Source organism: Phaenicophaeus curvirostris, chromosome 3 (assembly GCF_032191515.1).
Source record: "Phaenicophaeus curvirostris isolate KB17595 chromosome 3, BPBGC_Pcur_1.0, whole genome shotgun sequence".
Lineage (NCBI taxonomy): Eukaryota > Metazoa > Chordata > Aves > Cuculiformes > Cuculidae > Phaenicophaeus > Phaenicophaeus curvirostris.
Window position 1 is genome coordinate 93,786,049 of NC_091394.1, and position 144,179 is coordinate 93,930,227.

Genomic DNA, 144,179 nt, shown 5'->3' on the forward strand with positions numbered 1-144,179 from the left:
TATGGATAGTACCAGATCATTCTCAGTGACTCACTATTTACGTGCAAAATGTCATGAACATCTGAGAGTGCTTTACACCTGGAATGCTATATTTGGCAGCACCAGGTGATTCAGTTTTGCGAGCAATGCTAGCAACAGTGAGAAAAATAAATGACATTTTTAATTACATTTTGTAGTTACTTTACAGCAAGGATTTTTATTTTGGCAAATAAAGACATCTGGAGTCTAAATATTTTACTTTCTTGGCACCCACTGCTTTAGGATGGCAGGGAAAGGACGTTATACATTGCTGTTCCCATATTTATTTGCTATGTTATTTGCAGAGGCACTAGGAGTGCAATTCAAGACAGACACGATGGAGCAAGACAACAGACAGCACTTAATGGAGGTCACAGGACTAGAGATCTGCTGAAGGCAGGATCACTGCTCTTCCTGCAAACACCAGCCTTGCCCACACAGCACACAGTCAGGAAGGTTGCCAGTAGATAACACCAATGGTCAGGGTCCTTCGCAATGTGAACCTTTGTGTTTTTCCTGCTTTGACAGGTAAGATGGACCCAGACCTGTCTGATGACAAGGCACAAGAATAACAAGAAAAATATTTTCTCGGTTTTTTAAACCTTGATCTTTCTAACAGAAGAGCTCATAATTTTTGTCTCCTTCATAGCTAAATATACCAAGTACTATAAAAAAAATCATCACATCTGCTGGAGTCTGTCCATAAGGGACATTAAATGTTTTCTCTATTGTTGAAGCAAAGAAGTCATTAGATTCCATTGCAGAGCAGTGAGGGATACCACCTCCTCTCCTGAATTTATGATCTGTAAGCTAATACTCTTTCTAATTGAAATAGCTAGTGACTAATGAAAAATAAAGGATGCACCCAAGCTTGGCTATACATTACAAAGTCCATCAGTATGCAGCTTCCTATGACACTCAAGAATATTTCCTACAAGGCAGGAATCAGGCTATAAGGATATGAAACACATAGCTCCTTTGGAGCCACCTGTGAAATGGGAGACAGCCAATTTTAACAATATTCAGCAAAGACTGTGCTAAAGGACAAAATAAATAAATAAAATAATTTTTAAAAAAACATTTTCCATGTAATTAAATAACTAAAACTGAGGGAAGAGATGGATATGAATGGCAAGGCAACAAAATTACTCCCATTTTGCTGAGTCAAAGCCCCAGCAGTATTCTATGTGTCATTTACCTGGCACAACGTTGTGAGGAAGCCTTCTGCTAATCCCTGCTGTTAGTGGAAAGATTTCTAGAGCACATCAGGTACTGTCATAGACAGAACTGGGGTTGAACTGTGTTAAGTAAAGTACTTAACTTGTTTAACTTGTCCCTGATGTAACTTTCCCTACGACAAAAGCAGCTCTACCAAACCAGAAATATATGAACTAGGAGTCACCCACCTGAAAAATAAGTAGCGTAGAGCTGAGGTTACTTGCCTGTACACTCAAACTGTCCATGTCCAGCTTCAAGGTGGTTGCACAGATAGTTGCCCTGGCTTAGTGTTTAATCATTGTCACATAGCTGAATCAAAATGTGTTTGATATCTTCCATCTGGAGGTTCTGCATTTTCCCCCTAAATCCTACAATAAGCTAAGGCAAAGACTCCTTCTCCAGGCAAAGTGTAGGGTAAAAGTCTGTATCTATTTTTTTTTTTTTAATGTTCAAGGATCATGAACAACCTCCTTTGCAAATACAAGTCCTCTTTGTTTGAATGTCATATATAAGATACTAAAGACAATGGAATATTTGCAATGCTAAACTGAACATGACTTTAGCACAGACTTGGATACTACCCATCACATTTTACCTGTTTCCATATTGGTTGTCACGATTTTGGCAGCACTTTTCCAGTCAAAGCCTAAACTGACTTTGGAACTAGCATAATCAAGGGATTTTTCACAAGTGATTTGGACATGGCCACCCTATTCACCTGCATAAATAATGCTCAGCTACTCACCAGAAAGCCAAAACCTAGCCTTTGGCCATTTTATTTGCTGACAGAGACAGAGCTAAGGAGGATGACTGGTCAGACCAGCCGATTATGACTAGCCTTTTCATTCATCAGTCTGGTAAATAGAAAATTAACTTGTGTGCCAGGAAGCTGTTGGCTTTCCTTCTTCCAAGCTATTTGACAGAATCACAAAATCATTTAGGTTGAAAAAGACCCTTAAGAACATTGAATACAACCATAAACCTAACACTGCAAATTTTACCACTAAACCATGTCCCTAAGTGCCACATCTACACATCTTTTGAATACCTTCAGGAGATTTCCTGATTCAACTGGTAAATTACCTCTTGTCATCCTCCAATATTACCTCTGTTTCTAACCATGCTATCAGGACATGCATTAGTTTTCCAGTGCCATGTGGAATCATAGAATAGTTAGGGTTGGAAGGGACCTTAAATATCATCCAGTTCCACCACACACACACACTCCACCCCACCCCTGCCATGGGCAGGGACATCCCACTAGATCAGGTTACCCAAGAACCCATCTGACCTGGCTTTGAACACCTCCAGAGATGGGGCATCCACAACCTCCCTTGGCAACCTGTTCTAGCACCTCACCATTCTCATGGTGAAGAAGTTCTTCCTACTGTCTAATCTAAATATGCCCTTCTCCAGTTTATACCTGTTCCCTCTTGTCCTATCACCACAAGCCTTTATGAATCGTCCCTGTCCAGCTTTCTTGTAGGCTTTTTTCAGGTAATGGAAGGCTGCTATAAGATCTCCTCGGAGCCTTCTCTTCTCCAGGATGACCAACCCCAACTCTCTCAGCCTGTCCTCACAGGGAAGGTGCTCCAGCCTTGTTTCCCTCCTCTGGACCCGTTCCAACAGCTCCATATCCTTCTTACTTTGGGGATTCCAGAACTGGACACATGACTCCAGATGAACTCACAAGAGAGGAATAGAGGGGCAGAATCACCTCCCTTGATCTGCTGGCCACACTTCTTTTGATGCAGCCCAGGATACGATTGGCCTTACATCCCGTGAGCGCACATTGCCGGCTCATGTTGAGCTTCTTATCAACCAGCACCCCCAAGACCTTCTCTGCAGGGCAGCTCTCAATCATGTCACCCCCCATCATGTACTGGAATCAGGGATTGACCTGACCAGGTGCAGGACCTTGCACTTGGTCCTCTTGAACCTCATGAGGTTCTCAGAGGCTCACTTCTCTTTTGATATGTAGTATCAAAAATAAGAGTCCAGGGAGCAGACAGAGAGAGGAAATTCTCCTGATGTGGCTGAATTGGACAGGAAATTCTGGTAAAGAAAAACCTAATCAAGTCTTCTGAAAGGTATAGCTGGGAGGTAGAGTGTAAACTCAGTGCCAGAGTAGTGCTGAGCTGTGCAGCTTCTCATGCCATTACAAAATACTCTCCAGAACTGCTCATAGACTTCTTCCATGGACTCTGGCTTGAGCCACTCTGGTGCTATGCAGAGTCCAAAACATGCAACATTTGACTCTCTCCCCAAAGCCCTGGACACATCCTGCATCCAAGTACCATAACTCCAGTCACACGAACTACAGTCTGAAAATGTTCAGAGCACTGAAACCTGCCACTAGTGCAGAAGTATTCCTGGTTTTCCATGAACTGCTTTTCTGCATGCTGACTCTAAACTGTCTTCTGGAATCCCTTCCACTTTACATGGAAAAGTACAGGTAAATGGGAGATGAACCTTGTCAGTCTCTGAAAATCCCACACTCCAGACCTTCTAGCTGCTTCAAGGATCTGCTGCTGCTCTTTAATCTGTTCAATAACCAAAGTATCCAAGGGATTTTATAAAAAAAAAGAGGATTTAAATAAATATATATATATGCACATAAACATATTCAGATGAACTCTTTGCTGCATGTGCCATTAACCCAATGTGTCCCAGATGCATCAAAATTCAACACTGGAGAAGCAACTTCTAGGTCTCACAGAGCCCCTCAGAAGGATTGATCTGCATGGCAGGAGCTCATCCTTGGGACAGAGACTCTGTCTAAACAATAAACCAGCCAAAAATCAGGGAAATGCAATCAGCTTTGCTAAGGTCCTCACTGTTCTTCCACCACATTTATAGTGGGCACAGTATTGATTCAAGTCTATTATTTTCAAGCATCATTAATAGTACGATGGAGAGTGATAAATTATTATTTAATGTGAATGTAATGGTATAAAGAGACTTTTAAAGTAATTAGATCCTCAGCTTTGAGAGAGTGGAGTGTCTTTTTCCCATAAAGTACAAGTGATGCTGACAGTAGCGAGTTCAAGACTTGCCAAGGGGAACTGACTGCCGACCAAAGAAATACTTGCAGAGGAAAGGGTTGTCTCTCAAACATGGGGTAGCTGTCTTAAAGATTTCTACTTGCTCACTGCATGAAAGGAGTGGGAGATTGCCCAGAAATGGCAGCAGCAGGTGAAGTCTTGGTCATAGAGTTGGTTGAAGTGTAACTGCACACAACTAACCAACCCAAAAAGCATCCCTTCTTATTTCCATAGTTCCCTTCCCCTCTCCTGGTACAAGTAACATGAGAATAAGTTTCTGCAGTGGGGTGACCAAAGTTTTAGCACTGTTCTCTCCTTAGCACAGATATGATTATTACAGCCTACTGAGCATAGGTTTGCTATGGGAAACCGTGCTTTTCTGTGCCTCAGTTTACCAAAAGAAACTCTTGGAGCTATGATGCTCTACAATCCTGACATACAGTGCTCCTCAATCACATTGAGTCTAGTGTATTCTGGTACACAAACTGCTCTACACACTTCATTGTGCCCAGAAACAACCTGACTCTGTGTTCTACCAAATGTCAGAGGGAGGTGAAAGCACAAGGGAGGCCTTCCTAACAAAAGCCAGGCAGCTATCCACTCCAGTGAATTTTCAAGTCCTGGATGCTGTACTGGGAGAGAGATAGTGCCTATATAGACAGAAACCAGGCTACTTTGGTTTCTGTCTCATTGTTGTGATGCTCTTAGTTCAGGCTGCTGGTGTCACTGAGTGCTCTTACTCAGAGCTTCTGCTTTTCCTTACTCCTAGATAGGAAGAGAGCATCAGTCAAGTCAAGAATGCAAAAAAAATAAACTCATTGCTGTGTATTATTCCAAAGGAGAATGCCTTGTGTAAAGCTAGGAGATGTTCAGGCAGAATTCACAGTTACAGAAGTGCAAGGCATTATTAAAAAGATCTAATAGTTCAGGTGTGGGGAGTCAGGGCACCAAGCTGAGTTCTTGCTGCTTCTACCCAAATCATTGCATGTAGCCCTCTGGATTTTACCGAGAATGGCTCCTGAGTTTTAAATCTTCTAAAAAAATGAACTGCTTCTCTTGTTGCAGCGTGATTAATACAAGGGTTAGCTTCTCTCATTGGTCTCTCATGATGATTAAAGACTCAAGTAATGACCAATAAATCTGGGATTAAGGCTTAAATATCACTGCCTGGGAACCAAAGACAGCAAAAAGGTGGCTGAATGGATCTATAACTATATTTGACTATCATTCTAATAAAGATGAGGCAGTAGCAGCTAGGCAGTGATTAAGACATGATGCAGGGAGTGATCAGGGCGGAAACCAGAGGGGACCATATGCCAGTTAGCTTAAAATTAAGTTGAAGAAAGATTAAGGTGCAATCTCTGTTTCTTTAAGTATGACAACTGCCTGGCTAAGGACAAACAGCTAAGGTTGCGTTGGAGCTAGAAATTTTGTTTTCTAGAGTCACTCAAGACTAGCTATGCAATTCACCTTTGGTGAGACATTTAATCAGCAGAAAAAAACATTTGAGAAGCTATGCAGAGAGTTTTCCCCACAGTTTACGTGAAGCATGTCTATCTTGCAGTCTTGCAGCTTTACGGATTACAAGAGCTATTACTAAGCAGCTGATTAGGAGGAGTAGGACAAGTCCTGAGGTTGATGATTCCCAAGATATGACTGCACTGCCCTTGCTTGTGGCTGGCCCCTGGAGGGAGACTTCTGTGTTTGCGTGAGTCCAGAGCATCCCTAAACCTAACTGCAGCAAATCCTACATCTACAAGTTATTCATATAATTCACAAGGAACAGTTTCTCAAGTGGTAGGTTCAATCTGTTTTACAATGCTGGGAGGGTATTTACCCAGGTGTCCCTCTGTCATCCACAGAAAGGGAAGAGATTCAGAGCCTAGGATGAGACAAATTACCCTCTGGATGTCACTGTACCTTCCTACTGGCTTTTCACTTTGAACTTCATTTAGACAAGGTCTTAAATGGCCTTTGAGCTTAATGAGAAAATGTGCTGTTTGCTGCTTTCATGCATCTAAGGAGGCTAAAGGGAAAGACACCTTTTAAGATTTCAAGAATACAACAGGATGGAGTTGGTTAAGTTATTGTGATTTGTAGAAAAATGACAGAAGAAAGTTGTTTGCCATGTATCACAGGCTAATTCAAGAGAGTGAACCTGCTGCCATCACATGTCCACATTGCCTGCCCAAGGCCCTGCCAAATCCTTTGGGGTTCAGCTTTTGTGTGCTGGTGTCTCCCTGAACCACCTATCTCAGCGTTACAGCAGCACCTACAGATTGCAACGCCATTTCCCATAAACCCTTTGGGACATGGGCTGCACAATTTTTTCAAAGCTTGCATAGAGGGGTCCTGGTCTCTGACTGTGGTTTTCTCTTACCATAGCGGTCCCAGTGATGGTTTAAACACCATAATGTGGCAGGGAGTGGTTAGTTTTAGTATATAGGTTGACCTGAACTGCACAGGTAGGTGCAAGGTCCATAGTATATAAGTCTCCCTCTTAAAAAACATTTTCACCAATGGATAACACAATTTTTACAAAGGAGATCACTTTCACTTTCCCACACAGAGAGGACTTCTTCAGCCTTCTTGTCCTGTGCTGGAGATGCTGCTTCTTGTTAAGAAGGCAGCTACTACAGGATTAGGATACAGTTTTTCACTGGCAAAAGTATATTTTCCTGGGCAACTCACCTTTGGAACATTATTTGTTTGACATAAACAATAACAACACAGTCCTGTCATATGGTACTTTCAAAAATCAAAGGATTGCTTCCTCAGAGAGATCTTTATTAGCCAGAGATAAAATGCAGTCTTTAGCAATGAGGGATGACAAATTAATTGCATTAATATTTGCAAAGTGCCTGGAAGATTTAAACAGCTCCATACTTTTAAGTAAATTAACATCCATTATGACTAGAGGAAGACACAAATGTCACCACAGGCCAGGACGTTATATTAATACACTGCCACTCCTTCTCCAGTGACAAATTTTATCTTTAAGTGGTGAATACACAACTGGATGTGCACAAACTGTTCAGTTTGCTGGTGGCATTAATTACTGTTGATTTTCCTCTCATGATGTACAGGATGGTTCAAATGCCAAGGACAGGGAGATGTTAAGGAGAAACAGGGTTTGGGAATTTGGGTTTTTGTTTGTTTTAAATGTATTTAATGCAGGAAGCTAATGTGAGCCTTTGAAGGGGATGGAACAGGCAAGTGCAGGGCAGCTGAATTTCGTACAGAAGATAGTGTGGTGACTGGTACAGGTACTTTGGAGGTAAACAAAGAAATAAAACTGCCTGAACTGACAAAGCAATGGAGGAAGCAAAGACAGCTCTGTAAATGTTGGTCAAAGAGCTGCAGAGGAATGAGTAGGTTTTGAGATGCATAGGCAAGGCAGAGAGGAATCTGAATGTAGTGACAAACGTGTTTGGTATGGGACAGCAGCTAAAGTGAGTGCAGATCCTTAGAGAGGAGCAAAAGCTGGAGTAAACAGAGAATGAGGGAAGCAAGTCCTGCTCTTTGTTCAGATGCCAGGTCACTGAAAAGCCTTGGCAGGAGGAAGACGTGACCACCCTCTGTTTCACCTCTGAAGACATCATTTTTCCCATCTGCAATGTGATAGAAATTAGTATTTGCCTATGGCTGGGGAACTGAATTTTTAATTGCTGAATGATGCTACAGGAATGTAAAGTGGATTGCTATGAACAAAGTGCATGCTTTTATTTTGTTGCTTACATAGCTTCCCTGGGGAAGACAGAGGAGAGGGGGGTGGGTTAAATGTAGGATGTAAAGCACAGCAGATCAAATTTCAAATCAGATCAAGACTGCTGCCATGTTGTGCTGACTGCTGACCCCCAGGACAGTGTGCCAGATGTCCATGGACGTGAGGACCTTTCTTGCCCTTCCCCAGGAAAGCCCTGCTGCAGTAACCCTGAACTCCCCAGGGACCCTCCATCTGCCCTGGCTGCTGTGGAAGATACACAGGACTTAGAGACACAATGGAGAGTTCATAAATTGGGATGAGGAGTCAGAAGATTCTTCTTCCATACTACGAAATCTTTTCACTGGCTCCATAAAACATAATTTGAAGAGCCTAGGCAATGACTTTCTGCCAGGGCTCTGCATTCAAAGTGGAATCAAAGAGTCTGATGCATCAGATACTTCTTTTGAACCATAAAGGACCCCTGTGGTATTCAATGGGAATAATAATTAAGGAAATCATAATATTGTGGTTTACACTGTGGGAGCACCGAAGAGACTGAGATGGATAAACTGTGCCTATGGGAAGGGCTCCTCAATGGACCACAATCCCAGAATCCCAGAATCTGTAAGTTGGAAAAGACCTCCAGGATCATCAAGTCCAATCATTCCTGTCAATCACTAAACCATGTCCTTCAGCACCTCATCTACCCATCTTTTAAATACCTCCAGGGATGGTGACTCAACCACCTCCCTGGGCAGCCCGTTCCAGTGCCCAATGACCCTTTCTGTGAATTTTTTTTTTTTAATGTCCAGCCTGAACCTCCCCTGGCGGAGCTTGAGGCCATTCCCTCTTGTCCTGTCCCCTGTCACTTGGGAGAAGAGGCCAGCACCCTCCTCTCTACAACCTCCTTTCAGGTAGTTGTGGAGAGCAATGAGGTCTCCCCTCAGCCTCCTTTTCTCAAGGCTAAACAACACCAGTTCCCTCAGCCGCTCCTTGTAAGACTTGTCCTCCAGCCCCTTCACCAGCTTCGTTGCTCTTCTCTGGATTCTCTCCAGAGCCTCAACATCCTTCTTGTGGTGAGGGGCCCAGAACTGAACACAGGATTCGAGGAGCGGTCTCACCAGTGCTGAGTACAGAGGGAGAATAACCTCCCTGGACCTGCTGGTCACACCATTTCTGATACCAGCCAAGATGCCATTGGCCTTCTTGGCCACCTGGGCACACTGCTGGCTCATGTTCAGTCGGCTGTCAACCAACACACCCAGGTCCCTCTCCTCCAGGCAGCTTTCTAGACAGACTTCTCCCAGTCTGTAGCACTGCATAGGGTTGTTGTGCCCCAAGTGCAGGACCCGGCATTTGACCTTGTTGAACCTCATGCCATTGGTCTCAGCCCAGTGGTCCAGCCTGTTCAGATCCCTTTGCAGAGCCTCCCTACCCTCCAGCAGATCAACCCTTCCACCCAGCTTAGTGTCGTCTGCAAGCTTACTTAGGGTGCATTTGATCCCTTCATCCCGGTCATTGAAAAAGACATTGAACAGGGCTGGACCCAGGACTGAGCCCTAGGGAACCCCACTTGTAACTGGCCTCCAGCTGGAGTTAACTCCATTTACCACCACTCTCTGGGCCCGGCATCCAACCAGTTTTCCACCCAGGAGAGTGTGCACCTGTCCAGCCTAGAGGCTGAGCCCAGTATTTCTGACTAGGGAAATCCCAGATCTTCTTGAGTGTTCTTCCCCATCTTCCTCCCATCTGTGCAACAGGGTGCCCCACCACCAGACAAGGTCATCCTGGTGAGTGAGAAGAAACTTCTGACCAGTGCTGAGGCTCTTTGGCTGCCCAAGTGCTTCCTGGCAGAGCAGAGAAACTGTACTTACTTAGATTTATATGGCATTAACGAGAGTTCTGTGTGCCTTTTGCCATCTATTAAAAATGCATATGAGACAGAGCAGAGCAGCCTCTGTAGTGGGGAAGTGGCTTGATCAGTAGCGTGGGGCCCTGGGGACATGGGGGGGGAGGAGGAGGAACCAGTCAAAAACTCATCTTACCAAAAGGTAAAAATTTGAATCAATAACCTTCCCTTAGGGCTCCCAATCAATACTTCCCTCCCTGAAGACATCACCTGACATTATTCAGCTTCTTTTCCAAGCTCTTCAGTGAATTGCCGGCTTCTGCTTGACTCATAACAGGAATCTTTTTGGTTTTGAGACTCAAGGGGCATCACTTCATGGCAGAGAGTTGGCTCTGAAAGATGTGCTAATTCCCAATAGCACCTGCCAAAAGAGCACGTGAGCAGGCTTTATGCTGTTCTTCAGTGAGCCATGTTTTTGATCCTGCCAAAAGGCTGTACTCTCTTCTAGGCGGAGATTTATTGCAGGGCTCAAATAAATGGAGATGAGTGCTTTTATTATCTATCTGAAATCATGCAAATGAAGAGTATGGGTTATAAGGTGAGGAAGAAAGGCCTCATTCAGCAAGAGAGAAGAGCTGGTTTGGGAAGTAAATAAAATGTTGGCACTTTCCCTTGTAGATGTGGCTAGGGAGGAGGGACTATTTCCACCTGTGAATGTAGTTTCCAGAACTAATGGTAAAAGACCCCAGGGAAATGTAACAACAGAAGTGTATTTACTAAACAGAAATCTCATCAGGAAAAAGAAAATCTTTAAACAAAAAGCCATAGAAAATGACAGGAAGCAGTTTAACCCTTGGAGTCCATGTCATTGCAGCTAAAATTTTCTTTCGAAGTTAAGTAGTGAGGGTCATAGCAAAAGAAAAAGAGAAAACAAAAGTGTCAGACTTTGAGGAAATGAGAATCCATGTATTAATAGATATTTCTGCAAATTCCATGCATTACAAATCAAGAGATGGTGGTATGTCCTACATTTTCTAAAAGACAAGGTGCAATTTGCCCCTGCAGTAAGGCCTGGGAACTGAAAAGACTCATGATCTCAGAGTGTTGGTCCAACACAAAAGAAGTTGCCCATGGAGCCATTGGAGGAAGAATGATGTCAAGATGACCAGTGCTTCCTTTCAAGTCCAAGAGCATGTTCTTATACAGCTGTAGGCTGAAAACCAAGGAATAGAACTTCTTTTTGAAGCAAGACTATGGAGGGGAGAAATATATAAAGTTTATATCTAGAAGCAAGTCTTTTACAAGTTAGTCAGTGGTTTCAGTAGGACCAGTCATGTGAATACTCAATACCCACATGCATGAATGTAAGCCCATGGCTGGATAAAAAGCAAGTTAAATATAGCATGCATTAGGGTGAAGAAATTGAGGTTACTTTAATCTAAATTAAGTTTGTATCCAGTTAAAGGGCAAGAATATATCTCTTCTGGCAATTTCCCAGAAGTGTCATCAGCAGGGTAGTAGTTTAAGAGATTCATATGATAATATCTGAAGACATAAATAAAATGCTTAAGGATTTTAATGGAAATTAAGCCACAGTCAGGGACATGAATGAAAACTCTTGACTGTTGTTGACTTCAGTGAGTCACTAATGCTCAGCACCCAGACCTTGGTATATGACGGGATCACACCCTCCAAAGGCAAAAGCCAATAAGTACATTGCCAGCTGAGTAGGCACACTGATGATTAACTTATATTAATGCAGTTGATAGTGATGCTATTAGCAAAAAATGCTCAGAATCTCTTAGTCTGGCATTTTTAAAAGGAATCCTTGGAGCCAGTCACAATATTGCTTTGCAAATCAGAAGGATTTTGTTCCTAGGAAATAAAGCTACACCCGTATATAATCCATTCCTCCCTCTTAACGCAGGATTAGGTACACTTAAGTCATTGCCACCCAGTATTTGTCTACCCTGTTCTTAAAAATTTGGTGATGAACATCGCCCCAAACTTCCCTAGTTCTTACTTTTGCTTACTGTTACAAAAATTTTTCTGATCTTAATCTCCTGTGTTACGATTTAAGCCATGTACCTCTTGCCCTTTGCACACTGGGGGAGGAGACTAGTATATTCTGCTACTGTCCACAGCAAGAGTCATTTCTAAATTCAGACTCCTTTCCTCCAAGTTTAGAAATCCAAATTCCTTGTATCAGTTTCTTTTTTTAGCCACACTCCCAAAAGGAAAAAACATCTCTTAAAGGAGTCCAGTCATTTCTATTAAAAAAAATTTTTCAAGGTCACTAGTAAATGAAGAGCATTGGGAAAGGATTGGTCTACATCTTTTCGACTTGATTCCAGTTTCTATTCTAAAGTGACTCTATTAGCTTCCATAGGCTTTGACAACAGAGTATCCCCTGTTGCAATACTCTGTGCTCAAATCCTATGGAAACCAATTTGCTTTTTTGCTGTCCTGCTCTTCTTCCACCCCACACATCACAGCAAGCATGCCTGTGCACTATGGACTCAGATCTGGGGAACTTCTAGCACTGAAGATCATCTTCTCCCCGTGTTCACTTCCATTACATCTGTCCTAGCTCAACCCTTAAAGCAAACTTCAACAATAAGGTTGGGTAGGTTTGGGCTTGGCTAAGCACTTGTCGGTTGGGTACTATCGGATCCCCAGTGTTTGACCTCTAAGCAACACAAAGAAAACAGATATAACTGGTGAACCATCCAGTCTGGTTTAACCATTTGCAACAAGTTGCTAACAAAAGCGATCTTTTAACAGAATAAGATTCTGCTCACCACTAATTGCATTTCTTACAAGCATTGTTGAATATTCAGCTATAAAGAAAATAGCATTCTTTCAGTTTTTTCTTTATTCTGCTATATTTGACTTACTTTCTCATTCTTTTTTCCCTCCTTTTGCATATTTGTACCAAGATATTTTAGTCTATGAAGGTATGTCAGAGTTTTAACCCCAGCTAGCAACTAGGGTGACCATACAGCCATTCTTTCACTAAGCTTGTAGGTTGAGCTAAAGACAGTTTAATAAGATAGCAAATTAAGAGAGAATAAGTAGTGTGATGATGATGATGATGATAAAGATGGTATTAAAATATGCAAAACAAGTGAAGCTCAATGGTCTGCTGACCACACAGCAACTGATACCCAGCCCATCTCCAAGCAGCAATCCCCAAGCACTGAACCCTAGCCTCTGGTCAACTTCCTATTCATCTGTTGACCATGACTTTATTGTATCAACTACCTCTTTGGTCAGCTTGGGTCAGATGCCTTGCTATGCTCCTTCCAAGCTTCTTGTACGCCTGCTCACAAGGAGAGTGTGGGAAACTGAAAAAGACCTTGATTTCTTAGCAACAACTAAAACCATCCATGTATTATCAACATTCTTCTCACACTAACTCTGAAACACAGCAGCTGCTGGGAAGAAAAATAACTCTATCCCAGTCAAGCATAAGCATGGACATAACTAGATCAATATGTGTTACCAACATCAATTTCATACCAAATCCAAAACATAGCAGCTTCTGGCAAGAAAATTTACTCTGTCCTGGCTAGAACTGGGTCAAAACAAGACTGAAAATCTTCAGCTGCAGAAAAGATTTAAATAAAAACAAAATTCCTTTAAATTACTGAAAAGTTAACAGCCTTGTGAAATACTGCAAAGCTTCGGAGCTAGTAGTCTGCATTTTACAATTTAACCATGTTTCTGTAGGCAAATTTCTAGCTATATGTGTCTGTCTGATTTGCCGCTAAGATAAGTTTAATAAAAAAATCACCCAAAGTAGAGTGGAAATTCTAGCAAGAAAAGTTATAAACACATTATATTTTCCTTTGTGGGCCTACCAAAACACTGATCTTTTTCATTACCTTCACCTAAGCTGACCTGATTCATTATCACTAGCTCAGAAAAAACACGTCGCCAGTGACTCTTCAGGAGCAAAAGAATAAACAATCTTTGCTAACACGTATAATTTTTAGAGACTCTGAGGACTCAGTACCAACAGTATGCTTCAGCACTGACACTTCTAGGCCAGCCATAACCTACCTTGTGCTTCACAATGCACAGATTAATAGATTGCCCCATGCCACTCTGGTGTGCCAGAACGTGCTTGCTTTCATAGCCTTGACATTGGACAGAGGAGGTCGACTGGACCTCCTGAGCTCTTGTTGAAAAGATTATTCCCAGTGCCTGGGGACATGCATTTGTAAAAATCATTGGATTTCTTCCTTGAACAGCAATTCTTAAAGATCCCAATTGGGAACAAAGGTCCATTGGGCCAGATACTTTATGGGCACACAGGAAAAGATGCTGTCTATCCTTAGTAGGCAAAAGGAACACATAATATCTGTTTCATTATAGGAAACTGATGTATAGTCCCAAGCAGCAAAGGGATTCTGTAACTACTGCTACTATAAACCTGCCCTTTCAACTGTGTTCCCCTTCACTCTCTGATCTACTAAGTGACTAAGTACATTTCTTACATTTCTGCTATCTCTCTAATCTTCAGCCCAGCTGCTGAGGAAGTTGCTTCTACAGAGGGGAGAGAAGAATCTTGGTTCTCCACCATGTCATGGAATTTTCTTTGATGAGACTCAGACTATTACAAGGGATAGAGTCTGAGTACCATCAGACCACTGATGACTACACTTTAGTTGTTGGATCTATGCTCACCAACCTGGCAGTGCGGAACAGAGACTTCTGATTAACTCCAGGAACATCACCCTGCACAATTTATCACCAAGGGGTAAGCACTGGTGCAGCCAGCCTCCACAGCAGCACTAATTGGTATGCAAAGGAGGTAGGACACCAAGGAATTAATTTTCTTATATGAATTATTGGTATAAAGAGAATCCTACACTGCCGAGGACCTGAGATGAGAACCAGAAGCATAATGACAGCTCTTCTCTTGTTCCCCATGGGCACCGCGCCTGCATGCCCAGCACTTGCACTGCTGTTTCTGCAATGAAAGCACAACTCTGGACTGTCATTTGCCAGCAGCTGTCTTATATGGATATGCTTGGCTTGATCACTTGTACAGTCAGTCTAAGAATAGCTTCCTCTCTAACATCTGATTTCTCTTAAAGGATAAAAATAAAACAATCAAAGCCTGGATATAAAAGAGCAAACTGCTGAACACTGCACTGCATGCATCTATGTTTAATGAAGGAAAATTTCCTTTTACGAGGGGCACGAGTTATTTGTGTCAACTGCATTCGGCCTTGAGACCGGTATCTAAGCTGTCACTTCTTGGTCTGACAGCTAAATTACTTTTCATATTACAGAGTGCTTCAGTGCTCTGATCATCCTAGGCAGTTCAAGTTGTATTGTGATCCCAGTGGGTTTGCAGTCTATGACCAGTTTTCCTTTCTCAGCCAATGCTCAGTAAGGGTGCAGGCACCATCACAGCCAGGATCACACAGAGCTGGCTTTTTGGAGGCAGGCATGCTGCTCTGTATGTGTTGTGCCATGTACTTGACCTCAGTGGCAAACAACAGAACTTGGCTCATGTTAGGTGTAGCTTGAAAGTCCTTAGTAGCCATATCAGCTGGCTTTAGAAGGGTGCTTTGCTTAGACATGTAAAGGTCATGATGTTTCTGTTCAATAGCTGTGTGGACAGCCCAGTTTAGGCTTCCCACTCTGAGTCGCTGCATTGCCAGTGGAGACAAGTAGTCACAATACTTAGCTCAGATGACTTGAATATAGGCTATAAATAGCACTTGATCCCTTTCCTTCTCCCCTCCCTACGTGTACTCTGCATTCAATAAGCATTTATCTCATATTGAATCCTCATAGGACATCTGTGGTACATGGTACCACTTATAAAACAGTTTTTTTTTCCTTTTCAGAAACAAACATACAAAAAATCCTACAAACCACAGACCAATGGGAAATCAATTGTGATCAGCATTTTACCCAGGCTAATCATACTGAAGGGTTCACTAACCAAGAAGGAAATGCTGAAATCAAGATACCTTTTTAATGGGTGTTTTTTTTGCCACACACAACAGACCTGTCTCTGCTATGTCAGGCCACCTGCCACATTAATAAGATATTTTCCTGACTGAAAAATAACATAGAGTGTGCTGAAGCCAGACACTACTTAGAATCTATGTTGAATAACATGAGTATAGCCAAACATTCAACCAATTACTGGAGGTTGCAGCATAAAAATCTGAGCATTCAAGGCAAGGGATTTCAATGCTGGGCTCCTGACAAAACCTGGTCCTACAATGTACTCTGTGGTAGAAATTATGTCAGATGGGGTGAAAGCCTCAGAAGACAACCAGCAATGCAATTCAGTGACCATAGAATCATAGAATGGCTTGGGTTAGAAGGGACATTAAACATCATCCAATTCCAAGCCCCCTGCCGTGGGTAGGGACACCTGCCACTGGATCAAGTTGCTCAAAGCCTCATCCAATCTGCTCTTGAATCTTGTCATGGGCATCCACGACATTTCTGGACAACCTGTTCCAGTGCCTCAACACCCTCACAGTAAAAGAATTTCTTCTTAATATCTAATTGCTTCTTAATATCTAATCTAAATACTCCCTCTTTCAGCTTAAAACCAGTCCCCCTTGTCCTATCCCTGCACTTAAACACAAAGAGCCCCTCCCCAGAGACGTCCTTTTAAATACTGGAGGCTGGTAGAACCTCTCCCCAGAGTTTTCCCTTCTCCAGCCCCCTGATCATCTTCGTGGTCCTCCTCTGGACTCACTCTAATCCTGTGCTGAGGATTTCAGAACTGAATACAGTACTCCAGGTGATGCAAGGAATCCCAACATCAGTTCAAGACAGATTTGTCAATGTATTTGTTCTCAGGTTGCAGGAGTGTGGAACATGATACTTTGGGATCTGTTGCTCAAAAGTTGTCAGCAGGAAGAGATCCTGATGCTTCTTATTCCTTGTAATGAAGCCACTTTTTGCCCCATCAAACCACAGAAAGGCACTTATAATCTTACAATTTCCTCTACACTTTTGCCACAAATCCCTGTTCAAAACCACCTAGACTGTCCAGCAGTGAGAGAAGGGAAATGTCATCATCTCCACTTGATGCCCAAAACACTAAGACACCAATGAGCGATTTGACAGATGTCACACTTGAAGGGTTTGTGTCAACATTAGAACCTGTGTGTACTCTTCCAAGTTCCAGTCTGAGGCCCTCAACAAGGGCCTGGTTGTCCCTCTTGAAATGTTATTTGACAGTTGAGCTGGTAATTCCTCCCTTATTCTTTCTCTCTTCTTAATTGCATTTGATTTTTCTTCAGAAGAGAATTCTTTTCTACAGTCACATTTTTATGGGAATTTTAATGAGTCACTTGGCATGACATTAATCACTGGAGATTTAAAGTGTCTTCAAATTGTATTTTCTTTCCTCTTGAATGCCAGCCACACATTTTTGTTTACAGTGAAATGCGAGGAAAAAAAATCCTTCAGCCTATTTTCCTCAGTGCTAATTGGGGGTTTATTACTGCTTCATTTGCTTACAATTGAATCAAACAAAAACCTCCATCCCTTTTTCATGGTGCTCCTAATTGAATTGAGTGGGTTATAATGATATTACTGTATATACATAAATGAACATTTTTAAAATAAATAAATGAGAATTAAAAATATTTTTCTAAGGATGGAGACTGAGTAGTTGACTAGGTACTTTTCTGAAACATTTTATAGTCATTCCCAAGTAAATGTGCACAGGTCATCTCTTTATAAAGACTAACACAGAAACTAGAATCATAGAATCATAGAATCATAGAATGGTTTGTGTTGGAAGGGATCTTAAAAATCATCTGCAATTACTTGCAGAGTATGATTTATGTGTTTCTTACATGTAGGTATGTGCAAAAATGCATCTTCTTCATCTACCTCAAGATCAGCCATTGACGCTGATGTTCCAGGTTCTTCTCTAGAATGTTGGGGGTTGTGTTGTATTTGTTTTGATCTGTAGTGGTTTTTTTTTTTACAGCTAATGTGTTTTTAAAGAAAACAATCTTTCCAAACTCATGGCAACAATTTTTTGTCTAATTTAATCCCACCTCAGCTCTAGAGTTGATCAGAATATGTGACATAAATACTTTAGAGCAGGTATCTGATAAAGATATCAACCTTTATGAGTGATAAACTGTGCCTATGTTCAGCTTTTCATTTGTATTGCACAAAAGTAAAATCATTTTGTTAACCATAAGTGCACTGCAGCTATTTCATGGACAGTCAGTGCAAATAATGCTTCATATCATCTCATTTTAACCCTCAACAACTCCAGGAATGACAAGAGGAATATTTAGTTTACACAAGCATACACATTTAACAGAAGTGAAATGTGTCACTTGAATTACAGTCAAGGGGAAAAAAATCATGAATGTGTTGGAGAAAATTAATTGGAAATATTTGTTTTCTACTTGTGGTCTTGTAAGTATTAAAAACACCAACTGAAATGCTCAGGCAGTAGATCTAGGGCAAAAAAGTGAAGCTACGTTTTCAGAAAGCTCACAATAAAACTGCCAACTTATTGTCACAGAAGGTAACTCTACTTAAAAATTGAAAACTTTCCAGATGGGGTTTACATACATTTACAGAAGATATGTGAATCTGCTCAGCACAATGGTCATGATGAAGTCTTCAACTTTGTCAGGTTATTGACGACCAGTATTGACTCCCCCAGCAGTTGCTATGTTTGAAATATGCTTTCTCTGAACTTCTCTGGGGACAGGAACTAGGCAGCTGTTTGCTGTGGTGGTTCTTATGTGCACTTTCATGTAGTCTTTATCCTGAATCACAATAGATGAAGGCCACTCTTCTGAAATTTATTTAAATGCAGAAGTTCCAGGTCAGTAGCTGTTTAATCCTGGCCTCCTGAGACATTAAGTGTTGGGTTGACTTTTTGGGGATGTATTCCTTTTTTTCTTTGAATGAGGTAGCATATTTGTCAAAATGCACCTTGAATATAAATGGAAAAAACATGTTAAGTAAATTACAAGAGGATTAGCTTCATTGAATCTGTTTGTAATTTACTATGGAGTTGCTAGTAGAGCTAATCTGTTGGTGACACATTATATTTCACTGGAATAGCAATCTAAATAAGATGCAATACCGTACATCGAATTTTTATGTACTTACCTGTGGTTGCATAATAAAGCATGAGTTATGACATGAGTGTGCTTATGTACAGTAGTTAATAGTCACTCTTGTCAATTTTAAAAACACGCTGCATAGAAAGACGTTGCCTGAGTGTTTTGAAAAATAAAGTATGTTTAACACAATGTTCATATATTAATCCACCTAGAAGCATGACACTAACTTATTAATAGCCCCTTTTGCCTTGGATACATACACAAATTGTTGTTTAGTTATTGTAAGGCTGATCGTCGTAAGCGCAGTGCTGAAGACATTAAGATTTTTTTATACCTGTGCTGAAACTTTTATTTAAAAGCAATTATGCATATCTATATTTCAGAGTGGTTCTGAGAAGAAATGCAGATATGCCAAAAGATTAAGCCTGGCACATCCCTTGGTCCTAGTTTCATCCCATTTGCTTAAGGAGGAACTGTGCTGGGATCCTTCTGCTGTCATTGATAAGGCCTAGATGAAGAAATAGGTTCAGACCTCAAGCAGCCTGAACTGCCTGGAGCAAGTGCCTTATTGTCCCTATTGACTGAGGAGTGAAGACAGGGAAAATAGAGAGGAGTAGATATGGGTCCACTGTATCATCAAGGCTTTGTTTGTATTTTCCCAAACCTACCCCTGCAAGAGACTGCTGGAAGACCATACCTTATCTGGAGCAACAGGCTTCTCTAGCCTTGAACCTCCTCCCAGGCTTTGCTTGTGGCAGTCAGTAGCATTACTGCAAAAGCTCCTGTTTTGGAGCACCACTAACTGGTCTAGCAAATTCTATTGAGCTAAACTAATAAGAAATAAGCTCTGCACGGGTTGCCACTGGACCATGTAGATATACCTTCAGTTAAGGCTCAGATAATGAGGAAAGGCCAGGATAGCATTCCCCCTTTTTCCAATGCCTAGGTCATTTCTGCAAGGCAAAGTAGTAGGAACATCCACATGAGCAGACATGACTGAAAAACTATGGGTAGAAACTTTTCTAAGCACAAGCATGACTTTTTCAAGGGGCTACCTTTCAAAGTAAAGTCATGCTATTGAAATCTTCCATGTTACTGAAAAAAAAAAGCAGCACATCTTGCATAAATGAAAAAGATCTCCTGAGAAATTTGTAAGAGTATTCCTTGCGGTGAAGGGCATGGTGAAGTGTATTGACTAGGTGAAATTCAATGAAGTTCAAACTGGAACTATAATGCAAGGTCCAATGGTTCCATTAAGTATTTCAAGTAGTTAACTAGCATGCTGTCCAGTAGTAAATTAGTGCTATGTCTTTTTGACATTATGCGTTGGGTTCAGCCATGTGTAATGAGGATGAGATGTGGGAACCGCTGAGTAAGGCCTTATGAGATCGTAACAGCTCCTCTTCTGGCCTTATGTACATTTCACTCAGTTTAATGGCAAACCTCCTTGTGACTTCAGCAGTGCTAAGATTTCATGCTGCAAATTTATTTTGCTAAGCAGTCACAAGCCTTGACCAAAGCATAATCTCGTCTCCAGAGCCAATCAAGACTGAAGATAGCTATAAGTTAGTGCTCAAGGGCAAAAGTGTAATGTGTGATTGAACAAGCAATAATAATAGTGAGGATGGATCCATCCCATGTGCTGAGATCTCATACATAGATACATAGCAAAGACATGGCTCCTGCCTACTCCCATGCTAGTAGTTTCATTTGGCAGGGAAAAACATGCACTGAAAGATTTTTTTGCACATTTTTTCAAATGATGTGAAATTGGAGCTGCATAAAGGCAAAGCACAGAGCTGATGGCACAGGTGCTGCTGGCAGGAGGTCTCTGGCACCTGCTGAGCAACACTGGTGGTATCATTTTGAAGAAAAGATGTGCTCTCATTTATTTTCACCTCCCTGGCTTGATTTTCAAAGACATTGAGCCTCCCCAGCTCCCACTGACTTCAGCTGGAACGACAACTGCACATCACTTCTCAGGCTAGGGGCCACTTCATCAAGCTACAAAACTACCTTCAGTCCCCTGACTGCGCAAACTCTTTCCTTAGTCTCTCTCTCTCTCTCTTTGACTGAAAATATGAGGCCATACTCCTTAGTGAGCTCCTTTCTTTCCTATAACTAATGCAAAATTATCCTATGCATTAACCCCCCAGCCTCACTCCTAAAAAGATCATCATAGTCCCCTACTGAATACTTGTGCCTGCTCCAAGGCAGCAAGTTGCTTTTTGCCGAAACCTCTGGCCTGGCCAGGGGATCCAGGCACTGCTCGTGGACCTGTTCTAGACATTTGCTGTGACCCATAGTAAATCACAGCGAACAGATGTCTTGTCAGCTAACTTGATTCTTACTTGAAAATGACTGCATAAAAATGCAGTTTACTCACACATCAGGATCTGCTCAGAGCTGTTGCAGGTGGCTGGCGCTATGGGCTGCCAGCACTACTGGGCACATCATTTTTTTGGGGTTGTAACTCATAGCAGACATCCAGAGCCTTGTAAGTTCCCAGGTAGCAGACACCTGCACAAAGACAGAGCTGCCTTAATTTCTATAATGATACAGTAGCCGGAGGACAGTTCCTCCCATGGTGCTTTGTAAACAGTAGATGAGGTCCAATGCGATCTCATCAAGCCCCTCCACTAAATATTCCTTCCAGAAAAACAACATCCCCTGAAGACAAAACTGAAGATGCTATTAGTATAATCAAAACTGTAAGCACCAGCTCACTGCAGCTTAGGGCCTTGTCACATTAAGCAACACAAAGCAGATAGATTAGGTGCTATGTTTAAATACAAGAAGCTATATATGAATCCAAGAAAATCATTAGTAGCCAAGGCAACTGGTTGTGATGGAACTTATTTTTTCATAACAGATACCAAAATAAGCTAAAGAAGGAAAGATTCAAAATAAAAAAAACCAGCAAACTCCCCCCACTATTTGGTACATATCCTTTAATAGTGCCCGGAGCATCACATTTGAAACTACACACAGAAACACAAGCAACTGATATTAAATGTTAGGACATATGGACAACACACTGTTCATAACAAGGGCCTGATGAGCAGTCACAGGACAGACACACAGACCACAAGGACTGTATGTCCAGTTAATTTCCTGCAAGCCAGCAGCCTGGTGCCCATCAGTTCCCAAATATGGGAAACCCATCTACATCAAAAATTATATCCATTGGTAGACATCTAAAGAATAGTAAGAGCAAAGCAGGAATATAATTCCCCCTTGATTTCAATCTGTTTCCCATAATCCTCACCTGATGGGTTCTGGTTTCGCATAGGAGGAGATGATGATGGGTCAATCCCTCTGTTACATACTCTTTCTAACAAATTCTCTACACTTACATAAACACTTCATTGAGAATATGTGGGTGTGAATAGGATTAAGATATAGCTGTTTTAAAGGACATGATAGTGCATATTGCACAGAGACACAAAACCGTCAGCAGTTGCTCACTGCCCTTACCAAGGTATAGGCATGACCTATCTGCTCTGAATCAGAGCAAGGTGACAAATGGCTGTGTGACGGGAAGAACGGTTTGCACCTCTGAAAGGGTCTGGATTCTGCACAATTAACATCAAAATGAGACAACACATGCTCATGAGTGGGGTGAAGGGTTTTTGGTAGCAGTGAGGTGATGTATTCAGAAACCCAGAGACCTGCTGCCAAACTCGTGGCTAATTGCTGTAACTCTGTGGAGTACAACTGTGTTTCTAAGTCTCCTGTGTTTGAGAGGAAATACCTTACAGATGTCCTACACTGAGGAGTCAGGAACCCAGTTACATGTGGTATAAGGCAACTGCCTATGTCTGTACTTTTAGTGGCAGCCCCGTATGTGCACAAGGTCAGCATTGCAGCAATATTAATCAGAAAAAGAGCCTCCACAAATTCTGTTTTCAGTTCCCTCAGAGTTTACCTGCTTTGGCCTTTTGTTTTGCCTCCCAAGAGACTGAAAGATCTGCTACTGCTCAAGGTGGGAATCTGATACCACCTGAAAGGAGGTTGTAGCAAAGTGGGTCTTGATATCTTCTCCCAATTAACAAGTGATAGGTCTAGAGGAAATAGACTCAAGTTGCAGCAGGGGAAGTTTAGATTGGATATTAGGAAAAATTTCTTTACCAAAAGAGTGATGAATCATTGGAACAGGCTACCCAGGGAAATAGTGGGGTCTCCTTCCCTGGAGGTGTTCAAAAAATGTGTAGGCGTGGCACTTCAAGACGTGGTCTAGTAGTCATGGCAGTGTTGGGCTGACAGTTGGATATGATGATCACAGAATCATAGAAAGGACTTAGAGGTCTTTTCCAACCTTAATGAATCTACAATTCTATAATTCTATGACATGAAACACTCGTGAAAAGCATGAAAGCTGAAGTAATCTTGTATTTTTCACTAGTCTTAAAATGTCTCCTCCCAGACACAAGACACAGACACAAGCATAGCTGAGAGTATAAGGCTTCCTCAAAAGCAAAAATAATGTAGGGAAATGTCACACTTGTTTGCAAGCATTTGCAGGGTTCCATTTTCCTCTGTGAAACAGGATAAGAAATCTCAGCTTTGTGAACTCATGTTACCTACCCTTTACAGCTTAAAAGCAGCAGAATTTTTTTTTCTATCAGTGATTATTGTCTTGAGACTGATTTAATTCTTTCTGACCCCAAATCCAGCTTTCACCAATCTACTCTTGCCTTCCTGTATAAAATTTCCTTTAATCCGTCCACTTCTGGTCTGAAGATATCTTCCTTCAAATTTGGTGTACACAATATTTACAGACACCATTTTACCCTATTTTAAGTGATAGGACTAATATTTTGCAACAGCAAATTAAAAAACTCCTCTGACCTGTTTTAACAGGTGACGGCTGCAGAAGACTGCAGTCCAGTAGCCCAGCCTCGCTCACCTGAGCCTTAATCCCCTCAACAGGCACTCTTGCTGTCCAATTCTTTCCTTTCTAGCTTTTTCCTCTAACTTTTTCTCCTTAAAATCTATACTATATCTATAAATAGAGCAGCTCCAAAGGTGAACCTGTAGCAAAAAATCCACACTTGAAGCAAGTGCAGTTCTATATTTAGCAGCAAATGCTTCTGTTGTGCTGCCGCAGAGTCTTTTTAAAGAGCTGCACCTTCAAAAAGGTCTTCACAGAGTCACTGAGCTAGAAAGTATTGAAGGGAAGTTTTCTACAATTCAGCGTTGTTAAGCTTATAATTCTTAAGCTTATAGCTGGAGGCAGAGCAGAGGGACATTTGCATGGTTAGCTCTCTTTCTTTTCTTCCTAGAAATTGAAGAGAAGGAACTCAGGGTGAAAAATTAATGTCAGAGCTAAAAAAACTCAACGTGTGCTTGTGATGCATTCTTTTTCTCTTTCCCATATAACCAGTTCAAACAAGCAGTGAGACACATTGCATGTCACTTGCAATGGCTGATAGCTTAAGACCCCTGTCTGAGTCTTTTTGTTCCCAGAATAGACACGAATATCCGTATCTACCCTGCTTGTAGCAATATAACCGTGTTCAATTGCATACTGCTAACATAAAACTGTCCCTGTCATGTCTACTGGCAAGACCACACCTCATATCCTCTCCTGACTGATCTTGCTGATAGTGCTAAATGAGCCTAGCCCAGTCTTCTCAGGAGAGTCATATTTGTTCATAGAGTCATAGAACAATTAGGGCTGGTAGTGATTTAAAAGATCACCTACTTTCAGTCCCCCAGCCATGGGGATCGGGATGCTGAAAGCCTCATTCAACCTGGTCTTGAACACCTCCAGGGATGGGGTCTCCACATTGTCTCTGGGCAACCTGTTCCAGTACCACAACACCCCCACAGTGAAAAATTGCTTCCCAATATCCAATCTAAATCTCCTCTCTTTTAGCTTAAAACCATCACCCCTTATCCCATCCCCAAGCTTGCAGATAAAGAGCCCGTACCCAGCTTTCATCCTTTCAGTACTGGAAGGCTGCTAAGAAGGTCTCCCCAGAACCTTCTTTTCTCCAGGCTGAAAAACCCCATCTCTCTCAGTCAGTCCTCCCATGGGAGGTGCTCCAGCCCTCTGATCATCTTTGTGGGCTTCCTCAGGACTCACTTCCAATATTGGAAAAAGTCTTCTTAATCCATGCACCAGACAGTTTGATTTTGTACAATCAGGTTCTAAATCCTGTCCTTTACAGTTTGTTAATTTCAATGTTTTTTTTTTAATTTTATGTCCATCTATGGGCCAGGCTTTGTGAAGATGTCTCGTTTGATAATATTCCATGAAATTCTGGCTTTAGTCTTCCACAGAGTGTTTACTAGATCCTTCTAAACTGTTGTGAAGAATAAGTGACCACCTCAACACTCTCTGCATTGCATAAGATGGAGGAAGAGAGTGAGAATTGCAAATATTGTTAGTTCTACGAAAAAATGTATTGTGCAAAAGTTTTCAATCCTCTAGTGATTTTAATATAGATAAACATCTGTATACTGCCTATTATTTGCATAACAGTTATAGATGTAGGGCACAAAGAGCAGAAACTGACAATTTACACCCTCTGGAACTTATATAATTATATGCTCACTAATTAACAGTTAATTAAAGAGGACAAAAAAGTTAGGTATTTTCAAGCAATCATTATCATGTGAGAGTTCTCAAAAGACAGAAGATTGTTCTTCAAGTATCAGTAAAATTTTCTTTTTTCTAATTATATTCTTCCACTTGATATCTGTATGATTTTTATTCTTCTGTCCCTTGTCAGCGCAAAGGTAGCTGGATTTGAGCAGAATGAAGATATTTCTACATCTTTTATATCCCAGAGAAGCATCATATTTGACTAAGTGGCCACTGATGTCAATGAGACCTTTGCATGGGTAGGGATTTCATGGGTATTCTAGGATTTCGTTCACAGCTGGCAAGGCACTCCAGGGGCTTTACAGAAAGCAGTTCTACTGCAAAGCCAGAGTTACTGGCTCAAAAACTCCTCTCTCAAGGAAAAGCATTTCCCTGTGTGTAAGGGCTTTGGGGAGATTTCATGATTCTGTCTCATTAGTTTTTGCCATACTCAAGGTAAGGAACTTACTACTAATGATTGTAGAGAGGCCAGCAATGCTGTGGCAACAACATGGGGCTGTTATACAGTAATAATGAGAATTAAGCTGCCAGGAGCACCCGTCTCCCTGCAGAATTGCGTATTTGGGGGAACAGCTGCCAGCAAACCAGCTCAGTCATGCCAGTAGTCCAGACGATTTCCAGTTGCTTGTCAGAGGTGATGGAGCATTCCCGCAGCAATGGAGAATGGGGGCGTGACAGCTAGTTAAAGTTGCAAGGTTCTGGCTTTACAGAGGTTGTGGGACTTTTGTCCCTGGGTGTGGGACAAGACACAGGTATCTTTCATTTCCCTCTCCTGTTTTGAGAGGTGAGTCAATGGGCAAAGAAGGCAGCAAGGATTTTTCATGTTGTCATATAGATGATATGCGTCTCTTTCCTCTTAAAAGCTAGATTTTACCCATAATCCAGAGCAAATATTAAGCTGGATGTGCAAATGCTCTAAGCTGTCATGTCACATTGTTCAAAGATAGCACTTTGCTAGTAATTTGCTACTACTTTCAAGCACAGAAACATCTGCAGAAGTGGGTGGAAGGGAAGTGCTTTGGGTGCACAGATAATTATTGGGAGTGTTACATGACAGATGAGATTATTTTCTCAGTTCTGTGTATGCTGTTCACAATGACTCTTTCCCCATGAAGCAATGTGAGATGCAGTCGCTGCAAGTGAAAGCCTATTGCCGCCTGATTGCCAGCCAGAAGATTCTGTGGCCTTTTCACCTTAGAGAGGAAAACAAGGCATTGTTTATTCAATATTAATTCCTTTTTCCATGGCATGTAAGATAATGATCAAGACCTGTTGTTCCTGGTTATAAGACAGAGTAAGTGCAGGATAGGATTTAGGAGCCTATACACCTTTGTGAGACCACTGTGTTGCTCTTCACATCAGTCCATATCCATTTTAATTACATGGAGGGATTTTTTTTTTTTTCAAGACTGTTTTGATTTGAAATCCAAATCTCATATATTTTAAAAAGTGATTTGACAAGAATATAAAATGGTTTAATTGATTTGATGCTAAATGGAAGGACACATATATACAATGTTGCCCAGATCCATGACAAGCGAGGAAAAAACTTTTGAGTTCATTGCCCTTGCCTTTGTTAAAACACTTTTTATCTTCTCTTACCTTATTTTTATGCTTGGAATGAGGCCATATTTCTGAAATTCATGTAGATAACGCTACTGAGTATACTCAGTGTGAGTGGAGAGCATAATAGCAATCTATAAAAGTAGAAGGTCTGTTTCTATGAGTTATGTCACTGTACTCATTCTGAAGGATAGCACCAGCTCTAGAGTATATTACACTGCTGAATGTACTTGGGTCAACTCAAGGTTATAGAGTGCTTTTTCTCCTCCATCTTGTGTTACTGCTGTGTTGAGCTGGGTATTGGCTGTTCTGAGAGAAAGGGAATATAGCTTTTCAGAAAATGGGCTTTAATGCACAAATACACCAGTATACCAAGATTTAAAACATGCACATACTTGAGTAGAAATTCATTTGCTTACCACACAGATTTATCAAAGATAAATCACACCAGACTAACCTTATCACCCTCTACAATAAAAAGTATTTTCTGTTGACATGGGCATCTGGTCTTCAATGGTGTTCAACACTGTTTCCCACAGCCTCCAACTAGACAGTATAGCAAGATACAGACTGGACAGGTGATCTGAGCAATCGTTAGAAAATGGGCTAACAAGTTGCACTGAAAGGGTGATGATCAACAGCTTTTACTCAGGCTGCACTTAAGTCACAAGTAGGGCCTGCCACGGATTCATGCTGAGCCCCATGCTGTTCAACAGAGAATCATAGAATAGAATCATAGAATGGTTTGGGTTGGAAGGGACTTTAAAGATCATCCAGTTCCAACCTTGCTGCAGGTCCCCAGGACCTGGTGGTCAACCAGCTGAACAGGAGTGAGCAGTGAGACTCTGCAGTGATAAAGCCAAAACGGACGTTGGGCTGTATTGACAGAGATGTTACTAGCAGAAACAGAAATGGGATCATCTCACTCTAGTCATTTCATGTTAGGTCATACATGGCGTACTGTGTCCAGTTCTGGTTCCCATAACTCAAAAAAGACATAAACAGACTGGAAAGAGTCTTAAGGAGGGCCACAAAGATGGTAATCTGGCTGGAGAACCTGCCTTATGAGAAAAGATTGAAGGAGTTAGGTCTCCTAACTCCTAGGAGAAAAGCAGGATCTGGTAGGGACTTCATCACAGCATTTCAGTACATAGAGGGCAGCTATGAAGAGGACAGAGGCTCTCTCTTCACAAAAAGCCACATGGAGAAGACAAGTGATAACCATTACAAGTTGCACTGGGAGAGGTTTCACCTCAATTTAAGAAAGAAATGGTGAGGACAATAAATCACTGCAACAACTCCCCAGGGATAGACAAGGTGCTAAATAATCTCATCTAGGCTCACTTTTCCTTGAAAGATTGGGCCAGCTGATCTTTTGAGGTCCCTTAAAAACTGGGCTGTTCTACATGTCTGTGTTCTATGATTCTTTGAAATTTAACAAGAGGGTATAGTCTAGCATTTCAATAACAGCATTCATCAGTTTCACAGAAAATTCAACTAAATAAATACTTATTGCACCAAGTTTCATAATCAGCAGAAGTTTTTTATCTCCAGGCAATCACTGCTGTTAGAACCTGCTAAAGAACACCAAACAATCCTTGTCTGGAGTAAAGTTTTCATGTGTTTTTGACTTAGAATCCACGACCTTTGCAACTTTGCACGTTTAAGTTACAATTATTTTGACTAAGAGCTGGTTACCTATAGATATAACGTTGCCAAGAAATCAAGCTGTTGGCAGTGGAATGAAAATAACAACAAATCTCTTGTGGGACTTCAAGACAACCACTTCTCCTGTATTTCTCCACTAAGCCTAGTATATTTTGCCTGGCATTCTGTTGCTGTAACATCCACTTCTAACTTCATCTAGCTTTTCTAGATCCTTTTGCAGTGTGATCTTTTCTATTATAATATCACTTGATCAGCTTTATTGTACTCTGGACAAATCTGAATCTTTACCCAGTTTGTGCAAATCCTTCCTTGACCTTATGCAGTACAGGAAAGAATTGATTCAGTGTCTAGCAGAGGACATTCATCTATTGAATACAAACGGGTTGTCTCACCATAAATGACTGTGCAATGAGTACTACTGTATATGTTATCTTTATGTTATTGAAGGCGTATTGCTGGGCAGTGGCTACTATTGTCTCACCTGGGCCTTGAAAATATTATCCACATATTTCACACGGATATTACTGCACTTCTTAATGGTACTATTTGCAGATGTTTTCCACAATTGTACCTATCTACACTCTCTGTGAAGTATTTTCAGCATACCTTGTAAATCAAGTATTTTTCATTTATTCCTGGAGAGAAATCTTTCAGATTAGAAAAACTTTCATATCTTTCTTCCTGTAGGAGGAAACAAAGTATTGTTTAATTCAGTGGGATGGATCAGGAATCCTGGTGTAGTTTTGGCTTTGCCACGGTATAATTGTCACTGCCCCTTGGTTACTTCCACCCTTTTAAACAGACAACACAACAAAAGAAACAACTTTTCTATTTTTTTATTGTGGTTCAGATTTGCCTTTACACAAAGTAACAGAAAGAAAGAGTAGGATTATATTGCACTCAGGATGATCTCTTGACTCTTACAGTCCAGAAGAAAAAAAGAGGTTTATGTTTGCTTCCACTAGTGCTGCTTAGGAATAATTCCCTGAAATTTAGGAGTCCAGAGATATATTTGAAGGTTAAAGTCACTGCATATTCGGCTAGGATGTCCTTGAATGTACAGTTTTCAGCCTGTTTTGCATTAAGTCTTCACCAGAATACCCATAAGTGCAAAACTGCCTCCTCTACTTTAGAAAGCAAGTATTTGAAATTAACTAAAGGGCACATACAGGGAATTTAGCTAGGAATACTCATATGATTTAGATTCCTGTCCTGTTTATATTCAGGTATGAATAAATCATATTTTCTTAACAAAATAAATCCTAAGTGTAAGCACAATCTGCCTTTTTTAATCTATGGGCATCTTTTCGGATCAGAGGAAAATCTGCCTGCAGAAAAGTTTGCCTGAAACCTGCATGAGTCAAAATCTCTTGCTTGCTATGCATCTCATGCATAGAATTGTCTTCTGCTGAGAAGTACAGCAAAGACTGTATCTGCTTTTAAATCGTTTGATATCACTTGCATTGTTCAAAAAGATTTTATGACATGTCCTTTTGCTCTGGTAATGATTTGTTGTTCTATTGTGTTTCATTAAGCTATTATTTGTAAAGTGCTTTGTGATATATTGCGTGAAACCTGCTATATAAGCAATTTTATGGGATGGAATCACAATTCAGGTATCAACAGGCAAGGATTAATGATGCTAATTATTCAATAAAATTGTTCCTTTCTTTAAGTCCTTTGTTTAGAGGGAGAGGTGAATTAAAATGAGTGACTGGATGTTGTATATAATAGATGCAAGAATTTCTGCTGATGGAAGATACAAGAGGAGATCGAAGAACATGAATAATATCTCCAAGTATTATCTATGTGAATGTGGTACTATATGTCATGTAAATTACTCAATAAAATAGGACTGTACAAGCCACAGAGCAAAACTAATAACACATCAAGTAATCCATTTGCAAAATATGGAAAAAATGGTAGAAAATGCATCCTTTATCATCTTCAGCTCCAGCTCTAACCTAGAGCAGATTTGCTGAAGTGGACTGTGCTACTTTAAAATTTTCAGTAGGAGGCACATGTCTGCTGAACCCAGTTTTGTTCAGTGCAATCTATTGTAAGAAATCTTCCCTTAGTGAAGAAAATATAGCTACTGGGTTAAAAATGTTGAAGAGGTTTACTGCCTCCAGGACAGGAACAGTCCCTCCAGGACTAAGAGGACATTTTAATGCATAATGCTAGACAATTCTTGCTTTACAGGTTTGATCATTTTGGCCTGGCTTCTGTAGCATCTGCCAGTTAGTCCAGATTTTAGGCCTCTTTCTGGAAGCTTCTGCCAGTCCTGAGCAAGTGATCACTTAAAACCATCATGGTACCTCCATGTTAAGTAACATCTATAATAAAATATATAATCAAGTGCTACTCAAACGTAAGGTGAAGTATGGTTTAGGGTTTGTTATTTTTTTTCACTTCTGCTCTGTTTTGTGGTAAAGGGTGCTCCAGTCCCAGTGTGCTGTTTTTCATCCTTGATGGTAGCAGGTTCAATTTCCATCAAATTATCTCTTGCTAAGGAATATGATTTTTTAATGTTTATTAATAACGGATGCATTGGTTTATTTCATTGGCTTGCTCTGTGTAAGTGCAGATCCTCTCGTTCAATACAGAAGAGTGTCCATCTAGCCACAGGCACCTAACAGAGCAAATGACCTCCACTTACCACATAAGAAACAATTTACTGTTAGGACTGAAATAAGCAGCTCTCCAGCAGTTCTGGGATATCTTTTTAGTGATCTGCATGCTTTTTGCCCTATGATTTCCTCAAAGAATCTAGGTACTGACTAACTTCAGTTCAGAGAAGCTCGTGCACCTTTCAGTACAGGAAGAAAGTACACAAGAGAAATTTTTTCATTGCAATGGCAGCGAAACACTGGAACAGGTTGCCTAGAGAGGTTGTGAGGTCTTCACCCCTGGAGATATTTAAAACTCAACTAGGCACAGTGCTGGTCAGCTTGCAGTAGCTGACCCTGCTTGAGCAAGGGGACTAGCCTAGAAGATCTCAGAAGGTGCTTTCCAACCTCAACTATTCTGTGATTCTGTGAAATACTGCTTGAAGGATTATAGTCTTCAGTGACTTTAAATGAGGGATAGGATGTGGAGTGCTCAGGATTCTCACAGGTCAGACATTTAGATTATCTGATGTTGTGATTTAATCCCAGTAGGTAGCTAAATGCCACACAGAGCTCACCCACATCCCTACCCAGTGGGATAGGCAAAAGAATTGGAAGGGTAAAAGGGCAAAAACTCATGCATTGAGATAAAGACAGTTAGAGGAGCAAAATGAGGCTCTCATGATCCAAGAGGAGGTGGTCAGAGACTTGCTTGCCCAACTAGACACCCACAAGTCTATGGGGCCGGATGGGATTTACCCATGGGTATTGAAGGAGCTGGCAGATGTGCTGGCCAAACCCCTTTCCATCATCTTCCAACAGTCCTGGAAGAGTGGGGAAGTCCCACTGGACTGGAGGCTGGCTGATGTTGTGCCCATCTACAAGAAGGGTCACAAGGAGGATCCAGGGAACTACAGGCCTGTCAGTCTGACCTCAGTGCCAGGGAAAGTCATGAAGCAGGTGATCTTGAGTGCTATCATGAAGCACATATGCAAGAGAACCGGGTGATCAGGCCCAGTCAACATGGGTTCACAAAAGGCAGGTCTTGCCAAACTAACCTGATTGCCTTCTATGACAAAGTGACTCGGCTGCTGGATGAGGGAGAGGCTGTGGATGTGGTCTTCCTGGACTTCAGTAAAGCCTTTGACACAGTTTCTCACAGCATTCTGCTTCGGAAACTGTCAGCCTCTGGCCTGGACAGGCACACACTCTCCTGGGTGGAAAACTGGTTGGATGGCCGGGCCCAGAGAGTGGTGGAAAATGGTGTGAAATCCAGCTGGAGGCCAGTGACAAGTGGGGTTCTCCAGGGCTCAGTGCTGGGTCCAGCCCTGTTCAATGTCTTTTTCAATGACCTGGATGAAGGCATTGAGTGCACCCTTAGCAAGTTTGCGGACGACACTAAGCTGGGTGGAAGTGTCGATCTGCTGGAGGGTAGGGAGGCTCTGCAAAGGGATCTGAACAGGCTGGACTGCTGGGCTGAGTCCAATGGCATGAGGTTTAACAAGGCCAAATGCCGGGTCCTGCACTTGGGGCACAACAACCCTATGCAGTGCTACAGACTGGGAGAAGTCTGTCTAGAAAGCTGCCTGGAGGAGAGGGACCTGGGTGTGTTGGTTGACAGCCGACTGAACATGAGCCAGCACTGTGCCCAGGTGGCTAAGAAGGCCAATGGCATCCTGGCTTGTATCAGAAACGGTGTGACCAGCAGGTCCAGGGAGGTTATTCTCCCTCTGTACTCAGCACTGGTGAGACCGCTCCTCGAATCCTGTGTTCAATTCTGGGCTCCTCACCAAAAGAAGGATGTTGAGGCTCTGGAGAGAGTCCAGAGAAGAGCAACAAAGCTGGTGAAGGGGCTGGAGAACAGGCCTTATGAGGAGCGGCTGAGAGAGCTGGGATTGTTTAGCCTGGAGAAGAGGAGGCTAAGGGGAGACCTCATTGCTCTCTACAACTACCTGAAAGGAGGTTGTAGAGAGGAGGGTGCTGGCCTCTTCTCCCAAGTGACAGGGGACAGGACAAGAGGGAATGGCCTCAAGCTCTGCCAGGGCAGATTTAGGCTGAACATTAGGAAAAAATTTTTCACAGAAAGGGTCATTGGGCACTGGATCAGGCTGCCCAGGGAGGTGGTTGATTCACCTTCCCTGGAGGTGTTTAAGGCACAGGTGGACAAGGTGCTAAGGGGCATGGTTTAGTGTTTGATAGGAATGGTTGGACTCAGTGATCCGGTGGGTGTCTTCCAACCTGGTGATTCCATGATTCTATGATTCTATGAAATACAGTTAAACAATTAGAAAGATATAATAAAGAAAAGCAGGGGGGGAGGAGAAAACAGTAAAGATGAAAAACAATAACAACATCCCCCTTACAAACAAGAAAAGCAGATGATGAAAACAAATTCAATTGCTCGGCACCAACTGATGCGCAGCTCTTTTGCTTTACAAAGGTAGCCTGGCTAACCTTCAACCCCTGCCCTGTTTCATTGTTTAGCATGATGTTATATGGTATAGGATATCTATTTGTCCATTTTGGGTTAGCTGTCCCAGCTGTGTCCCCTCCTAGCTTCTTGTGCACCCCAAGCCTACTTGCTGGTGGGGCAGCATGAGAAGTGAGAGAAGGTTTAAAGCTGTATAAGCACTGCTCAGACATAACTGAAACATGAGTATGTTATCAGCAAGGTTGTTATCACAAATCCAAAATACAGCCACTTCTAAGCTACTACGAAGAAATTTAACTCTATCCCGTTCAAAAAGGGTACAATAATGCAGAGCTCTTTAAACATTTAGGTGACATAGATTTAGGATCCCAATATCTGGCACTTCAATTCATAATAAAAAAAACTTGCCAGGAGAATTAAGTCCTTTTTTCCTCCTTTTCAGCCTGGAATGAGTTCTACATGTATTTTTTACTTGTGCGAGAAAGTAAGCATGACTTCTACACTGAAGCAACAACCTCCTTTTTGTGCTCACATTCGCCTGCTGTGTTTTTTTCACCAAGGTGATCTCTTATAAGGCAGCCTGATCTAGTGGGATATCCCTGCCCATGGCCGAGGTTGGAACTAGATGATCTTTAAGGTCCCTTCCATCCCAAACTATTCTATGATTATATGATTCTATGAATATACTCTATACCAGGACAAAGGACAGAAAACTTTCAGAAACAGTTGGAAGTCCTCATTCCTATTAGTGTTTTACCCCACCCCACTAAGGACCTCTGCAAAAAGGGGATGTTTACACAGAAGGTCCTAATTGCACTGACTGCTGTATCATGTCCCAAATTGCCACTGAGATTAGGCAAGTGGAGAAAAACATTAAATGATCTCTTTGTCAAAGTACAGACTGTGGCTTTACAAAGCCAAAAGCTGTGTAAGTAAAATGCCTTCTCTCTGTGGCTTTTTTATCTGTGTTAACTAAATATGGGGAAGCAGATCAGGGAGGTAAGGATGAGATGCTTCTACATCAGCTTTATTTTACTTATAGTTTTCCTCTGTCCTGCTAGGTTCCCTAGGCAGTATTTGACACAGGATATGTCAATCTTCTTTACATAAGAAAATGCTTTCAGTGGACACACACGCTTTCATACAGCTTGATTTCCATCTTTGCCTTTTGTTTACCCCCTGCTTCCTAGGGGTGTCTATCTGTATTTCAGTGTTTTCATAAGAATGATTTATTCACATTGCTGCACTGGCCAAATCCTACATAAAACGGAACAGCTTGTAGAGCTGACAAATCCAGCAAGAACACAAAGTGAAACTCCAGCTTCCTTTCTATAGGCTACAGACAGGAAAGGAAGATGCTGCTTCATGAGGTAACCAGCCTAAAGCATGACCTCTGTGTCTGCGAAGTTCCATGGTTCTTGCCTCCTAATAGGACAGAAAGAAATAACAGTTAAGCTGAGGGATGTACAGAAGAATGACGCTAATGGTTAATTTCCAGTCTTGATTTCCCCAGCAGCTGGATGCTCAACTTGCATATCTCTAAAGCATTGCTGCTTTTTGGAAACAAGGCAAGTTGTATCTTGTGGCTGCAGGGCTATGGACCAAAGCATGACCTGGTTCCTAATACAACCAGATAATTATTTCCAGACGGTTAGTGTGTATTCATTATAATGGGTGTCTAATGCAAATTATTCATTTTAATTGTGTTCTCTCCTCCCTATGCACATTTGACTCCCATTTACCGGGAGATCGGAACAGCCCCCTCTGCTTTCACTTATTAGCAAGTCTTGCAAAGATTATTCTAGTTGGGGAAGGTTTTGCGTGCACTGCAATGATAAATCTGACTCATCCCCTATTGTAGCAAGTAGGGAGGATTATTTTCACAGTGTTAATATGAAAAAGCATGTGGAAAATATAATGCTTCAAAGAAGTGCCTTCTGTGGAAAGTCATTGCTAATTAGGTGGTATGTGGGTGTCATCTGGGTCTCTGTAAACTATAGGTCATGCCAATATTTGAATCCTCTGAAGATTTTAGTGTAATTAGGGGGAAATAATTAGCATTTCACCTTTCATTCGGAAATTGTGATTAACTGTGAACAAACCCGTTCTAAATTATTTTCAGGTTTTCTAGAATTGCTAAATTCCTTGCTGCTTTCAAAACTGTGTGTATAATGATGAGCAGAGGGCATGTGGAATTCTTATTGACTATCACAAAGGGTCTCTCCATCTCTCTGATCCAGACAATACCTGCCATCAACTCTTATGCTTCTGTGGGCCAGCACAGGCAGGACACAAGAACAGACACAAAATCACAGTTGAAATGCAAAGAATAAATTTATTTTTGTTACCTCACCAACTGGGGCATCCCCAAAGCAGCACCCAGGCAGAGGCACACAAGCAGAGATGCAAGCACCACAGAGCTCAGTCCATGCTACGGGATCATCAAACCTGCTGTTTTCACCTGTATTTCAATAATTCACACAGACATATTTTACCACTGTGCTTTGAACTTTCCCACAGCAGGACAGGAATCTCAAGCAAGGATGACTCTAACTCTATCACAGGCCTTTGTTATCTCAACACAGATGTTCTACTTGTCCAACGCACAAGACTAAACAATGATTAGTATGAGATATGGGTTTCTCTAAACCCTAATTGCAAGTCACTTGAGCATGTTTACAATCCTCCTTGTCAATCTTCCATTATTTTCCCTCATGATAAAACACTGTCTTTACTCACCTGAGATCTGGACTACATTGTGCCAGGTTTTGTATCTCAAATACAGAAAGACATGATGCCCTGTCTAAGCTAAACAAAAACTGGGAAGGAAATCAAAATCATTAACTATTTTGTAAAGAGTTGTTTCACATAGCGAAGCAGGCTCAGGACTACAGGACTGAAGCCATCACGTTAACACCACTGCTTCTCCTGGCCAGAAATGTAGTAAGTATTTTACCCTCTGCCCAGTGGGTTTTCGAGAAGTGAGTGACAAGATGTCATACTACTTCTTTCTGATGGAGTTACCCAGTCCACACAGAGGTGGAGAGTACTATAGGAGACAGGTATTAACCAGATAACTTAAGTACTAATTACAGCATAGTCAGAAAGAACACAGTCTCCTTGGGACTCTGAGACATCTTGCGCTGGTCCTTGATGCTATTTAATTAAAGACTGTTTCAGACATGTGCATGAAAACACACTTTTGATTGGCATGAAGTCTTACTCATAATATGAAGCATTTCTTCACTTGCTATTGATAAGTTATGTGCAATATGAGCCAGCCTCAGTGGAGATGTTCTTTGAGCCTGCTACTCCCTTGCAGCAGTATCTATCCCTCCTGTTATAGCCATTGCTGTCTTGTGATCAGTGAATTCATGCCTGGAATCAAAATTCCCTAAAGTTGGCAGGTTTCCTTTTCCTGTAAGAAGAGTACAGTCAGATCATTTTCACAGAGGAACAAAGTCTTCCTTTCTTGCCCTCCACCCAAACGGACAAAAGTTTAACTTCTGAGAACATTTGTTAATTCATGTGAGTGGGTCCATCCAAGATCTAGACAAGAGCCAGGACTCTCTGTTCTCATTAACAGACCCTAGAATATCAATTTCACTACAGCCACTGGACCAAATCTCCCCACATCTTAAATGGGATTCCTCTAACACAACTGAGACTATATTTCCCAGGGTAAAGATCTCCTCCTGGAGCTCCAAAGCACTTCTGTGTTGCCAGGAAGCATGCATTGTGGACCCTTGTATTAATTACAGTTCCCTTGCATTGTAAGGGTACAGAGAGTTTTTTCTCCTAATTTCATGGATAAAGCTGACAGACCCCCAAGAGGCATACTTATCCCAAAGTAGGATGTGAACTGTTAGTTTAGATAGTTCTGCAGGAAAATGACACTGCCCTGTCCCATGTTCTGTCCCTGTTTTGCTCTTCACAGCTACAGATAGAACAAGTGCATTATCCCCAGGTGTCAGGTTTTCATTAGAAGTATGCTCAGCCCAGTTCTGAAAAGCCTTAGGTGGAATGGTGTTAAGTAAGGCAGAGCACGGCCTCATCAGTATGTTTGATCCCTGAAGTCTTCAATCCTTTTCTGGCTGACTATGGGATGCTCTGTTAGGAATGCTCCAAGATACTTTGCTGTGTGGCATTTCAACTGTTGCCAGCCAGCAGAATAAGGCATGCCCTGAATCACAGTGAGGAACCTGCAGCAATCTCCTGTCCCACTCTCTCTGTAGCTACTGTGAACCATATGTTGTCCCTGGCAGGCTGCAACCAGCAACACTACATGTAGGAGCTGTCAGTGCTTCTCCTCTTCTCCCTGAAACACCAGAGATATCAGAGGAGTTGCCAGCCATTGAAAGGCAGGAGGTTTGGCCTGGAGCCATCTGTCCATGCTTACTTTCTGCCACTGCTGTTGCTGATGCCCAGCAAGTTCCCACAAGGCTTCAGAAAAAAACTGCATTTGGCCTCACATAAAAATCTGGTGGTGAGAGAGAAACGTGACAAGAAGCCTGTAACTTTCACCTTTAAAAAAGAGGTATGCATGAGACAGGAAATTAGGGAGGAAAGGAAGAACAGCATGACCACCTACCTACCTTGCTGGAACAGAGAGATGTGTCACATAACGGGAGTGCTTAAGGGCCTCAGAGATATTGTGCTTGGAAGAGAGGTGGCATTTTCATCCAATAAATTAATAGCAGAGGTGCAAATAAAGACTATGGTTTAATTACTCACATTAAAAGCTCAGCTGAGAAGGCAAGTAGTGAAGGTGACAGATTCTGCTAGTCTAACTAGTTTAGACACGCAATAGCCTAAAACACCCACATTATACTTTACAAGAATGTGGATATACACACGCATGTATGCAACAGGCTAGGATAATGCTACTGGAAGTTTGCAGGTTATGCTAGTGAGCAATAGGCAGTTCCTATACACTAATCCCCCTCAAAGACAGATGCATACAGACAAGAGATGCCCCAGCAGCCTGAAGTCCTGTCTTCAATATCAACTTGATGAAGCAAGTACAAATAGACTTGAGAGAGTAAAATTTCAATGAAGTGAGCACCATTGAAGGAGAAGTGGAAGCACAAAGTTTACACATGCTCCAAGATGGCAGGACAAACCAAATTACCACTAAATGTCAGAGAATCAGCCAGTGATCAGACACATTCATAAAGGTGACTGCAACTTAGGCCAGCTCCATGGAACATCCTTCCAGAATCCATCTTCTTTCTCTCTGCTTAAATCTTCTGCTGGTTTGTGGTTTCTGAGCCATATGGGAGCAAAAGTTGGATATTGGCTGTAATAGTTGCCCAGGGACACTAGATGGAGAAATGCCTTTAGGGACAGAGAGTAGGTGAGGGGCTGTGTCACCAGTCTTACAGGAAAAAACAGAGGGAATAAGTGCCCTTAGCTGACTGTTATTGATGCTGTTGGCTTCAAGTTTTGCTTAAAAGCTTTCTGGTTTTGGATCCCATTACAGCTCTATACAGGCCATTAGTTAATTAAGTTATGCCACCAGAGTCTGTCAAAGCTTGGATATGTTGTTACTCACTGCCAGCTCTCTCAGGCTCCCACTCACCCCCCTCCCCTCACCACTGGCAGATTGAGAAAATAAAGTAAAAAACAAGACCCTGAGTGTATCAAAGAAGATGTTTTATCCTTGATGAGCCAAGACAGCTTCCCTGCACCAGATACATCAAGGCACTATTTCCATACAACTGTGGCACCCACAGCTTTCAGATACCAAAAGCATCATTAGAAGACATTACTTTCTTCTTGTCTTCACAAGGGTTCCTCTACCTTCCTCACGACACACATGCTGGCAGTAGGAGTTTACCTATAAGAAGAGAAACTCTTAAAATGGAGCAGTCAAGCCAACTGTGCCTTGTAGAGAAAGACATTGTACATTCTCCAAGACTCACAGAGAAATAAGCAAATCGCCAAACTCCAAAACCTGCCTGTCTCCACCTCTGTTTGCACCAGTTCATGTGCCAATGGTTTCTGCTGGAGGGTCTATGGCAACACTACAACCAAATCTCCACAGCCAACTGTCCTTGGCCAAATCTCCGTGGCACAATTCTCAGCATGGACAACTCTACACGGAGGTAACTCTACGCGGGGACAACTTTAATGCTAAGCCTGGCCTAACTTTGACTCTAATGTCTCCTTACAGGCAGTTGTCCTGCTGAGAGTTGTTGCCCAGAGAGTTGGCCATGGACAACAGTCTTATGGTGTCCATAGCAATCGTTTCTTGCTGGAGGAGCTCTAGGGTGTCACAGTGTCTGAGCTAGAAGAGCTCACAGTAACCCCGAAAATGGAAGAAATGGACCCACGTTGGAAGCTTCTGCACCTAATGTGCAGACCAAGTTTTTATAGTGCCATACTAATACAGTCCAAAGACCTTTATCATCTCTGTGTTCAACACTGTACTGTGTTGCTGCAACAGACTGGCTCTGCACTTGATTTCTGGACATCATACTGCCCAGTCCCATCTCAGTTTTATGGCCCTAACCAGCTTATTGGTGATTCTGTAGACCATATTATCTTACCAATTCTCCCAGTGACAGCCTATTAATTAAAATAAGTGTGTGAAAGAGAATCAACTTTGTGTGTGGATATTTATATGTAAAGCATGCAGATGATACTGGAAGTCTCTGAAGAATCTCTGGATGCATCATTCAAAAAAAGGGAATCAAAATGCTCTGGTACACTTCGTGCTATGTGAGAAAGTATAACAGGGTGGAGGTTCAAGGCTTGGAGAAAGAAATCAGGGCTGATCATTGCTATGAGCTGCACTGTAAGAGTTGCTTTTCTGGGAAGTCAGCTGAAGAGGGTTATGAAGATAAATCAATCTTAGAACAAGACCAAGTCATTTTGAGCAAATAACAGTTGCTACTATAGAGAAGAGAGGAGTCAATGCAAATGGTTAATCTGGCATAGGCAAAATTTGACTTTTGGTGTCAAGGGCTTAAAGGTGATCACAGCATCCTTCCAAATCTTAAATAACTCTCTTCTACTGATAGCTCTACCTCAAGATATATACAGTCAAGTAATGCTAAAGCATGGAGGCTTATGCAAGATAAAGAGTGGAGTGTAAACTCATCCAGCCCTTGCACAAGTTCAGTGAACAGACCTGGTACAACCTTTGCTGCTTTTGGAAGACAAGCCTTTTAAAAACAACAACAACAAAAAAACAATTAGGATTCTGGGGGAAAAAATGCCATCAGTTGAGAGCAAAGCACATAGTGAAGCCATATAGATGTTCGTCTTCTTCTTGATAGCTAAAGATTTTACAAGCCTGAAACTCTACTGATTAAACTAGTAAATCTGAAGTTGCTGTACTTTCCTCTTAGCAGAAGGCTGTTTCATTCTTCAATAGGAAAAGAAACTGCAGTTATCACCATATGATCTAGGTTGCATTTTACCCAGCGCAAAAGAAGAACCCAAGGGCTACTCAGCAGAGGGAAGAAGGAAACTGCTTTTGCAAGTGACAATATGTTGGACTCAGACTGCTAATCAGAACATGTAACAGTTCAGGAATTTATTTCTTACATTTTCTGAGAGTGTATTTTTAGCCTTGCTCACTCTATTAGCTCTCCTTTTTACCTTTCTTAATGTCTTTATTGCAAGCCATTGACAGCAAAGATGCAGAATGACCCAGCACATTTTTCCTTATTGGATGCACCTTAGGGTCTTTTGTTCAAACACGATCTGAGGTGTGGAGGCTTTATCAGATAACTGACCTTACAAACTCATGAAACTAATAACTTCTTGCTGTAGTGCTGTGCCTCCTAAGGCTGAAAAGATACTCTGTGTGGGTGTGTTTGAGCAGGAGGAGAGAGCTGGGAATGTTGAGAGGCTAAGCCACAATTTGCTTGCTTTTCTAGAGCCATGAAGTTTTTTATTATCAGATATTGGGACTCTGTCAAGTAAACTGAATTATAGTCATGTCAATGGAAAAGCTGTGGATGTAACTGAAAACAAAAAGGATGGAATGAGCTGAAAGCTGAAAATGGCAATAGGGACTCTAATGTGGCTGCATTAAAACTCAGGAGATGCTAGATTTTGTATCATCTGAGCACTATGTTCAAAGTCTCCCTATAGTTTTAAGATAAAGCCGATCAGACCTAATCTAATTTTTCCTTTTCTTGTTGCCTCACCTTGCAGTGTCAACTTGTTAGTGCAGAGTGCCTCAAACTGCCTGACTTTGCTCCAATACAGAAAATATCATTCCTTCAGAACTACAAGACATAGCAAAGCAATCACATCATAGGCCTGAAAGGTGGGGAACTGGGTACTGATGACCTACCAATGGTTCAGGAAACTGAGACTGGGATGCCACTCACCACCACATCATAATTAAGACCTAGGAAATCACAGCGTCTTTAATCCAACCCTGAATTAATTTGGAGGACATGCTGGATTCAAGTGAAAACTGAACATAGAATCATAGAATAGTTTGGGTTGGGAGGGTCCTTTAATGGACATCTACTCCAAATCACCTGCAATGAGCAGGGAAACCTATAACTAAATCAGATTGCTAGGAGTACCACCCAACCTGACTCTGAAGGTTTCCAGGGGTGGGTCGTCTACCAACTCTCTGGGAAACCTGTTCCAGTGTTTCACCACTCTCATTGTAAAAAAAATTTCTTCTTTATCTCTAGTATAAGTCTACCCTCTTTCAGTTTAAATACATTACTTCTTGTCTTATCACAACAGGACAAGAACTTCTGAAATACTTGTCCCCATCTTTCTTAGAAGCCCCCTAAATGTACTGAAAGGCCACAATAAGGTCTCCCTGGTACCACATATTTTTAGGCTGAACAACCTCAGCTTTCTGAGCTTTGCCTCATAGGAGAGATGTTCCATCTCTCAGATCATTTTTGCGGCCCACCGCTGGGCCTGCTCCAACAGACCTATGCATTTATTTTGCTGGGAAATCTAGAGCTGGACACTATACTACAGGTAGGGTCTGACCAGAGAGGAGTAGAGGGAGACAATCACATCCCTCACCCTGCTGGCCATGCTTCTTTTGATGTAGCCCAGGATACAGTTGTCTTTCTGGGCTGTGACTGCACATTGTTGGCTCATGTCCAGCTTTCCATCCACTGGAATCCTCAAGTCCCTCTCCACAGGGCTGCTCTCAATCTCTTCATCATTCAGTTTGTATTGATGCTGGGGCCTGGCTTGATACAGATGCAGAACCTTGCACTTGGCCTTGTTGAACCTCTTGAGTCTCACAGGGGCATAATTCTCAAGCTTTCTGTAGTCTCTCTGGATGGCGTCCTTTCTCTCAAGTATGTCAACTGTACCCCTGAGTTTGGTGTAACATGCAAACTTGCTGAGGGTGCACTCAATCCCACTGTTTTTGTTACTGATTAAGAAGTTAAGCAGTTCTGTTCCCAATATGGGCCCCCAAGGGACACCACTTATCACCAGTCTCCATTTGGACATTGAGCCATTGACCACTACCCTCTGGATGCAACTATCCAACCAATTCCTCAGACACTGAACAGTCCATTCATCAAATCCATGTATCTCTGATTTAGAGAGAAGGATGTTATGGGTGGCTATGACAAAGGTCTTACAGAAATCCAGATAGGTGACATCTGTAAATCTTTCCTTGTCCGCTTATTTAGTCACTCCATCACAGAAGGCCATGAGGCTGATCAGGCAGGACTTGCCCCTGGTGAAGCCATGCCGGCTGTCTCAAATAAATTCCCCAGACTCTCTGTTCCTTAGCACAGATTCTAGAAGGATCTGTTTCGTGATCTCCTAAGGCACATAGGTGAGGCAGACAGGTCAGTAGTTTCCAGGATCCTCCTCTCTATCTTTTTTAGATAGAGAGTGTTCCAAGTTTCCCTTTTTCCAGTCATCAGGGACCTCGCCTGAGTTCTGTGACTTTTGAAATATCATGGAGACTGGCTTCGCATGGAGACTGGCTTCGCATGGAGACTGGCTTCGCAAATACATCATAAGACAATTCACTCAGGACTCTGGTATGCATCTCATCAGGTCCCATAGACTTATGTATGTTCAGGTTCCTCAGGTGTTCACAAACCTGGCAGTGGAACATGAGGTGAGTGCATGTCTCAAGACAAGTCTCAGGCCTTGATCAATAAAAAGCTTCCAAACTGCAAGATCATATTTGCCAGACCCACAAAAAGACATAGGTACCTGAACTTGCCCTGGGCTGAGGAAATTTAGTATCTAAAAATGCTTGTGAATGCTGTCCCAGGTGCTTATTGATAACTCTGAGTGCTGAAAGTGTTGGGGATCACATAAGACCCTGAAATTCCTCAAGAACTGATCATGAAGCTAAGAGCAAGCATTACTGCAATCATCAATAGTTAACTGAGTAAGTGCTACCTTGTGTTTAAAGAATTATAGAAAAGCTAAACCATTCCAAAGTTATTCTTAAATAATCATCTAATACTTGCAGTGTTTTAGACAGACACCTGATCTACGAAACTCTTGAGTCTTACTATGGTCTTTCTAGTTAGAAAATAGGGTCAAAATGCAGAATGCCATGTAGTCTGTTTCCCTGCCCCAAGACACCATAAGCTCTGCCTGATATAACATCAGACTCAATTCCAAGAAGGAAAAAAAAAGGAAAAGCAAAGAGTAAAACTCTGAAACTCAGTTGCTTATAATTAGGCCCTGTATTCAGTGTGTTGACCCTATATCTTGGAACCATCAGAGTTCTGTGGTATGCAATGCTACAGGCATCTGCCTTTCGACTTGTAACTCTTAGCACTTTCTGTATGGAAATGAAGTGTTTGGACAAAATCGACCCTAGCATTGACTCAGTTCCTCAGTTCCTTATGGTGAGGAGCTGGAGCTTTAACCATGGGGGTTTCATCCTTGAGGTCAAAGTTTACCATCTGAAATGGCAATGGGAAAAGGTTAGGCATCAGGCAGGAGTGCTTCATTAAGATGCTTGTCTGACAGCACTTCACTAAAAACATGTCCAGAAAGAGGCAAGTGGATGGAATTAATTCCGCAGGACATGACTTTTAGCAAGAGAAAGCAGAAACAGAAGCACCCAGGCCTCAGCATCACAGACAGGCAGCATCTTGCTCCCAGCAATTTGAGAGCTATTCCGTACTGCTGAGTGTCCAATCTGAGTATTTCCTCTCCCTGTTACTTTGACCCCCTTTACATCAATCTGAGTACAAGCAATCAGATTTTGACACCAGTACAACAAGGAAGCTGCAAATGCAATGAGACTGAATAACATGACCACGTTAATGACCACAGCAGCTCAGGCCCACTTCTGGGGCATGGTTCACAGGGGTCCCTATATTATTGTGATGGATTTATTTGATTCACCCCCACCCCCTTAACCAAACCTGCAGCGATTCAGCTCAGGCGCCAGAGAAGGTAAATGCCTCAGCAGCAGCCAGGCTAAGAACTCCTCTAGGAGTCTCAAATGGAGCAGATAGACATAGTGACACTGATAATCTCTGGGTACAAGGAGCTTCATGCATACCTCTCACTTTGTATGCACTTTAAATACTAGCTAACTACTTTTATCCCATAAGTACAAAACCTTAAGTGAGCCTTCTTCGAGGTCTCCCTGCTGGGCAGTGTGTCTGCGTGGTACTGATTTCCCCTTGCACTGGGATGCCTCTCAAGGGTCCTCCTCAAAGCAATGAGATCTCTTATCAACCACAGATCACTGGTGAGCCCCATTTGAATCCTCCCTAGATGGCACTGGTCTACATCTCAAGTGACTCTCCTTTGTAGAAGGGATTAGTTGTTTAGTTTAAATAAGTAATGCCTTAAATAGAAAAAAATCACTTAGAGCTATAATATTATGTGAATTAGTATGCTGTTTGCTTAGCTTTGCTTAAGCTTTCTTAGCATGAGTAGCCAGACTTTCTGAAATATTAGGCCACAAGCTGTGATTTTCCACTTAAATCTTTCTCAATGTGTACAAATTACTGAAGTCAAAATGTGGCCTCCAGAGTCAACAAAAGAACAGAAGATACAGAGATTTCAAGCATACAGACCATCAGCAACAGCTGCACCTAGGCAAGCTCATAAACTGGAAGACAGCAAATGAATCCAAAGAGGAACAAGAAGACTCCAGACCAAAATGTTACTACTGGACTGAAGCATCAAGTAAGGGGTGGGTAAACAATCTGTATGGGTATAACTGCCCAGGGATTTCTTTCTTCATGTCAGCCTCTCTCCCTGGCATCTACCATGCTGCTATATCCCTCTATTAAATCATTTATTTTATAAAATCCAAACCTCTAATATGAACTTCAGAGCAACCTCATACCAGATACTCAGATGGAATATAAAGGAATTAGGGAAAATTATGATGAAAATTTGAAAACTTAGCTAAGTGGCAAAGGAAACAGTGTGTGCACATATAATCTTTTAGACAAACACACAGAACCTGATTTTCCTTCTGTATGTGTCCTCCACCTAGTAAGTAACAGCATGACCTTGTCATTGAACTCCGTAAAGTCACGCTGATACCTAAATGCAGATTTTATCCTAAAAAAATCATTCACAACAATGGAAAGGGCACAAGCCTTATTATCCCAGTCTGGGATGATTTCTTCTACCCCTCCAAAGAAAGGATAAGGATGTTTCTGATCTTACAAGGTCATGGAAGGATCCACTCATGAGTGGATCAATGTGATAGACAGACTGAGATGACAAAGACTCACGTTCTGTTTCTCACTCTTCCAGGAAATCAGCTCAACATCTATGTCTTTATTTCTGTTTGCAACTTTTGTTGACTTAAAACGCTCAGTTTCTGAAGACATAGCTGCTATTCAAGACAGCGCAACTAGTGTACCTCTGCTGCTTACCAGCTTGCGATGTTTCCCTTTTCTCCCTGTGGAGAACCTCATCTTTCCCCAAATATGTTCCCATTTTTCTCCTGGTCCCACCCTTCAGATGTGCCAGCACAGCAAGAGGGGAATGACAGAGCTGGGCTGCAACAAAATACTGCTTCCTTTTTCTCTTTTGATGTTGCGTAGAGTTTAGCACCCTTTTGCTGTAGAGAGAGGGCACTGATGACCCATATGGCCAGCCCAGGAGGAAAAGGAGGAAGAGAGATAGTTGGGAGGCTCTGCTGCATGTGTGTAGTAACTATGCCCTCACTGTGCTGTGCCTAGTCCCAGACCCAGGCTGCAGTTTGATCTGGGACTTCTGCTACTTATTACCATGAAGTGATGGGCTGTGACAGCTACCAAGCCCAGAAGCACCTTGATGCTCAGCATGCAAAACCTCTTCACAAGCTGGGTTTTCTCAGGCCACTGTGCAAAGCCTGACAGATCTCAGAATGCTCTGGTGTTGCCTCAGCCAACCTGACCCCAAATACTTGCTAAACAAGCTCCAAGCGCCCTATTTTGCATTGCCTGCTGTATCCCAAAACAGTGTCTGACTTCTCAATTAGTCCAAGAGAAGTCTGTAAACTTGAAATCCAAACTGATGGCCTGTGAAATCCATATCACGTTGTCACCCACAGCACATTCTTCCTGCTCTGCACTGAGCTATAAATAGACTTTCATTATTAGAAGCAGACAAAGGCAGCCTGGAAGATGTTCCACACTGGCACTACTCCTGGCTTACTGATTTCTTGTTTTCACCTTGATATAGGAGTGAAGATGGGGATAAGCAGGGAGGGGCTGCGCAACAACAACAGAGTTGAAATAACTTCTTCCCCTTACCAAGGTTATTTGGGGGTTTATTTTGGGGGTTCCTTGTTTTAGGGGGCAGGAGAGAGTTTAACATTGTCTACCCTGGAGCCAATAGCCAGTGCAACAGAATGCATTACGCTCACCTCCTCTGTTAGGTCATTTGTTTGAATTGCTGGAGCCTGACTCTCAGATCCTAAATAATGTAGTTGTTAAACCTCTAATGTTTTCTCTCCCCCTGTTTTATTTCTGTTATCAAAAAAAAAAAAGAAAAAAAAAAAGGAACAAAAAAGAAAGGGAACTGATCTTTGCTTTAGCTATTTAAATGTCTGATGGGAGCTATCAACTTGGAAAGAATGATTTGAACCTTCTGGTGTCAGTCTTCTTTACAAATTTCACCTTTGCAAAGAATGAGTTTGAACATGCCTTTCCAAAAAAAGCCCCTTATCTACAATAAAAGTGTCTGAATACAGCCACTGATGAGACACAGACACTGTGACCCTGAAGCATAAACCCGAAAATTTGAGTCCTTCAGCCACAAGAGACATACTCTTCATGTCTGATTTTTTTTCAATGGTTCTGTCACCCTTTCACAAAAAGAAATGCACATTTGGAGATGATATGAGCAAAATGGTTAACTTCTGCTCATTCATGCTTTGAGTCTAAATGGCAGCTCTATTCTTTCTCTGCACTTGTCCCCAATGACATGCAGCAGCTCTGTTTCTGCCAGGTTCTTTGGCATTTACATCAAGGTCAATTAAACAAGACATTGGTTGGCCATTATTTGTATAGTAGGAGTTTATTCATGAACTAACAGAAGTGAGATGGCTTGGCAGAAAACCCAGGGAGACTTAGTTTTGCATCAAATAGCACGCTGAAGTTCTGAGATAGCTGGTGGTGTTCATTTGCTCTGCATGCTCCACTTTTGCATCTCAGTTTTCTTTGAAAATGAAACAAACCCTCAAATACTCATAACTCATGCATGCTGTGCCTGTGAAGAAAATCTTACCCACAGAGTTGTGTCTGAGGGTGTTGTTCCATTAATGTTTCTTTCCAACAAGAGATAACTTCACATCTTTCCAGCCCCCTTTTGAGCCCTGCTGGCCTTTTCTTCCCCATGGCAGTTTTCAACCCCACAGCTTCTGCTGAGCTACTAAAATGATTTGTGAGGCTTTACTGGAAACTGGATCTTTGGGCAAGGAAAGGAGTGGAGTAGGCTGAGCCCAAATCACTGTAACCTACATCTTTAAAATTATCCAGGTTTTAAAAGTTTTTGTTTCAGCGATTTGGTCTAAGGCATGGCCTGTAACTGGTAGTGTGGGTAAAGTAAAGGGATAGTACATGTGTGCTTCTGACCTATTTTGGGCACTGAAAGAGTTGCAAAGAAAATGTTACCTATTGCTACAGCCACAACCCTGCACAGACCTGGAACAGCAGCTTTGAGAAAAGAAACCCATCCAGAAATCTCTGTGAAGTGCTACCTGAGTGGTTAGTGAACACAGAGTGAAGTTCTCTCTTTGATTCTTCCTGTCAGAGTGAGGAAGGGGGTCACATATCTGTGGGTGACATCTTCTGTAGGAAGCCTTGGTGAGTAGGACAGGGAAATGCATCTAAGAAGCTACACACTTATTGAAATGTTTCCCAACAAAATCTAAATTCAAGGACCATAACAAAACCCAGAAGTATTCTGTCTAACCCTGTATTTAATTTTTTGGGTATTTTGTGTTTGGAATGTGGGCTGTAGGTGGAATTTCCCCTGTGCTACTATTCCTGCTTTACCACAGGTGATGAAAACAGATTTCCTAATTTCTGAAGATGTACAAAGGCACAATCAGACATAGTAATTTTCACTCATCTAACCCTTTTTACAAAACCTCAAAATTAATTAAAGTTCATTTGATGCAAAGACACTTTGGAACTCCATAGAGCACACTCACTGACTAATGAAATTAATATCAGGACAATAAGGAATATTACCAGAATAAGAAATACTCCTGAGTCTTAATAACAGAAAAAAAATTTAAAAAAATGGGGGCAGATACTAGAGGTTTTAAATCTATTAAGTGCTTCTGCTTTGTGTATTGACACAGGTAATGAGTTCTACGGAAGGAACACTACACTTGAAAGCCTTTAACACTAAAAGTGTAATTTAGTGTACAATGAATAATACAGGGAGCCCATTCGTGGGTCGATCAGAATAGGATGAGAGAGCACCAAAGGAGCAGACAGATCATGTTAATAGGAAGCTTGAGGCTTATTTAAAAATCTATACTGTAGTTAAAATTAGAACACAAATTGGAACTTGGCATTCTGTTGCTCAGGAAATTGGTAATAGGATACTAAAACCTTGCACTTCCCTCTGTCTGATCCTAGTTAGAAGAGGACAAAGGCGATGACAGTCACAATGTCTTATACCACAGGGAGCCATTAAAGACAGTGATAACATAAAGAAATCTGCATTTTGCAGCTATTTGCACAGTATGGTGTGTGCTGTATTCCTTTATTATTCCAAGTGTAGAAAAATGTGGGTCAAAATGTAGAACTGGACATCGTTATTATCTTCTTCATTACTATTACATGGGTAAATGATAATCTTGACATTTTGGTCTTTTTCTTTAGATGTGAATTCATGAATATCAGCCACCCCTCTGTGCCCAGTGTTATCAGCTGAATCAGAAACACCATTAAGTCTTCTGAATTAAAAAGCCTTTGCTTGGACATGATGATGCAGATGGTCCCTCTCAGTCCAGCAGCCCTACTGATCAGAGAACAATGCCTCAGGGAGGGTTGTCTCTTTTCCAGAGGAAAACTATGCTTGTCTCAAAGTTCATAGTTAGGTAGGTAATGTTTATTATGACAGACCCTGAAAGCAAAGGCTGGAGAGAGAGAAGGGCTCTATCTTCTTGAGGTATGATTACTCCGAGCCAGAGAAAAATACCTCAATTCAATGTTAATTTTTTTCACGGTCTTATAACCAGGCTCTGTGGCCCTAGCCCAGTGCCACTCATTTCACTACAAACAAGTATGTTGCTACCTAAACCACAAGCTGGGAAACAGAAAGCATGAAAAAAGACCCTTGAAAATTCAACATTTAGAATGAAAGTAAGGGAAACAGCTATCTATGTCCTATCACAAAGGGGACTTCTCATTCCAATATTTGATGACCTGACAGTCAGGAAAATGAGCCCATGGGGAGAATTCAGAAGAAGCAGACCATCAGGTGGATTTACATCCTCAAGGAAAAGGTGTCTTGAGATTCTAGAAATTTCCCCTGGAGCTCATCTTAGAAATAAACCACAGCAAAAGATTTACCAATAATTATTAGGATAATTGTTTCCCCGAGTCACAGGAACAATAGGCAGTAGTTAAATAACTTCTTGTTATTTTAAAACATAGAAAAAGTATTTTAAAAAAACCACTTCAAAACATGTGTTCTGAACAATGCCTTATGCAAACATAATGATTAAGATAAAAAAAAATTATAGGCTTAACTGGAGCAATAGTCACAATTTTTTTACCACTGTTTGATTCCAACTTTTTTTATCTATTAAAGCCTGACATCCCTGGATGACAATTTAATTATTAAGGTAATGTGATGGATGAAAGGACTTGCTCTTTAGTGCCTCCCACTTACTAAACACTTGCTTGCAACCACAGCTGCAAAAAATGCCACATCTCCTCAAAGCAAAGATAATAATTTCCTTGTTGTCAGTGCCCTTAAGACTTATTGTATGAACTCTTATAGGAAACCGACCTTTTCATCACTATGGATAGCTTATGGAAGTCAGAGATATATGATGTTCCAGATCACTGAAAGCCTGTAAACTGCCAGTCTTGAGCTATTTTTAAGCAGATATCTGAAAACACACTTACTTCATTGAATTTGTTTGAAGGCATCCCAAAAAATACTTTAAGAAGTTTTAATGTAGGCCTTCAGTTCCTACAAAAAAGGCTGTGTTTCTAATCCTTTTTTAAACTGTTTGATTAAAAATAAAATTAAAAAAATAAAATAATCAGTGGAAGTAACAGTCCAGAAGATCTGTAGAATCAGTAGAGATGATACCTGACCAGAGGCAGAAAACCTTGACGAATAGGACAACAAATTTTCCTGCAGGTATGGTATTACATGCTGTCATAAAAATTACTAAATATTGCAGAATGATCTTCTTATGCTGTGAAACTAGTGAGTGGAATGCTGTGCCAAAAAATACAAATAATTTTGTGGTGGTGCAAGAAAAGCAAAACAAATCTTAGTCGTACCTAAACAACAATGGACCCAATTCAATGAGTGGATTCTATTAGATTTATCTCCCAAAGGTGTTTATTCAATGTACACAGCTCCATGGAAATGTTGAGACCATGTCATCAGGAGGCCACTAGAATCATAGAATTGTTTGTTTGGAAAAAAATTGTGAGATTATTGCGTTCATCATACCTGTCCACTACTAAATCATATCCCTGAGCACCTCATTTACCCATCTTTTAAATACCTCCTGGGATGATGACTCCATCACATGCTTGGGCAGCCTGTTCCAGTGCTTGATGATCCTTTCAGTGAAGAAATTTTTCCTGATATTCAATCAGAACATGCCCTAACACAACTTGAGGCCATTTCCTCTCATCCTATTGCTAGTTACTCAGGAGAAGAGACCAACAACCACCTCACTACAACAACACTGTAGACAGTGATAAGGTCTCCCCTCAGCCTCCTTTTCTCTAGTCTAACCAACCTCAGTTCCTTCAGCTGCTCCTCATAATACTTGTTTTCCAGGCACTTCACCAGCTTCATTGCTCTTCTTAAGGCCCTGCGTTAGTTAGATAGCATTAGGGATTAATACTAAAAGAATAGAGAACAAGCTAGAACATTTCCCTGTAGTCTGGTGCATGCTACTAGTGTTCCCAGTGCAGCATGTGCATTTCTGGCTATCCCATATAAGAAAGAATGATGGGTTCAAACTCTCTATAAAGTCCTTGTAATGAATGAGGGATGTATCAAACAATGCAGGAAATTATAAGGATAGGAAGTGGTTTGGATTTGGTTCTGTCTAATAGAGAGGAACTGGTGAAGAGTCTAAAAAGGAAAGGTGACAGGTGAAAGGACTGTGAATCACTATTCTAAGAAAAAGGAAGTAGTCAGAGGAAATAAGTAAGAATAATGGACTTCACCAAAAAAATAAAAATAGCAGATTTCAGCAGACCTAAGGGACTAATTCATAGGATACCTTGGGAAGATGATTTATGGAATAAAGAAGGGCGGAAGAGCTGCAAGTTACAGAAAGAGAGTGTATTAAAGGCACAATAGTAGCCTATCTTGATACAGGGGAAGGAAAGAGAGCATATTGAGAAGCCATTATGACTGCATCAGGAGCTTTTTAAGGGCCTGAAAATAAAATAAGGAAAAAAATTACACAAAAAGGCAAAAAAAGGTGCGTCATTAAGGACAGTGGATAAAAACATCAGGGAGGGCTTGGGATAAAATGGGTTGCAGGTTGAAAGGAACATAAGAAGTGATAGGAAAATGTTTTATAAATGCATTAAAAACTGGAAAAAAATAGGAAAGTACATGTCCATTACTTAACAGGGAAGGAGAGCCAATAGCACAAGATCCAGACAAGAGCGAAGAATTCAATACTCAGTTTGCTATAGACTATGTTAATAAATGAATAACGAACAGCTATTTAAGGCAATTAATTGTAACATGAGGATGAGAGGATAAGCTCAAACAGAAATTAATAAGTTAAAGAATATGTAGATAAGACAGACTTATTCAACTTCATAAGGTACAATGGAATTCACCAAATTATTTTGTGGATTTCGCCAAAATAATATGTGAATCATTTGCAACTACCTCTAAGGACTTGTGGAAGGCGTAAGAGGTATCAGAGGACTGAAAGAGAAAGGAGACTACTTTGAGAGAGGGGTACCCAAAACCACAAGACTGGTTAGCCTCACCTCTATCTCTACGCTGAAGGAATTATTGAAGAATCTATAGGCACCATGGTAACAAACAGGTGATAGAAAGCAGCCAACGGGGATTTGTGAAAAATATATCATGTCAAATTGACCAAATTGCCTCCTTGAAAAGGTAGCACTAGTGTTGGATGAGAAGGCAGTGGTGGTTGTGATTTAAGGTGATTGCTCATGCTTTCTTACAGTCTTGCATAACATCCTCTAAGAAGTTGACAAGAAGATGGTATGAAGGAAATTTATGAAATGTGCGATCATCATTAAAAACATGTTTCTTCACATTCAGGATGCTTTTTTCTCTGCCCTGAGATCAAATATTCAAATTGTGTTTAGCCAGACTATCTCAGCTACCCTGGGCAAAAATAGCAGGATGAGAAATTGCCATGTATTAGCTGCTTCACAAGAATTGGCTTATACATCCTTTCAGCCATTGATAAATGGGAGGCAACTTAAGGTGTCTTGCTCCTCTATTAAAGAAGGGTGATTTATCACGTTTTGCCTTGGATGTAAACATATAACTTGATTCTTCCCAATGACAGGTCAGAAAATGGGAAAAAAAAAACCCAACATCCCTTGTCTGTCTCTCTATACACAGGAAGTGGTCATTGTCCTGGTGAAGTTAATGAATGATGTCCATGTATTAAAACCTTCCTAATTTTTTAGTAAAAAAAAAAAAAAGAAGTACTCACTGTACACAAAGTTAGATTACAGATATGTCTTGGAGTCAGGTATATCCAGCATTTCAGCAGTTAACTTGATCTTGCTGTTAAACTTAAAAGGCATTACAAGGGATCTTGTATTTCAATGGTCATTAAGCATTATCTTTAACACGTTGGATGATAGCATAGAAAGAGCCTATAAGATTTGCTGATGAAATCAAGCTGAGAGGTATTGCAGGGACCCCAGAGGACAGGATCACAAATCAAAATCATCTTAACATATTGAGGACTTCCTTTGATAAAAACAAAATCAACAAATAATAACTCTGCTTAGGAAGGAGAATTCAGATGCAAAATTGGAAATACTTGGCTAAGCAGTAATACCATAAAAAAGAAGCTGAGGTGGACGCTGACAACTAAATGAGACTCAACAATATGCTGCTATTGCAGAAAAGGCACACCTCATTTCTAACTGAATAAACATATGGAATACACGAAAGGTAACTAGGATTATCCTCCTTTATCTTGGTGATGATACTCAGCTGGAGTATTGTGTCTAGTATTGGGCATCCCACTAAGATGTGGAAAGATTGGAGCGAGTCCAGAGAATAACAGCAAGGATAGCAGATTTAAAAATGGCCTATGGGGAAATAGACTTTTTTTTGCTAAGGAAATGATGATTTGAGGAGGGATATATTAATGGTCTTCCAGTCCATATAATGCTTGTTATGGAAGAGGTCTATAGGGAAAGAGAAATTTGCAGAATAAACAGTTCACATTAGACTGTTAGAGGACATTAACGAGGAAGAGCAGCAGAAAGCCATCAGACAATTTGAGGATCTTCTCCTACAGAGCTTTTAAAAGGCAGGTTAGGCAGATACTTGTCATTTATGAGATAAACACATGCTTAAGCCTGCCCTGTGCAGAAATAAACATCCTTCTAACCCTTCACCCCTTGGTGAATGAAGATCCTTTCTCTCCCTTCTCTCTTATATCTAAAAGCTATTTTTACACTTTGGAGGGAGCCCTGTAAGTTAAAAAAAAGAAGCCAGAAAGATCTCATCTGGCTGGCCACAATATGGAGGCAGGAAAGAACTGTGACACTGATGTGGCTGAAGGCTAGATTCAGAGGAAACAGAGGTGCCTCTCTGCAGCTCTGAATCAAGAATCAGTAAGCCAAGATTTTAACATCCTTCCTGTCAGCATCTTCTGGCTCACTCTGGACATCTGAGTGCTATGCATGGGGATGACAGACTCATCTTCACTCAGCAGACTGCATGCTTTGGATACATTTTAAATCTTTGGGATGCTTACTTTTATATGGCCTTAAGAAACTTGTTAGAAGGGAAGTAGGAAGTTAACAGCAAGGCTGAGAATGAGTAATTTCTGCTCCACATTGATTCTCTATTCCTTGAATTCAAGTCTTGGCACTTTTTGCCTATGCTGTGGCTCAAAGGATTAGTGAAATGGGCGGGGGGAAGATAAGGAAGTTTTCACTCACAACACTGTCAGAAAAATAAAAGAAACAGAAATAAGCATTCAGGGAATGTTCTCTAGAAATGTCATTTTTACTCAAAAAGTAAAGAATTGTTTATTTCTGCATGCCCAGTGAACATACCTTTTATAAAGTTTGCCTGCCTTTGTCACCATCACAACTGCTTCTCCTGTCAGATTCCCTCATTTCACAGTCTGTTCCTTCCCTCAAATTATCTACTTAAAGAGGAAGTAAAATCCATTTCCTAGTAGGTTTCAGCCTGTCAGCAGAACGGCATGATTTAAGTTATGTGCATGAATGGCTCTTGCAATGTTTTAAAGCCGTCCCAGTTACTTCCACCAAAGAATAAACCAGAGGTTACCATAATGTCTGTTTTCTGAGAAACGAGAGGTAGCTTCAGACTTGAGATGTCAGCTCTTGTATTTTATCCAGGACAATGGACATTGCAAAGGAATATCTCAGGGCAAGATTTAGCTTTAAATGCATTTCTTCCCTGAAAAGCACACCTTTCACTCTGGAGTATACTTACAAACATAAGCAAAGAAAAGATGTCTTGAAAAGATTATTCTAAAAAAACACACTTCACCGAAATCAAATTCCCTGAAATTTCTCAGACCCTTATACATGTTGGTTCATTCCTTTATAGAAACAAACTTTAGGAAAAAGATAAAAAAATATGTAGCATCTAATGTTGCTCCTGTCCTCAGTAGGACAGTTCTTACTCTGTGTTTTTTCAGCCATGAAAGCAAGAGAGGGTGAGTCTGGTTAGAAGACTGATCCGGGACTTCTGTCTAGAAGAAATGTTTATATTGCTGCTGCTGAATCAACACTTGTCTTTTACAGCTTCATGCTCTGTGCTGTTGGTTTGCCACCACTGTGGTTATTTAGCCAGGCCCACAAGATTGCCAGAATGTTCCCTGTTTCCCTTCAGCTTAGAATGGAGTAATCCAACAGCAGGGAAGAGAAATGGGCCAGTAGATGGGAAATATCTGCAAACATGCAGAAGTGTCTTTATCATTGAGGAACAGTGAGACCCCTCCTTCTCAACATCAAAGCCCATATGGCCCTGACTAAGGCAAGGCGTGTGCCTACTGTGGCTTGTCCCTGATAGAACTTGATTGACTCATCAGGTACTCAAAGTGCCCAGGGGTTGTCAGAAAGCACCAGGTCTGGATGTTTGGTGGAGACCAGTCCGTTGTCCACTGCTCTGTGATCATTCAGGGTTAGTCCTAGGATGACTGGATCTGTCATGGTCAACTCTTCTATAGCACTTCTCTAGTCACTTAATAATAACCTGACAAAAAAAACCAACAGATTAAATAACTGAGACCTGCCTAGTAGACTTAGCAGCTGCACTTGAGTGAAATGAAAGCTTTGAGGAGGGTAATGAACTCTTCAGAAAACAATGCACAGTTCAAAACTTCCACAATCAATGTAGAAGAAGTATTTGCACTTGCCAGTCAACAAATCCCTGCAGTAAACACTGGCAACTATATATTTTACTTAGAGAGAGCAACCAGATTCCAAAGAAACACTTGGTCAACCAGAGTCAGAATCCTGAGCTCACAGCAGGCAGGAAACACAAATAAACCAGAGGAGAGGAACTGTTTCACTCCACATGCATCACACCAGTGAAACAACACTGCAGAAACTGTGAAAGTGCTTGTGAATGGGCAGATGAGCACATCTAATTTGTGAGAAAACAAAACTCAGGGGCTCTGAAACAGAAGAAGGAATTAAGTCTTAAATTATAAGTTCAGGGCTTTTCCTTCAAAGGAGGTTTTATACTAATAAGTTGGATTTAGAAGGGTTTCAGTAAAATTAACTCATTGCCATGGCAGCGATTTGAGGTTCTGTCCTCATTCTGTAAGGTAACATACAAGGTAGAAACCAAACAAGGCTAAAGCTTAACCTGTCTGTAGTGGCTGGACATCTCAGGGGATCCTAGACCTGTTCGCATCTGAGGTGCTAAGCCAGCTGCAGATATGAGCCAGCTGGGGCAGGTCCAGCCTGAATAGTTTGCTGAAATAGCAGGGTTAATCCATCCCCCGGCTAATACCCTCAAGGTAATTAAGAACGGACCATATCCCAGCACTACCTTGAGGAAGGTGCACAGAACTCTGCTTATTGCAGTGTTCACTCCCTGCAATGAGAGGAGAGAGATAAGTACTTTCTAAAGCTAGAAAAATTTCCTTTATTTGGTGGGGTAATGGTTGAACTGAGGTAGCAGGTATGTCTTTATAGTATCTCCAATTTACCTTTATTCACCTGTTCTGCATGGGAAATAACTGGTCTGTTAGTCAATGCTGCATAGTATTTGGATGAATGTACTGTATTACTTAAAACATAAACATACACGTGCTTCTAACATAACTAGAAGACTTTCATTGGACATGATAGAGAAACTTCAATTAATATTTAACTAAGAATAGATCAGATCAATAGTTGTGTGAATATTTGCTGGTGCACTTAGTGTTTGATGGATTGAATTTATACAGAAACAATATTACAGCACTTACCCAATACTAGATTAATTATACACAGACTTGTATTCCCTGATCTCATATTTTGAAATGCTTAAGTAACATCAATGCCTTTATTGAGCAAAGACAGGCAATTGCAAATGTGAAGGCTGGAGAGTTTCAGGAGTGACCTATATTTTTTGACATACCAACTTCTGACGACTCAGTTTGAGGCGTTTTAGGAAGGGTTTGAGTTTCCTTGATGTTCTGAGTCTGCTCATGTCTGAGAACAAATCAGTATCCCCCACTCCAGACGCGGTCATAAACTGAGGCACCCAAATGCATCAGCAGTTTAACAATCATCTGGACCTAAACCAAATAGACTTTAAAATGGGAAGTTGAGAGTAAAACAAAAATGATTACCAATAAGAACCTGAGCATGTCGAAGAAAACTGCACTCCAGGACTGTGTTTTTTAAAGTCTGTGTGGAAGTTTCTCTTTGAAGATGGGAAGGTTGTTTTTTTTCCTCTGATCTGATTCCCAGCACTTAGGAAAGCTGCCAGCAGGCGATGAGCGGCCACATTTCATATGTTTACCTTGAATTTTATTTGATAAGTCTAAACCATTACATTATATGATTGCATTAGGCGGAGTGCACTGCAGCATTGCATCATTACCTGAATTTAGTTGACCTCTGGGAACATGCACTCCTGACTTCTCGATTAATATGGCCTTGTGTTTTTGCCTGTGGCTAGAGAGGTGCTGAGGGAAGCTCCGACAGAGCAGCCCAAGCCATGCTCCTGTAAAAGATCCGTCCCTCGAGAGCAGATGCCCCTGGCACTGACCTGCTTGCGTGACTTGTGCAGCCACTTGACTTTGTACAAGGTGACTGGCCCCAGCACAAGAGAGAGGAGCTGAACCGGGAATAATGCAGCCAGGCAGTGTTCTGAGAGGCACAGGAGGAGGGTGGAGGAAGGAGAGGAGGCTGTTGGTCTGTGAAGCAATTTTTCAAACAAGTGAGAAGCATTTTCCATTTTTTTTTATTATTTTTTCCCTTAGCTTCTCAAACAGCCTCCATTTATCAATGTATGAAGGAGATTGATTATAAGAGAAATATCCAGTCCATGAGAAGATGGAGCTGAAGCCACTGCAGGATCTCAAAATGCTCAAGGACAGCTTGCACAGCTTGCAACCTTGATCTTATGGTCAAGGACCCTGGGAAGAGGTGTTGATCCCTGCCCATTCCATGCAGCAACACCTGCTTAGAGGCTTAGCATGAGTAACCTTTTGGGATATGGGTGGAGAGAGCTAAGGCAAGTGCTGGCTAACGCTACTGTTCTTTTCCCACACGTGTACCTGTGCCGAAATCCCTCTCTGAATGTAAGCAATGAGGTAAGCTTAGCATCAGTGCTAAAGAAATTCTTTATTAAACAAAGACTTTGATTGTGGCTAAAGGGTTCGTGAGATAGACCTGTAGTTTTGGGGGTTTTTTTCTCTTATGATCTAACTCTTTGCACTTGTTTTGTTGTCACAAGATTTTTGCTTATTTAGGATAAGATCCCAGGATTCACAGGGAAGCGTGACCCAGTGGAGCTGGCTGTAATGAGTCAGGAACAGGGTAAAAGATTGTTTCAGTTTCTCATTTTCTGAGGAGTACAGTGACAGCAGAACACCACAGCCACTCCCCTCTCTTGAGACCAGAATTTCAACTGTGCCATCTCCAGGACCTTTGTGAGATGCACAACTACAAATAGCTACGATGGAGTTTCACAGCAACCCCCATCCCACCGCAGCTCAGAAGTCATATATCCAGCTTTAATTTGAGACTGGCTACAAACCAGCCCCATCAAAGGTGTTGTCACAGTCAGATAGAGAATGTGTGGTTAGAGTAATTACCAAAAACCTCAGTGGTGTTCATTTTATAAAGAAGTTTGCTCAAATATTCCTTGAAAATTGCCTGTAAAAGATTAATTTATAACTGACCATTTCATAAGCATTCTGAAATTGGTTTTTAGAAATCCCAGCAGCCCAATAAGTTGACCACACCACAGTTTATCATTAAAAATGCTTATCCAGGTGCTTGTGTCAGTAAGATGCTTATAGGCACAATTAATTATTTACTAAACCTTTAGCTGTTTATAATGAAAAATTCATAGAAAATGTGACCACAAACAGACTAAGCTAGGAAATACTTCAGCAGATGAAGAAAAAAGAAAACTGAAAGCATTTCATTTCAGGCAGTGAAGGTGCCTTTTCATCCACCAGATCATGGTGCAGAATGGAAAATGTCGTTTCTCTTACGCTGATATATAAGATACTGCTTGCAATCAGAGAGGCATCCTGTCTCTTTGGCAGCACTTTCTTGCTTGCATGAGGTAACTTTGCACACAGAAGTCATCTCTGGACATTTAAAAGTATCTACAAAACTTATCACATAGCCAGCAACATCCCAATACTGTACTGTGTAAGAACTTTCTCTTGCTAAGCATCTTCCCATCTTCACACAGCACTCTGAGGTATATCCACTTTTGTAGAGGATGAAGTTGTTTCACTCTTCCCCTATGACATCATCTAACCATCTCATATTGGTAACTCCCCAGCCTTCCCATATAACAGATTTATGGGTATTGCTTGTTGGGTATCACATATTCAAAGTCAACAGCAAGTATCAAGTGCATAAGATCACCAGGTTTAACTAGCTTTTATTTTTTCCAGAGGAATCCCCTCCTTTTATCTTAAAATGTGGGTGTGCTATCAATTAATCTGTACCATAACTCAGAAGCAACAAACTACTACTAAACATTTTCTTGACTGCCTTTGCCACAAATACTTCTTTATGGCACTATCTGAAAAAAGCATCCACACCACATGGGGCAGGGCTGAATGAATAAGGCATTGTAAGGTTATGAGAAACAGAAAACAAAAGTGCAGGAAGTATTTACAACAGTAAACACATTTTAAAAATAAAGATAATCGGCAGGAACATATTCATTTTCTATTCTGACCTGTATTCCAGTTTGAACTTGGTCTGTGGCTTTGATAGGAAAGGTAGAGATTTCCCTGTATCTGGTCCTTCAAAGCCTGCAAAAGGGGCCTTTCAGTTCTTAAAGAGGGCTTATAAGAAAGATGGAGACTTTTTACAAAGATGTGGGTGACAGGACAAGGCAAAACAGTTTTTAACTGAAAGACAACAAGTTTAGGTTGGACATTTTTTAAGATGAAGATGATGAGACACTGGAACAGGTTGCCCAAAGAAGTTGTGCATGCCTCACTCTAGGAACTGTTCAAGGTCAGGTTGGATGGGACTTTGAGCCATCTGGTCTTGTGGAAGGTGTGTTGGAATTAGATGATATTCCAAGGTCCCTTCAAACCCAAGCTATTATATGATTCTAAGCTTCTAAAGAAGCCTAATAGATACACTCTGTAATGACGTATCAAGAGACTAATGCTCCCAAGGAGCAGGCATTCACAGAAATGGTAATATTACATCTAATTTTCCTCAAAACACTCATCAGCTGCTGCGTATAGATACATGATACAAGTTTCACACGACCATTTTTCATTGAGTAGCCTAGATGTGAAAATTACCTGATTTGCTTTACCTTTTGGTTTAACTTTTGCAAAGAATTTCCATAGCGCTCCATAGTAGTGTAACAAGGTGCTAGGAGGCATGGCAGGCACATGAAACCCCTTTATTTAAAGCAATGCAACTCTGACTCACTCATGTCCTGTTTTTGTACTTGTCTTTTCAAAGTGAAATCTTCTTCTGAAAAAAAAAAGTCAACAGATAAAAACTGATGAAATCCCTGCATATGAGGGATAGGAAAATCTGCGTCTATTATATTTTCCCTTTCCTTTTCCTACAAATTCTTTAAAAATTAAAGACTTAAGTTCTGTGACAAAAGACAGCCCTTCACACAGACATTTTTATTTCCTCTGAAGAATAAATCTGTAATTTAACCAATTTTTGCCTCAAATGTAAACGAAATACCTCAGCTCAAGAAAATTCTATTCTAATGTGGCTGCATATTTGTAAGTGTTCAAAGCTCTGCTTCAAGTGAAGTAGATAGAGAGCTTTGCTAAGCTTTTCATCTTTTTTGGAGATGCCCTCCTCAGTGCATTGTATTGTTATTTGGGACAGAGCCATTTCATCTACTTCTGTTGACACTCCTCTGTTCTGCGCAGCTGAATTAAGACCTAATGAGCAAGAGAAAGTAAGAATTTCTCCATCGTACAGTACTTTGGGCATTCACCTGGGATGCAGGACACTTTATCCTAGTTCCTGCTCCAATGAATAATTAATTATTTATGCTAAAACGGAACAGTTTCAATAAGTGTAAATGAGAGAGGCACATCTTCATTACTGGAGAGGCTGAAGTACCTGCTGGTGAGGGCTGTAAGAAAATGCAAGCAAGGCACATTCACAGCAGTTTGCCAGGAATCCGTGGTAACCTGCCAGCTGCCGTTTGGCTGGATCTTCCTTTTCTGCTTTTGTCTTGGACTTCAGTCCAAGAACTGTAACAACTAGAAGCAGGAGGGCAACATCGCGTCTCTAGAGAAATCTCTAATGGTACAAGACTTTTTTTCGTCCTCTGGTGAATATTTGCTCCGTGCTTTATTCTTCCTCATTTTCTGTGCTTTTAGTGGCATTGTTTTTTTTATGTACTTTGGAAAATTATTGTAGAGGGACAGAATCAAGAATTTTTTTTTCATTTCTGCGTAGCTGATTGTCAGCATCCCTCAGCATTAGCAGCCACACCTCCTAGTTTGTTTTTTTGGTTGGTTTTTTTTTACTATTCTTCCTTTCAAGGACATTTCAGTCAGCTTTCTTGCTCCACAGTCTACCCTCCCTATCCTCCCACACTGCCAGCGACTTCCACAGCCCATGGTTAGTGTACTATCAGATGTTATTCCCCTTTTTCTTGATGACATCTCTAATTTTGGCTCACATTTCTAACACTTAGACACATCTCATGTAACCAACTTAAACCAGTCTGGTCATCAGTGATGACTAGTTCAACACAATGCACAATGTATCATAACCCTCCTTAGACCCTTCTTTGAACACTCATCCATTCATGAAGACTGAAAATATTTTTCTTTATTTATTTATGTCTAAAGTCTTGCTCTGTTGTGAAGACATATCACTATTCTCCCAGACAGCCAGGTTAGGCCACACATCTTCACCAGAACAAGTTTCCTATCAATCTTCTCTCCACACTTATCCCATGATTCTATGAAAATTGCATTCCATCGACAAGACAGGTACACTTCAGTCTATTTCTGTTTAGATTCCTTTCTCATCTGACTCCCAAACCCTCAGGACTATCCAAGCACTCGGATATTTCCTCCACTCTTAAAAGCTTTCTGTACCAGCCTCTTTCACACCTTTCCCATTGTCTCTCCCACAATTCATTAGGAGTGACCAATAGAACCAAGCAGAAACGCACAGCTCAGTTGTTTTTTGACAGTCAAATGTTTGCAGAAGACCAGATGAGGCTCTTTCTGCAGTCTGGTTCCCCATTCAAATTCAGGATTTTCTCTCCTTCCGTGGCACTGAGCCGGTCTGCAGATGCAGCATTTTATTCCTTATCTTCTTTGTGATTTTGGCACTCAGATTCTATGTTTTGGCACTTTTGTGCCCTGTATTCATGCAGCATTCTCATCTATAGGATTTATGAATGATATTTCTTCCATGTGCCTGGGCAATACTTGCTTCCCTACCTATCATTTAAAAACAAATCTCATGCTAAACACCTCTCTTGAAATTCTCAGGGGTTTTGTTCAGGGTTTTTATCTTCTTTTTTTTGCTTTTGATTCTCGTTAATACTTTGCAAGTCTCTGAAGATGAAAAATACTCAGGTATTGTTTCAATGTTCACCAAGACACTGTTTGAAACGAAAGACAATTAAAATATTCAGAGATCTCAAAAAAAGAAAAACACTAGCACAACCGCCCATAAGCTGAAACATTCCACCTATATCTGAAACATTAATCAGAAAAATGCATCAAAAAATAAGAGGGCATAAACCAACTTTTCTCTTCTCTGATAATTTAAGCCCATTTGACTACTTCCAGGAAATGCTGTTCTTGCTCTTTCCTCTTTTTACATCACAAAGAACAGAATGTGTAGTCTGGACTGCACATGTGTAGTCAGCCTCACAGCCCATGTTCTGCACCACAAACTTCCACTGTAATGGAAGAGGAAGATTGGTAGGAGTGCCAGGCAGGTGAGAACAACAATTCTTGTGTGGAGTCATACAGCCTCCATAAAACAGGACCTTGAGGTGCTCAGGGACATGGTTTAGTGGCAGATAGGAATGGTTGGACTCGATGATCCAAGAGGTCTTTTCCAACCTGGTGATTCTATGATTCCATGATTCATCATGCATTCATTTTCTCCTCATGTGCAGACAGTTTTGTCAATGTTGAACCACTCTAGATTTGAACGAATGCTTATATTTGGCTTTACCATGGTTGTTCTGAAGGTCAGAAAGCAGCTCTGAAAACTAACTTTTGTTTCTTTCCTTCTAAATCTGCACTTTCCGCATTGCATATGCTGAGGGAAAGAATTAACATTCGTGGGCCTTGTAATGAGGTATGATGTGCAATTTGTACGTCACATGTTGTATTTAAGTGTTAGTATCTACTTACTGAGTATATACACATGTGTGTGTGTTCATGACTGCACTGTTAATTGCAGCACATTTTAAGACTCAGTGTCTTAGAAATAAACAAACATCAGAAGTGAAGGTTTCTATGCAACTAGAATTTGACACAAAATCACACAGAACAATTGAAGTTGGAAGGTGGAAGGAACCTCTGGGGATCATCTGGTTCAATCTGCTCACAGTGGGAACAGCTAGAGTAAGTTGTTCAAGGCATGTCTAGATGTGCTTTGGATTTCTCCAGGGATGGAGACTCAGCAAACTCTCTGTGCAGTTTCAGTATCTGACCATCCTCACAGTAAAAAGTTACATTCTCCTCTCCTTTCCAGCTTCAGTGTTTTTCCTTCCATCCCCCTCTAGCTGCTTCTAAATACTTGAGTTCTGTTGCTTTCGCCAATCTATTCCATACCAATTTATTCTGTTTAGTGTTTACAGTTGCTTTGCCAAGTTTCACAACCAGCACACAGTTATTTCAATGATATCACTAATGACAGCAGAAGCACTGCCTGTGGTATATGCAGACTATGGAGCACATTAATATTGCTATCAAAAAATTTTTGTTGTATTTATGAACTGTGTGAAAAAATGAATTAATTAGGTTACCTTAATTCACTAACACTTAATTAAAAGTTTGGGTGCTCATTGCCCAGAGCAAGTTAGCATGAAATTCAATTTGAGTTCATCTGCTTAAGACTGACAGAGCTTAAGACAGTGCCTGAAACACCCTATTCTATTGAAGTATACTGGTGCATGCTATTGTTGACATTATGATTATTCTTTGATACACAATTTTCTTCTGAGTCCACACAGCTAACATATGTCCAGACAATGATGTGTCTCTTATCTTAAAAAAAGTTTTCTCTGACTCAGTCTGCTAGTGCCTCACCTTCATGTTTGCATTCAAGATGATATTGAAGTTTTATTTCTCCTCTTGGCTCTGAATACATCACCTCCTCCCCCTCACTCCACAAGAAATCAGTTCTGAGATCATAGAATGGTCTCCTTCAGTCTCCAGATCCACAGATCTCCTCCAGCAGGACATACACATCGTTCTAATGTGTTCTGGAAATGGATCATGATCCCTTTTGAAACAAGTTAGTTCCTCTTTTCATAAAAGAAACTCATTCTCAGTCTATCAAGTTCCTTGCACAATTTCCATGCAAGTGTTAATTCCTAGTCTTTCTTATTTCATTAGAAAAGTTGACATTGCATCAATTCTATCACTCTACTGAAATCCAGAAGCAAGAAATTTACTGTGTGTCTTTTACCAAGAAAGTAAACAGCTGGGTCTGGCATGCTCTAGGTGTGAGTAAAGCCACTTGGTGAACGTGTTTTTCACTGACATATTTGTCTAATTATTGTTTCCTTTGGATTTTAGAGTGTGTTTAATAAGGTAAAGAGTTGTTCTTCGGTTAGCACTTTTGTATTCCCTCCATCAAAACACCCAAGTACAAGCCCATGTAACATGTTGAAAAGTTCAAGAAAGAGAAGAAAACAGGTTTCAAGATCAAGTGACTGATGCTTAGTAATGCTGAGAACATAAATAAATGAATGACAAGGTGATTAAATGAATAAGTAAATGACTACAGGAAGATGTTTAGGTAAAGTGCTGAGAGAAATGACATAACTTTAAATTCATTAATTCCCTTCTTGTGTAGCTCCTGCTACCCAAGGTGACCAATTACAATTTTTGTCATTTCTTAACAGATGATTAATTACATTTTAGCCTTCCTGTGAAGCTATTATACCGTTAGAGATTCTCCTGGTATGACAAAGTCATGCTTTTTAACTGGCAAGTGCAGCCTGAGGCTAAAATTTCTAGTTGTGTTAAGTCTGGTGGGCCTAGAATGTTATTAAAAAATAAGGTCACAGAATAAATAAAACATTGAATTGCGAAAGACAGCATAACACTTTATTCTTTCAGTTCTTACAGTTCTGTGCCAGTAATTCCATGGCATGACAAATGATTTGAATAGGTGTGTCAAATAAAGACTTACACACCACCCTTTTAACTTTCATTATTTGTAATTACTCTTCTTATGAAACTTGCCAGACCTGATGGGACGAAGAGCCCCATCAAGCATTACTGGGTCCAGCTGGGAGGTGCTGCAGTTAGTCATTCACAAAATGTATTAAGAACAAAAACATGACAGTGCTAATTATTATAAATGGGTCATTAAATCCCTTTCAATTTCAATGTGAAATACAGTCTCTGAATAGCAAGCATCTCCTGGAAATAATATCTTCTCTGGAATTAAAAAAAAAAGATCCATTCTGGTATGAATGTGATAGAAGGTGAAATGCATTTTCCTAATGAATGCTAGTGTTATTAAGACATTATTAGCAACTAATGGGGGAAGGACTGGGATGAGAGAAGTAATATTTATAGAAAAGGTAATCTACAGAAAGGAAAGAGAGCCTTGGATTGTCATATTTCACACCTAGAGTTTACAGCATTAAAGCTCTTGTGGGGAAGGATGAATAAGGTGACCTTATAGAAATTGCCACTAACTTTCTGAAAGTCATTGCTTGGAGAGAAGAAGGACTGCTCTTATATATTACCAAGAGACTGGGTGGAAGTCCCTTCCCTGAGTACACTTCAGAAGACATGTCATTGTGCGTACACATCAGCCCTTTCAAAAGAACAAAGGAGAAACAGCGCAAAAGGAAAACAGCCCAAAGGGATGAACAGAAGATACAGAAAGAAGTAATAATTCCCAAAACACCATAACAGACTTTTTCTTTCAGCTATCCTGTTCCAAACTTCAAGCGCTAGACTAAGAAATATTGCACAAGGGGAAGACAGAGAATGTTCACTAGGTGTTTGAGCACAGGCCAGAGCTCTTACATTAAAATGCAACTTAAACAACTTACTTGGGACAACATACTTATGGAATCATAGAATCATGGAATGGTTTAGGTTGGAAGGGACCTTAAACATCATCTAGTTCCACCTCAGCCTTTCATAGGCAGTGACACCTTCCACTACATGAGGCTGTTCAAAGCCCCATTCAGCCTGGTGCTCCAGTCCTCTGACCATTTTCATGGCCTTCCCCTGGACTCAGTCTAACAGATGCATGTCCTTAGTGTGCTGAAGACACCAGAACTGAACACAGGAATCCAGATGAGGTCTCGTGAGACCAGAGCAGAGGGGGAGAATCCGTCCCTCAGCCTGCTGGTCACACTTCTCTTGATGCAACCCAGGATACAGTTGCCTTTCTGGGCTGCAAGCACACATTTTTTGGCTCATATTGAGCTTTTTTATTCACCAGCACCCCCAAGATCTTCTCTTCGAAGATGCTCTCAATACATTCTGTACCCAGCCTGTGTTTGTTGTTGGAACTGCCCCAGTCCAGGTGCAGGACCTTGCACTTGGCCTTGTTGAGCTTCAGGAGTTTTACATAGGTCCACCTCTAAAGTCTCTCGAGTTCCTTCTGGATGGCACCCCTTCCCTCCAGCGTGTCAACCACACCACATAGCTTGGTGTCATCTTGGTGTCAATACTTAATGTGGACTAACAAATTGGTTATTCATTGGCTCATGTGAGCTAATAATACAACATCTTTAAATACATTTTTTTGTAACAGGGAAGAGTTCAGGCCAAAATCTAGATGTCCTGGTCTATAACAGCAATTTAAGAGAAATTATCAAATTAAAGTGTAGACATCAGTGAGAGGTAAAATCCAAAAGTTTGCATCCAAACCATTTTGACTGCAGGCCATGGTGTTAACAAGTTATTTCCATACACGTTTTAAATCCACATTAAGTAACTTCCCTGGATTTACATGGGCCTGTAAATATGGGGCCTTATTCTTCTTCCATGTGTGTCTATTTTCTGGACTATTTGATTCCCTTAATAGGGACAGAGAAGATATAGAAGAGCTACAAATAATTAATTCAGAGTTAGAGACATGGTGAAATATTCATATACACTTCTTAGTGGTGATTTAACATAGCAATAACAAGAACACTAATTCCTAGTTCTTTTTACATGTATGCCTCTGTAGTTATTGAATGCCTATGATGAGTGGTGTTCAAGGAGAGCTCTGCAGCCTACACATTTGATATTAGATAAATAATAACATGTGACACATGCAGCCCCCCTGCCCAATTCTGCCTCTCTGAGAAATACCAAAGCCTTTCACCTCCGGCCTTCTGGTTACCTCTGGCATCATCAAAAGCAACACAATTTGAATTGGGGGACTTGTCACCACAACCAGTTATTGAATCACGCCTTGCTTATCTTCTCTCCCATCAGAGGTGATCATAAATTATAAATCTTCAAGCAAGTCCAAGTCCATTCACAAGTACCTTTTAAAAAAGGCAAACAGTGAATTTCAACATATAGTCTGGACCTTAGTAAACAGAAGACTGCATGAGAACTCCCAGCCAACCAGTCCTCTGGCACTACTGAAGCACTATGCACAGTTACAGACTATGCAGAATAATTGAGCTTGGAATAAAAACAATGTCTTATGTCAGCAAGTCCCGTTCCCTTATATTCCAAACTGCAATATGCCATCTTCATTAAACAAACCAGATTGATTATTCCTTATTTCTCCTCTGAAAAGATTTCATTCCTCTGGAAGAAACTTTCTGCCAGTTTTCAGTGAAAATGCAATTCTGGTTACTTTATAGCTGTGTTCTCTCTTGCCAGCATTGTTGCCTATAAATACACCAGGAGGGTAAACACCTGAGTGGTATAAGAGCTATTTAAGCTAAAAGGCATCACCTCCAGCCAGACTGTGTTTTATTTGTCTGAGCAACAGTCCATCTTGTTAAGAGAGGCTCTTCACTCCCATCATCATTGAAGTAACTCTCTTCTGCAAGTTCCAGTTTGAGTTCATTTGTGTTCAGCATAATTTCAGTGCTCTCTTAGTCCCTGTATCTACTAGAGTGGCTCAAAAGATATGCCCTGAGGCAGACATACACTTTGTTACTTTTGTCATGGTTTTACCACCTTGGTATTTCATTGTTAAACTGCAAACATCCATGTTTTTTCTGCTTTGTTATTTCCAGCTGATAAGCTCTGCCACACTGCCAGAGTTCTCATCTTCAGTCCCACCTGTGCCTAATCTGGGCCACCTTCTGATTATATTTTATTTTATTTCTCATACTGTAGTCTTCAAAGTCTTCCAACAGATACATCATTCATGATAAACCCATCTCCCTTTTCATGGAGGATATGTCATCACTATCATAAGTTAATGTTACTCTCAAAACTCCAGTTTTATTTGAAGTTATGGAAGAAAATATTAAACATAATTAGTTTCGAAACACATCTTTGAAGAACTCTGTTAATGACACTCACTGGTGCCGATATGTCATTGTTGCAACCAATTAGTTCCTTCTCTGCAAGATTTTTTTAAGTATTGAGCCCAGCTCCATTTCTCCAATTATAATGCTAATTTACACTGAAATCTTAGAAAATATGCTATGTGGATGGCATCTATTGCTTTCCCATAAGAAGGGTGCTGGGTAACCTAATACAATCCTAACTGTAAGTCTACTTGTCTTCTACCCTACTTATAACTCTGAAGTCCCCTTTCCTTTGAAATTTATTTAGAAATGTATATTCTATTGAGATAGATCATGCTTCTCTCATTTTTTATCTTCTTTACTGTTGCTATTTAGATAGTTAATTCAAGAAGAAACATATCTTGTGAAAAAATAAGGCAACTGTGCGTTGTGAAAAATGAAGTCTGCACTTCAATTGCATGACAGCTTAACAATAAGGTAGGACATTCAGTCATTCAAATGACTACCAGGTACAGTACATAGGAGAAAAATTAAATTATGAAGGCTGTACAAATAGTGGGGATTTTTGCCATTTTCTGCCTTTTTTCTAAAAAAACCTGAAGGCATTACACTGTGTGAGTGACCATGACTATGAATATGTGTGCATCTCAACTGCCTGTTTAGTCTCCTCCAAAAGGAGACTGCCTGTCACTCCAATTTGGCCTTGCTCTTACTAAGTGTTAGAGAACCTACTCCCCCTTATGAACCCACAGAAAACCCAGCTTTATTGCTCAACCGCTCATGAAACTAGGTTTTTTTTGAGAAGTGATGAAGTTACAGTGCCATACATTGCTGTGAGTGAGGTCATGCTGCAAGAAGTATTGAAACACCCCATTTCAGTGGAGAATGCTGTTCTTCAGCAAAATCTAAATTTACTCCTGAGTGTCTTTGAGCTATGAGTTCATACCTCAGTGCCATGAAGGACATCAGAAAAAATCAGGTTGGCAATTACTTTCAAGTGAATAATTTATTTAACAAATTTAGATAGTTCCCTTTTGTGAACTGTGCCCTGTGAGTACAGGAGAACACCATTTTCTTTAATTCATTATGTTAAAAATTCTGTTGACTATTTCCTGCAAATAGTTTCTTGTATGAAAAATGAGATCATTCTTTCAACAGTCCAGTAATCATAGCAACCATGATTATTTCGTGATCACCAGGTAACATCCCTCCTCTCTTTGTTGTATCCTTTGCTTGTTTTATTCCAAGTCTGCAAAGAGCAGACATCTTCCCTTGTTTTATCTTCATGCACAGTTTAACACAATGGAGCTCAGCACTCTACACCTCACTGTAATATGACTAATAATTCAGGCTAAGATCTCAGTTGTCAACACATATCAATCTTAGGTATTCTACAGCTCCTTTAAGACAGGCAGCAGAGCACCTCACAATATACTAATAACATTTCCATTAGACACAGGAATTCTAAAATCCCCACTTATTGCTGTGTAAGAAAAGGTCATATACAGAGTGATTACTTTGGGTATCTGTTGTAATGCTTACTTAGAGCAGCATGTTTCCAACCATCTAACTTAGGTAATAACCGTGTAAGTGCAGGTCAATGGAGAGGATTAAACACATTGGAAGGTCAGTTCAGAGTCAGTTACGGCACATACATCTCTCCAGCGATGCTTTCAAAATGTTGCTCACCATCAGTAGGGCAGTGTAATTCTCCCAACTGGGAGTCCAGTAGCTGTGGGACAGGATAATTGATTCCTCATGTAAAATACTTCCCTTCCTCCCTGCCCCAATCCAGAGAGTTAAAAGGAATGAGGTGGGAGCAACAAATAAACTAAACTGTCACAGGAAAACTCACAGTAAACCAGAATGAAGTTGGAAATCCAGTAGAAAACTTCATTTTCCTGCACTCTTTGCTGTATATTTCAATATGTCTAGGAGGTGTGCTGGGTCAGGGGAGTTACTTGCAGTTCAACTAGATGATCATTGTAGGTCCCTTCCAACTGAAAGAGGCTGTTCTCTTCTAATCCATGAAAACTCACAGATTATCACAGAATCATAGAATCACCAGGTTGGAAGAGACCCACCAGATCATCACGTCCAACCATTCCAATCACACACTAAACCATGCCCCTCAGCACCTCGTCCAACCGTGCCTTAAACACCTCCAGGGAAGGTGAATCAACCACCTCCCTGGGCAGCCTGTTCCAGTGCCCAATGACCCTTTCTGTGAAAAATTTTTTCCTAATGTCCAGCCTGAACCTCCCCTGGCGGAGCTTGAGGCCATTCCCTCTTGTCCTGTCCCCTGTCACTTGGGAGAAGAGGCCAGCACCCTCCTCTCTACAACCTCCTTTCAGGTAGTTATAGAGAGCAATGAGGTCTCCCCTCAGCCTCCTCTTCTCAAGGCTAAACAGCCCCACCTCTCTCAGCCGTTCCTCATAAGGCCTGTTCTCCAGCCCCTTCACCAGCTTTGTTGCTCTTCTCTGGACTCGCTCCAGAGCCTGAACATCCTTCTTATGGTGAGGGGCCCAGAACTGAACACAGGATTCAAGGAGCGGTCTCACCAGTGCTGAGTACAGAAGGAGAATAACCTCCCTGGACCTGCTGGTCACGCCGTTCCTGATACAGGCCAAGATGCCATTGGCCTTCTTGGCCACCTGGGCCACTGCTGGCTCGTGTTCAGTCGGAGGAGAGGAAATATATTTTGGAAGCAAACTCAGTGGTGTTCGTAAGAATTGTCTGGGTTAGACCTGTTGGAGCAAGTCCAGAGAAAGGCCACAAAGATCATCAGAGGGCTGAAGCACTTCTACTATCAAGACAGGCTGAAGAGTTGAGGTTTTTCAGGCTGGAGAAGAAAAGGCTCCAGGGACACCTGGAGGCCTTCCAGTACCTGAAGGGGCCTACAAGAAAGCTGAAGAGGGACTTAGAAGGGCATGTAGTGACAGTATGTGTGGAAGTGTCGTTAAAGTGAAAGAATAGATTTAGATTAGATGTTAGGAAGAAGTTCTACACTACGAGGTTTATGAAGCACTGGAACAGGTTGCCCAGAGAAGCTGTGGATGCCCAGTTCCTGGAGGAGTTCATAGCCAAATTGCATGGGGCTTTAGGCAGAGTGATCTGGCATGAGGTGTCCTTGCCCATGTCACGAGGATTGGAACTGGATGATCTTTAGAATCCTTTCTGATGCAAACTGTTCCCTGATCCTATGATTCTATGATTCATCCTTATGCATGTGATAACTATTCAAGCCACATTTCTTTAAGGCACTAGGTTAAGGTGCTTAATATTTTATTACACATCATTGAAAAAAGCAGGTTGGCACTTTAGTATTAACTCATCTCTATTTTTAGTCTTAACACAGTTATAACAACCCCAGAAGCCTGACCACCCTGCTGTGATCAAATATCATATTTGTACAGTGAACTGCTGCCTAGATTTTTGAACCAGTACATTTATTTTAAATCAGCATATTAAACCCTTATTTTCAGTCTAGGCTATTAAAACAGGAGAGCCCTTCTCCTTTTTCATATTTAACCATGCAAAGGAATTGTTAATGGTGATTTACATTTTTATTAAAATTAGTGGAAGGACATATACAGTTAATTGGGAGTTTTCATGCCTGTCACATCATTAAATGCTACTGGGACAATGAGGAAAAGTTATTCTGAAGTGCTAAAATATTGTAAGAAGCAAAAAAATAATCCTTTAAAGACCAGATCTGAAATAACCAGACAAAACAGACAGGTGATGAGCACTGGATGGGGAACAAGGGTTGGAAAAGTATGCTCATGCATTACCCGAAGTATTTTTATTTCTGGACATATCTATAGAAATGTTTTAAGTATTAAAGTACTTATTTATTATGTGTTGTAAAGCAAATCATAGAAACACAAAGACTATTTGCAAATACATAGCAAGAACTGGGCTGGTCAGAAAGAGTATAGTCTAGATAGGCAAGACAGCATTTTGACAGAAAGTAGCATTGTTGTAATAGATACACTTCATAAGTGGTGGAGATGAAGCAGGGGAGTACTGAATGAGACAGGCCTTCAAACGGAGGATCTTAAACTGATGGGTTAAAAAGGAGGTTACTGGGTGTCAACATGGTACTGAAGCTTTAATTCCAGTTAATAGAGATCTAGACAATGCCGTCAGTGGGAACTCGGTATTGCAATGTGTCCAAGATTGCTCTCTAACTTGCATTGACCAGATTTCACCCTATTCTGTTGCATAGACACAGTAATGCATTTTAAGGGCTCTTAGGTATTCTGGCTCTTCTTCATCTTCCTCTCAAGATGCTAAAGAACTTCCTTCAGCCCCTCTGTTGTATCTGGCCGCCACATACAGATGTCAGAGATGCACGTCAAAGATGTCTCAGATGGTACCAGATAACTCTGACTAGACAACTGAGTCCTGCTCCTCCTGTATCTACCATGGAGGTTTCAACAGACACATCATCCTTGTATAGATTCTTAATTTGGAATTAAATTTTACCAATAGGATTTCATTTGCAGGTGATGTTTGTCACAATAAATGTGGTATACAGATCATCTCCGGATTCACATGTCCCACCACATTCATTCTGGCTGCTCTTTAACCACCCTTAGGCAATCAAAAATGTTGTATTGATCCTACACCACATCAGTCAAACTTGTGCAGAACTCTTACACTGTGGGGTGCTTCAAGCAAGTAGAAAAGTTATGTTGTGACTCAGTTATTTTGGGAATAAACACAGCCTCTGGAATCACTTTGGGCACTGTGGGTTATCCTGCTGCTGCTCCAGAACTGTGCTGTTCCTCTGTCTCCCAGATTTGGTAAAATACATTTCCTACCTGAAATAACAGTCTGTCCATGCCCCTACCGCACAGTCATTTAACCAAACCTGAATTTTACCAAAGACAAAGTGCAATGAATTAAGAGGATCCACACAGACAGCTACCACTGATCCAATGACTTGCAATAATTCATTATGCAGTGCTGAGTCTAACCATCCCCATCTCTGTCAAAATAACGAAGTGGTCCAGCCCAAATGACTGGATCTCCTCAGCCTCTGTGCTAAGTATGAACCCATCCACTCTCCAGTTTGGCAGAAATCCTACAAAATGGCTGGGTCTGAGAAAGTGCTGTGTGTGGCTGGGAAATTCATACTGCAGGCAATTACATCAGAGACAATCTATGCAGCAAGTTGCGACTGGTGTGCTTTCTGTTTCCAGTGGGCTAAAATCTGAGTACACAGCTGGCATGTGTTACTCCAGTCTGTGACAGCCAAAAGCTTTTCCTTTTCTCTTCCATTTAGTCTTCTTGTTTGTGTCATCTACCTTTTATGTTTCATCTATGGAGAAAAAGGCATCTTGGAGTAGGCACTACCATTACTTTCTATTTGTACAATTGTTATGACTGCAGATAAGATGTCTGCACACTAACTCTATACAACAGTTGTTACTGGTGGTTCCTCTAGGCACTGTCCAACCACAATTATCTATATATAATGCACACTGAAAAAAGTTCTAGGGCAGGAAAAAGGACTTTAAACAACAATTCTCCATATTTTTTTTTTCAGTTGCTCTGCAAAAGGTATCTCCAGTGCTGGAGAGAGGGTGACCTGTGTGAGAGGAACCCTCTCCTTTCTTCACTCTGTTGCAGATGTTCAGTTCAAATGTATAACCCAATAATGATAGGGCGAACCAGGAGTGCAAAAACCAATCTAAAAAGTAATATAAATTTCTGGTTTTTCAGTTGCAAGACAGCAATCACAGTAAAATACTGGCCCAGTCACATTTGCTTGGCAGAAGCTTTTCCCCTAGTGTGTCTGCATTACAAGTGAATGGTTGGTAATGATTTGTGTGCATGCAACACTGTTAAGTAATTAAAACAAACCTCTGTCTGCAGCAGAATGCAAATGTGCCAACAAACTAAGACAACCAGGCCAGCTTTGTCTAGGCTCTGTGAATTCACTGCAGTGAATATTGCCTTGAAATGGCCAATTGGAAGGCAACAGCTCTAGGAAGCCAGCTGGACATGCACTTCTTTAAAGACAAGTAACTCTCCTGTTCAGATAGCATTGTGCATTGCCTACCCTAGCTTGAGAATTTGAAACACATGACGTATTATTGACTTTTATAATGATTTTATACATAAATTATTGCTTGCAGAGGAAATGCAAACAGTGATATGAGTTGATGTGGCAGCAGAACTTCATACATCACTATTCAACCTCTTTATCTCCAAAATTACAGAATTTTCTCCACTGAAAGAAACATAGACATAGTTGAGGCATCATTTGCAAATGAGAACACAAAGCTTGTGACTTTTTGCCTTCTTAGTAAGAGAAGCCTACTTCTAGAGTGAGGGATTATGTCACTTAAGCTTGGACAGCATATAGCTTGTGACAAGGTGAGGGCAACCATGGCCGGCAATGGCAGATGTTTTCATTGTTGGCTTCTGCCACCTGACACAAGAGGCAAACCACTGCTATTAGCATTTTCCTAGGGAGAGGGTACAACTGAAACTGGTGTTTTAGCCATTGTCTAGAGGCATCAGTAGTCCTTCCATTTGAGTAGTTTGGATAAGGTCAGCGTGGGAGGTAGGAAGGCACAATATTCCCCCTAGGGTTATGACCCCTAGAAGATGTGGAAACAAAGGGTGTGACAGATATTTTCAACATAACTTTCAGCTGACTTATTGGTCACAGCTAAGGAAAGAACCCTCACAGACAAACAACAGCTCCCCACAGAAATTAAATTGAAAGCTTTCATCTGCATGGCATGGCAGGAACAACACAATGATATTTGCTAAGAATCACTGTTTCTTTACATAAGAAAGAAACATTTTCCTTTTTCTTGGTGTTTGCTATTGATCTTGACCCCTGTGTTTTTGCCCAATTTGGCATGCATTTAAAATTGTTCATTCATGTGTCTTACAAGCTTTGATGTCTGTATGGTTTTGAGGAAATTGCTAATTGCTATTGTAAGTGTATTTTCTGTGTTATAGTAATTGCCTGTAATATACCAAAGGACAATGCTAAAGGAAAATATCCTGTGCACAGCTGCAGATTTTTTCAGAATTCAGCACTCAGATTAGCATAAGGTAAAAATGTGAGTTTATAGTAAATGTGATAGAGGACAGTTAGTAGGACGAAAACTTAGTATCTTAAAATATGTGTATGAACTTCTATTTCATCTAAGATCAAATGCATTAAAAAACTATAGGGCAACAGCTTTGTAACTTTAAGAGACATTGACACAAAATTAAAAGATGATTATTTTCTTAACTTTACATGAAATGTTCACCTTTCAACTCTTCTGACACACATCTCTAGCAGACATTCTCTGATGAACATGCTGTCATTGTCAACTCACATTTATTGCCAAGGAAAATGCTCTCAGAAGTAATTTAAATGCTGAATAGTTATCAGGGTTATTATAAAACTATAGGAATTAAGATAAATCACTCCCCTTATTTTCCTTTCTGCAGCAGAATTTCTCATATCTCCCTCTAGTGACACCCATTTAGTCACACATTTTCCTTTAGATACGGCAAGATTTATTTCAACTCAATACAGCCATCGAAAAGCTAGGCTTGGGTGTCTAAGACTGACTTCTAAGCTTGTGCTGTTTTCAACTGAGAATGACTTAGAAAAGGATAACTCCAGAAAATAATTTATCTGCTGATTTTATATGCTTCTGTTTTAGTGGGATGAATTGCCCTTTGAAATTACTGATTGACCTGCTTTGTCTTGTAGGGTGAACATAAAAGACTCTTTTAAACCATATGTCTATCTCCTAAACTGTTAAATGAATTCTAATCTCTAGCGTTCTCTCTATTTAGGTCCCAACACTATATGCTACTTGGCTTATTCCCTCATCTCTCCACCAATTATCTAAGCATTTGGGAACTGATCCGGGTAATCAGTTCCAGTCCTCAGTCACCACAGGAAGTCATGTTGCATCACCCCAGTCATGCATTTATCAAACTCCTTCTACAGATTGCATAAACCACTCCAAGTGCACAGCTGATCTGCATTTATCTTCTTCCTCTAGGCTGCTTCTAATTCCCTGCCTAACTATACTTATGTTCAGTTTATACCTCATTTGCCCTTTAGCTTCTATCTCTTCCTGGAATTTACCTGTTTGTAGATATTTATAAGCAATAATTACATCCTCTCCTAGATGTCATTTTGCTAATCTGAAGAAAGAAAGCTTTAGTTATTTTTTTTAATAGTTTGTCTATTCTTCCATTCTAGTAACACTGTTCAAATTGTAATATCTCTCTTGAATAATGCTGATGGGAGATGTACATTGTATTCTAGGTCTGTTGCAACAGCATTAAAATTTCTCTTAATACAGAGAAATCCCACATAAAACATCTCAGTGTGCTTTGTCCTGACAGCCTTGCTCTGGTTGGTCACTGCTGTTGAGGGCCAGTTAATATGTCTGTATCTTTCATCTCTCTTGTTTTCTGCTGAGAAGACTTCATCTCGTAACAGATCTTTAAAACTTCTAAACCTTCATCCAAATTTTATCCTATGGCAGTTTTCCAGTCTTCAAAGCCAGAAACTCCTGTTGTATGTTAATCCAATATTCCTCTACCTTGATAATGAATCGCATTTTTTTTTGTCATCACTTACTTCTGATGATATGATCTTATTTTTGTTCCAGTATTCTTAGTGAAAACAATGAATGACGTGAGCTGCAAGAAATAGCTGTGAATAATTACAGAAATAATCTTTCCAATCTGATGACTCTCTTTTCATCATAAACAGTTCTCAAATTCCACTGCAGTAATTTCCCAGACTTTTTAGTTCCTTTAAAAATCTTATCTCCTCTACCTCCATGATTTTCTATGCAGAACTTTTAAATGTCATACTGGGAGATGAAGAGGTTCACTTCTGGAAAAAATATGGCCTTTAAGAGTAGCAAACCATGTTTACTATAGAGATAAATTCATAGAAATGGTTTTGCAAATTCTAAGTTAATACACTGAATTTTTAGGGTGTAAGCCTTAAGGTCTATAGCCACTTAGAAAGGGTATCTGTTTTTTTTTTAAATTACTTACTAGAAGAAATATTTTATATATGCAACATACAAACTCTGAGCTTTCCAATGTGTGACATACCAATTCTTTTAGCTGAGAATAATATAATTGTTGAAATGTTACTGTGTTCTGGTAGCTAGAACAAGAGAGAACAAATAAATTTTTCACTAGTTGCATAAAATAATAGCAGTCTGCTAACCTAGATGACACACTTGCCCTCACATTTCCCTCAGATTCAACAAAAGACTTCCTGAACTAAAAGAACTACCTACACTTTGTTTATTCATAATTCTGCTACTGCCTACTTTTATCATCTATCAATTGTCTCTGAATTCAATTCATTTTTAATGTCTTTTGACCAATTTAAAACCCATAATTCTCTTATTAATTTTAAATTATAAGAACTGTGTCAAATAAATTCAGATCTATTCTATAGAAGAACTGACTGCCTTCATTTGCATTTCGGACAAACTTTGCAAAGTTTTTCCTTTCCAAAATAAGCCATATAGCGAAATTAGTCTTCATAGAATCATGGAATCATAGAAGAGTTTGGATTGGAAGGGACATTAAAGATCATCTAGTTCCAATCCCCCTTCCTTGGGCAGGGGCATCTCACTAGATCAGAGTGCCCAAGGCCCCAGCCAACCTCGTCTTGAGTCTTGTTGACAACTTTATACTAGCACTAACTCTCTCAGTTTGCCTATGGAAAATAAAGTATCACAGTATAATTTGAGTTGGAAGAGACCTCTGGAGGTCCCTGATCCAACCTGGTTGTCCAAAGGTAGTCAAACCAGACCAGATTGCTCAGCATCATGTCTAGCCAAGTTCTGATTGTCTCCAAGGTTCTTTACCTATCATGGTAACAGGATCTGTGAGATGCTGTATTTGCTGGATCACAAATAAAAGCATTGCCATTAGCTGAAATAATAAATAAAAATTCACATATTTGTAGAAACTTGGAGAAGTTTGCAAAATAAGATACTCTGTCTGGCTGTCTGCCCAAATATGCCAACTACATATGAACCTATGACACGTCAGGTATATATGAATATAACAATTTAAGAAACAGAGAGACGTCAGAGCTAAACATGATGTAGAATAAAGGGAATCAGTGCTGCTCTGAATCTAGCATATTTTGCAAAGTCAATTGAGTTAAAATAGCTATGCCACAGAAAACACGTCCTAAATGTGCATGCACCAGATCCCTGAATCTATCTCCCTTGTGCTACATTAAGTTTAGGCTTTTTTATGATCTATCATTTTTTTAAGTCTGCAGTTTACCTTAGTAAATGTATCTCATCAGAAAGCACTTGTTTTTTATGGCAATATTTCAAGCTCAGTAATTGAAGAGACTTTACTCTGCAGCTGAATATGATCTTTGTTTTTCCTTTAATGAATTATTTTTATAGCACAAGTACATAAACAAATGAGAAAGTGAGTGGGAAAAGATGCTTAAGGTGCTTTCATAGGAACAAGCTTAATTAATATCTAGCTTTCAAGAGGAGCAATTAGGAATCTGTATAACTTTTATTTGCAGACATTAAGAAGAAGATATAGGGCAATTAGCAAGACCTTGGTTCTGGAAAGCTAGTTTGGAGTCTATTGCATCAGTTTGAAATTGAGCTTTCCATTAAATACTACTTCTGTGCAGCTGTTCAAGGGAAAGTTCATCAAAGTTTTAGCAGGAAGAGAAACCTGGCTGTACAACTCAAAGTAGATGAGTGGTTCACTAAACAGATTTGGTTGACCCTTGGGAGTTTTTAAACCATAGTATCTCTGAGTGTTGGATCTGGGAGTCGAGTCTTACCCTTACATCAGGCAGTCATAAAATGACCCAGTTTGCAACAAAAGTGATAATGAAAAAAATAAAACCAAAGCTCAGCTAGCAAACCTGCCTGCTTAGCTTTAAGCTGATAATTCCATGTACCCCTGCTGTGTCTAGATGTAGTCTTTAAGTGGGTGTCTTGCCTTCCTCATGTGCTTAAGGGGCAGAAGGTCCTACAGTTTCTACCAATGCTATAACCTTGACTGAGTCTCACTGTGGCTGGCACAACCTGTTATGGCTTTCTCCTGCACACCCCAACTAGAAAGTTAACAGTCCTACAGACCACACCTATCTCCTATGTGAGTTCTAATTCAAAGAAACTATGAGGTCTGACAAAATAAACAAACAAAAAAAAACCAAAAAAAAAACAAACAAAAAAAAAACCCAAAAAAACCCAAAAAACAAACCAACAAGATTGTGCCTGTAACACTTTTTATTTAACAAATTAAGAAAATCAACTACCATTATGTTCAAAATAGTTTCCTTCTGAGTTAACACACAGCTGCATACAATGCTACCCACATTCTAAGCAATTCTGCAGGTCATTTTCTGAGAGGCCACTGAGAATCTCCATTCTTTTTGCTTCCATATCTTCTACCAACAAAAAATAGGTTCCTCAGAGCACTGACTTGATCTTTGGGATCTATTTCTGTGTAAGCCTGAGTCAATAAAGGAAAAGTTTCCACTGTGATTTTTGTCAGTTTCACAAGAAGATTGATACTCACTGCCCACTCTTGAACACAGACATTTTCCAACCTAGGATAAGAAAATATCTGTATTTGAACATGCATCCACTCGTACTGAGTGTAATGATTGACTTGAGCCTGTGATGGGTTATAACATGTTCTACAACCATCTCTTTGTCTCTCCTCTCCCACTACTGATTCCCAAGCCAGTTTAATGGTTTAGGGGATATTTTTGTGTCAGACCTCACATTTTAAAATAGAGCCTTTTTTTTTCCTTTGTTTAATAGAATTTCTCTGGTGTCAGCATCTGATTCAACTGCAAAACATTAATTTCTGTTAATAGAAAGGATTTCTTTGCGTAACTTTAAGTCCTGCTTGTTTCATCATGCTGAGTTGAAGGAGACTCATTAGTACTCCAAAGAGCAGCTTTGATTGTGTTGTGGTCCATAGATTTTCTCTCCAACCACTGTTCATCATCAAGAACAGCCGTTCCACTGAATTATTAGTTTCTGTTATACATAGGCTACTTCTGCTTGGCATCAAAATATCTAATCTTTTTCAGTAACTAAAAATTTAACTGATCAAATGAAAACACTAAGGCATTTCAATTATTTGAAAAGAACAGCCAAAAGTGCCTATAAAATCTAGGCTATACCAATCAAATCACGAAGCATGATGATTTCAAAGATATGACTGCATTAGCTTACATAGGAAGAAAGTATTTTCCAGCTTAATTACTGATACTTTTAAACAAACTTGGCAGTAAATTCAGTTTTAACAATAACTAACTGCACAGTCATTAATCTTGGAACTTAAGCCAAATGTAGTCTTCCATACTGAGGACATCTGTGATTGTCTTCTTTGGAATTTGTTCTCTGTGCATCTTATATAAGTGTAGCAGAAATCTTCCAACTCTGATTCTTTTGTTTTATTTACAGCACATGAGAAAGCCGGCTTGGAAAACTGTCAAATAAACTTTAGAGGGAACAGAGGAAAGAAAAAAAAAATCTAAAAATAGTTCTGATTAATTTGTTTCCCTGAAAAAAAGGAATAGAAAAAAGAATATTCAGTGTAGTCTTCATTGGCACATGCGTAAAAGAGAAATGTAGGATGTAGGGAGGGTAAAAGAGCACCTAACAAAGACATCACTATTGCTAGAAATAGGGTTTGCTTAGAGCAACGGGAGTCTCCATTCTCTACTTTTTGCAGGTAAAAGAAGCCCTTTCACCAAATCCTGCTTCTTGCCCTAACCCTTTTCCACTTTCAAGGAAACCAGCCTCAGCTCACAGCTCCCTTGAACACAGGTCCTCGTTTATATATGTCAGTACATACTGATGTATCCTGATATTTTAGTTCTTAATAAGAAGAGTATCCTCTGATTTCACCTTGGATCACCTTGCCCTCATCACACTTGGCTTAATGGTGAAGCAAGTGAATATTTTTAGGTACTGAGGAAACGAGTAGTGAAAGAACATGCAAGATTTCCACACTATTCCTTCCTGAGTTAATGCTTAAATGCTTCTCAGTAGCCCAAATAGATCAAGGTCTCTCACTTACACTTCTGCTTTTATATCTTCTGTTTACTATGGTATATATATTTATTGCCACGGAAAAAAGTATGAGGCATCTAACTTCAGTGTCCTTAAATGGTGCTGACAGTGTATTTTACCTGCAAAACCTATAAAGCAGAACATATAAAAAGAGCTATCGAAAGATTGGTTAAAGAGGTTCAGGAACATGCCATAATTGTTTTGCAGCTGGAAATAAGCTTGAAAGAATATTAAAGTTTAACAGCAAAGATGTGATGTGGAGTTGATCATGTCAAAAGGTTAAAAACCTGATTTGTTGGTTATGCTTCTGGACAGTAGGTTGTGAGATATGTAAAAATCATTAATATTTTATTAAAATTGAGCTCTGACTCACTTTTTGAGAATTTCAAGAGATTGCCATACGCTCTCTGTCCAGCTTTTACTCTTCAGTTATCTGTCTTCGTTACTCTATTTCATCTTCTTCAGTGTGAAGAAATATCTCCACCTCATTTAGAAAAGCTCAGCACTTTGTAACTCTCAGTTTCTGGCACTATCATTTCTTTCTTCTTTTCAAATACCTGTCAAAACATACTTCTTCATTATGAAAGTCTTTCATTTTTTTTTTGTCAGAAAAATTCTACACCAAGTGTTTTTTGGTAAAAGAATACAGAAATATTGCGGATTCTTTTAATAATCGAATAATTTTAAAATTCTTCAAATAAGCATCTGTTTGGTGCTCCAGATTATTGCCATCATAAAATTACAATGCCAAAAGCATTCACATAATTTATCAATGAAAATTAACGAAATTAATTTACATTATGGCAAGCCTAAAAAAAAAACTACTATAACTTGGACTATTAAACCCACCATATTTTAGTTTGAATTAAATTGGGAATTAGTAACTTTGAGAAGCTACTGTTTTAATGAAATTCAGAGCATGACACTGGAAAGTCAAGAACCTGGCTCTAATTCTGGTATTCTGGGAATAACCTCCCCAGGGAAGTGATAGATTCCTCTACTCTGGACACTTTTAAGGCTCAGCTTGAGAGCATGCTGGGCCATCTCATTTAAACTATATACCACCTAAAAAGGTCATACCAGATGATTTTAGAGATCCTTTCCAATCTGGCATTCTATGAAACAGCTCTTAGGGAAAAGCTGGGTCTGGTGAGGCTAAATTTCATGTTATATTAAGCTTAAATTATATCATCTGACTAAAGATGCCCACATGTTTTACTACTGTTTGGCCTTGGATATTCAAGGACCTTCACATGTAAATATTATGCATTTTTGTGGTGTCACATGTTACAGTAAAGAAAAATGCTAGCATTTTATATGGGCATAATATGAATGCAGAAAGAACTTCTATTGTGTGGAGTGACTGTCATTATTCATACTGAACATTTAAATTGTTTGTAGCGTTGGTCAGGCCTACCTTTTAAAATATTTTACTGCCTACATTTGACTAAGTAAAATATTCATTGATATATTTCAGAATAATCAGATCTATTTTAGATTTTAGTTTAAAGCTTTTCTATTCAACAGGTCACACTCTTCATATTCTGCATACTTGTGAATTGGAGAACTGTTTCCAGAAAACATTTCTGCTGCTAAACAGATTGTACTGAAGAAGTACTATTCATTATTTTCCTATGAATATATCTCAGGCTATGTGAGCTAACACATACGAAGAATAGCGATGATTTGAAGTGAACAGTTTGCAAACAGAGCACAGATTGAAAAGTTTTCATCAACGTTATCAGGCAAAAGCTTATAAATAACAGATATTCATGAAAGTCAGGAAACATTTCTGCATGAAAATAAAACTTAAACACATGAAGATTTTTGGGTTGGCATCTCCTTGTTAATTGGTTGCACCTTTAGCTCTGCTAGATCTCTGTTTCTCAAGATGGCACTCAGTGTAACAACTAAACATAATAAATTCATGCCAAAGGTTGAATTTCTTTTTATGTATATGTGAAGAATGGGTGTGAAAGTACAGCACTGGTTATCCCTGCATGTGGTATCTAATACTACATATTTTGTGTAATGGAAAGCACATGGACTTTCTAAACTCCAACAAAAGGAAACAAATCGGAGGAAAGACCAGGAAAGACCTGGCTTTTCCTCAGGTTACATGAAGTTAAAAGCAATGCCAGGTGTCAGCCATTACAACACTGTTACAGGCAACAATTCTGATTACATAAAAGGCTCCTCTAATTTTAGGGATTGCTCCACTGCTTGGAAAAAACCACTGAGACTGAAAAGTAGATGAATGAATGCAAGCAACAACCTGAAATAACAGAGGAGTAAATCGTGGCAACTCTTTCATGTTTAATTCTTCTACACTCCCCTCCCAGACCTAATGCTGAGGAGGCAGGATCAGACCAAAGCACTGACTCTGCCACCGTGGACACATTGGGAAGCAATCAGGAGCCATCCATAAGCCACAATAAACAGCGTGTTTCAGCAGTTTGCCGGCTTCACTTTCATTTCAAGGTGAAAGTAGTGAATTTGGCTCTGTCAGAACTGACTTCAAATTGGTTTCACAGTATCTTAGGGACTGATGTGGCAATGGGAACACTAGCACTAAAACTGGTAAAGTATTCAAGGACTTCTAAGGCTGTCAGAACTTGCATCTAGAGCTCCTGTTATATCTTACTGTTAAGGTGATAAGAAATATTCCAGTTTTTACATAGATTCTGATGATATCACAAGCTGTAAAGGTGTACTATCAGTTACGTATACCTAAGCATTCATTTTATTTCTTTTTCATTTTGTTCTTTTTTAGTTTTCTAAGGTCTGATTCATCTCTAAGACTGACACAATATTCGTGTTGGATGAAATGAAGGAGTTCCCCAGGAAGATATGAATAACGCTCCTGTCTTGTAAAAGATCAGCAACTGTTTCTGCTGCTTCTCACTCAAAATGATGCCAAGAAATGACAATTCAGCCATCCATCCTCTGCAGTGGGCATCTCTGCTATATGAGAAGGAGATCAAAGAGCAAAGTCCCATCTCAAGGTTATGTCTGAAATCCAACCAGCACAAAAGTTTTTCACCTCACATGTGCTGAACAGTACTTTATCACTCATTAATTTCTTCACAAAGGTGGCAAAACAACTCTAGAAAAGCGCAAAGTTTTAAACAATGAGCAGAGTTTGCCTAAAGTAGTAGAAGTCAGTGTCAAAGGTGGGATAACAGTAAGGAAGCATATGTATGAAAAAAAATACTAGTTTTTTTAAAAACACAAATTTGCCATAAAAATTCTCAAGCACTCAACAGGAAACTATGAATGGATTCATTTCTCTACAGTCTGTACAACAAGGTTGCCGTAAAACTACCTTAGTGCATTCTATAGACCTAGTAGCAGTTGTCTCTCTCCGCATGTGAGTGTGTTTATTTTCCTTAGGGTTTTTTATATTATTGTTGGCCTCTTGTTCTTGAGGCTTCAAATCATTATTTATGAGACATTCCTCAATTTAAAATGAAAATTTGCAGAGTAAATCATATACTTGATTAGTACCTCCTGCTTCCAGAAACACCTTCAAAATGTATAAATATATATATATTCCAGGTGGTAGGAATTAACCTGGCATCTGCTAAACTGCTTAATTTAAAATGCATAAAACATCACAGGAGCTCAGGAGAAAACAAGCTAATGAATGTGGTGTGCTCATCTTCATTCATCAACATTTATTTGCTTTATCTATCGTACCTTCTTTGACTAAAAGACTTTTAAAAGTCTTTCTTAATTTTAAAGATGACTCTGAATCAAATCCATACTCCAAATGAGAGCCTCTGTCTTTCTTCTCTGCATCCACATTTAGAGCGCAAGTTGTTCACATCACTGCCCTTCATAAGGCATAAATGCAACTGAGTGAAATGTCTATTGGAGACCTTCTAGTAATAGCAATTTAACTCATATAGAGTGGCTGACACACATCAAATTCTCGTTTATTTTGTTGAAGTTTCCATCAGGATTTTTTTCTCTAATTTTGTTGCTATGGAATACCTGAACTCCTCCTCCTGAATTAACATACTTAGTACTGCGATCATTTCTTGTGTACGTGTAAGCTTCTGATCTTCAACACCAGTGACCTACCTAGACCTGTCCCCCTCCTCTCCTCACCTACTTGAGGCATGAGGATCTCTGTGTCTGTCTATGTGTTTAGAAATAAGGCATCATTCAGTCTAAGAAAGCTGTATTAATGCAACTGCAATCAGCTGCTGCAGTTGCTGATGCTGTTTCAGGCTAGCCTAAATGAATTTTCCATTTTTGCCATGGCAAGCACCACAGTGCTTTATGTGAAAAGAGGTCCATGCATTTATGGTGATGCATGTATCCCCAGAACCTGCATGGCAACTTCCAGTGTAATGATTGGTTTAATTTTTCATATCATTGCCACTTATTTTGGGGTCCAGGATGAAATTCTTTCTGTAATATTTTCCCATCAAAACCATTCATGTTAGAAAAGTAGTTCTTATATGTTCTGTCTCATATGGGTTTTGTAGATTCTGCTGGACCAAAGCTTCAGTTGGTTTCCCCACACACTGCTGCACAAAGGTTAGTGCCTGCCAGCTTCAATTAACGTACCTATATCTCACCTACAGCCTTGGGCTTAATGCTTTCCATGGCTGAATTCAGCCTTTTAGATATGTCAGCTGGTAGAAAACACTAAGAACGAGGGCTTAAGTGGTACCAAGAACACCTAAATCAGACCGGTGCCTTTCCAGGAAGACACTGAGAGGACGATGTCTCTTGTTTCCTGACTCAGTGTCCAGGCAGGACCTTAACACCAATAGTCCCTCTCTTCTGGGAGAACACCAGGAACTTCCTAAACTGAGAAACTCGGAGCGTAAGTCATGCCTTAAGCAGAGTACCCACCCAAAGAGATAGTTTTTTCCAAGCAGCAATTAAATAACCCTTTTAGTCCATTAAATATTTTTTCTCTTAGATGTTGCTTAAAATACACTGTAATTTTTTGCTGCTTATAGTTTCAGGATTGTAAAAAAACCTTTTGTCCTGGAAAAGGATTCCCCCACAGAGTGAAATATCAGACTGAAATCACTTTTCAGATGTTTGCTCTCTCAGTGATCTGGAGCATTCAGTAATGTGCAACCTTAACGTTTTTCCCCATTATCAGAAGATTTACTAATTGACTTTTCTGACAAGGTTACCTAGCGATTACAACTGCCTTGTAATGAAGGTGTCAGTTCTTACACTCTGGAGAGTACTGACAGACTATTTTGAATGCCTGTTTCTGAATGCAGAAGGACAGTTTGGCAGACCTTCACTCCAAGAATGTTCAGGTTTAGGAAAATAGAGTTTGTTCAGAATTGTCAAATAACCAGCTGAACTCAAAGATCTGGAATGCTGTCATTTTGAACTAACCAACTTGTCACAAGCAAAATCATATAATTTCCAGTGATATCTACCACAGAGAAGAAAACAGAGACATTTCAATCCCAAAACAAACTGCAAAACTTCCCCTTGTTTCATAGGTAAGCTTTTTGTTTCAAGTTTTTCTTCTTCAGTCCATCTTCACAGGCGTAAAAAAAAACTTAGAAAAAAGTTTAAAAGTCTCTCTAAAAGCTAAGTTTGTTGCACTGTTAAAATATTAAACACTTAATTTATGGCTGAAAAAAGACTAATTTCTCCTATAGTAGCTTCTGCACAGAAATACATTTAAACAGTTTGAAATACATTAAGAAAAAAAATGAAAGAAAGGAAATTTAAAATACTTTGAGTGCACCTTCCCTGGAGGTGTTTAAGGTGCAGTGGATGAGGTACTAAGGGGCATGGTTTAGAGATTGGTTGGAATGGTTGGACTCGATGATCTAGTCCATCTCTTCCAACCTGGTGATTCTATGATTCTATGAGTGAAAAAGTCAAATTGCTTTTCTTCTAGGAAAACTCTCCTTTAAGCAGAGATATTTCAGAGGGAAGTTTTTTGTTTAACGAGTCACTTTCTAGCACCAGCAGTCTCTCTTAAAGCAAGAAAAAAATCAATCCACTCTGAGACTTCAGGTCAAAAGATTTTATTTTTAATGTTTCTTAGGAGTTCTTTTGATGAAAACAAAGGAATGAAGGTAAAAAAAGAAAAGAAGCCGCGCAGACTTTTGTCTGATCCTCAGTCATGCTCCTATGCCACTGCTTAGCCTGATACCTGACTGCCATGCCTTGATGCAAATACTGCTGGCACCAGGCTGTTTGGATCTGGGTAACTTCCCAAGCACATTGTGCCAGTTTTGTCTTTGAATTAAATTACTTCCAAAGCAACATGAGGTAGAGCCTGGAAACTGCCAGATACCTATGAGATGGAGCCCTTCTTCATGGATTTCCTTTGAAGCTATTAAGGCTGTTCACATTTATCTGCATTTACTCCCCTGGCCCGGTTGTTTTTTGAGAACGTCCAGAGCCCATGGGGGTGATGCTTTATTCTTTCAAGGAGAAAGAATGGCCTTGTTGTCACCCAGCTACAGCTTACACATCTTCAGGTAATATTTAAAAGCAAAAGAATGTCAATTTGGACTGAGTTCCTCATTGCCTTTTGAAGATCAAAGTAGCACCTTGCTTAGTCCACGGTGCCTCTAAGAACCCCAGAAAAATCTATTACCTCAGGTATTTACAGTAAGAGTGTTACACTGGGGCAAATGTCTTCAGAGGGACTGGAATACCTGCTACACCTGTCATTGTAATGCTGCAGCTGCAGGAGGAATTTGTAAGTGCCCTTCCTGATCAGAGCTTCTGTTGCAAGTTGGTATCATACAAACTCGGCTTCACAATCAAGAGCATTCTTGTCTCACGCAGATCCTAGTTGCGTACATCACCATCACTTTACAAGTGGAGAGCAGAGACCCGTGGGGCTGTGTGAGGAACTGAAATGGAACAATTTCCCTTTTTGTCTCATTCCTTTGCTGTAACTAGAGCCTGGGCTGCTGCACTGCCAGTTACTGGAGAGCAGTCAGTCTCTACACCCTGCTTTATAGATTTTTACCCTCCCAGGAACACTTCAGTGACCATATTCCGAGACAAGGCATTTCACTGGTGCTTGAAGTAGCCCCAGATGTTATTTTTAAGATACAGAAATGGTGTGATGGCAGAAGAACAAAAAAAAGCCTAGTCATTGATAAGACAACTGTCTTCTTGAGATGAGTCTTAGTGAGGATTCCTGTAATCACAGTAGGAGAAATTTTCCTCCAATTTTCTGACATAGAGATGAATATGGTATGTTGGAGCCTGTAGTTCCTTTCACTTCACTTTGCATTTGCACAAGCAATTTTTTCTCTACAATCATCATATTTTAATTCTTTTAATAATCAAATTACTATAAAATTAAATGTGATAGGTCCATTTCCAACTCTTTTAACGATGCTCCAATTTTGCCATCCACAGTTGCTTGCCTTTATCACTTTCTCCTTTCTGCTTTGGCTCTGACACCTATGAGCACCAAAGCCTTTATTTATGTTAATTAACAAGGAAGTTTCCTTCCAAATGAATAGCCAGATTTTCTGACTTGACTTAATGACAGTCAGCTTCATATACTGTGATTTACTGTTAAAAAATATGAACCAAGAGAAAATTTGCCTTCTGAAGTTCTCAAGCAGACAGCAGTATCACTCTGAGCTGGAGTATTTCAGTTCTGCTTGCTGTCCTGCACTTAAAGCAGGTACAGTGGTTTGCAGTTTCTTATTTCCTTTTTCCTATGCATTTGAAGATTTCCTCTGCAGCCCCTACTCTCTGCACATGCCTGGAATGATAGTTGCTTTCTTTGTGACATTGCTTATTATCTCTGGGCAGCAACGTAAGGATGCAGTTTGTCTCAAAGACAATACACAAGATGAAGCTGTGCTGTAGGCACTGGAGTGTGTTTGGAACAAAGGCAGAAGGAAAAGAGAGCTTTGTAATGTCATTTACACTCGAATTTATAGAGGGAGATTACATATGTAGCAAAGCTTGCCTCTTTCATGGCCCAGGGTATTGCTGGAGAAGCGTGCACACTTCAGAGGACTAGAGTTGGGGGAAGGATCTGAACAGTTAAATGAGAGGGAAAGAAGTAGGCTGAAAGCTGAAGATAGATATTTAAGGTCTCCACGGAGACCCTACATGCACAAATCCAGGCACTGCAATTAAGTCACCATGCACGGTTACTCATCCATTAGTCACTCCCTGGCTTCTCCAAATGCATCATGACTGGAATTTCCTCCTAGGTATGCGAGGTGGTGGGATTTATTTCCACCCCACTTGCCACACAGACCACTCTGTGCTGCTTTGAGTAACCTTTTTGATGCACTCAGAGAAACATCTTCTCTCCCTTATTTTGGCTATTATATGATCCAGTGGAACACAGCATTCATAGGAAGGATTCTCATTGTATGGGTGAAGTAATCCAGGGCACTAAAGCGACCCCTCAGCCTATTTGAAACAGCTATGACTGGGAAATAAACTCCCTTATCATCTGAAGAAGGGGACTGATAACACATCATCTCAACAAGACACACTGGGAATAGAATACCCATTGTTACAACACAGCAATCCAGAGCTCTTGGGCACTCCCCCAGTGCTCTTGGGGTCCTCTATGCCTGGGCAGAGGCCTCGTTACCATCTGAGAAAGAGACTGACCATCAGTCACCCACCCCTGGATATCTGATATCTGGATTGTGGCCCAAATCAGGTTGTCTAGTGTAAATAATGGAAATTTCTATTAGTGCGACATCTTTCAAGTGCAACCAAATGAAATATGAAAATATAAAAATTCAAACAGCTGACAGAAGTCGTTTATCTCAAAATCCTATAAATACGTTATTAATTAGAAGGCCTTTTGAGCTCTTCTGGATTGCAACAGACTGAGACTAGTAACCTCCCCTGACTTATGGTGCCTGTGAGGAGTAATACACAGTCTCATTTGCCAACATGGAAAATGAAAAGGACTTGGGAGAAGTTGTTCTCCTTGAGAGCTGTCCATTGCCAGTTGGGAATGCCAGTGGATTGTATGTATTCACAGTAAATCTCAAGAGGGAAATGTTCAGACTATTCTCTCTCCCTCTGTCTTGCTCTCGCTGTCTCACTCTTTCATGAACTGTATTTCTTTTATGCCTAAATATTGATTTATCTTTGTATACATACATATTTATATATCTCTGTGCTTGTATATATAGTTGATAAACCATGAAGTAAATAAGAGTGAATCTCATTATTTTTGAATCTGATTAAGTCACTGACCAGTTTGATTATAACACATACATTTAATCATTTTAATTACTTTGGCAATCAATCAATAATCAAGTGTTAATAGGAATTTTGCAAGTTTACCTTAATAAATTCTAAATTGCTGGTAAACCAAAGTTTCGTAAGTTCCCACCCCATGACAATAGGACACTATCCATTACTGACGTATGAAAGATTTTTCTGCTGCCTTCTACAACTCAACAATGATACCCTTTTCTTTAGGCAGGCCAGTGAATGCAAAGGTCTTTATCCGGTTGGATCAGCCTTCAGGACATGAGAGCCTTCTTATTCTCTGACAAGTGTAACCATGGTATTATCTTCTCATCCCTCCATATCCCTGGATATGATGAAAGATAGATGGGCCATTGAATTGTGGAAACAGCATTAATGAACATCAGGAGTTGGATGCAGAGGTCTCTCAAATTAGATAGGAATGCTGAGAAATCAACATATATGACAATTTGCGTGCTTACTTCTCTCATAGAATCATAGAGTAATAGAATCATAAAATCACCAGGTTGGAAGAGACCCACCAGATCATCACGTCCAACCATTCCTATCAAACACTAAACCATGTCCCTTAGCACCTCGTCCACCCATGCCTTAAACACCTCCAGGGAAGGTGACCCAACCACCTCCCTGGGAAGCCTGTTCCAGTGCCCAATGACCCTTCCTGTAAAAAATTTTTTCCTAATGTCCAGCCTAAACCTCCCCTGGCGGAGCTTGAGGCCATTCCCTCTTGTCCTTTTCCCTGTCACTTGGGAGAAGAGGCCAACACCCTCCTCTCTACAACCTCCTTTCAGGTAGTTATGGAGAGCAATGAGGTCTCCCCTCAGTCTCCTCTTCTCAAGGCTAAACAACCCCAGCTCTCTCAGCCGTTCCTCATCGTCAAGACAGGACCAAAACTAACTTGATGAACCTCCAGCACAGCATGAGACTTTGGTGGCAGGATTCTCTTGCAATGAACACTGCTCAGAGATCCAATACGTTCATGAATACTTTCAGTGATGTGGTTATATACAGTATCATTGTTCCTTTTTCCCTTGCTCTGCTAGCATTTCTTCATACATATAAGGGAGTTTTCATGAGGGACAGTTTGAGGCCATCACTGGTGGCACAGAGTAGAGGGACCATTACAATGGAGTACTTACCAGAGTAGGATGGCTGCAAGAATACATTACGCACCCAGGAAATTCCAGCGCACACAGCTGCGATACATATTTGGAGTGAGTGGAAAAGATTAAATATCAGAGATATATTCCTCCTGAACTTTGCTTGCTTAAGTAACAGCTAATATTACCTTCATCCATAACATCTGCATAGCAACAACAGAGCTTCCAGCTTCTCCTTGTGGTAAATATCAGTGTAAGCTGTGCTTTCCTGGGTGTCTCACAGAAAGGTTATTGCCAGTGGGCACGTAATGGGTATTAGTGATTCTGAACGTTTTACCAACCACTCCTAGAAGTGCTGCATAAGTTAAACAATGACATGTTCGGCTGTGCTGTGCCCCTGAATGAGAAGAGTATCAACAAACTGCAGCATCAGTGCCTGAAATAACAGAACACCTTTTTAACAATTTATGATAGGAACTAGCAAACTTACTAGCCAGATGGATCTGCAACTAAACAAACCTAAGCTGACCTGAGGCTACAGAACATATGTGAGCACACTGCAGAGGTTTTACTGGAGATTGACTGTGTTATCTCGTTGCTACATAATTACTGGATTCATTTTCAAGAGTTTGGGGGGATTTTTAAAATTATTATCACTTAATCCACATATTTTCTGTTCACTTTCCTAGCTGGTGCTAATATATCCACTTTAGGAGTTCAGTTCTTTTAATAAGTTGCTGCAAGATATTAAGGTTTATGATTTATTTTTGCTTCTGAGAACAGCAGGTAAAATTTGCAAAGTCGTGGGAGACAGATAGCAGACTGAAAAGACAAATGAGGAATGATCTCCCTCTAACCAACTAGAGATGTACCCACAGCTCAGAAGATATATTAGATGATTTCAAAGTGCTAATGGAGGAAGATCAATTCATGTTTATTTATTCAGACTAGTTACCTTTTCATAGAATATTAACTGGACTTTCTTGCGGAACGTATTTCTAACAACCAATTTTGTGTATAGAAAAACCAAACAAATTTTAAATACCTACTTTTCCTTCTCTATTTTAACTTCTGAGACTGTTTCTGAAGACAACCTAATATAAAAGGCATTCTCTATCTAAGGTTGCATGCCCATAGCGCTCCTCATCAGTGTGTTATCTGATATATATGATAAGTTTTTTGTTCAAGGAATCTTTCAAATAAAAAAAATTTATTTCTGTTTACTCTTTCTCTTTTATAAATTATATACTTTTATGTCTCTAATGACAATTTTAGGTGAGCGAGCATCAAATGATTCATGTACTATACATGTCTGACTTTCTGGTTGAATATCTTAGTTTATTCACAAATCTTATTTTCCTTTTAAGAGTATGGCCATTAAAATGAAGCCCCTTTTAATCTTTACTCACAAACAATGTGTATTAAAAGATCATGTTTTCAGGTAAACCAAGAGTTACTGGAAAACTGGCAGTCAGTTTTGCTGTCAGATTCAGGATGCAGAATCCCAGATACTCCGTGTGTCTTGTAATCACTGCTCCACAAGGCATCCACATCTTGACTAGATATTAGATAAGCTGTTTTATTTCTGGTGAATTGTGACACATTACCAAGTTTTCAGAGACTTCAGATATTCGTCTCCTGAAACTCTCCCACCTCGAAATCCTCACCAAGTAGTATTTCCTCCTTCTTGTTTTCCATTCCCTAACATCCATCTAAGCTGTCTTTATGAAGGTCAGTTTTAATTAGTGAATTGGAGACTGAACACTTTCACTAATGATCTAGAAGAGAGAGTAAACATCATATTAAAACAGTGGATTTACAACACTAGAATGGAAGAGGACACACCCATGGAGAATAATTCAATGCTGAGAAGGATGAAGGAGGTACTTCTCTTCAACAAAAAAATCTCTTTTTTCCTCTCCCCCAACCTTTTCTATCTTCTCAGTCTTTCAATTTGATTTTCTGATTTGTTAGCTCCTTGTTAGGCATACATCACGCTTTATGTTTCATCCTAAAATACAGTATTTACAACCCCAAAACCTAAGTCTGGATTCGGTGTCGGTTTCATTGAGGACATTAAGGCAACGTACTCCACACAATTAAGTAACCTCTCCTACAGATATAGTAAGGCAAGGCCACTTTTCTTATTTTATCCCATCTTTTATGCAGTTGCAAGGAGATATAAGGTCTATATAAAAAATGGGCTAAATACAAAACTGTAAGTTGAGTTGAAAATGAAGGTTGTGGAGCTTACCTTTGCTTTCTTATCATGATCATATTCATACAAGTTTAAACCAGATGCCATATGTTGTACTTGTTAGTAGCTTTTCACATGAACCTTACAGTGAAGAAGATGATGCTACAAACTGCAAAATGGAGAAGAGTGAAGTCCAGTATATTCTGCATATCACCTGAAGACACAACCAATTTTCCCCATGCATACACACTTGGAATGAAAAAGTATATGAAAAACGTCTTTATCAACGACCTGGATGAAGGCATTGAGTGCACCCTTATCAAGTTTGTGGACGTTACTAAGCCGGGTGGAAGCATGGATCTGATGGAGTGTAGAGAGGCTCTGCAAAGGGATCTGAACAGGCTGGACCGCTGGGCTGAGTCCAATGGGATGAGGTTTAACAAGGCCAAATGCCGGGTCCTGCACCTGGGGCACAACAACCCTATGCAGTGCCACAGACTAGAAGTCTGGCTGGAAAGCTGCTTGCAGGAGAAAGACCTGGGGGTGTTGGTTGACAGCGACTGAACATGAGCCAGCAGTGTGCCCAGGTGGCCAAGAAGGCCAATGGCATCTTGGCTTGTATCAGAAACGGCGTAACCAGCAGGTCCAGGGAGGTTATTCTCCCTCTGTACTCAGCACTGGTGAGACTGCTCCTTGAATCCTGTGTTCAGTTCTGGGCCCCTCACCACAAGAAGGGTGTTGAGGCTCTGGAGAGAGTCCAGAGAAGAGCAACAAAGCTGGTGAGGGGGCTGGAGAGCAAGTCTTATGAGGAACGGCTGAGAGAGCTGGGGCTGTTTAGCCTGGAGAAGAGGAGGCTGAGGGGAGACCTCATTGCTCTCTGTAACTACCTGAAAGGAGGTTGTAGAGAGGAGGGTGCTGGCCTCTTCTCCCAAGTGACAGGGAAAAGGACAAGAGGAAATGGCCTCAAGCTCCACCAGGGGAGGTTCAGGCTGGACATTAGGAAAAACTTTTCATGGAAAGGGTCATTGGACACTGGAACAGGCTACCCAGGGAGGTGGTTGGGTCACCTTCCCTGGAGGTGTTTAAGGGACAGATGGACGAGGTGCTGAGGGGCATGGTTTAGAGATTGGTGGGAATGGTTGGACTCGATGATCCGATGGGTCTTTTCCCACCTGGCGATTCTATGATTCTACTGCTGCTACTACATTTACTTGTCTGCACTGCTGTTTCAACACAAGGTTTCTGTGCATCACTACTAAAACTAATCCTTTTTTATCAAGCTAAAGAGAAACAAATTAACTCCTTACTCTTTGAAAGAGGACATTGTTTAAGATCTAATAAACAGCAGCATACAGAGAAGGACAAAAGGAGTGTTCGAAACTTATAAAATGACTGCACAAGAACTGGTTAAGATTTTCTCAATGGTATGCTTTTCACAGTTACTATTCAACTGGGCTTCCTAGGTCTCAGCTATGAATCAATGAGTAAACACAAAGATACCATATTGGGGTACAAGTGAGACAAAAGGGAAACATTACCAGATAACTAATTGTCAGGTGAGTAGGAAATTCACTGTAAATGTGCATGAAGCTGCAATTTACTGCTGTATCAAAGCTGATCTTCCAAGATGTATGTCTTTCATTTGTTCCTTTGAGAAAAATTTATAAAAGACTAGTTTGCAGGAGACTACCAAAAAGAAAGACAAGAATCCTTGACACATTGTGAACTATGACTTTTATTTTATAGCCAGACTTTTATTTTCTTCCTACCTTTCCCTCATCACATTACATGAGTGGCAAAGAGATCTTTGAGGCTATGTATACTGCAAGACAAGAACATCTATGGTAACAACCAGTGCTTCAACTGCCTCACTCCAGGTTTACATTAATAGCCATGAGTTTGGAGATTAGCAGGTTTGCCATTCATTGCATTAAAAGGCTCATTTTCATGTCAAAAGCAGAATATCTGGATACTGCATTAGCAAGCATTTCACAAACCCATCAAACAGCCACAACAGCCTTATGACTGATACTGTCCCACTTTTTCTCCCTGTTTGGTGTAGTTGGAGTGGCTTTCTGGTGGAAGCATCACTGAGTATTTCAGAGGGCCTCGCACTTCCCCAGAATCTCCAGAGATCTTCTCTTTCATGCCTAGCTTAGACTCCCCAGCAGCTACTCCTTGGAATATATACATATGTCTTAATTGAGTAAAAGCTGTTGCACAATACGATAGATTGAAAGATTTTTCCATTGATCCAAGATACACCTTGTTTACCCAATTTCCTGTTCAACACTATGACAGTAGTGTGTGCTCTATGAGCCTTCCTCTAATGGGACAACTGAAAAAATGTTAGCCCTCTCAGCTGGAGGTAAGTTTGGTCTGCAAAGAATCATAGAAAGGCAAGTGAAGAATGTTTCACCCAGATTTACCACAGGTGATTGGATTAGGAAAATGAAAATGCTGCTGCAAAAGTTGTTCTAGTTTATATTTTACTGATTCATCACCTTAAGCTCATTAAGAGGAGATAGAGTCTCATCTTATTTGCACAAATAGTACCTGATGCAACACCACATCCACCTGTGGAGTGGCTCATGCAATGTCTGATAGAAGAATTGGGCAAGCAGAATCTGTCCTATCACAAACAGCTTAGACAGAAATGCAGCAGAAATCCTTGAAGCACAGTAAGACACTATATGTCTTGGAGAAATCTTCCAAAAATCTCTCTGGAAAATTCATCTTTAATACACAAATCCTAAATAAATACACTCCATCCCACCCCATTCTTCTCAAATTTGAAGTGTGGAATAAGCATTTGCTGGTATTTTTTTCCCTATTGTTGTGGGGTTTGGTTTATTTCCATACATCTTTGAAATTCTCAAACTCAGTTATTCTTGATTATTCAATAAATACATCTAATAGATCTGGCTGATGCCAGAAATGGGATAACAGTTCTTGATGGAGAAAGCTCATGACCATGTAGCGTCCTAAAAGTACCTGCAAAATGCAAACGCTAAGACTCATATGTGGTTTCAGGGGCAGAAGCAAATTTCTGTAGTGCCCCTCCTGCCTCTGTTATCAACCACCCCTTGTGTCTTAGAATAGAATCATAGAATAGTTAGAGTTGGAAGGGACCTTACAGATCATCTAGTTCCAATCAGCTACCATGGGCAGGGACATCCCACTAGATCAGGTTACCCAAGGCCCCATCCAGCCTGGCCTTAAACAACTCCAGGGATGGGGCCTTGACTTACATCTAATTTGTGATCTTGTGATGGTTCACATCCTTCCTAACATCATCCTTCCTAACAGTGCCCTGACATGACTGGGGAACCTAAGGACTAGCTCAGCACAAACATCAAATCATTTATTTTCTAAGTTGTAGTACACACTTAGCATTTGTAAACTAATAACAAAAGGAGATCTAGACATAATGTTTCAATGGCATTTTAACGCAGATCCACAGAACAGTTTTGGATGTGGTGAACTACTGACCCTACACTTTTCCTGAAGTGAAAACCAGAAAAGAATATGCATCTCCAGATCAGAAGGAACAGAGAGGAACATTGACCATCAAGTGTCTAAGATTCATCCCAGGCTACATGAGATTTATAGGTAATTTGAATTTACACATTTACAGCCTTTTAACACATTTCAAAAACCCATATGCTTGAAGATTATATTTTTCTGAGTTACATACTTTTGAGCAATACATACTTATGAGTTGCAATGAAATCCTTAAAACAAGAGTTAGTATGTCATCAATTTTTAGTTTAATATTATTGTTATTGTACTTTAAAATTATAAGCCCACCATAAGTGAAAATTACTCCCTAGTACTCCTGCTAGCTGGCACAGGATCAAAGCTAAACACTTTACAGCCTGAGTCTTCAGTGATACTCTTTCTTTTCCAAATGTTAAAAATCTTTATTCTCTTTTAAAATTTTTATTTGCATTGGAAAGATTAAATATAAGTTTTGATGTGCAACTGTGTGATACAGAGACCAAATATTTTTTTCTTTCCTGACATGACATAAGGTTTTTCTTCATTTCATGTTCACTCTGTTTAGAAAGCGTAATCTGGCAACTGAGGCACAATCCTGCGTGCCAGATGATAGCCAGGTCTCCAGGACAGGCACATGTACTTCTCATATTCCTAATGGCAATAAATGGTGTTGGTTTTTCCTATTCCACCATCCTTGACTGTTTCAAACTGTAATGGAAGACTGATTGACACAAAAGTAGAAGGGGAAGGATGCTTGTCTGCTCAATGCTTACATTGCCTCTTACCACTTGTCCCCAGGAAACCCTGGATTGCTCCACTGACAGAAGAAAGATAATTAGAACTAAGAAGTGAAATCTTTAGAGAAGCACAGTCCAGACCAACAAAAGAGCATTATCTTTTTGATTTTCCTTAGAATGTGAAATGTTGTAAAAAAAAAGCTTCTATGAGGAATACCATGCCTAACTTTGCTAACAACGACCTCAGCCTTGAGAGTGATCTGGAGAACTTTAAAGAATTTCCTTTTGTTTTTTTCCCTCTCACATAACCACTTCCAGATACTCCTGACAGAAGACATGGGAGTTCTGTTTTGCTTCTCCCATTTCCCAAGATCAAGATGGCTCTCTCCAGCACTTTTTTCACTCAACAATGGATGTCTTCAATAGAAATGCTGTTACACGAACACGTGTGTGTATAAATCACTTAATTGTATTTCAAAGTATTTAGGGAAGCAGCCCAATTATGTAATCATAACTGTGTTTTGTAGATAGAAAAATTGGGAATAAAGAAGTATGTGAATACTCAGTAAGTTGAAACTGCTTTGGGGAGTCACAGTACTTTCCTTGCAATATCAGAGTAAATACTGGGTAGTAATATTTCAAATATTTTTTTTCTCCAGCTCAGTATCAATCTTTCACACCAGTAGATATGGGCAGGGTTTGAACATACCAGTAGATATGACCTCTTCAGAAATGTAGACAAAAGTTACAGACAAGCATCTGTAGCTAGAGTGAGATCCACAATTTCAGTACTGAGAGATTGGAATATCAGTTGCAGAGGATTCTACAACATTTACAGACAAATCACAGTGATCTGGAATGTATGTCCTCTTGTTCTAACACAGATAAAATCAGAGAGGTCCCCAGGGTGTGTACTGTGCAAAAGGTCACACTATCTACAGTGCTTCTTTTGGATGTTTTAGTCCTGGAATCTGTGAGGCAGTAGTTGGCATTGTATCTCCAAGCATAAGTTTAGCTCCTTGCACAACTACAGTAGATGATTAAATCAGAAATTCCAGTTTTGCTGCGTGCAGCTGTGGTACTGGAAAGGACAAAATCTCAGCCTGTGAGATTAGGAGAAGAAGAGATGTTCTCTGCTACCAGGAATATCAATAACTGGAATTTACTCTGAATGTTCTGTTGATTATTTCACAACTTGAATCACTTCTTCCAAGAATACAGTTATGAATGGGGAAAAATTAAGTTAGGACTCCTCTAGAAGCAACACCTTGTCCTGTTCTCTTTCCCTGGTAAACTAATCTGACTCCAGTGTGCAGCTGCGTGTTTAATATCCCTTCTTGCCCTACAAGATAAAGCCAACCTGAAGTTTGACAGAAGTGCTAAAATGTCATATGAATTTGTCTTCCACAGAGTATGAGGGACTCAAAAAAGCTGAATGATGTTAATTTATTTTAAATACAAGCAATTATATTTTGTTAGACTATGATGCTATTACTTTAACAACAGCCTCCTAAAGTGTTAGAATTCCTTTTCACATTACTCTGTTGGAAGAGGACCTTCTATGTCACAGAATCACAGAATTAATAACTTTAATGTATCACATTTAGAGAAATTGTTTCCAGTCATTTAGAAAGAGGAAATACTTATCGCTGGGGACAATCAGTGCAGGACAAGTGGCCCTTTTGGGGGGCTTTCATCCTTCTTATAAGCAAAGGTACCCCGAACAATGTCTACCTAGTTTCAAAATATCTGTGAACAAGTTACTATCCAAGAGTCTACTTCTGCAATCTTTGATGGCAATGAAAAATTAACTGTATTCTGATTTCAATACCTATTTAGTTAAAGCTAATGCATCATTATGAAATGAAGAGTGTTGTCAGGTTTGGGGAACTTCCAAATGACAATCTCTAGTCAGCAAGGGGTATCAACAAGTTCCTTTCCAAATGGCACATTTTATGCTCTGTGGTTTCTGAATAGTTATGAAAGGCAGGAAAGAATTTGGTAGCATGAAACAGATATCTCTATAAAATATTACTGGGTAGCTGATGTGCAAATCATTAATATAAAAGATTACAGTTATAGGAATGTAAAGCCTTTCAACTAGGATATGAATAATTGCCAGAGAGCAGGATAGAGTTACAGAAATTTTCCCATCATCAAAGAGAAACTATTATAGGCCAAATGATTCAGAATATTTTTTGGAATTACATTAAATTATACTGAAACCTTTAAATCACTTTCCTTTTACAATCATTTTATATCTTCTACTGTCACATATGTAGTTTTTGAGAAAAGAAGAGCTTTTTGCAAAAGAAGAGATTGCAAACTGAGCAGGGCTTTATTTTAACAGGCATGATATGTGCAAATATTTCATTTTAACTAGTGGCAGCTGTTTAAGGAACTGAAAGCCTGATCAACTCTGTAATGGAAATAAAGCAGCCATTGAATAGATCTTAGCACCATGGGAGGAGATGAACAGAGCAAAAGCATCTGAGTCCAGGGAGCCTGTAGTGGCCCCTGCTGTAAACATAATACTGAGCTGCATGAAACAGGGAGTTATTCACTCCTCTCATAATAGAAAGATTTAAGTGGACCATAAGTATGCTTACGTTTGCAGAACTGTATCTCTCTTCTCCTACAGAAATGATTGTTCTGAGTCCCTGATAAGCTGTTCTGCATCTGATCACTGTACTTTTTATTAGGTCATTTACTTGGTGTTTCTACCGTCCTCATGCATGACTTACTTCAGGGGTCATGAAGAACCTGGTGTGAGCAAACCCTTCTTCACACCAAGAGCGAATGCCTGAAGGGTGCCACATAACTATCCTTCTTCAGCCTTCTTTAGCATCAATACACAAAACAAAGCAATCAAACCTCCAGACTAGACCCTGGTATGGAGCTTTCCTACATAACCAATAGCATATATAAAACCTGAACATAAGGTATGGGCCAGAGCTAAAATCATTGTGAGGACCTGAACTGACTCTCAGTTAGGCCTTAATTGAAACATGAAATATTTAATCACAGTTCATTAAATGTCTTTGAACTGTTATTTGTCAGGCATTCCAGTTTTCTGAATTTTCCACTTGTCATTGTTTAAAAATTTTAATTTCTTTTTTGCCTGGTTTCCACAGAGAAAGATAATGAATGACTAGCCCCGGAGCAGAAGCCCATAGAACACTGCACACTGGGACTTTCACAAGAAGTTTCTGCTTTGGGGATCATGGGAAACACAGTGAGCTGCAGGGCTTACTGATGGCATGTCTCAGCCTCCCCTTATATATTCCCTACATAGACCAATCGACGGATATTTGGCACCCTTTGCCATCCCACTTGTTCTGCACTGTACTGGCAGACAAGGTTTACCACCCTCACAATGATGCTTGTTATGCTTGGCACCTGCTCCATACTGCTGTGAACCAACCTGATTTACTCATTTTGGGATCTAATTAAGTCCCTTACTGCCTTATTGGATGAGTCATTTCATTTTTAATGATGAGTTCTAAGTTTCCTGCAGCTCCTTTTAACCTGGAGAGAAAAACAAACAAAAAAAAGCACTGAAACGAAAGTCCTGCTACTGGACCCTTTGTAGAATCATAGAATTATAGAGTAGTTAGGGTTGGAAGGGACCTTAAAGATCATCTAGTTCCAACCCCCCTGCCATAGGCAGGGACATCCCACTAGATCAGGTTACCCAGGTCCCCACCCAACCTGGCCTTGAACACTTCCAGGGATGAGGCAGCCACAACTTCCCTTGGCAACCTGTTCCAGTGTCTTACCACTGTCATGGTGAAGAAGTTCTTCCTAATGTCTAGTCTAAATCTGTCCCTGTCCAGTTTAAGCTCCCTGTGAGCAAGTGTCTTCCAGTCTGACCTTGGGGAGACAGTAAGAAATCTGCCATTCTCTTAGCCTCACCACCTACACTAACAATGGAGCTGATCTCAAATCGCTTTCTAATGACTTTGAAGGCATGACCTAAAAATCTGTTGAACTGGTAGGAAGACTCAATTTGACTTTTCATTGTTTTGGATTGGGCCCAAAGGCAGGATGGAACAGCTAAATAAAGACAGATATACCAGCTAGATATAATAATAGAATCCTTAAGTTTAGAAAAGTCCTCTAAGATCATCCAGTCCACCTATCAGCCCAACACCACTGTTCCTTCTAAATGATATCCCAAAGTGCCATGTCTACAGGACTTTTGAGCACCTCTAGGGATGATGACTCTATTACTTCCCTGGACAGCCTATTCCAATGCTTCACCACTCTTTTGGTAAGGAACTTTTTTCTAATACCCAAGCTAAACCTCCCCTGCTGTAACTTGAGGACATTTCCTCTCTTACTCTCTCCTTGTCCTATTACCTGTTACTTGGGAGAAGAGACCAGCATCCGCCTCGCTACAACCTCCTTTCAGGTAGTTGTAAAGAGCAATAACATCTTCCCTCAGCCTCCTCTTCTCCAGGCTACACAACCCCTGTTCCCTCAGCTGCTCCTCATATGACTTGTGGTCCAGACCCTTGATGCAACTGGACACCTCAGAACATCTCACCTCCCCTTGTAACTGACATGTAGATTTGTTTTTGTCAATGGTCAACTGTGTTGACTTGGTTTTAACCACATGCAAAAAAAAAAAAGTCTGTAGACAGACTGATTCGGTATTATCCAGAATTACTGTGATATTTGTAATCCTGCTTCTTTCCCAGCTTTCAGGTCTAGAAACATATAATAAGCTTTTATGCTTTTTCTCAAAATGTACAACCTTATTTGAGCTTCCTTCTTTGATTTTTAATTTCATTCATAGGTTGGAAAAGACCTTAGAGATCATCAGCTCCAACTGCACCTGTTTACTACTAAATCATATCACCAAGCACCTCAGCTAAACACCTCCAGACATGGTGACTCAACCACTTCCCTGGGCAGCCTCTGCCAGTGCTTGATAACCCTTTCTATGAAGGAATTTTTCCTAATGTCCAATATAAACTTCCCCTGATGCAGTTTAAGGCCATACCCTCTTGTCCTAGCACCTATCACTTGGAAGAAGAGACCAACACCCATCTCTCTGCAACCTCCTTTCAGGTAGATGTAGAGAGCAACAAGGTCTCCCCTCAGCCTCCTCTTTTCCAGGCTAAACAATCCCAGTTGCCTCAGCCACTCCTAAGACTCGTTTTCCAGCACCTTCACCAATTTTGTCACTCTTTTCTGGACACTCTTTAGGACCCCAATGTCTTTCTTAGAGTGAGGGGCCCCAAACTGAACACAGTATTCGAGGTATGACCTCACCAGTGCAGAGTACAGGGGGAGAATCACTTCCCCGCTCCTGCTGGCCACACCATTTTTGATACAAGCCAAGATGTCATTGGCCTTCTTGGCCACCTGGGCACACTGCTGGTTTTTGTTCAGTCGGCTGTCAACCAACACCCCCAGATCCCTCTCTGTCAGGCCACTTTCCAGTCACTCTTCCCCAAGCCTGTAGTGCTGCATGGGGGTCTTGTGTCCCGAGTGCAGGACTCTGCACTTCGCCTGGTTAAACCTCATCCCATTGGCCTCAGCCCATTGATACAGCACCTCTCCATCACAAAGATCACTTTCCCTCTCTTTGAAAGTTGCCTTGAACAGTGTTTTCCAAACCACCTCACAGCAGCTTTTCCTGTAACTGGACATTTCCATCTCAATCACTTCAGAATTTTAAATCTTTCATTCACTTACCCCAACCAGCCTTTCACTCACAGCCCTTCCTCCTCAGCACATTGTTAGACATCTGGAATACAATAGATCTTTCTATTGAAGCAACTTGAACTCCCATTCCATAAAGACCTTCTCATTTCAAATCACAGCTCCGAATACTTTCCACCACTACTCTAAATTGCCTCATCTTTTGTTTCTTTTTTCTTAATACTAGTTAGCTTCCCATAAACCATTAAAGCATTATGGGATATCATTTGCATAAAAGATGATTGTTTCTTTAAAGTTGTGCCCAATATTTCCTTGGTTCAGGATGGGGGTATTTTACACCTAGAAGCTCATGATCTGAGGATGGATGTAGTTTAAAGAAGAGAACTAGGTACACAGCCAACTTTAGCCTATTTTTGTGAACAGGCAGTAGTACTCTATGCCAAGGTTTTGGACTAACTCTCCATCAAACATGAATAGGATCAGCCTTTTCACTTTAACAAATTTTAATGAGGTCTATTTGCTACCAAATAATAAATACTTGCTGCTCTAATATCTTGGTTAGATAATAATCTACTTTGTCTTTGAAACCTCTGCATGGGCAGAGAAATTTCAAATCAATTCTCTGCAGGTAATACAGCACTAAGGAGTTTTTAACATGGGTAGAATTTGGGTCATTTATATAGAGCTCTATGTGATAGGACTCAGGAGCAACCATGGGAGTTGCTGATCAACAACCTGACAAATATAGAAGCACTGGCAGAGTGAGAGAAGTCATGGGAGTGAGGTGGACTCAGAGTCTGGAAATGGGGGAAAATTAAGGAAGGGAAGAGTTATGCAAATCTTTAAAGAGAGTGACAAGAACATTTAGTGTGATGGACTATTGAATCAAGAACCAATAGCCATCTTCTGTTGAACTGGGTTGTATTGTACTTTCTCTCCACTTTCAGCAACGAAAGTCATAGTTTATCCCTGTTACTGCAGTGCTATAGAAAGTTAAATATTGTTATGTAAACATGGAAGGAAGTGTAGAAATCCAGTGTTATAAAACTAGAAGAAACTATGCCGGACATAGAGCCTAAATGGAGATTGTCCCCATCTCCCTAAAAGCCTGCACCAGTGTCATCCTGTCCCACCTTGACGCTTTCTCTCCAGCTTAAACTGAGCCATTGTAGGGTTTTAGATCCTCCCAATACCTGCACCAAAAGGTTCATTTTACTAGCACTGCACCATCATCATGTCAGCTGTTTAGCAGCACAATAGATCAGTCAGATACATATTTGGAAGGCAGACAATTCAAGGGTAAGGTATGTAACAGATAATACAATTACAGAGCTGTTTGGGCTAAATTATGGGTGCAAGAAACCACCACATCTGCACCAAAACCACCTGGGAATGCAGAGAAATTAATGATTTTCCCTGTGCGTGTCATATTGATGATTCTTTTCTATCAACACTCTTGGTACTGTCAGTAAATTAGATTAGACAGAAGGGGATTTTTCCCATTTCAGTCCATGCTAAGTGAGAGGTAATGTTAAGTCTCTGCATATTTACTGAGTAAACTTGAATCTAGCAGCTTTGAACAAATGAGAGAGAGGAGAGAAATGAAGTTTGGGGTTTTTTTTCTAAATGCCACTGGCTTCCTTGTGCAACAGACTGTTAAATCCTATTAACAAAGTTTCCCCAGGAGTAGCTACAGTAAGTGAGGGATGTGGTACTCTTCATTGCTGCAATGCTTAAATACCTAGGTATTGGGTTTGAGGACAATGTTTTAACATTTTTGGATAAAATCAGTGGGAAGACAAACCGTACTGTCCATGGGGCCTCTGAATCCACTGAGTCAGCCCAAACCCTTCAAGAGAGTTATGACCCTCTTGTGGTCTCAGAGCCCTAACCAAACACCAGGGATATCAATGAATAGTGTCACTTGAGCAGGCTCTCAACAAGGTTTTCTGCACTTGAGTTGCCTTATTATTTAACTCAGAGAGAGGTGGTAAGTCACTGATACAGAGACACTAGGTAATGGGAGATTCTTCATGAAACTAATTATGATTTAAGCATTGATACATGAGCAAAGAAAAACCCAGCTAAATTCTGATTGCTCTTGCAGAGCTTGAATACACATATGTTTTTCAGGATTTTGTGGTTTTGGTGCCACACATGGACATTTTTATTCAACTCAGCTTGTTTCAAGCATGTTCTGAGCTGTTGTGTTTCAGTACACATTTCAATTCAATATTTTTGCAACATTTTTCAAAGGAACAGTTTGGCATTAGCTCCATTTCAAGCAGAAAAGACCAGAAAAAAAAAGGAGTAGTAGGGAGAAACCAAAGTGATTCAGTTTCAAAATAGATTTCATACCAACCAATTCAGTTCAGCTTCAGCTGAAAAAAAATATGCCTTTAAACCAGGATTTTGTTTAGGTTCAAGCTAAAGTCAATTCTCTGCTTGTAAACCCCATTTATCGTAGGAGAGAGGCATTCATAAGCAGTAAATAATAGACAGTGCATCACAGTCACTCTAGACATAAAAATCCACTTCAGTGACATAAGAACAGTAAGAGCTAACATACTTGTCAAATTTGGGATGTTGAAGCAGCTCTTAATTTCCCTGAAACTAAAAAGACACCCTTCTATAAAACAAAGCCAACAAGGAAATGAGCATGATTATTTCCTAATAGCTATTCATTCAAAAAAAGCATGACTTGTAATGACATTGTGTTGGAAGAGCTGGAGTAAATTGCTTGAAAAGATGAAGTGCAGCTTACTGAGTCAGGTTTTATTTGGTGGTCTCTCATCTTGGTACTGATTTAGCTTGACCTTGCTTAGTTTAAAAGAGCTGCCAAAACTCATGTTACTGCATATGTTTGATACATTCTGCTTCTTTTACCTTAGGCCTTCTGATTTCCCACAATCGCTGATTGTTTCTATCAATGTGGCTAGCTTAAGGATTAAGTATTTTACAGTAACAGATGTGAAGGTAAAGAAAAGATCAAATATAGATTACTTGCAAACATAAATGGTAATCAGGCAAAGGCCTGAGGGAGAAGAGAAAGCAAGTGTTGTGCTGTATTAGAAGAAATCTGTGTAATTTATCCAAACTATATTTCATAGAATCATAGAACGATTCAGGTTAGAAGGAACCTCTAAAGATCATCTAGTCCACTCTCCTGTGGTGATAAGGGACACCTTTCACTAGACCAGCATGCTCAAAGCCCTATCCAAACCTGACCTTGAATACATCCTATAATGAGGTATCTGGGCAGCCTGTTCCAGCGTCTCACGACTCTCATCATTAAACATGTCTTCCTTATCTCTAATCTAAATCTACTGTCTTCCAATTTAAAACCATTTCCCTTTGTCCTGTCATTTTAGGTAATGAAAGGCTGCAATATGGCCTCCCTGCAGCTTTCTCTTTTCCAGGCGGAGCAATCGTAACTCTCTCACCTTTTCTTCATAGGAGAGGTGTTCCGGACATTGGATCAGCTTCACGGCCCTCTTCTGGAGCTGTTCTAACAATTACATATCTGTCTTGTGCTCAGAATCACAGAACTGAATGCAGTACTCCAGGTGAGGTCTCAAAAGGGCAGTGTAGAGGGGCAGAATTGCCTCCTTTGATCTGCTGGACGTGCTTCTTTAATGCGGCACAGGATATATTTGGCATTCTGGCCTCAAGCATGCATGGCTGGCTCATGTCCAGCCTTTCATCCACCAGTACCCACAAGTCCTTCTCTTCTGGGCTGCTCTTAGTCCATTGATCCTCCAGCCTGTATTAATGTTGGAGATTGACCCAACACAGATGCAGGATCCTTCACTTGGCCTCGTTGACTTCATGAGTGTTGCATAGGCCTACTCATCAAGCCTTTCCAGATCTCTCCAGATAGCATCCCTTTCCCAGTCTGGTGTCATCTGAAAACCTGCTGATGTTGCAGTAAATACTACTGTCTACGACACTGATGAAGATATTGAATAGTACCAGTTCCAATATCTACCCCTAAAAGTTAAACTGTAGATATATTTCAATATTCAGTTTGAATATTGAAAACATAGATCAAGATTTAGCCTTTATCCTAAGATAGCCACTGAGTTTATGTGGCATGTCCACATTATGTGTTCATGGGTTATTTATCTCAAGTCTACTATGATCAAAATTATACTTAGCTTCTTTAGTATGTAGTCGCAATCAAAATAACCACTTGCAGACATTGCTTTCCTATGTATAAGAAGAACTACTTTTCATAAATGTAGTTCTCTATCAGTGTTTCCATGTATGACACTTTTTGGTATTTTATAGAGCCTAGTATTTTGTTTGAAGCCCATTGCCCATTCAGAGTTTCTTCAAAGATTGTATTACTGTTAGCTGCCATTAGTACATTTTGTTTATGGTCTGCCAGGAGATTCATCTGCTTGGGCACCTACGCTCAAAAGATACCAACACCTCTGAAGATAATCATGTGCAGGAAAGACACTTTAGAAGAAAAGTGAATACATAATATCTCCATCATAGATGAATTTTATGAGTGATATAAATTGCACAAGGGGAAAGGTTTGAATTTCAGCAGAATCCCTAGCACAAAATGAGTCTCTGGGGAGATGTCTGTCTCCAAAGACAAACAAGATCAAGACCCCAATCAATTAAAGCAATTCCAAATACTAAAACCTTGCTGAAAGACTGAATTCTTCCAAGCTGAATATACACAATAGTAGAAGGACACCTTCATTTTCTACATTGTTGCTACATAAGCTAAGAATTTCATCTGTACATACATCCTCTGCTTTTATCATAATAATTGTCTGGGTCTGAATCCTTGCAAGAATGATGCTAGCCAGAGAGAGCATTCCAAAGGGATCTACAAAACTAGAAATGGATGAATCTTTCACCCCATGCAATATCAAGGGAAATCCAGAAGTCAGGGTGTGTTCTTCCACTGGGCTGCATAGGCTGGGTCCCAACTTTCATGAGACAATATTAGCCAGGGCATGAGGCAACAAGTACAAGAATACCTCTGAATGCCGTGATAGTCCCTATGTTTAAGAAGATGTGATTCAGATGTGGTTTCGTAAAGTCTTCAGTGTAGATGTCACTTATTTTTTGCATATGCTTCAGTTGAATTCTCTTACTAGGAGACAGCAATAGTGAGAAAACAAAATGTCTGTGCTGTAACCTGGCTGTTAGCCCTTTGCCTTGTTACAGCCCTCAGGAGCTTCTAAGCATTGCAACAGATTATTTTCTGATGATTTTGTAACCCTGGTAAATGCCCATCAAGGACATGTTTCAGACAGTGAAGGTCTAGTAAATTAAGGCAGATTTGAAACACATTCTCTAGAGATTACAGGTTAGTCCATTTTATTTTAAAAATACTGTACACTTCATCACAGTACTTCAATAACATACCAAAAAAAAAAAAAAGAAAATTAGATAAATCAATCAATCCCTAATGTGCTGGAATCATGCCAGTAATTAATCTGTTTAACTACTGGGACTGAAAGAACAGATGGGAAAATGCATCCCTTTTCACCTGAAATAGTAGTGTTATATCTTGAGATCACAACTCTCGAACAGCTCTGTAATATTATTTTACAATTTAGTCATGACAGCTGTAACTCTAATCACTGCAACTGACCTTTTCCATAACATATAATGACTCATTATGTTTAAGTCCTTTTGATATTTGGGTCCAAAACAAGAGAGAAAAAAAAAAGAAAGGAGAAAGGGGAAGCAGAGAAAGCTGTGACCAACCTGGAGAACAGAAGGCTTCTTCTTAATGTATGTAAATACCTGAAAGGAGGGTTTAAAGAGGATGGAGCCAGGCTCTTTTCCTTTGTGCCCAGTGCCAGAGACAGGGGAAATGGGCACAAACTGAAAGACCGGAGAGTCCCTCTGAACATCAGGAAGCACTTTTTTACCTTGTTGGTGACTGAGCACTGGCACACGTTGCCCATGGATGTTGTGGATTCTCCATCCTTGGAGGTATTCAGAAGCCATTTGGACTTATGCCATCCTGGGCAACTAGTTCTTAGTGGCACTACTTGAGCAGGAAAGTTGGACTAGATGACATCTGGAGATTCTTTCCAACAACAGTGCTTCTATGCTTACAGGAGAAAAAAGAGAAAGGAGAAAGAAGAGAGAGAAAGAGAAAAAGAAGAAGAGAGGAAAGAAGGAAAGAAGAAAGGAAAGAAGGAAAGAAAACTAGTTTGTAAAGATGCAGTCAAGGACAATTTTTGGTTGGTCTAAATCAGTCAGAGGAACTTGTCTAATAATGCCTATTTATTTTCTGTTCTGTAAACATGTTCTCTGTCATATCTTAGGAATTCCCATGCAGTTTCACATTTCTTCTATTATGATCAAGGATGTATCTGTCTTTGTTTATACCAGGTGATTCCTGTCCTCAAGATACTAAGCAGCAGAAGACAAAAACAGATGATTGAACACATATTCTGAAGTAAAAACCCAAATATTACAGTTAGGAGAATCTGCCCCCCATTTCATAACCATTAAAAACTCAGACCAGTGTCTGGTGCAGTGCTTAGACTAGTCAACCTCTGTTTCCCTTGTTCTCTGAAATGAAAGCTTACATTGTGCAAACTAGGCATTCATCCCCTACCATTTAAAAATGTATTCCTTTATTCTGATTCATACTCAATCAATAAAATAAAAGAATAGATTAATAATATAAAAGTGTAGAAATGTCTATTAACTTCCTTTTAACAACAGTTCGCTTTTACTATCACTACTGTGTGAAGATACATCAAACTGCAGCCTAGTCCCAATGAACAAAATATTAGGAACACAAGAGAAATATAGCAGATCTCTTGACCATTAAACCATGACCATTAAGAACTATTAATGTCATAATGAACCATCTGACTTGGCATTAAAGAACAATATGTATGTTAATTCAACTACCCAAATTTATTATGCTAAAAAGCTATACACAGTTGAGTTCCTTATATAAGTAATAAGAAAAAATGCTGTTGATTTTGTTGGATGATGGAATATTAACTATGAAATTAGGATATTTTTAACACATTGGCACGTATTCGTTACCTCCAAGCTTCTTAAAAGAGATGATGTTTAGTTAGGTGGTCTATTTATTTTTAAAATATCTTCAAATACTAGGAAAATTCCAAGGAACTGGAATAAAGTGCATATGACCTGATATTTTAAAAGAAAAATATGGATAATTACAGGACTTAATATCTGTCCAACAGTTATCCTAGGGAAAAAAATAGTCCACCTAGTATGAAAATTTATTAATAAGGAATTAAAGATGGCAGTACATAAATCAGAATTCAAGTGTAAGAACAGACCTTGCTAAAATAATGTAGTATATTTTTTCTTGAAACTGCAGCCTTGGATGAAAAAGACAACAATATCAAAGCACATGGAGGACACGGAGGTGATTAATGGCAGCCATCATGGCTTTACCAGGAGCAAATCCTGTATGGCCAACTTAGTGGCTTTCTATGATGGGGTGACCACAGCAGTGGGCATAGGTAAACCAACAGATGTGATCTATCCAGACTTCTGTAAAGCCTCTTCATCAATGATATTGAGAGCAATATTGAGTGCACCCTCAGCAATTTTGCAGATGACACCAAGCTGAGTGGTGTAGTTGCCACACTGGGAGGATGGGATGTCATCCAGAGGGACCTGGACAGGATGCAGAAGCGGGCCTGTGAGAATCTCATGAGACTCAACAAGGCCAAGTGCAAGGTCCTGCACCTGGATCAGGGCAATCCCTGATTTCAGGACAGGATGAGGGATTATGTGATTGAGAGCTACCCTGCAGAGAAGGACCTGCGGGTCGTGGTTGATGAGAAGCTTGACATGAGCTGGCGATGTGCGTTTGCAGCCCAGAAGGCCAACCGTATCCTGGGCTGCACCAAAAGATATATGGCCAGCAGGTCGAGGGAAGTGATTCTGCCACTCTTCCTCTCTTGTGAGGAATCTAGTACTCATCTGGAGTACTGTGTCCAGTTCTGGAATCCTCAGTGTAAGAAGGATACAGAGCTATTGGAACGGGTCCAGAGGAGGGCTACAAAGATGATCCAAGGGCTGGAGCACCTTCCATATGAGGACAGGCTGAGAGAGTTGGGTTTGTTCAACCTAGAAAAGAGAAGGCTCCGAGGAGATCTTATAACATCTTTCCAGTACCCGAAAGGAGCCTACAAGAAAGCTGGAGAGGGACTATTCATAAAGGCTTGTGGTGGTAGGACAAGAGGGAACAGGTATAAACTTGAGAGGGGCAGATTTATACTAGACATTAGGAAGAATTTCTTCACCATGAAAGTGGGGAGACACTGGAACAGGTTGCCAAGGGAAGTTGTGGATGCCCCATATCTGGAGGTGTTCAAGGCCAGGTTGGATGGGGACTTGGGTAACCTGATCTAGTGTGATGTCCCTGCCTGTGGCAGGGGGGTTGGAACTAGATGATCTTTAAGGTCCCTTCCAACCCGAACTATTCTATGATTCCATAAAACAATAAAAATCACTATGGCATTTGACTTTACACCAGAAACAGCTTGTACAAGAACTAGGAGGATACAAAATGAATATGTAGATGTTGAACTTTTTACAACTGGTTGACTGATAGTCTTTGACATGTAATTTCAAACCGAGTGTATATTTAGCTGGGTTTCTGAGCGGATGGTACTGAAAAGAGAGGTCACTGAGACAGAGCTACCTAATAAAATAGGCACACAAAAACTATGCTCTTATCAACTGTCAAGTTATACATGAAGGAATAAAGAATAATATATTAGCTCCTTCCCTCTTGGAAAATAGTAACTTTGGAACAGATCATTACTTCTTACTCTAACATAGTTAGTAGGACCAATAACATTCCTGGTTACACAAATTTGAGGATTTCTGAATTTATGAACAGAAATTATACAGACGCTCAGTTTGATAAGGTATCACAGCTGCAGTATTATTCCTTCTATTTCTGCTCTCTGTAGTTCAGGATGGGTATCAAAATATTAGAAAGATCACATGGGTTACTTAAGCCGCCACCAGTTATCACATACGGAATTGAAAAGTGAATTAAACATTCCTCTATCTCACAGGCAATCACACAGAAAGATCTAGCCTAGCCTAGACAGGCTCAGACAAGAAACAAGTCATGAACTTTAAACAGGCAAGGCAATTAACCATCAGAACAACTCACCAACAGCTATGATGGATTTTCTATCCCTGTAAAATTTTAAATCAATATTGGATGTTTTTCTGAAAATTACATCGCACCTTAAGGAGAGATAATGGGCTTGAAAAAGCAATCAGTTAAAGCATGTCCTATGGCTTGGTCTGCATATTTCACACTAGATAACTAGTATACTTCCTCCTGGCTTTAAAAGCTGCTGTGGTAGGAAAATAGAAACACACTTGAGATTCATAAATGGAATTTGATGATTAGCACGTAGAATTTTTCTCTTTAACATTCGAGTGGATGACTTGGGTTTCCTTGTTTTCGTCAGAGTACCTGATGAGACAGTGACTTGCAAATGCTGTCATTTTTACTGTTTCCATTATATATGTGTGTGTATATATATGTATATACACATATATCACCGTTTGGACTCATTTTACTGTAGCAAACTGATGTTGACACTCTTGGAAAGGCTGGAAAGTAGAATCTTAAGTTTCACAGAGAATCTTGATTATAACGTGAGGTCCTGGTACTTCAGCTTCTCATTGAAAGTTCTCAAAATGATCTAGGGAAAGCTTAACCATCTGTTCAAGCTTTCTCTGTCATAGATAAATCTTGTTTGGTAAAGGCAGCTCTGCTTTTCCGAAACAGCACCCTTTTCTCCAATTTTTACAGCTCTGAGCAAACCAAACCTTGTGAAACCCACTTCCTCTGACAATGTTTAACACCTAATCTGGACCTCTTTTCAAAAATATCCACTCCCTGTTTCCACAAACATCCTCTGAGGCCTTCAGGAAAAGGTCATTATGTATATTCTGCCACAAATATCCAGCTGTTTATTCAAACTAATTTCACACACCTTTTAGCTTCTTATCTTCTCTGTTGAAGCAGTAAACTCTCAGCTATAAGAATCAATTAATTTTTACTCTGTCAGAGACATTTTATTACGTTGTTATGATCACATGTAGCAGCAAGAAATCAGTGATGGAAATCTACCCATAATGTGTTAGTTAATGTTATTATAAGTGTATTGAAAACTCAATCTGTTTCCACAAGTTTAAGGTTCCTCCACATGCATAGTTTCAACATTTCATCATGGTCAGGTTTAGTTGCAGTTCACTCTACATCTGCTCTCCAGTGCTTAATATATTCTGAAAAGCCAAGAATATGGCAAACAGGAATTATTAAACACCACCCTAGGTGTAAAAAAAGGCTTTATAGAGCTCAATAAAGCTACCAGGGTAATAAAGCAAGACCTTTCCACTCTTGTGAAAAATAATTCCTTTTCAAAGATTTCTGATATTTAGAGTTATTGAGGCTGGAATGACTTTGTCTTAATCATTGATTTCCCAGTCTACATGATTATTGCTTTTTAAACATTGCAGAATAATAATGTGTTTTACTGTAAACACTAAATCAACAAGCAGCAGAAAGGCCCCTTGAGTCCCAAAGTCAAGAAATACCATATGAGGTTTTTCTTTCAGCTTCAGTTAATGCATGAAACTTCTGTTTAGAACTTCTTTTGTTAAAAGTAAAATTACATCCCACCTACCTTCCTTCCTCCCTACAGCTCGTTATTTGGTGATTAGCAGCAGTCTTTGCAGACAATTAATTCTTCCTTTCAGTAAGAGCAGAGTGACTCACTCCGACACAGAACATCAAAGTCCTGCTAGATCATCTGCCTTTCCCTCTACTGGAGCAGGAGACATAAGGTGATGCTTAATATAGTTGTTATGACCTGGGGGTAGGTTTCTTCTGGATGCTTGTGTGGTAGTCCAGAGTGATGACAACCACTCCAGGGGTCTACTCAAAATTCCAATATTTACTTTGAACTCCGTCAAAGTTACAACTCTTTACTTTGAGTTTAGTCAATGTAACAAAAATTTACAGCAACAATCTTTACTTTGAGCTCAAAGTAAAGTTTAGAACAGTTCAAACAGTTTAGAACAAGAACTTGGATACAAACAGATTCACCCAAAAGTGCCAAGGAAAAAGTGAGGTAGAATTAAGGAGAGAGCAAGACAGAGAAAGAGAAAGAAGAGAAGGAGCAGAAAAAGAGGTCTATAACATAAAAATAATCACCAACCCAATGAAATGCAACAGAGGTTTCCTCAGGAAACTTGGTCCATGGGGCAGAGGTGCACATGTGCTTCATGACAGGGATTACTTACAGAGGAGCTCCGTCTCCTTTTAGCACAGGAGGAGTGGCCTCACTGTGCCTGCACTGATTCCCTGCATGGAAAGTTCTCAGATTGGGACATGCACAGAAGTTACTTCTGGAAAGCTCTTGAATTGGGACTGGAAGCTCCAGGAGGTTCCTTGCCAGAATAACCACTACTTGAACCCTTTGTGCAAACATATGCAGTCATGGGCAGTTCTGCCTTTTCAGAATGCACAAATCCCTTAGCTTCAGCAGCCCAGGACACATCATTGTACACCAGGGCTGGGTAGGGGGGCAGCGCCCTCTCCTGCACCTCCCCCTCTCTCCTGTGCTGCTACCAAATAGCACATAGCCCCAAGCGCACACAGCCTTGCACCAAGACAGATGTTTAAAAGTCATACAGTCAAATACAAAGATGCTGATCTTTACAACAGTCCCTGCTCAAATATCTATACCAACTCCTTTTTTTTCAGCCTAATGGGTAATGTATGAGGGAAGTTTCGCCTTAAGTAGTGATTTAGAAGTTTTTATTTTCACTTCTGAAGTGAATATACGAAGAAAGAATCTCCCTAGCAAACATTTCAGGGAACTATAATTTCAAGTAGATAAAAACTACGGTGTTGATAGACCTTCCTGTATTGCCCGAGTAGTCAAAAGATAATCTTGTTCTGTCTTCTTAGTGTAGTGACAGTCAGGCTCAAAAACTAAAAAACATTATTGTGTCCATTAGCACCTGCTCCTCTAAAAGCCAGAGTCCCCTGTCTGGCACATCATGTGAGGTAGGGTGGATGCCATGATGCCCACTGAGAACAGGGAGAAACATCAACATCCTACACACACAAACACACACACACTCACACACACACACACACACACAGAGAACCCGCCATGGAGCATGAAAGCTGCAAACTACCATCAGTTATTTGCTTTTGTACAGAAAGCAAGAGTTTGCTATCTCTAAGACAAGACTGCATGAAATACTAGCTGTGTTGTACTCTGCACATCAACTCTCCCTTATTGCCCTTCAGACTAGAGAAGAAAGGAGATTTTTCTTCGCTCTCCTTCAAAAGCTTAAAGTGATCCTCAAGCCTTCCCTGAATGAGGCTGCAGTTGGATGCCAGGTGAAGGAAGATTGATTTTACAACAATGCCTGTGAAAGGCAGACCCTTTCTTGAGGGGCGTAGAAAGACTAATAATTATTATCGTCTTTTCAGTGGTCATTACACAGCTCCAGAGAAGAGCGGAAACTGTGTGGGATATCTAATGTGGTAGAAAAAAACTTAAACAATTACTGATATCTTAATGTCTGCGCAGTGTTTAGCAGATGAGCCTTACCATGCTTCACCCTTTCAGTCGGGAGAAATTACAATGCCATATGAATAATAGATGAAGTGCTATTTTGATGATGTAAATTAGTATTAATGCAGAAGATTATTTTAATAGTGTGCATAAATGGCATTTTCAGTGCTCAAAGGAACTCTAATTAAATCTGATTCTTTCAACCATTCGCTGCTATGCCACTCAGCATGTTGGCAGAGAGGGAGGCTGTTTGTTTTCTCTAACACTTATTTCTGTCTCCTCTTTAAATAATTTATTGTTATATTTAGTCACTACAATCAAAAAGTAAAATAAAAGCCTAATGATGAGGTCAAACTAGAAGCCTTTTAATAATGCAGCGCACGCTGCACCAGAAGGAAAACATGCCAGCACCTAGGGAAAGTCATACCGGGGACAGGCATGCTTTAATGCTAGGAAGGTGGAGGAACCACTTTTCATGTCTCTTGCTTATTTTCTTGTAAAAGAAACTAAGAATTTCATCAGCACAGAAAAGCCAAGAACACTATTTCTGCAGAAAGCAAAAGGGATTTTGCTGCTTTGGCCTTATCTTTGTCTGTTGCGTACAACAGGGTCACACTGGTACAGTGATATGCATTCCCTGTTACCATATAATTGGAGCACTGCATTAGACCTGACTCAGGAAAAAGAGGCAGCCATACAACACCTTTTAAGGGCCTTTGTGCCATAGTTATTTCCCGTTCCGCATGCATAGAATCATAGAGTCATAGAATCACCAGATTGGAAAAGTCCCATCGGATGATCGAGCCCAACCATTCCTACCAAACACTAAACCATGACCCTCAGCAACTCGTCCACCCGTGCCTTAAACACCTCCAGGGAAGGTGAATCAACCACCTCCTTGGGCAGCCTGTTCCAGTGCCCAATGACCCTTCCTGTGAAAAATTTTTTCCTAACGTCCAGCCTGAACCTCCCCTGGCAGACCTTGAGGCCATTTCCCCTCGAATCTACCTGAATCCCTGTTTGCATTAGACTGACCAGCTTACTTGGATTGGCATTTTGCAAGCTCAATTGCTTCTAAATTGTGCTTTGTAATCCACAAGCAGGAAAAGAATTATATCAATGAGATCACCCAGGAATGCTTAGGACCGTGAAGAGCATGGCCAGGTTTTTTGCATTGTGGAAACCGCAAAGCCAGTAGGATGACATATAATGTGGTAACTCTTCTCTAGCTCCGCTTTTCCCCTTTCATAAGGGGTGTGGGAGCAAGCTGAATCAATAAAAGGTGTTTACTTACCTTAAAAGCAATTCCTTTTCTTTTTCTTTCTGTTTTTTTTTCCCCCACTCTTACAACAAATGAATGTGGGTCAACATTTCACCAGCTTCTAGGACAAGCTCAGGTAGCCATACCTGCCTTGCCCTCTCTGAACAGGCAGAGCAGCTGAATTAGGCCTGCTGTGAAAAGACCCCATCACTTATTTTATTGACAACAGCAGTAATGTCATGTGTAGGTTATTTTCCCTGCAATTCTCTTAGGGCAGTGACAATATTTTAGTACATTCTTTATGAAATGACAAAAACATCCCGAGGTGTTGTACAGCACTAGATTACATGGAAACTCGCCTTCCAAGAATGGTCTCTTACTCTTCCTTGGAGAGAGTTTTCAGACAAAAGAGTAATCCCCCATGTTGTGCTCCTAGTGCTCTACCTTTCTAGACATTGCATGATGATAAAATATCCATTATTATATGTTAACCTCTTACGATGTGTATTTCTGCTGTACTGTGAAGAAAATACACTTGACCAGTTCTGATCAAAAGCAGCCAGCTGACTCTACTCCCAGAAAACTGGAATTTTAGTCAACACTCCTACTGTCCCTCTTTTAGAAACATCACATATTTTACCAGAGGTAGGATGACTACTTTAGTTCTCTGGTTATATCTTGCAGTCAAGAGTAGCTCCACCAAAATCAATGAAAGGAAGAAGGGAAGAGGAAATGAGGACCTAGAAGGAGAAATTCAGGATTTAGAAAAATAGTGCAAAAATTTGCGATAGCAATAAAAATAAGAGTTCTCTCTAGATGCAAGAACAGTAGAGGTCCTTGAAATACATTGATCTGTTCAGGACTACATCCTCTGGGTCTAGAGTGCAGTGACTGAAGGCTACTCTACCTTATATCAGGGGCCAGTCACTGTCCTCCACAGCCCCTGCCCAAAGGCAGTTTAAAAGCTATGATTGCATCTACATCTGCACAGAGGTAGGGTGCAGTATTACTGTACAGCCTGTTATGTGCTAGTCATTTGAGCAGTATTTATGGCCATGTATTGTGCTATGAAGCATAATAAACAATGCCAAAATATCAATGGCATATTCATCTGACCAAGCATAATTTATGTGGGATTTGTTTCATAATTTATTGTGAAGTTGCCTTGTGTTGTAAAATGCATTATCCAATGCTTTCTAATGTATGGCCACAATACAGTCTTGCAGCACTGAGATTAAGCTCACATATTTATTACTGAAGTATTTTTAATCTGGTAGAACTCATAAAGGATGAACCAGGAGTGGCTAACCCATTTTGGTAGAAATCTGAATTAATAGAATATTTACGTGAGAACAATAGATACTGTCAAACTGGAGGGGTCATTGACAACAGATTGTGGAGCCTTTGCATTCAGGAGACAGAATGAGTCTTATTTCAAGCTGCTTTGCTTTTATTCTGATGATGTTGATACAGACATAAATGCCCATTTATAGAAAAATAGAGATTTTTTTTTTAACCATTCCCTTGGACAAAGAAGGTTAGACTGAGGCCTTCATTAACATTACTTTCCCAGATACAGTTAGAGGTTACCACCCCCTCCAGTAGATCTTACTGGTTCTTCAGACACATCAGCATAGCAGAAGTTATCTGTGCACCTCAGCAAAAATGAGCAGGGTTTACAAATACCTATTGTTTTGAAGAATTTGGGGAGCTACACACCAGGTCATGGGAAAAAGCTAAGGGGTACAACCACCATGGTCAAGCAATAGGGACTTTCACTGTACACATCCACCCACTAATCAAGTCACATCTGTTTCTCCTCCTAAATCATATAATCTTCAGGTGTGGAATCACCACTTCTATCTCTTCCAGTTCCCTCCCTCAAGACTCACCTTTTCAAGGATGCCCACAAAATGCACCACCTGGCTGCTGATGGCCAGCTCTAACAGCTCGCTCCAGGGAGTTAGCATTGCTCACTTGGCTGACATTATCCACTCTCCACAGTTTCTTGTGTTCAATGCTTTGGGAGTTTTCTCCCATTGATTGCAGCCAACCTTGAAACTAGATTAGGAAAACAAACATTTATTGACCAAGTGCCACCTACACGCTGCGGACCTGGGTGCAAATACAGTACACAATGAAATGCAAATATAAAGATCCTCAAGCAAGTCAATAAGTTCACAAATCCCAGCATGAGTAGAAGGAAATTTCAGCTCAGGTTGAACTGTATAGCTTGGGTGTGCCTCCACTGTTCTCTCCTTCAGATCCGATGTCATGGTGAAATTTTTCAGTAAGACCTGCACTCTGTACAAAAATGAGAAGTCAGAATAATATGTAGCTAATAATTAGATAATTTTTTCATAATTTTAAATTTCTCACAACAGTATATTAACAAATACAGTGCAGTTCTTGCCATCAGTGTCATAAAAATTGCTTTTAGAGAAGCAATAATGTGAACTCCAGCATATTCTCTGACTACTTTCAGGATATGGAACATGTCACTGCTATTGTCTGTAGTCATTAAGGAACTCATCTGACAAGACAGACCTGAACTTGGACTTCAATATTTTCACCATGGAAATTTTAACTTCACTCAGATGTTTTGACCTGGAACATGCACCTAATCAAAAAGGAACTCCACTCAGAAAAAGAAAGCCATGTTTTTTCCAGTAATGGCTAAAAATATGGTTGACGTGGCTGTGCATTTAATTGCACATCTGTTTGCAAGGTTATAATTTCCATTCCAGGTCACTGACATTTACTTTCAAGACACTTCCAATCTAATTAGAAATTCTGCATGTAAGTCTAGCAACCAAAAAGCTAGTGAGGAGGTGACTACATTCCAGCTGAAGGCAAAAATTCACCTCTCAAAATTCTTCGTAACATTTTCCAAATAATCTGACTACATCATCTTGGGAAAGTTTATTTCATCTTTGACTTTTTTTGAAATACTGAGAAGAGAAATCTGTGCTGAACTAGGTTATCTAAGCTTGAGCTTCATTCTGAAAGCACATGCTCATGAAAGAATTTGTGTCAGTTTTTCCTTCACCTTGAATTTAAAGATTAAGGTCTTAAAAGTTTGGATGTCGGCTCAACAATGAAAGTCAAACCAGACAGCTGTGGAATACTTCTTCGTACTGCTTTCCTAGAAGTGACATGTTTCTGGAAGACGATTATGTTACGAAGAAGTGACATATTTCTAGAAGATTTTAAAATCTTTTCAGTGGTTTTCCCATTCTGTTGCGCCATTGTGTGGAGAAGTTAGGCAACTGTAATGTGCACAATCAGAGGAAAATTTTTAAAATGTAAGTAATAGAATCAGACAGCAATGATACTTGTTGTCCTCAGAATGGTCTGTCCTACAAAAGGACTGCTGCTAGCCTTAGCAAGGACTTATCTGGCCCTAGGAAGATAACTCTTTATTGTACAGTAGATTGTTATCATCATTATGCCAAGGGAAAAATACTACCTGCTGCTTTGGAAACAAGTTGTGAAGGGGCTGGAGAACAGGCCTTATGAGGAACAGCTGAGAGAGCTGGGGTTGTTAAGCCTTGAGAAGAGGAGGCTGAGGGGAGACCTCATTGCTCTCTATAACTACCTGAAAGGAGGTTGTAGAGAGGAGGGTGCTGGCTTCTTCTCCCAAGTGATAGGGGACAGGACAAGAGGCAGGTATGACTACCTGAGCTTGTCCTAGAAGCTGGTGAAGTGTTGACCCACATTCATTTGTTGTAAGAGTGGGGGAAAAAAAAAACAGAAAGAAAAAGAAAAGGAATTGCTTTTAAGGTAAGTAAACACCCTTTATTGATTCAGCTTGCTCCCACACCCCTTATGAAAGGGGAAAAGCGGAGCTAGAGAAGAGTTACCACATTATATGTCATCCTACTGGCTTTGCGGTTTCCACAATGCAAAAAACCTGGCCATGCTCTTCACGGTCCTAAGCATTCCTGGGTGATTTCATTGATATAATTCTTTTCCTGCTTGTGGATTACAAAGCACAATTTAGAAGCAATTGAGCTTGCAAAATGCCAATCCAAGTAAGCTGGTCAGTCTAATGCAAACAGGGATTCAGGTAGATTCGAGAGGGAATGGCCTCAAGGTCTGCCAGGGGAGGTTCAGGCTGGACATTAGGAAAAAATTTTTCACAGGAAGGGTCATTGGGCACTGGAACAGGCTGCCCAAGGAGGTGGTTGATTCACCTTCCCTGGAGGTGTTTAAGGCACGGGTGGACGAGTTGCTGAGGGTCATGGTTTAGTGTTTGGTAGGAATGGTTGGACTCGATGATCCAGTGGGTCTCTTCCAACCTGGTTATTCTATGACTCTATGATTCTACGAATAAGAACTTTCATGTCTTCTGTCTACATTATGAACACAGGAAAATATTTCCTTTCAGTATTTTCTTTTGTTAGAGTTTTAAACATTTCTCCATTGAAATCGTGCTCCATGGACATCATTCAAATGAGTACTGGGCTGTGTTGACAACAGCTGCTGACTCATTTAAGAGAAAGACATCAAGTCCACACGCTTCTAAGTTTTTTCAATTTCCCTTCAGATTTTCTTACTACAACTTCAATTTTCCTTTCTGACACACTCCTAGAAATCCAGAGGTCATACATAACACTCAGAAAATATATTTAAAGTTATCAGGAAATAAGTTTACTGTTGCAAGGTGACCTTCTTCTACTAGCTTGACATCTTCATTGCATTTATTTTTGGCACAGATTTCTGATGCAAGATCTAGCTGTTGCAGCTCCAAGTTTAATTCCTAGTCATGTGAGTAGAAGAAACACCAGCCACAAACCTGGGAGTATGTCAGTTCTTCCATACTGGCTGCCTTCATGGCTGCTCTATTAGGAAGACTCAACCGTGTTGAAAGGAAGGTTCTCTCCCCACCTTGCTCTGTGCATATCACATTAGATAATTCTTGATTGAAAGTATATAGCCAGAGATAGGACTATAGGACTGGGACTTCTTTGTTTGACTTCTAACATGTCTTGTATCTTTCACTGAACAGTAAACTAGCTTCAGCAAAAGATATGATTAAGATTTTCTTTTCAGTGATGTGATATTTGAATATGAGTAAGGCCTAGAGGTAACATGGACTCCTTAATTCATTAACTGTGTTCATAAAGCAGAGCAGAATCTTTTGGGTCCTCATTTAAATTCAGTAGCCAATGTTAAGTTCGTAAATCAATATGTAGAGATGTGAACAAAAAAGATTTGTCTTTCAAAAGAGTTTGCGTCCATTCATCTCTCAGCAAGAATTCTCCTACTCTCTCTACTTTTAATTGACTCAGTTGAGAATTGGGAACCAAACATCTGACAATTATGATCTAAATTTGTGTTTGTCAGAGCAAAAATCCAGCCTAAATAATGTAGCTATTATACTCCCCACAACAGCAGCTATCTATGATTAAAGTGTTATTCTCATTAACTTCATTATAAAACTCTGCAATCAGAAAATTCTTCACTGACGGGAACTTTGTGAGACTGCCTCTGCCCTGAATTAATGTCTTTGGTGGCTATTTGTGATTACATTTGTGCAAACATACAGACATGAACATTTCAAAACTTAGTGCTATGCTCTTACCTCTGCAGGACCATGGGGTAGTTTTATCTCCTCATAAGCAAGAGAGTATGTTGTCTTTTTCTTGATTTATTTCCTTTCTATTTCTTGGAGTATCTGCCCACAGTGTACTCACATGACAGGAGCACTGGAAAGTGATCTGGATCTACATGTCAAACACAGATTTCCCCACCTCCCATCAATGTTATCCTCTCATTTCTTTAGAGGGATATTTTACCTCAGAATCACTGCAGATTGCTGCAGACAGGCATAGGGCTGGTAAGTCTAACTGACACCCTCACCTCCTTGGGGAAGGGCATACACCCCTCAAATCAGAGTAGTATAGAGTGTTGGAGCTCTATTTTTTTTTTTCTAAAGCATTTTGCATTATTTGCTTCCTGTGAGTACTGGAGGATGTCACAGCAAAGCCCTTTTTCATCTTTGCATGAAATGCTACAATGGTGGCATTTGATTTTTTGGTTACAATTCTTGTCACAAATGGTTGATTGACCTGTGAAGACAGGTTGAATAAGTGTTGTAGAGACCTTTCTATACTATGCATGTAATATGTACTTGTTTATAATTGTAAGGAATTAAATGTGTTTAACTAAGAAGTCCAGTCCAGTGTTTGTACGTTCACTTTGATGTTGCCAGTTCTTTAATCAGCAAATACCTTCCAATGGATTTTTTTAATCTCCTTATGCAATTGATTTCTAATTTCTGCTGCACTCTTTTGTGTGTGAAGACTACAACAATCTAGACCAGTTCAAATTTGAACCACTTGTTGAAGTGGTGAACTTGCAAACCGTCTGCATTTAGATAAGCCACTTGAGTCCAGTTGAGAAAACAACCCCTTTTCGGGGAAGCATTTAAACACTCACTCAAGAACAATTGCTTGAGAAGACTGAGGTTGTGATGGCTGGATTTGCAAGGATTTCCAAGACCAACAGAGCACTGGGATAATGCAGGTAAGGCCTCCCCTGTTCCTAACTGTGGTGCAAGTCTAGGTGCTCATCTGGGTAGCTTAATTTGCAGCACACCCAGACCTGGCCTGGCCCAGTGCTCCTTTCTAGCTGCTTTGCTATTTTCAGATTTATTCTGAGAGATGATCTCTGAATTTCTATGGGTTCTCTAATGCTAGAAGTCCAACAATTTGGAGAATGGCCCTACTTTTTCCTCATGTGTGGAACTAAGGAAAGTCTCAATTTTTTTCATTTCTATTTTTCTCCACTATGAAATAGTCCATAAGTCTAGCCACTATCAAGCTGTGGTGAAAACAAACCAGTTTCTAAGAATAAGAGTTACTGTGTTTCTAAATGTTCCCACTCTTTCTAGATCATGTATAGAAAATGGTAATGAATATACCAGGATTCATCCTTGTTTCCTGCTAGGATTTTTACGCTTGCTTTGACCCTTTCTGTTAAGATACTGGGTTCATACCCAGGCAACGCCTGGACTCTCCAGTGGGAGGTTTGAATCCACAGTGTTATTAAAATGTGATGTAGTTCAGTTTACCAGACAAGAAATTATTAAGGAGCAGACAGGGCACATGAGCCAGCCTAACCTTTCTTACATATCCTGCCTGGCAGGAAAACCAAAATCTTTAAAAGATATGATGAATGAGAGTAGGCATTAGGTAAAGAAGGAACACTGAACAAAAAATGCAAGGCATTGGCATTGTATTGCTTTTATTGTTACTAGCGAATCTGAAGGCTGCCACTTATTAAAGCATAAGCACTTTTTATTTTTCAACTTGAGGGTTTACTGTGTAAACTAAATGGTGGCTATTTTTAATGACAAGTCCACCACGGCCATTACTAGTCCCCAAAGAGACAGGCTGGACTCCAGGCAAGAGGTATCTACAGAGGCTGTTGTTGGTTGGCTCCTGAGATGCAAGAGGAAGCTACTCCAAACTGGCTATCGGAGCAGGAGGCCAACATTTTCTCCTTGCCCCTGGAAGAAGAAAACTGCAGTAAAGAGAGGATTATAGAAATCTTTTCCTTGGAGAATTTTCCTAGGTCATAAATCCCCAGTCATCTGAAAGACAGCTCCAAAGCACAGTGAAGTTTTTTTGGTAATGTTTCTCAAGAAATTCATTAGCATTCTTAAAAATCCTAATCTGGCACACGTCGCCTGTTTGATGTTCAGGCAATGTGAGCTGGGCCCTCTCTGTACATTACTCCCCGACAGAAAGATCAGCCATTTCCTGTAACAGATGTGTAACTGGAACTGGGATTAAATTCCTGCTCGCCTTTAATGTCAGACCTTCAAGTCTGAGCTTGGGTGATACCTGTTAATAGCAAGTCTTCTGGAAGAACTTACATGACATCAAAATCTTTCAAGCTTGCCAAGTGCTCTTTCAGTAGGCTCTGTACTTCCCCATCAACTACAACTGTGCTAGTGTTAGCCTGGGTGCATTTCCTCACTCTTGCCTTCTGTTCCAGCTCCTTCAGTAAGCCACTCATTGCAACGATTTCATGTGTCATCTTTGTGCAGATAAGATGTGTATTTTCCACCTTGAGCTCTGGAGTGTTGGAAGGGTGAAATCATAGAATCATAGAATAACCAGGTTGGAAGAGACCCACCAGATCATCACATCCAACCATTCCTATCAAACACTAAACCATGCCCCTTAGCACCTCGTCCACCTGTTCCTTAAACACCTCCAGGGAAGGTGACTCAACCACCTCCCTGGGTAGCCTGTTCCAGAGCCCAATGACCCTTCCTGTAAAAAATTTTTTCCTAATGTCCAGCCTAAACCTCCCCTGGTGGAGCTTGAGGCCATTCCCTCTTGTCCTGTCCCCTGTCACTTGGGAGAAGAGGCCAGCACCCTCCTCTCTACAACCTCCTTTAAGGTAGTTGTAGAGAGCAATGAGGTCTCCCCTCAGCCTCCTCTTCTCCAGGCTAAACAACCCCAGCTCTCTCAGCCATTCCTCATAAGGCCTGTTCTCCAGCCCCTTCACCAGCTTTGTTGCTCTTCTCTGGACTCACTTCAGAGCCTCAACATCCTTCTTATGGTGAGGGGCCCAGAACTGAACACAGTATTCGAGGAGCGGTCTCACCAGTGCTGAGTACAGAGGGAGAATAACCTCCCTGGACCTGCTGGTCACACCGTTTCTGATACAAGCCAGGATGCCATTGGCCTTCTTGGCCACCTGGGCCACTGCTGGCTCATGTTCAGTCACTGTCAACCAACACCCCCAGGTCCCTCTCCTCCAGGCAGCTTTCCAGACAGACTTCTCCTAGTCTGTAGCACTGCACAGGGTTGTTGTGCCCCAAGTGCAGGACCCAGCATTTGGCCTTGTTAAAACTCATGCCACTGGACTCTGTTTTCCCTTTTTGAGGAATGCCTTAACAGCACCATGCTATGACAGCTTTCTGCAGGCAGGATTTTCCCTGAGGAAATCTGTGGAGGAGCTCTCTCTTCAAGAACATTGAGAAATGGATCATCTAATGGAATACATCTCTCTTTTTTTTTTTCTTTTTGAACTTGATCCTTTGCTTAGAATGAAATATTCAATGTGGATTATAGCTATAAACAGAGTTCTCCTGAGCTTCCACATAGCTCAGGACACTTCTGTTTCCTCCCCTGCTCAAACTGTCCTAATCAATCAGAAAGTGACTAAATCCCAGCATGAAGTGGATGAACTAATCTTCTACAATTCTGCAATCTGTTTTTATTAGCACTGCATCTAAAAAAATCAAGTGCCTGGTGCAGAACTCTCAAGATCCAAACTAGCAACTCACAATGGTCAACAAAAGCCAGCAAGAAACAAGTAAAAGGCTTAAAGTTCTCTGGCTTTTTCGAAAGCACCAGTTTTGCTCCTGCATACCTGTGCAGGATTATTAAGACAGCCAACATCTGTGAGAGGCATTTTGGCTGATGCATGAGCTGCAGAATCACTGCCTGTCAGATCTGTGACCAATGTGGCCTGCGATAGCAAACTCAGCCCAGGCACACTTAGCTCATTGTCTGGGACATATTTAAAGTTTTTTGTTTTCATTATGGGATGAGGATTTGCCAACCCTAGTACTTCTATGTACTGACAGCTTAACTGCTGATGTCAAATTTCGCTGAAAAATGAGTTAATTTACGATTGCATGAAATGTTTATCAAAAAGACAAAACACTTGGATCTGTTGGCAGTACATAAAACTATAAGTAATACAGAACACAATGACAGGAGCCTACATTTATTAAAATGATGGTCTGTAACGCTTTCAATAACCTATTTCTTTTGTTTATTATTATTTTGCATCAGGAGGTTTCTAGAAGGCAACCAAGGCATGCCTAGAAAACACGTAGACAGCAAGATTCAACATTAAGGGGTTGAGGAGGGCTGCAAGTAGAGATAGGAGGGAAGTCTGCCATCACATCTTTAGACTTCTCCATAGCTAAATCCCACCAGTCCTTCTGCAAGAGGTGTTGTTCCTTATCCAGTGACTTTCTGATACCTTAATGGCTGCTGCTTGGATAGTAATCATGGAAAAGTAATAAATGAAAGTCAAAAGCAAGTTATTTCTCCAGAACTTTTGGAGCCACTCTGGAGAAGTGACCCCCTCTGGCTTATTGTCAATGGATGCAGTTGTGTCTGGAGGCCCCAGATGTCTCCTGATTTCATCAGGTAACTTGATGCATTGAACAAGGTGGGGATGTTCTATAACCAGCTGTTCTTCTGCACTCTCACCCTGCCTCTTGCTTGCTTTGGATCCCATATCCCTCCAAGACAAAGGCTTCTCTTCATCTGTACTCTCTCGTTGCTATTTGTGTCAGTCATCAGGACTCAGCTATGCTAGTTCTCATACAGCCACAGAAGAGGGGCCTTGCTGTAGTGGACCTTACATCTCAAGGCTGGTAGATTAAGGGCAGAAAGGGAATTAAATGTCCAGAGAAAGTAAGTAATTCTCCTGAGGGTAAATCATGACTGAACTGGTGAGTAATCTTAAGTTTCCTGACACAAAGCTTAGTAACATGTCCACTAATCCTGTCCCTTAGTTGTTTTCTCCCTGCCCTATCCTGTCTTTCACATTCTTTCTTGTCATATTCTCATGCATACTGTTCCTCTTTTACCTATACCTTTCTCTCAGGGGAATTTTCAGGACTACATGCTCTTCTATGTTGTCCTCTGCTTCACTATTTTTTTTTCCTGCTACTGATCCCCAATAAAAATGACACTGTGGCTGTCATTTCCTCGCATTTTATTTTGTCTTTCCATGTCTCAGCCTGCTCTCAGCCATGCTGATTCAGAAAGCAGCCAAGGGAAGAACCACAAGTACAAGACCAGCAAACTTCGAGACAGATTCCATGACTAAGTCACTTGTCTGTCAATGGATGAGTCTTCCCACAGCATGTCCTCAAACTTTTCATTTGTCTTGGTGTTAAATAGATTGTCCAATCTTTCCTTTAGGGGACTATAGCGTATTGCTTAGCACTTAGTCATTGCCATTTATTGGCACTGCTATGCCAAAGATACAATCCCCTTTCCATGGAGCATGCGACCCCAGTCAGGCTCCTCTTGGTTCAGACTCAAGTCAGTGTCACAGAAGTTATCATTATTGAGATTACTATGAATCTGGATACTTGGTAATACTAAACTATGTTAATCTGAACACCAGGAAAAGCTTAAACTATTATTTCTCTTTTCTTTTAAAATCTGGAGGTGGAAGCATGAGTTCTGGGGAAAGTCTGAGGGGCAGATATAGTGTCCCCTTTCCTGCTGAGTCCGAAACTGCAGTGTAGTAGGGTACAGTTTCAACCTTAGCTCGTTACACTTACCAGGCTGTTTTCTCCTGCATAGCTAGCAAGGAACAAACTAGAATGACTGAGTCTGCTCCAGCCCTTAGATTCCCACTTGCCCTTAGCCTCTGCTGCTGAAGTGAAGGAGAAAATTCAGTTTCTCAAAACACCTTCTCTAATCTATGTAGCCAGCTGGGGTGGAGATCTGAGCAAGGAAAAATATGTATTCTGAAAGAAAGTTTTCTAGGTTTTTCAGGAGAAACTTTGGCCATCACAGATCCTTTTTTTGGCTTGGAGGGAAAAACCAGTCAGATAAATGGCCAATATAAAGATGTGGTCCCTTGATCTTGAAAGTGTGAGCAGTCAGGCAAAGAAATTGCATTAACAGAAAGCAGGGAGGTTGCTGCAGCAGATAACCTATTCCTGTACTTACAGGGTCATGGCAATGCTAAATATACTTTCCTATTGGGACTATTGCCATGAAAAGGTACTCTGAAAACTTACGGCTCTCCATGCCTGCAGTTCCTGCAGGAAATATCCTCCTGCTACGTCTTGGGTCCATCCCTGGGCTACAGAATGGGTCTGTGCTCCAGCAGAGTCTCTCCAGGGCTGCAGAGGATCCCTGCTCAGGGCTGCAGCACCTCCTGCCCACCTCCTCCAGCCTGGGCCTCCCTGGCTTCCTTCTCTCCTGCCTGCACTGCATTTGGCCCTTTCAGAAAGCTGTTTTCTTAGCTTGGGTGAGGTGCTCAGCTATGTCCTGCAAAGGGGCTGTTGGAGCCAGCTGACACCAGCTGCATTCAGTATGAGGAAGGCAAGGCAGGCAACCACTGCACCGCAAGTTCTTCTCTTCTGCATGTGGACTAGGACTGCTTGAACTAAGCAGCAAGGATCAGTAATAACAGCTCAGCTTGTTCCCAAGAGCAGCCAGGAGTCAGACCCTTAATTTTGTTTACCCACTGGTTGGATCCTGCTGTACTACTAGGATCCAGTTGAGTTGGGTGCATGGCAAGTTGCTAAAGTAATTCTCAAGTGAAGAAAAAGCAAGTTTAAACACTTCAACAGTAGATTTTAAGTCCTCCTTATACCTAGAAGCCCTGTTTGAAGAGAGGTAATAGATTGGCAGGACATTTTAATATTACAGTTAGGCAAGCTGAACATCATCAAGAAAGACCATAGATGCTGAAATCCCAAGGGAAGGAAAGGTAGCAATGAAGTAAATAAACACTCACAGTTCTGGCAACAAGGAAATGATCTTTGATAGTTTTCAATATCACAACATAACTGAAACTCAAAGGAAACAACTCTTCCTCCAAATTTTATCACAGTGCTCACAGATTTCCCATCCTGGTAAAGGCAGTCTTCATCTACCCACTGCTTTACCTGTCTCCTGTGCATCTGTAGATGTAAATTCTGCTTTAAGAAAAAGAATTTTAAAAGAGGAATTTAAGATCTTGTACCTCAGCCAAGATTCAATCTACTTTTCAACGTCAGCAAATTGGAAAATCTCTGCGTAAGCTGGAAGTTGAAATAAATGAGCTCTGAGATCTCTACCTCGATGGGAGGATTTGTTTTGTCTTTTCTTCTTGGCTGTTTGTGAGCAGTTTTTTTATTTCCTAAGCTTTCTTGCCTCTTGGCTTACCGTGTCACAAGCAAAATAAAAAAAGCATTTGATGGTGCAGTCTGTTACGGAACAGGGAGAATAGGGCACACTGACTGCCCAACTGAAGGAATCAAAAGCAGCAACATTCTAGTGAAATAAGTGGGAAAGATACAGCTGCCTCTGCAGATGCTAGATCCAAAGACCCATTTCCAGATGTGGGATCTTGGACTGCTTGCAGACAAATAACCACAGTGTGAAGTGAAGTCAAGAGCAGGCATTAGATTATATGAGACAGCCATCAGGAAAAAAAGGAATAGCTGCCCTCGCCCCATGTACTATTCAGCCAAAACCTCCCAAAAGTTCAGTCAGGCGCTGTGAAGCTCAGAATGGCAAATTTTTGGTATGTGGTTTTAGAGTAGAAATCATGCATGTGGGAGAAGAGCGCAGGGTCCTGACAGAGGGGAAGAATTTTTCTGAAAAGGATCTACAAAAGCCATGAAAGCCTAGACCATCCATGCTAAGAAGCAGAAAATGCTGAAGACAAATCCCTGTCCTCTTCAGGATTTAAGTGTCTTAGCACAATATTCATCTAAGCCTTCTCTTTAAGATAAGAGCTACCTTTCAAACAGACCACTGGAAGTGCAAGGGTCTGCCTAGTATGTAGGCACAGAATCACATGTATGAAACCCCTGGGAATGCAAGCCAGACCAGCTCCTGATCAGTTTATCTCACTGTCAGCTAGTTTATCTTGATAAGATCCTGTTCCATAACAATTGCCCTCTTCCGCAAGGTGAGGAACCTTGCTTGGAGGAGCAGGCAGGATTACAGAGTTAACACCAAGCTGAGCAATGTCAAAATCTTATCAACTGTTTCAGCAACAAGAGGATGTTACTCTGCAATTGTCAGGAAAAGCACACATGAAAAATAAGCTATGGTAATGAATTTTAAGAAGTAATTTAATGCTACTTGTAACGGGGGAGAATAATCTCTCAGACTGATGAACAGTCTAATTAAGACTAATTTATGAATAATAATTAAATCTAAATAGCCTCTCTGTGTATGCATGTGTATGCGTGTTTGTGCAAACAGCGAGTCTGCCTCAACACTTGGTAATCCTGTGAGTGTTCTGGCAAGGGTGCTAATGAACCATAAAGTACAGAGATCTAGTTGTCTGACAATGCTTCATTATAAGAACAGGAAATAAAGTGTAAAAAAGGGGACAGGAAATGAATGCATTAAATGTTGCTATATTTTTACACTTGATGAAAAGGGTGAACCACCAATGAAGGGAATTGTAGCAGGCAGCACCAGGGGTGCTTCAGATATACTCTTTGATCACTCATGATCCTGAAGCAACGAAGGTTTTATTTGTCTTGTGTTAGTTTTACGAATCACACACCAAATTCCTTTTTACAAGATTATTAACAATATTTTTTATCTGTCATAAAGGAAAAGCTATGAATTGCCTGAGAGGAGAAATAAGGAAAAATAAATGTCTCAAGTCATTTATTGTAAAGCGATGGTTGCAGATCCAGCATCCGATTTTTGTGTATTTTGGTCTCTGGTTCTTATCTCTCAAACAAGTGTTTCTAAGCAGTATTAGATGTATACTGCTGATAATGTGTAGAGCAATGTTTCTTGGCACATTGCAGAAGGATCCAAAAGAAGAAAACATGATGTTTTCCATTCTTTGTTTCTTTGCAAGGAACACTCATTAAGAACTTCACTGAGAGATCACATTGATGCAATCAGTGTCTATTTCTTTTTTTTTTTCACTCAGGCACAAGATTTATAAGCAGAACAACATAAATAGCAGGAGGAGAGAATAATTACCTACTTTTTACATAGAATACTGGAGAAAATACTGCTGCAGTATTGTATGCAGTTTCCATGTCCACGCATTAAAAAATGTATAAGGGATTTAGTGGAGAGCTAAAAGATTTGTTTGAGGTCTGCCAAACATGCCTTCCTAAATGATGACAGAGAATTTTGGTGGGAAGCTTAAGAGGCTGTGAAATCATTCTCTGTGGGGGAATCTAACCTGATCTGTGGTGATCAGTCAGATCCCCAAATCTGCCTGCTCAGGAATCAGGCTGGAGAACACAGTGAAAACAAGTAATAAAGATTACCATTTGGAGGTATGGCCACCATCTTTATTCATTAAGAAAATCTAAATGAATAATTGCCTAAGAATAGTAAATCTGGCCTTAACAAAGGGGCAGAGTGTGCTAGCTGCTTGCAACAGGGACATATTTAGAAGTCATTGGTTTAGTGCAGCTTTGGAAAGATGCGCCAGTAGAAATCCAAACCCAATGTGATGAGACAACACAACAAAGTGTTAACAGCAGGGTCCTTTGTTGTTTCTTTGCCCTCTGACATCTCAGATGAGACCAAGACCCAGCTGAGCAATACGTGTCTACAGCTATGGTAGAGGCCCAGACTCTCATTCTAATCGAGTCCTGTCTAGTCAGTACAGTGAAAGGTCTCAAAGAGTGATTTGCCTGATCAGTAGGAAGTGATTACATAAGGATGAACTGAATGGCTATTTCTGATCAAGCAAGCAATTCAATTGCCAAAAAGTAAGTGTGTGGAGCCAGTTGAAGTATTCTAGGATAACTACACAAGGGTGACAGGTATGACATGGACAAAATTGGACTCAGGAGATACTCCTGTGCATATTAGACGAGGACTCTCCATCTATTCTTTCACCCCTGCTTCACATCAAAATCTGCATCCTTCTTTTCGTAATAACTTTGAACTATCAATTTCCACTTTCTTTCACACAAATAAGGTCTTCCCAGACCTTCTGCACTTCAACCATCTATCTTCTTTCAGCAATATAAATGGCCTGTTTCCTCCCTAAAAAGACTTCCATCCCACTTTCTTGCAAAGTATATTCTGGTTATACCTGGGACAACCATGGTCAAGTCCCAGTCCAACAACCAGCGAGTATTCCCTTGACCCTTCACTCTCCCAGCACTAGTCCAGCCTCTCCTTACTTTTCACCTTCTCAGCCATCACATCACTTTTGCCAAGTTGAACTTGCTTCCAGCTGCACAGGGGTAAAAGCATATGAAAATGGTGAGTATTCCAAGGGTTAACCCCAGTAGGCAGCTAAGCACCACACTCATTTTCTCCCCTCCAGTAGGATAGTGGAGAGAATCAAAAGGCTGAAAGAAAGCTCATGGGTTGAGGAAAAGACAGCTCAACACACAGACAGACAAAAACAGTGTGCACAGACAAAACAAAATAAGTCTACCCTTGGAACCATCCTGGGCACAGTTCCTGAGTCCAGCTCCTGCCATCATCTCCAGTCCGGGATCTTCCCTGTGCCTGCCCTACAGCATCAGTTGTTATGTATGGTTCTGAATACTTCTTTTATTATTGTTGTTTCATTAAAGCTGTTTTGGTGTTAGTTTCTGACTCACAAGTTTTTGTCTATCATTTTCGCTTTTCCTGGAGGGGGGAAGGGTGACTGGGATCAGAAGCTACTCAGTTTTAACTATATTCCTGGCCAAGACTGGTACAAAACCAGGACAGTAATCAACACTGTTTTCATCACAAATAAAACCCATAGTACCATACCAGCTACTATGAAAAACATTAACTCCATCCTAGCCAAAACCAGTACAGAGTAGAAAAAGCAGTTTCAGGCTATCTCCCAAATTAAGTGCCACAGCTGTTTCATGTGTGTGAAAGAAGAAAATTTGAGGGAGGTAAATGGGAAGAAGGGACAGCGAAAATACAAAAACCACATGAAATTTCATCAGTGATGGCTCGCGTCAAAGACCTTTACAGATACCATAGAGCATGAGAAGAATCAGGTCTTCTGCTTGTAACCTAATGCCTGAGAATTGTTAGGCTATAGAAATTTCCATTAAGTTTTGGCTTTTTTTTCAAAGGGGTAGTTATGTGGCTTCCCAAGATCTTTTACAGCATTGTTTTACATTATTTTCCTCAGGTAGTATCTTTTTTCTCCAGTGTCTGAGACTCAGGCAGTTCTTCAAAGAGATTTAGACAAATACAGTACTCTTATAAACCTGACTTCTTTTTACTTAGTCCTCTAGCTAGGGAATTACTTTCTTACCTAAAATCAATTACAACTTTTTAAAAAACTGATTGACTCTTCCAAGTAATCACAAAGTGATTTACTCAGATTTACTTCATTTCAAGCCAGATTCTTCTTTACAGTTGCAGTAGAAGATGAGAAACAAGGGAAAGACAATATATATCAACCTGTAATGTATTGGTCACATGCTCATGGTACTCAGTAGTAGCATCTAAAAATAGGCTGCAAAAAGGGGAGAGACATAAATATATATAGACATACATTTATTTTTAAAGTTTCAGAAAAATTATTCTGCCTTTCCAAACAACGAAGCTAGGGGAAAAAAAAGATTCACCTACATCATTTCTGGACTCAGACTTGCCAAAAGTACAGAACAGCTGGATGCTGAAGTGCTCCTTTTCTGAGGAAAGTGAGAAAGAGAAATGGCAGGATGAGACGATGTCATAGTAAGAGACTTCCACGGCTGGTGAACGAATACCAGGCTGGAGTTATGTTGGGTAAAGCAATAGCCAGCTCAGACCACACTGACTCCAGTACAACACAAATAAAGGGAACACTCGGTATCAGCAGTACTCTGGTACTCTGCTTTTCCTAAAGGGCTACTATTATTACTCAGATGAGAAAACAGTTTACAGAAAGGAAATTATTCTGGGGAAATGCTGCTCGAAAGCATCTGCTGTTCGCATAGAATATTGCTTCAAATAACTGCCTGCTTTAAAACCAAGCAAAGGAATTTGGTGAATATAAGATTACAGAAGGTTTACAAAGGCATATTGAGACATGAGATAGGAACTCAGTATGATCTACAGAAAAGCCTGAGAAGGGAACTGTAGAAGATTATGTACCCACCCTTTGCAAGTTCTGTGAAGCACCCTTATCCATATCTATATGCAGAAATCCCTTAGGAAACTCCCCAAGCTTTAATCACATCCCTTGAAATGAAGTCTCAGCCTTGAATTTCAAGTTCCAAGTACAGAAATGAATCATGAGTGGAATTTTCCCTTCACTTTCCAGCTCCTCTCTGAGCCTTCCCTTCCCCCTCTCAGCATCTTCAGTGAGACACTAGCTATATTTGCCGAGCACTTTTTTTTTCTCTGCTGGAGGAAAACAAGTGAAAGGGAGCCATCAAGGCAGGAGTGCATGTGTTCACTGATCTGACACATTTTGACTAATCTCTCCTCTTTGTCCCTCATGATTCTGTCTCATCTTTCTCCCTTTGTCCACAACTTCCATTGAGATCAACAGAAAGTTTCTTATCACACCCTAACAAACAGTAAGCTTGGATGTTGGAAGGCATAAGCATTTTCCCTTACATGTATGTTTTGACTGTGAGAAAAGCAGGGTCCTTAGAAAATTTCAGCAAAATTGCTTCTTCTGTTTGAAGGAATGAGGCAGAGGAAAGCAGATTTAAAGTAATTTTAAGTAAATCTTGCATAGATTTAAAGTAATTATTTTACTGTTTTCATGATGATTCTCTAACACCTTCATGCTCATCTCCATATCTCTCATATTAGATATCTCCTTGTTCCTTGATAAGAAGTTTCCGCAAAATACATTGGACAGAGTCTCTAGGTTCTTCTAAAAGACTCAGTCAAGCAAGCATGCTCTATCACAGGTTTTGGAAGAACGGGTCAAATTTTTCCTGCAGTTGCTTGTTCTGGGTGGTAGGGATAGTTGTGGGACTAAAAGTAGGGTAGCTGTCACCCAGGCAGCCAAGAGGAGCAGAAGGGAAAGGAGCCAGACTGTGAGTGGAAATATTGTGAGGAGCCTGGGCAATGATGTACCACAGGTAGGGGAAGGGAACAGCACTGGATTGAGCAATGGATGATGTTGAGGTAGAATGGTACCCGGAACAGTTAATGCAATTCCTTGAGCTATACCACTGCCCTGTGAACCTGAAGCTTGCTGTCTTGTTCCCACTCTGAATGGCACACAAGGGAAAGCATGCATCCCACCTACCACAGAATCACAAGCCTGCACAGAACCTTCACAGGGGGATTCATGCCGGTCCTTTGTCACCTCACACTCCTAAGGGTGAGTCTCCTGACTCTCCTGGGAGACAGAGGACTGCCACAAGATATAGGGCCTGAGCACTCCTGGCAAATTACAAATGAAGTTCTCAGATTGACAAGTTCAGCCAAGTCTATAAGAGACGCAGGCACAATCTTGTGCTGGGAGAGAGTGGCAATAAAAAGCAATCTTGGTTTTATATTGCTTAGCAGAGGCAGTAAGCATTTAAAGAAATGCTCAGCCAGCAAACTGAAACAGTAACAGCAAAACACTATATTTTTTTCAAAATTCAAACCACCCCAAGGAGTAAATTAACACTAACTGGTTCCAGGCTCTTCATCCCATCAGAAATGACAGTGTTGCCATATTTATTGTTTCAGTAAGCTTCGATTGCTGGAAAAAGGAGCCCTTAAAAGAAGCCAGGCAATTTCAAGATGTGATGATTATAAGTGCATTAGTTGTGCAGATGGGTAGTTCTTTGCCTGAACTATTTTTAAAGACCATAAGAATTACTCATCTATGTTTAACACTGCTAGAAAAAATATCTGTTCAGTGTATTTCAGGCATCAAGACCGCAAAGGAAACTGGGGCCATGGAGAAAGTACTATGGACTATTTTGTACTCAACTCTAAATTCCAATCTAATATTTGGTCCGACCTAGTTCAGTGATCAGTGGGAATAAATATTTCTTAGCTACACTTTGAAAGCTATTTTTAAGTTATAATCTCTTTAGGAAAGTCTCAACAGATAAGACAGGTAAGTTACGATTGCATTCATGATAGAGAAGGGTAAAGAAGGCCTGAGGAACCACATCTTCAGTGCCAGAATAGAGAATAAGCATTGGTGTCTAAGTCTTCTGTCTGCTGGTGAACCTCAGTAACTCTGCTTCAACACCCAGTTGCCAGAATGATGTACCACGGGTAGGGGAAGGGAACAGCACTGGATTGAGCAATGGATGATGTTTGGTTTGCTTTGGTCTTATTATCTAAAGAAGAACATGCCTACCAGAGATAAGTTTTTGTGGACGTGAGTCATTATGTTATGGGGAAAACTAATACCACCAGCCAGCCAGAATTACTGCAGGAAGAGCAGTGCCCTGCCTGGGTCCTCCGTTCACCTTCACCTGAGTAGAGAATCCCGTTTCCTTCCATGAAGCACATCAACTGAGTGTTCCCGATTTTCTTATCTATTATTGCTCATTACTATGACTACCATTGAAGAAAGAGATGTGGGGCATTTTTTAGTAAAGATGTACAATATGTGAGTAGCCTGGTGAGTGCATTGGTTTTGGCTAAGATTGAATATGTTTTCTCCGAAGTAGCTCATATAGCAAGGTGGTTTGGATTTGTGATGAAAACAGTGTTAAAAACATACCAATGTTATAGCTGTTGCTGAGCAGTTCTTACAAAACATCAAGGCCTTTTCCGCTTCTCACACAGATCCATCAGCAGGTAGAGGGGACACAGCTGGGACAGCTGAACTCAACTGGCAAAAGAGATATTCCATACCGTATGATGTTGTACTCATCAATCAGTACTGGGGGAAAGAAGAAAGAAGGAAGGGAGGACATTGGGAGTCACAGCGTTTATCTTCCCAAATAACTAGTGCATATGATGAAGCCCTACTTTGCTAGAGATGTTTAAAAATTTGCATGCCAGTGGGAAGTAGTAAACAAACTCCTTATATTGTTTTGCTTGTGTGCACACCTTTTGCTTTCCCTATTAAACTGTCTTCACCACAACCCACAAGCTTTCTTACTTTGGCCTTTCCTGTTCTCTTCCCTATTGCACTGGAGGGGCATGAGCAAGAGTGTGGTGTTCAGGTAAGAAGACTTGGCTTGTTTTGAAATACTGCAGCATACTCCTAATGCAAAATAAAATAAAAAAAAAAAAAAACAAACAAAAAAACCCAACCCAAAACTTCAAACAAAATCTTCCACTTATTCCCAACATACATTTTCTTGATCCCACTCTCTGGTTGCTCATTTAGAAACTAGCAGGCCCATGCCAATAGGCATGGGTCCCATATCCTGAAGCTACTTTCCAGTGGGAATTCTCCTTTCACTGGTAGGAGTCACCATGCCTATGACCTCTCTGCTAGAGGATTACTAGTATCTTTTACCCTGTATCTACAGAAAATTCAAACTGAAATCTCAAACTTTCTTTTAGATTTGTTTGAAACTGGCCACCAGGTTAAAACTTATAAGGGATTAGGGGATACTGACTAACAAACAGCCAACTTGTCCACATAACCACATTTTCTACCCATATCAGTATAAACTCAGACTAAACATGAAGTAAATGTGTCATGTTTTTTACCCATTCTCCTCATTTTAATTTAGAGTAACTATTTTTGTCAGGACACAGTTAGGAGCTATCATCACTAATACCCATGATCCCCAGGGTATCATTTAGAGAAGAATGACTGCAAACATCTGTATTCAGCTTCCCTGGGGGTTCAGACTCCCATGTAAGTCAATACGCAGATCTTAATGTATATGATCATATTATTCAGTAGCTGTTAACCAAAAAGCTGATCCACGGGCCTAATGAGCCATAACTAGCTTTCCAGATTCTGTGCAGAAAACAGAGGTGGAACAGAGACTTCTGGATTTGTTTCCAAACTTCTTAGGTGCATTTTGGCTTACCAAAAAACCCCCAAAATTTGATTTTCTGTGGATACATAGGGCAGATGAATGGGGAAATCATTAGGAGTCAGAGGTATCTAATCTGCTAGCAGGACTGCTCTTCTCACAGAGAAATGAATCTGTTCTCAGAAGATTACAAGGTTTGCTTAAAATAACAGTTCTTAAAAAATGCCGGCTTCTCTGCCTACAGTGGAATCTCCATTCATGCAAGATTTCCTTCAAGGCAGTGGGTGCTAGAATTATAAGATTTAATTTTCGCTTTTGTCTTTTCAAATGAAGGCTGAGAATATCAAGTTTTGCTGTTGATTCTGGCAGCTGGGACTTGCTCTAAGAAAAACATCAACTGTTATGTGACTCACAAGTTTGTCACATATCTTCACAGGAATACCAGTGTCACAACTCCAGTCTCTTCAGTTCGTGCAGGCATACCACTTTTGAAGGTATTTGGAAGATGCTTTTTTTCCCTCTGCCTCTTGAAAGAAGGTTGTGGAGAGGAGGTTGCTGGCCTCTTCTCCCAAGTGACAGGGGACAGGACGAGAGGAAATGGCCTCAAGCTCCGCCAGGGGAGGTTTAGGCTGGACATTAGGAAAAAAATTTTCACAGGAAGGGTCATTGGGCACTGGAACAGGCTGCCCAGGGAGGTGGTTGAGTCACCTTCCCTGGAGGTGTTTAAGGCACAGGTGGACGAGGTGCTGAGGGACATGGTTTAGTGTTTGATAGGAATGGTTGGACTCAATGATCTGGTGGGTCTCTTCCAACCTGGTTATTCTATGATTCTAAGATTCTATGAAATCAGACCAGACCATGGACAGGAGAATGCTATCCTGTATCCAGTATTTACTATTTAGTCATCAGGTTACCCCATGGTACAATTTTGGTCCATAACTGACATGGATAGTGCCTGTGGCTGCTTCACAGGACAGTGCAGCCTAGCCATTAAGGTTAGGAGGTAACATAGATTGGTCCCAACACACATTTTGGATTAAATCATATGGATATGAGTTGTTCTACACCACTTACTCTCACAATCAGAGGCTGAAACACATTTTATTATCAGGGAACATAGAATTCTTCAGCCTAAATACAGAAAGCGTTCAGGAAGGGACTAAGTATTAGCCTCACTAAAGCTTTTGCCTAGGGGATACTCCATTTCATTATTTTCTTAATACAAAGACCCATAAGGGTGTTCACTGTCTTGTCAGAGAGCTGCTAGTCCTCTTCCATAGTGGAGGTCTTCAAAGCTTTCTGTTGTATCACAACGTAACAATTCACAAGATCTTTCAAGACTTAAGAAATGTATTAGTATTAATCTCTCTCCTTCTCTCTTGGTCTCTCTCTCTCTCCTCACCTATGCAGTTAGCCAGATGGTAACTAAGGCAACCTGAATTGACAGCAGGATGTGCAGATCATAAATTGTTTTATAACTCTCAAACTCATAATATTTTGGTAAGAATCTGTGGTGCAAATAAACCAGGAGTAAAAGAGCCATCCATGAATAGTACAGCTGTCCTAAGCTTCACCATGAAGCCTTTAAAGGGTTAAATAGAATCTCCAAATCTCCCTTCAGATAAAGACCTCACATATTCCATCTCTAGAGACTGCCTATATCACATTTTTGGTAATGGCATCTCATTTCGACTTCAAACTATGAGTAATCTCCAGCTAGTTTACGTCCACATTTCTAATTTAACAATGTTAAGCAAATGTCCTTGGGAGAATCAAATCTGGTTTCCATAAAAATTAAACCCCATAAAACTTGGGGTTTCATCCCACTCTTATCTAGTTATTGGACAAGACTTACCCTAATAGCTGGTTTGCAGTCTGATATCCGGTATGGTAGTAACACTAGAAAACAGAGGTGGGACCTGCAGGAGGTGAGGAAGACATACCTGCAGCGATTCATAGAGTGGTGGAAATTATGGATAAAATGCGTCTCACACGCAGAATATGTAATTACCATGTCCTCTGGCAGTGGACTATATATCCTGTTAATACCACAAGGGTAGTTCCCAATGTAAGGGAAAACAAATTAATTTCATGAACTGCTTGAGGCAAAAAAAACCCCTCAATCTGCTTCTCTCTTCCTCACTGCAGCTTTTTCGAGACCTGCTTCAATGTTTTATGTGCCATAACCAGAGCAGCAGAAACAAAGCACGTTGTTTCCATTATATGTCTGGACAGTGTCAACCTAGAACTAGAAATGCTTGTCTTCTTTTCAGATTGCAAAAGCAAAGACTCAGAAGCAGGCAGAGCGCTGCCTGGCGAAAGTTATTCAAGGTTGTCCAGATTTGGAGAAGTGTATTTCTTTAGAGCAAAATATTGCAATATACTCACAAGCTGATTCAGTACATGAAGCCTAGGCACTCACTGAGTTAACTCAAGTGTCTGCAGGTGACTGCACTCAATAATGTGGTGGGACCTTGATCTCCTGCTGAGCAGGTCCTCACTCAGTATCAGGCTGCTTGGACACAGCAAAGCACAGATTCAACTCAGACTTCAAGATCCACCTCAACCATTCTTCATCTGCCTGCATGCCTCGTATTGGTCTCTCTCTGCTTTATATTTGCAGGCTGTTCATACTCAAACAAATTTGGTGTTGTCTTCCAATTCTAAACATTTCTTTCTTTTCACAATACATATTTTTCATTTCCTCGCCCTGGAGCAAATACTTTTGGGATCTGCAGTCTGTGCAGTGCTAGGATTAGGGCTGTGTAGACAGACTTACTCACAAAATATTTGCTACCCTTTCACGTTCTTCCCACAGTCGCTGCTGTTATCACAGGAGCTTCCAAGCTAGAAAGGGCCAGTTAGCAGCAACACTCCAACAGCAACATTTTCCTTCCCAGGGACTGTATCATCCACCTGGTGACGACAAGAGCTGCTGTAGAACATCAGGACACCAGCATACGGAGGTCATCTTCCAAACGGTTATCCACTCTACTAACAACAGTGCATGTATTGAGGTTTGCACAACTCCCATTAATGGATGAGAAGTCCATTTTGCAGAAAATACTAAAAGTAATTGTAATAGAGAAGCCCTCTGTTTTGATGAGTGTGACAATATTCTTTCTATTCAAAAAGCCTTTGGCTGAAGTCTGTTTGCAGAGACACCTGAGCTGGGTAAGGCTTTGAACTCTGGGACATCCATGTCATCAGTGGTTTGATGACGAAGGCTGCTG